Genomic DNA, 144,179 nt, shown 5'->3' with positions numbered 1-144,179 from the left:
AAAATTCTATGGACAAGGAGCCTGGCGGGCTACAGTCCATGGGTCACAAAGAGCTGGACACGACTGAGAGACTGAGCACACATAGACACGTGTATATGAAAAGATATACATAATTATATAAAAAACAAAGGAGTTATATAATCTCTCCGTTTGTATAACCAACTCTGTCATTCTGTGGTATTTATTACAGTAAAGAAATTGTGCATATAAAACTGTACCTATGTACCTGTGTCTCAAGGGTGTCTATATCTAATTACTTAGTTATAGTACAACAATTTTCAATCTATTAAAATTATGAGAATCCCACGGACAGAGGAGCATGGCGTGCTGCAGCCCACGGTGTCGCAAAGAGTCAGACATGCCCTAGCAACTAAACAACAGCATATCTGAGTCTTATATTGCATCCTTTCCAGCCTTCCTTGAAATCTGCATTTGTTCCAGGACCCCTGCTTTCAATAGTCTTGGGCAATTTCAACTCTATCTCTGTGTGTTACCCAGACCTTTCCTTCTTTCATTTTTTTCTGTATTAAAACAAAATTGGCCAAAGAGTTTTAAATATATGGCTAAACAGTGGAGGCGAAGGGAACAACAATCCCACGCCATTTCCTCTTTTGGCAAATCTTCGTACCTTCTATCACCTCCTTTCTGTCAGCCAGCAGCCCTGCTCCTTATTTCAGGGAGAAAAACGGAAGCACAGAGAGGCCTTTTCCATCTGCGTCCACGTCCACGCTGCCACCTGCCTCTGTACGCGTTTACCTGCCGACCTTCCTGTTCGTATCCAAGGTCAGCCTCTTCACTTGGCACCAAATCCCCTCCTCATAAAAAGAGATTTCTTTAGCATTATTTGTCCATTCTTTTTCTTGTTTCATCACTCTTTTTCTCCCTCTACTGGATTTCTTCCACTACCGTTCAAACAGTGAAATATCTCTGGTCTTAAAAGAAAATCCTGCCTTTAAGCTCACATCCATCTTTGATGGTCACCCCATTTCTGTTTTCCTTTAGAGCAAAATTCCTGAAAAGAGTTCTCTGTCTATATAAACTGTCTCCAATGCCTCACCTCTCTGCTGCTCCTCTGAAGCTACTCCAGACAGATCTCCGTCCCTCGCAGAAATCAGACACAGTCCCAGATTCCCAGCCTTCATATAGTTTCACTCAACAGCAACACTGTCATACGCAATCATTCCCGTTTATTGAAGCACTTTCTTCATTTTAAGTGGACAATACATTGTCTCATTTTCCTTCCCACCTGACTGGCCGCTCTTTTTCTATTTCCTTTGCTGGATTTTTTTTTTAACTTCTCCATCTCTAGATGCTGGAGTGCTCTACAAATCACGCCTTCTTCCTCTTCTGCCTTCTGTAACCACATTATACTCACTCCCTGGATGGTGTCCATAAATCATTTGGAACATTTTCTATTCAGTAATGTTGCCAAATTTATACGAGTGGATTAGACTTTGGCCTTGAATTTCAGAATCATGTGTCCAACTGCTTCCTGACACCTTTGCTTGAATGACTAACAGTTATTTTTAGTTCCTCACCTATAGCACCACCCACAAACCTGCTCCATGTCCAGCTTTTTCCATTTCTGTAAATGGTACCACTATTCCCCAAGTTGCACGATCAAAAACCTTAGCGTCATCTACAACTTCTCTCTCTCTCTTTTTTTTTTTAATGGAGATACACCTCTCAGCTTCCCATTTGAAATATAGCTGGAATCCAACCTCCTTTCTCCATCCCTACCAACACTACCCTGCTATATGTCAGGAGATCTCTCACCTGGTCCCCAGGCATAAACTTCTAAGGATGCTGTTTTCATTCTTTCTTCCCTAATCCACAGCAGCCAGTGTAAAGCATTTAAAATGTAAATTATGTCCTCCAGGCTCCTCTGCCCACGGAATTCTTCAGGCAGGAATACTGGAATGGGTTGCCATTCCCTTCCCCAGGGGATCTTCCTGACCCAGGGATTGAACCCAGGGTTCCGCTTTGCAGGCAGATTGTTTACTGTCTGTGCCACCAGGGAAGCCCCATTCCCTGCTCATAACACTCAAAAGGCTTCCCATTTAAACTCTTTAAAATATCTGCAAAGAAAAAGCTAGCCCTACACCCTCCTCTGAACTCAATTTCTACCATATCCTCAGCTCCCACTCCTGTTCCCTGAATGCTTCCAAATGTGCTACTGCCTCAGGTTCTTTATGTTACAGCTTTCTCCGTTAAAATGGTTTCACTATAAAGTTTGAACTCTCTCCTTCACTTCATTGAGTCTCTACCTAACGTAACTCTGAGCATCTTCTGTGATCTCTTCTGTGATCATCTTCTGTGATCTCTTAAAATAGTACCCCGATTTTCTTTGTTCTTCCTAGATTTATCCATACCTGATATTAACATAAATGTATTTCTCTGTGTGTGATCTGTCCCCTCCACACACAGAGCTATTTAGAACAGAGACTTTTCTCTGACCTACCACTGTATACATGCTCTCAGAACAGTGTCCAGTATCTGATTATCATTTATATGTGGCCCCATTACCTCACGGCAAATGGAAGGGGAAAGATGGAAGTAGTGTTGGATTTCCTCTTCTTGGGCTCCAAAATCACTGTGGACAGTGACTGCAGTCATGAAATCAGAAGATGACTGCTTCTTGGCAGGAAAGCTATGACAAACCTAGACAGTGTATTGAAAAGCAGAGACATTACTCTGCCAACAAAGTCTGTGTAGTCAAGGGTATGGTCTTCCCAGTGGTCAAGTACGGTTATGAGAGCTGGACCGTAAAGAAGGCAGAACCCCAAAGAATCGATGCCTTTGAACTGTGGTGCTGGAGAAGACTCCTGAAGGTCCCTTGGACAGCAAGGAGATCAAACCAGTCAATCTTAAAGGAGATCAACCCTGAATATTCACTGGAAGGACTAATGCTTAAGCTGAAACTGCAGTATTTTGGACATCTGATGCGAACAGATGACTCGTTGGAAAAGTCCCTGATGCTGGGAAAGATCAAGGGCAGGAGGAGAAGAGGGCGTCAGAGGATGAGATGGCTGGACGGCATCACCAATACAATGAACATGATATTGGGCAAACTCCGGGAGATGGTGAGGGACAGGGAGGCCTGGCGTGCTGCAGTCCATGGGGTCGCAAAGAGTTGGACACGACTGGGTAACTGAACAACAACAACAGTGCAATCAATATGAGAGGGCAGAGGTAAATAAGTCTTTGGTCTTTGTGACAACCTTCACACAAGTCTTATCCAAAAACGGACTTGAACAAAAGCTACTGACAAGGACTAGCTGATTTGTCTTTGGCCATTTGTACCTAGAGTATATGAAGTTTTCACAGGGTAAGTAAAATTTACATGGATGAAATCATCTGTTAGGCAGAAAATTAACCTTTAAACTTGGAGAGAACAATAATTTTCAATTAAAGTAGACACTTTGATATGAGTCTCTAATAATACTATTAATAATGGTAATATTGATTTCCACTGAGTATTTATCATATGCTATGTGCTATTCTCCCTGGAGAAGGGCATGGCAACCCACTCCAGTATTCTTGTGTACAGAATCCCATGGTCAGAGGAGCCTCGCAGGCTACAATCCATGGGGTTGCTCAGAGTCAGACACCCCTGAGCAACTAACACAAAGAGACAGACGTGTGCTAGTCTAAGTTACTTATATGTACTAACTTAGGTAATCCTTACATTACCATGAGCAAGGTTCTTTTAATATGTTCTCCATTTGACAGGTGAAGATTAGAAGAGCAATAGATATCACAGAACAAGTAAGTGGCAAAAACAGGTTTTTTAACTAGGGAGTCTCTCAATTACTCTGTGACTGTTTTTCTTCTAAATAAGGCACACACAACCAATAATCTCAGGATAAGGCTCCTTATTCTAAGCTGTTTTAGCAGTCGTTATGAATCTGTCATCATCTGCTTGTATCTTTTAAATTAATAAAAGATTTTCTATTTACAGAGAGTTCAAGTATTTATATATGCATGTTCATTCATGTAAGATTCATATATATATATAGAGAGAGAGATTTTGCTTTGTGAGAGACCTTGTAAAGAGAATGAAAAGAAAAGCTACAGATTTGAAAAAATATTTGCAAACTACACATATATTAAGAAAGGACTTATATCTAGAATATATGTAAAAAATTCTCAAAACTCAACAGTGAAAAAAAAATCATCTAAGTAGAAAATGGGCAAAAGATAGGAACAGAGACATTCCATCAAAGAAGATATGCAGATAGAAAATTGGCACATGAAAACAAGTACATCATCAGCCATTCAGTTCAGTTCAGTCGCTCAGCCGTGTCCGACTCTTTGCGACCCCATGAATCGCAGCACGCCAGGCCTCCCTGTCCATCACCATCTCCCGGAGTTCACTCAGACTCACGTCCATCGAGTCAGTGATGCCATCCAGCCATCTCATCCTCTGTCATCCCCTTCTCCTCCTGCCCCCAATCCCTCCCAGCATCAGAGTCTTTTCCAATGAGTCAACTCTTCGCATGAGGTGGCCAGAGTACTGGAGCTTCAGCTTTAGAATCATTCCTTCCAAAGAAATCCCAGGGCTGATCTCCTTCAGAATGGACTGGTTGGATCTCCTTGCAGTCCAAGGGACTCTCAAGAGTCTTCTCCAACACCACAGTTCAAAAGCATCAATTCTTTGGTGCTCAGCCTTCTTCACAGTCCAACTCTCACATCATACATGACCACAGGAAAAACCATAGCCTTGACTAGAGGGACCTTAGATCAGCCATTGGTGAAATGCAAACTGAAACCACTGTAAGATACCACTACATGTCTATGTTAATGGCTAAATTTTTTCAAAGCACCAAATACTTAAAAAGATGAAGGAAAAATGGATCACACAAACATTACTTTTAGAAATGAAAAAACGATACGGCCACTCTTGAAAACAAGTTAGTTGTTGCTTATAAAATTAAATGTGCAACTAACATAAGCTAGCAGTTGTGCCCTTGGGCATTTATCCCAGAAAAGGAAAACATGTTCACATGAAAACCTATATGTAAATAACAGAAATTTTTGTAAAATTTCCAGCCAAAAACTGGAAACAACCCAATAATCTTTAATGACAAATATCTAAACAAGCAGTGGCACAATGTGACGATGGACTATAACTCAGCAAGAAAAAAAATAGATTATTGTTGAACCTCAAGGGGAATATGCTGAGCGGAACAGGCCAATTGAGGAAGGTTGCATGCTGTTGGAAAACCATATGGAGGTTCCTCAAAAAGCTAAAAAATACAGTTGCCATGTGATCTAGCAATTCCACTCCTGGGAGTGTATCAGACAAAACACTAATTCAAAAGGATACATGCACCCTTATGTTCATAGCAACACTGTTTACAGTAGGCAAGACATGGAAACAACCAAAACGTCCATCAGCAGATGAGTGGACAAAGAAGATGTGGTGTGTGTGTATACAGAGGAATGCTGCTGCTGCTGCTGCTAAGTCGCTTCAGTCGTGTCCGACTCTGTGTGACCCCATAGAAGGCAGCCCACCAGGCTCCCCCATCCCTGGGATTCTCCAGGCAAGAACACTGGAGTGGGGTGCCATTTCCTTCTTCAAAGCATGAAAGTGAAAAGTGCAAGTGAAGTCACTCAGTCATGTCCAACTCTTCGCGACCCCATGGACTGCAGCCTACCAGGCTCCTCCATCCATGGGATTTTCCAGGCGAGAGTACTGGAGTGGGGTGCCATCGCCTTCTCCGACAGAGGAATGCTGCTCAGTCATACGAAACAACGAAGCAACGCCATTTGCAGCATCATGAATGAAACTAGAGATTATCATCCTAAGAGAAGTAAGCCAGAAAGACAAAGACAAACACCATACGGTGTCACGCTTATGCGTAGAATCTAAAATACTATACAGATTAGCTTATTTATGAAACAGAAACAAACTCACAGACATGGAGAACAGACGTGTAGCTGCCAAAGGAAGGGGTGATGGGAAAGGGATAAATGGGGAGTTTGGGGTTAGCGGATGCAAACTATTACACGCAGAAAGGGTAACAGCAAACTCCTATTGTACAGCACATGGAACTATATTTAATATCTTGTTATGAACCACAATGGAAGATTATATAAGTGTGTGTGTATAACGAGATCATTTCACTGTCTAATAGACATTAACACAACATTGTAAATCAACTATACTTCAATTAAAAAAAATTATAGTGTACATTCAAAATAATGCAATCCAGTTACTTGCATTAATTTTTTTCCAAGTGGATATGTTATCAGTTGATATACAGATAAGCTCATTTGTTTCTCTTTTGTGTTGGATTTTGAAAATATATCAGTAGAGATGCATGTACAATTATTTGCCTTTAAACTGTCAACAGAATCTTTTATATTAATAGATTTCCTAAATACTGGGTCATTCTTTGATTCCCCAGAGTAATTATCATTTGTCTATGGTGACATTTTCTTAATATGTTATTGAAGGGGTCCAGTCTTTTGCCTTTTTGTATTGTGTTTCTTGTCTTCTTATTAAAGAAAATTGTAAGAATATTCACAAAGATACTTAAAAAATCACTGATACATAAAATATATGGTGAAATGACATACAAATTGAATTATAACCATAAGATGAATATTGTATGTGTTTGTATACAGAATATAAAATATTTTCTGTCAGTTATGACTTGCTCTTTCATTTTAATAATGGTGCTTTTTGAAGAGCCTTGTCTGAAATGCTATCTCTGCTCTTTTCCATTACGTAACCCAAGAAATTTCCCTCCATGTAAAGTCAATGTAAGCTGGCTTTCTGCCAAGCAGAGAGAATCCTCAGGAATGCCTAGTGAGCTCTAGGCAATCTATCAACAGCTTTCTTTGTGTCAAGGTGTTAAATCAACAAAAATATTTATTGCCATTTGGGAACTCAACTCAGCGTACTGAAGTAGCTGGTTCCAGATCAGACAGCAATTGCAATATCGACTTTTTATTCTTCTCTGAGAAGCAGATGGTATCGTTCCCCCATAATGTTCATTTCCCATAAATTTGATATCTTTGCTAAGCCATTTCAATTTTCTCTATTTAGATGTACGTCTCAACTTCCAGCAAGATTGTGAATTCATTAATAGCACAATATATTTCACAATACTTATAAATACTGGAAAAAAATTCTGAGCACCCTAAACTCGTTCTTGGTCTAGTGTTCTATCCAAAAAAAAAGAAAATCATCAATTTTTACTCAATTTTCCGTGTCAGCAACTTCAGAATCATTTCCTTCCCCTTTTAACATTTTACTCAATTGAACATCATGCATTCTACTTAAACATCAAGCCCTGCCAACTGTTTACCTCTAAAATCTGTTTTTCTCTATGCCCATGATTGTGTATTTAGTCCAGACACATCATTTTTTTGCTCACATGATTAATCATTTTCACAGTTTTCTAGATCTCACTGGGTGATACATTAAAGTCACATCCAAGACATCCTCTATGTTGCAACCAGCAGTACTTCCCACAAATCTGTTTCATTCTTTTATTTATTTACTATATGCAGGCACTCTGCTATGCTTTCTGATAGTTAAGATGAAAAAGGAAGAGCCTCAGGTTTTACTTTTACAAGTAGGGTAGACAAACTTTAAAAAGTAATAAATGATTAAAAAATAAAAACATGAATCAATTTATTCAGAAGCATATAAATATGAGTGAATTTTTGAGCTGAACCTTAAAGGAAGAGAAGAATTTTATTTTTTCTGTACTGCTTTGCTTTTTTAGTTGGAACCAACTATATGCTCCAGGGCACCTGTGCCCCATGTGCCCTCCATGGGTCCTCCTCCTGTGCCAGGACAGACTACTGTTGCTATGTGGGATCCCCCATCTCTGCCCGGCTGGCTTGGAGGTTCTAGGGCAGAGGCTGCTGGCCCCCCGGTGAGCACGGCTGTGTGGAGATAACAGCTGGTAGCTTGATCAGTGGGGTCCAAGAGCTGGAGCCAGCCTGATAGCAGGCAGGTAAGCCCCTGGCCCTAGTAAGCGAGAAGGAAGAGTCCAAAATGGTGCTTGCTAACACCAGTGACCTCAAGAAAAACAAGTCCCCCAAATCGGCTGTCTCCAGCATCTGCATCCCCAGGCAGAATCCCAATCTCCTTCTGCCTCTCCAGGAGGTTTTCCAAGTTCAGCAGGTGGGCCTGACCCAGGCTCCTTTCAAATTACTGCCTCTGCAGGGGGACCCAGAGAGTGTGAGAGCTGGTGTGTGCCCTTTAAGAGCAGAGTCTCTGTTTCCTACTGTCCTCCAGGTCTCCCATATGCAAGCCCTGAGAGCCTTCAAAGCAGAATGCCCTGGGGGCCCCTGGTGCAGGACCCCCAAGCTGGGCAACCTGATGTGGGACCCAGACCCCTCCGTCCTTGGGAGACTCTCTGCAGCGGTGATTATTCTGTTTTGGTTTACCTACCTATGGAGGTACGTCTCAACTCCATCACATCTCCAGCCCTCCTGTTTGTATTGCTGTGGTTCTTTCTTTATATCTTTCGTTGTGGACAGTCTCTTCTGCTCATCTTCAGGCTGTTCTCATAGACAGTTGCTGTGTATACAGCTGTAATTCTGGTGCCTCCATGGGAGGAAGTTACCTCAGAGTCTTTCTCCGCCACCATTTTGGCCACGCCCTTCCGGCTTCCCTGATGGCTCATCGGATAAAGAGTCCACCTGCAACGCAGGAGATATAGGTTGGATCCCTGGGTCAGGAAGATCCCCTGGAGGAGGAAATTAGCTTAGAAGCAGGACTGGCCACTCAGGGCTGAAAAGCTCCCCAGAGGGTTCTTAGACAATTAATGAGTATTGGGAGTGCCCTCAAAGAGATACTCTAAAATCCTTGTTGTTTTGGTTTGTTAGAGCGTTGTAACAAAGCATCACAGGCTAGATGGCTTGAACAACTCATTTTCTTGGCGTTCTGAAGCCTGATAAGTGCAAGATTGGAATGTCAGCAGAGCTGCTGTCCTCGGAGGCTGCTCTCTGCGGAGGCCGCTCTCCGCGGCTTGTGAGTGGCCATCTTCTCCCTGAGTCTTCACGTGGCCTTCCTTCTGTGTGTGTCTGTGTTCCAGTTTCCTCTTCCTCTAAGGACACCAGGCATATTGGATTATGAACCATGCATAGGCCCTTAGTTTGACTTGATCACCTGTCTAAAGGCATGAGCTCCAAACATAGTAATATTCTGAGGTGCTTGGGATTGGGGCTTCTATGTGTAAACTTTGTGGGAACACAATTCAGTCTATAGCGTTTGCCAAGTTGAGCAGATGGAGACTTGAGTGAATTGGAATGCTAGAAAGATGTAATTTTTAGCATTTTTAAAGGTATTTTATTATTAAATCAATATCCATCACCAATTTCATCATATCCAATGCTATGCCAACTTGCTTCAGAACTCTTTGTTAAAAAGATGGAGAAGAGGTGATTGGGGGTCCCCGTGAGTCCTTCTTCCCTTCTGTCCCTCCACAGAAATAATCAATATTTATCCCCAAAACATGTCTGTGGTTGTTTTTATTCCTTACATTGTAAACTAGCTTGTATTCTAAGCTGGTGAAAATACAGCTTAGAATACTTCACCAGCTTAGGATACAAGCAAGTTTAATATTCTTATGTAAATATCACCTTCAGGCTAAAGTCCATACTCCCTAGCACGGTGTAGTCCTTAAAGACTGTCCTTACCGACCCTTGAGTTCACCCACTGCCCCTCCCTTATATGCCGGTGAGCTGAACAAGTCATTTGCACTCATATTTTCTCCCCTTGAATGTGTTCTTGACTTTGCCTAGATTGACCTTACCTCCTGCCGTCTGGTTTCCTGTCCCTCTTATACTCTTGTATTATTGAATAATGCCTCTGCCACAATCAATACACATTACATTGGATTAAAATTGTAAGTTGCCTTACATGATTTACCCAGAGGATTTGGAATGTCTTGGATACAAGGAGTGAAGCTTTCATAATTTAATGTTTAGAGCTTAGCATGTGGATTATTGTCAGCCCAACTAATATTTGTTAACTGAATGATGAATGAATTGATTAGTGGCTGATGATTTTGATTGTAAAATCACTTGGAGGGGCTTCCCAGGTGGCACTAATGGTGAAGAACCTGCCTTCCAACGCAAGAAGGATGCGGGTTCGATCCCTGGATCAGAAGATCCCCTGGAGAGCATGGCACCCAACTCCAGTATTCTTGCCTGGAGAATTGCATGGACAGAGGAGCCTGGTGGGCTACAGTCCACGGGGCCGCACAGAGTCGGACACAACTGAGTGACTTAGCACACACACATGCATTTTGCTTCATGACCCATGCCTGTTCCATAAAACTGAGAAAATGTTTCATTTTTAAATAAGTCTTAAAATAATATGTTTCTGATTCCCCATTCCAACAACAGAGGCAGGACCTTGATAAAGAGAAAAGACAAACATACTTTCCAAAAATCGTTTTTCTTCTGCTGAGATTTTCATGATACCACTGCCTTCTGTGGCTGTGGCATGTGTGGGTGACAGGGTCCAAGAACCCTGAGTACAGCCTTCACTGGACACCTGACAGCTCAGTAATGACCCCTCTCCCCAACCCAATTCTGCTGGGAGCTGTTACAAGCAAGCAGGTGACAGGGACTTTCATTCCCAACTTATTAAGATGGAGAACCCTATCTTGGAAACAAAATCCACCTCGTAACTCAGGGAAGGGAGTGGGGGTTTCGGGAGACATATAATAGAGACTCCAAACAAATTGAAAAGCTAGTCCAGGTTCTAAAATTTTAAAGCCCTTTTCATCACATCCATATTCGAGATCTATCTCTCCTTAAGGAGAGAAAAAAAATTTTTTTCTATTCAATTCTAGGTCATCAGCTTCCCAGGAGAAGGCAAGAGTCAGCTCTTCCCAGGTAACGAAGTCTCCAAGCTATAGCTCTCTCTGCATGTCAGACAGCTCCTCACCTCCTTCCTGCTAAACTTTCTGTACGCAGCCTTGCTCACCACCAGAGGTAATTGCTTCCTTAGGGTGTTTGAGAAGCCCAGCAGCCTCCGCAGGAGATTCCTGAGGGCTCCCCTCCTGCTCTCATTACCCCTTTCTGACACCAGCAGCTTCCAGGCTTCCTGGGAGCACCTCACCTGGGTCGGCCAGAGGAAGGCACCATGGGCGACCCTCCCTCCTGAATGATGGAACCAGAGGTTAATGCCCACGCACAGTGCCCGGGCCAGCCAGGGAGTGTGCCCCGGAGACAGGCCAGCCCCTGTCTGCTCCCCACCCTGATTAGTGGGAGCAGATAGAAGCCATGTAGGCTGGCAGACCTCAGGGCACCCTGGCTGCCTGTGGCATCATCGCTGGACAGCAGCTCAGAGAACAGAGCCAAGACCTCACAGGCAGCTTTGCCTGGAAGGAAGCACGAGCTCAGGGAAATAAGACCCCCAGGTGGCCTTCTTTAGGGGCCCTCAGGATGCCTAACCCAGGACTCATTATATGACGGGTCATTATCACCTACCTTGGCTCAGAGACTGAACAGAAATGATCCTACAAAAGTCAATAGAATAAAATTCCACTTAATAATGCCATAGCTTTATATATAATAAGGTTGGGATAGCAGCAAGCACCAGAGAAGGCAATGGTAACCCACTCCAGTACTCTTGCCTGGAGAATCCCAGGGACGGCGGAGCCTGGTGGGTTGCCGTATATGGGGCCGCACAGAGTCGGACACGGCTGAAGCAACTTAGCAGGAGCAGCAGCAGCAGCAACAACAAGTACTTGAAACACAAGTAGTATGTATTTTAAAATAAAAGCTTTCCCATTACACACACACATGCACACACAGTGAGCAAAAAGAGAATTTTTCTTTATTTGGAAAAGAAGTGTTGTTCTCAACAAACAACTGTGTTGTTATTGTTCACTCCTTTAGCTGTATCCGACTTTTTACAACCCGATGGACTACAGCACCCCAGGATTCCCTGTCCTTTACTATCTCTTTGAGTTTGCTCAAACTCATGTCCATTGAGTCGGTGATGCCATCCAACCATCTCATCCTCTGGGGTCCCCTTCTCCTCCTGCCCTCAATCTTTCCCAGAGTTAGGGTTCTTCCAGTGAGTCAGTTCTTTGCATGAGGTGGCCAAAGTACTGGAGCTTCAGCTGTAGCATCAGTCCTTCCAATGAATATTCAGGACTGATTTTCTTTAGGATGGACTGGTTGGATCTCCTTGCAGTCCAAGGGACTCTCAAGAATCTTCTCCAACACCACAGTTCGAGAGCATCAATTCTTCCATGCTCAGCCTTTGTTATGGTCGAACTGTCACATCCATACATGACTCCTGGGAAAAAAACATAGCTTTGACTAGATGGATATCTGTTGACCAGCTGATGTCTCTGCTTTTTAATAAACTGTCTAGGTCTGTCATAGTTTTTCTTCCAAGGAGCGAGAGTCTTTCATTTCATGGCTGCAGTCACTATCTGCAGTGATTTTGTAGCCCAGAAAAATAAAGTCTGTCACTGTTTCCATTTTTTTCCCTGTTTGCCATGAGGTGATGGGACCAGATGCCATGATCTTAGAAGCCTGTGAAAAAGTGACAAATTTGAGAAACGCTGACTGACTCTAAAGCGATCAGAAATATTGCCTAGAAGGACCATTTCTCTGAGACATTTCTACACTGTTGTTCAAGATTGTTTCAATTCTTTCATGAAATCCTGCCTGTTTCCTCAAATAGATGATGTTCCTAGCCAGATCAGTGTTTATCTCATTTACTTTTGTATAGTTTTATGGCGTCTAGGAAAGTGACAGGCATAAAGGAGGTGCTAAGCCAGTGTTTCCGAAAAGAACGGAAAGATGGGGAGAAGACGGCCTGGCAGGATGGAGGCAGGAAAGGAGACAAGGGGGAAAATAGATGACAGATGTCTCAGGGTTTTCCAAGAGAATAGAAAAATCTACTCTCTGGGCCAAAATATAGGTTAAAACCATTATTTTTTCATTGCAAGGGATGCAAGATGTCCAGAGGCCTTGAAGTTAAAAAGCATTCAGCAGTTTTTGAACATAGCTCTTACGCTCCAATCAAATTCAATGATCAAACAACATTTGGATACACTCTGCAATGCTTTTTAACTTTCTTTCACCTACAGCTGCCCATATTCAATAAATAAAACTCCTGGGCCTGGGAGCAAATAAGCAGAAATCCTAAACAAAGGACTTCAAACAGGGCGCTTGAATATTTTTTAAACTTTTTTCAAGGTAGGTGTGCGAATAGCGAAAGACAGCTCTGAACTTGATCCACCTGCTTCAAACCAACCATCAACCTTTAGGTGTTCTTTTTTCTTATAAATAGGACAGATTGCAGTGTGCTCAATGCTAGCAAATACTGTATTCATGAAGAGGTTTATCCCCTGATAATTCCCCCAAAACAGAAAGGAAAGAGAAAGCCAAGGCAGGGACTCAAAAGTTCAAAATTCTGATATTTTTCTCTTTCATGAATTTTGAGGAAAACATGGGGAATCTTTATATATCTAAATCTATAGCTTCCTCAGCTGTTTCCTCCACCCCATCTTTCTGCTTCTCTCTCCCTCTCTCTGGAACATGAATTCCTACATGCCTGCTCATGTGCATACACTCATGTGCACATGAACATGTATGTACTTTCCCCTAGAGGATGAAAGAAAGGAAAGGAACACATTGAATCATTCCTGGAAAGTCTGAATGTTAATTTTATTTTTAATCATTCCAAGATTTACTGGGACGAATAATGTGACAGAATTAAAAAAAAAAAAAACTTTTCCTATTTGTTTTCCTAGAATTTACTCCCTTTGTCCTTGTCTTGCCTCTGGCCTCGATCGTTACAGCACTTTAAGAAGAGTCATCTCTGGTTCTGGTTCTAGTTAAGGTGGAGTAGGCACCCTCTGCCTTGTCTCTGTCACTAAGTACAGCTATGAAATGCAGACAAAATGCATAGAGTGGATACTTTAGGACTTTGGAAAACCAATGATAGCAGATAGGCTAAGGAAGAAGACTGGAATTCAAAGGGCCACCAAACTGTGGCATTTACCATTTTTTTTTCCTCCACCACTTCATGCCAGAGGGAGGCACAGGTGTGGAAACACACACAAAAAAGCAAGGCTGGAATTCCGGTGAGATGAGTGATGCAGAGTTCTAAAGTGCAGAGCTGGATCTGGTCTTTATTTAAAATTGTAATATTTTATTCACTATGAGTTTTTCATTAATTTTGATTTTTAAGTGATCCATTAAATCTTTGTTTCTCTTCATTATTGACTTTTGTGCCCCCTTAAATTTTGCACTTGCAGTAAGTGCCTCACTTGTTTCACCCTCGTCCTGGCCCTATAGGAAGGTGGGGTAACTAAAACCCCAGCTTTTTGGCTGGAGGACCAGAAAAGTAAGCCTCAAGGAAATTGGGAACTGCCAAGGAGATGAAAAGAGAGGAGCTCAGGAAGGTGACTCCCTGAAACCTGTATATGAGGACTTCCCTGATGGTCCAGTGGCTAAGACTCCATGCAATGCGAAGGGCTTGAGTTCAGTCCCTGGTCAGGGTACTAGATCCTGCTGCTGCTGCTGAGTCACTTCAGTTGTGTCCAACTCTTTGCGACCTCATGGACTTTAGCCCTCGTCTGTCCACGGAAATTCTCCAGGCAAGAATACTGGAGTGGGTTGCCATGCCCTCCTCGAGGGGATCTTCCAGACCCAGGGGTCAAACCTGCAACTCTTACGTCTCCTGCACTGGCAGGCAGGTTCTTTACCACTAGCGCCACCTGGGAACTCCGGTCAGGGAACTAGATCCTACATGCCCCAACTAAGACCTGGTGCAGCCAAACAAACATCAATCAATCAATCAATTTTTTTAAAATGTATGTGAACTCCTGGGCTAAACCCCAAGCTGTCCAGGCATAACTCTGATGCTAATCAGCAAATCTTTAGTACTGAACCATGATGCATCACTCCCAAGGACACAGACTGGCCCCTAGATGTAGGACAGGACAGACACGAGCAAATGCTTTGAAAACTCAGCTGACATTGGAACCACAGATGGACAGTCCCACAGAAGGCAGGGTTGACTTGCAGTCTGAACTTACCTGAAGCAAAATATCAACATGCTTCATAGTATTTCAATAGGATAGAATCCTATTTTAAAATTAGGCAGCGTATGAAGCATAAGGAAAATCTTAATTACACTGGAAAAGACAAGCAATGGATACCAAGGCCAAAATGATAGGGATGTTGGAATTATCCAACTCTCAATAGCTCTCAAGTAGCGATTATAAAATGACCCAACAAACAATTGTAAATACTCTTTATGTATTTATTTAGATGAAAATGTAGAAAGTCTCAACAAAGAATTAAAAGGTATAAAGAGGAAACAAGTAGACATCTTACAGCTAAAAGATACAATGGCAGAAATAAAGAATTCACCATACCTTAAATTTACACAATGTTATGTGTCAACTGTATTTTAATAAAGCTTGAAAAAAATAATACAAATTCAGTAGTTGGATGCAACAGTGAAATGGAACTGAATTGAAAAAAATTGTGAAAAGAACCAGAAAATTTGAAAATAGAGATAGAAATAACCCAGTCTGAGCAACAAATATTGAACAACAAAAAAAGAAAGTTACAGGTGTAGAGAACTGTAGGACAGTGTAAAAAAAGGTCAAATATTTGTGTCATCGGAGTCCCAGAATGGAGTAGGAAATGGCAGCCCACTCCAATATTCTTGTGGGGAAAATCCCATGGACAGAGGAGCCTGGTGTGCTACAGTCCACAGGGTCACAAAGAGTCAGACACGATTGAGCATGCACGCACACGCACACACACACACACACACACACACACACTACATTACACACACAGCGTCCCAGAAAGTAATGAGAAAAATTTGGTGCTGAAAAAATAGTTGCCGAAGTAATATTAGCTAAATCTTCAAATTTTCTATTGAACAGTTCTGTAAATTTTAATGCTTCTATTGAATCATATAATGACTACTGCAAACCAGATTTCAATCCTAGGTCTTTTTTACTCAAAAACGTACTCAGATCCTGTTTATGTGCTTTACTAGGTCTGCACTTGAACTTTCCAAACAGACACTCTCCTTTTTAAAATGTCAAGGGAAGGTATTATTTGGCTCTCGTAATTTCCTCCATTCTCAAGAGTTCCTGACACCAATCTATCATTGATGCATTAACAACTGTGTTCCAGGCAGTTTCCCTCAAATCCAGTTTCTCTAGTAGATGAAAATATCCAGTGGCCTAAAAGAAACTGAGGCCACCCCTCTGAAAATCAGCATGACATGCTTTCAGTATGTGGGGTCTCTTTACTTGCTGGGCCTTTAGCTGAGGGTGAAGGGGAAGGTTAATGTGAAAATTATATACCTCCTACCTTTACCTCTGAGAAAGCCATCACACAAACATGAAAGTCACCAGACAGTGGTGTCCAGGGGGAACATGGGAGCTTCACTCACAATAGTAAAGTTAAAGCCAAATGAAATCAGGAGATTGGGGCCATGAGACCAAGCCTGAGAATTTAAATGAGTTTTATCAAAAGCTTTAATTACGCAGAGGTTTGCCAAGGACAAATAGCCAATTTAGTTTTTAATCAGGTACACTGTTAGAATGCTTAAGCATTTTCATTCTACAGCAAAGCCACTGGTCAAGGAAAAAAATCTGAATGACTGAGATGAAACAAGCATTCTTATTAATGCCATTGTTGCTCACAGAGCAAGTGTCCTATACCAGGTAGCATAGTACAAAGTACCATTTTAAAATCAGAACTTGTCATAAATCTCACATCTCCAGTTGTACATGAGCAGGTCGTCATGCTAGGGTGGCCAAAAAGTTCATTTGGTAAGATGGTCCAGAAAAACCTGAATAAACTTTCTAGCCAACTCAGTCCCTCTGACCTGACCTCACTTTCGTAAACTGTGGAGAATGATGTGGCCTCTCATGACTGTTGGAAGAATTAATGCACATGAAAGGCTTTGCACAAACCAGGCCTCACCTCTGAGGGCTTGGGTATTCAGGAGGAGGCACTGTGCTTGCATGTGGAATGACAATTAACATTCATTTGAAAGGCCTTCCAACTTCATCCTTTTCTGTAAGGCTTGAAGAATCAGGCTAGAATAAAACCAGGTCTCTTTGAGTTGACTATACTGCTGGATAGTGTTCTGCAGCTTTCTGGCTTTGAAACAGCTCAGTGAAGCAAGTAGGTCATCTGGAATATCAGTATGAATTTTGGAAAAAAGCAAAAGGGTAATAAAGATCATCTAAGAAAGCCTCAAACACAGTTTGAAGGCAAAAAACCCAATTGATAGTTCAACTCAAATAGGGTTCACTGAGCACCTACTGGATATGATTCGTTCTCTGCCCTCTAGTTGCCCAAAGCATAGCTGGGCAGACAGAAATCTCACTGGACTTCCTCGTGTGATAAGGCTGGTAATGGAAAGATATGTAAGGCACAGAAGGAATGTAAAAGAGGCCACTAAAGTTGCTCAGGAGGACAGGTATGTTTCACAGAGAACATGGTGCCTGAACAATAAGATGGGGTTATTTTTTATTGATGTATAGTTAATTTACACTGTTGTGTTATTTTAAATCCAACTTGAACATCTGGAAGTTTACAGTTCACGGACTATTGAAACCTGGCTTGGAGAATTTTGAGCATTACTTGTTAGCGTGTGAGATGAGGGCAATTGTGCAGTAGTTTGAACATTCTTTGACATTGCCTTTCTTTGGGATTGGAATGAAAACTGACCTTTTCCAGGCCTGTGGCCCCTGCTGAGTTTTCCAAATTTGCTGGCATATTGAGTGTAGCACTTTCACAGCATCATCTCTTAGGATTTGAAATAGCTCAACTGGAATTCCATCACCTCCACTAGCTTTGTCCATAGTGATGCTTCCTAAGGCCCGCTTCACATTCCAGGATGTCTGGCTCTAGGTGAGTGATCACATCATCATGGTTATCTGGGCCGTGAAGATCTTTTTGTATAGTTCTTCTGTGTATTACTGCCACTTCTTCTTAATATCTTCTGCTTCTGTTAGGTCCATACCATATCTGTGCTTTCCTGGGCTCATCTCTGCATGAAGTGTTCCCTTGGTAATCTCTAATTTTCTTGAAGAGATCTCTAGTGTTTCCCATTCTATTGTTCTCCTCTATTTCTTTGCATTGATTGCTGAGGAAGGCTTTCTTATTTCTCCTTGCTCTTCTTTGGAACTCTGCATTCAAATGGGTATATCTTTACTTTTCTCCTTTGCGTTTAGCTTCTCTTCTTTTCTCAGCTATTTGTAAGGCCTCATCAGACAACCATTTTGCCTTTATGCATTTCTTTTTCTTGGGGATGGTCTGGATCACTGCCTCCTGTACAATGTCATGAACCTCAGTCCGTAGTTCTTCAGGCACTCTGTGTATCAGATCTAATTCCTTGAATCTGCTTGTCCCTTCTGCTGTATAATTGTAAGGGATTTGATTTAGGTCATACCTGAATGGTCTAGTGGTTTTCCCTACTTTCTTCAGTTTAAGTCTGAATTTTGCAATAAGGAGTTCATGATCCGAGCTACAGTGAGCTCTCAGTCTTGTTTTTGTTGACTGTATAGAGCTTCTCCATCTTTGGCTGCAAAGAATATAATCAATCTGATTTCAGTGTTGACCATCTGGTGATGTCCATGTGTAGAGTCTTCTCTTGTGTTGTTGTAAGAGGGTGTTTGCTATGACCACCACATTTTCTTGGCAAAACTCTGTTAGCCTTTGCCCTGCTTCATTTTGTACTCCAAGGTCAAATTTGCTTGTTACTCCAGGTATCTCTTGACTTCCTACTTTTGCATTCCATATCCCTATAATGAAAAGGTCATCTTTTGGGGGTGTTAGTTCTAGAAGGTCTTGTAGGTCTTCTTAGAACCGTTCAACTTTAGCTTCTTCAGCATTACTGTTTGGGTCATAGACTTGGATTACTGTGATATTGAATGGTTTGCCTTGGAAATGAACAGAGACCATTCTGGTGTTTTTGAAATTGCATCCAAGTGCTGCATATTGGACTCTTTTGTTGACTATGAGGGCTACTCCATTTCTTCTAAGGGATTCATGCCCACAGTAGCAGATATAATGGTCATCTGAGTTAAATTCACCCATTCCAGTCCATTTCAGTTCACTGATTCCTAAAATTTCAGCGTTCACTCTTGCCATCTCCTGTTTGACCACTTCTAATTTGCCTTGATTCATGCACCTACCATTCCAGGTTCCTATGCAATATTGCTCTTTACAGCATGGGACTTTACTTCCATCACCAGTCCATCCATATCTGGCTGTTGTTTTTTGCTTTGGCTCCATCTCTTCATTCTTTCTGGAGTTATTTCAAGAGACTGACCCAGACTTGCCCATGAGTGTCCAAGAGTCTCCGGTGGAGATATGGGTCGGCGGTGGCTTGCTGCAGGTTCAGGGACGCTGAGTACAGCACTGCCTGTATGGGACCTTTTGAAGGAGGAGATCATTATCTTCATTACCTCTACCATAGTTTGGCCTCAGGTCAAACAAAAGGGAGGGAACATGGCCCAGTCCCCTGAGTAATATAACAGCAGTGTTTAATCCAGGAAATTGGATTAAAGATATACTGAGCATGGCCTGGCCCATCAGAACAAGACCCAGTTTCCCCCTCAGTCAATCTCTTCCATCAGGAAGCTTCCATAAGCCTCTTATCTTTATCCTTCAGAGGGTGGACAGAATGAAAGCCACAATCACAGAAAATTAACCAATCTGTTCACATGGACCACAGCCTTGTCTAACAATGAAACTATGAGCCATGCCATGTAGGGACACCTAAGACAGATGGGTCATGGTGGAGAGTCCACCCTCTGCTAATGACTCATCCCATAAACAGGAGGTGGAAATAACAGGAGGTCAGGGAATTCCTTGGAGCATCCTCTCAAACAGAAAATCTTGCTCAGCAAATCTCTGCCTCAGTCAGAGGTTTTTACCTGCAGTGCAAGGTCCTATAAATTTCCAGGTGAATGACCATACATTTTGGCAGCCAAGACAAAGGAGGAAATATGAATGTTTATATGATTTGGTGTGTAAGAAAGGAAGGCAAACCAAAAGCATGAGAAAAAACGCACTTATCAGTGGTATTAAAACCAGAGAATCACTTCTCTGGGGCCTCACACAGAGGACACTGTTTAATTTAAATAACAATGCCCACAAGAACACCCTGGTTGTAAATACAGCACTCAACAGAAAGACCATAACCATGAAATCTCGGGACGTTCCCACTGGTGATTTGCAAACTAGAAACAGATTTTCCAGTACCTAGAGGAGCAAATAGACAGTATAACCCTCAGATAGTCCTGCATAAGCATCATTTTCTCAGAGCCAGTTTGATAAGCACGGAGAATCTGTGATTTTGAGAACCAGCCCCCTGAGTAGTATAGCAACAGTATTACATAGTGGCTAAAAATCTAGGTTCTAGACTCATACTTACCCAACTGCTCACTGTCAATTCTATGACCTTGGGAAAGTCAGTTACCCTCCCTGGGCCTCAGTTTTCTTGCCGGTGAGAATGGGGATAACAATAGGATCTATATCATAGAGTTGTTATGAACAAAAAATAAAATGTGTGGAAAGCACTTAACTCAATTTGGGAGACATGGTAGGCATTTAATAAATGTTAGTTATTAACACATGCTATGAAGGGAAAACATCAACTCTCCTAACACGTCACTTCCTTTAGTTGAGTTTGGCTATATTTCATTCTGGCTTCTAATTTCTATTCATTTCTTTTTAAAATTAGTTCTCATTGGAGTATAGTTGCTTTGCAGTGTTGCATTAGTTTCTCCTGTGCAGCAAAATGAACTGGTCAGCCATGCATATACACATACCCCTTCCTTCTGGACTTCCTCCCGAGTCAGGCCACACAGTGCATTGAGCCGAGTTCCCTGTACTGTACAATAGGTTCTCATTGGTTGATTTCTTTCCAGTGCCTCTGCTAATGTGAGGGAAGGAATCCACTTGATTAGGCAGTTATTCCTTTTATGTGAAAACATAAGCCTCACTTCTGGAAAGAAGCATCATCTTTCAGGAATGTTCCTAAACTAACCATGAATCATGGAGCTCAAAGGCCTCCACACAAGCCATACCCCTCTGGTGGGAGGAATCTCCCTTGGTTTCTGCCCAGAGTGTTCCTCTAGGGATTCAGAGTCAAACTTTGCTAGCCTCAGGAATGTTCTGTTTCAGGGTTTCCACGGGGCCATTCAGTAAGGTTTATTAAGCACCTACTATGTGCCAGGTACTGTGCTTGCTCCTGAGCCTTTTATAGTGAACAGATTGCATGCATCCTTGCTCACAGGGCCCCCAGACAGGCTCCTCAGCTCCTGCTCCCCACGTGCTTCAACATTTTGTAAAACATAGTTTATTTTAAAAGAGCGTTTTGATCTTCCCTTAAACATAGAACTCCTCTGTCCTACTTGACTCCCCAAATGGATGATAAGCGTTCGGTCCAGTGGTCTGTCCATCTGCCTGTGTTGGTCTCATTCCACTCCAGACCTCTCAGCAGGGCTGCTCTGTGGTTCCACCTACAGAACCACCCCATGGCTGATCCAAGTACCACAGGCGTCAATGCATCCCTGAAGTCGCATCATTTTGTCAGCAAGTCTGGACACACAGACTGGACACGTGGTTGATGTCTCTCCAAGAACCTGGCCTGCTCACTGCCAGCCAGCACCGAAGCTTGAGCTTGAAGACTAGCCAGAGAATTGCAGTGGTGCACACGTGCTGCCTTCTCCCACCCCACGGCTGCACCCTGACTCTGGATGCTCACAGTCTCCTTGGAGGCTCTAGCCGCACTATAATAATCTTGGTAAAGAAAGCCTTTGTGATTCTATGCAATCAATTAGGTCAACATTGAATTGTGTGGATACTGACTGAGCTCAGCAAATGAATGGAATCAACAACTTTTGGCTCCTTGGCATGCTCCAGCTTCTCTTAAAGTGGCCTATCTTTGACAGGCAAAGGCAAAATTTATCCAGAGTGGCCACAAAAGGGAGAAGGCACAGTATCTATTTTCCTACTCTTTATGCAAACATGCTTTTGATCAGGTCCACCCTACTTTCTGTGTCCAAAGAATAGATAGATCCTGAGTCTTATTAAGAACCACAGATCTCTGCGTATTACATTTGTTGTTGTTGTTCAGTCATTCAATCCTGTCCAACTTTCTGTGACCCCATGTGTTACAGCATACCAGGCTCCCCTGTCCTTCTTTATCTCCCAGAGTCTGCTCAAATTCATGTCTATTGAGTCAGTGATCTGCTATCTAACGTCTCATCCTCTGTCATCCCTTTTCCTTGTGCCTTGAATCTTTCCCAGCATCAGGGTTTTTTCAATCAGTCAGCTCTTCCTATAAGGTGGCCAAAGTATTGGAGCTTCAGCATCAGTCTTTCTAATGACTCTTCAGGACTGATTTCCCTTATGATTGACTGGTTTGATCTCCTTGCAGTCCAAGAACTCTCAAGAATATTCTCCAGCAATACAATTCAAAAGCATCAATTCTTCAGTGCTCAGCCCTCTTTCTGGTCCAGCTCTCACACCCATGCGTGACTACTGGAAAAATCACACCTTTGACTATATGGACCTTTGTTAGCAAAATGATGTCTCTGGTTTTTAATATGATATCTACTTTAGTTCCTCTTCATTTTCTACCATAAAAGTGATATCTGAGGTTGTTGATATTTCTCTTGACAATCTTGATTCCAGCATGTGATTCATCCAGCCCAGCATTTCACATATGTGCTCGGCATAGAAGTTAAATAAGCCAGGTGACAATATACAGTCTTGATGTACTCCTTTCCCAATTTTCAACCAGTTATTTTTTCCTTCTCCGGTTCTAACTGCTGCTTCTTAACCTGCATACAAGAGCTGGTAAGGTGTTCTGGTATTTCCATATCGTTAAGAATTTCCCACAGTTTGTTGTGATCCACACAATCAAAGGCTTTAGCATAGTCAGTGAAGCAGAAGTAGATGTTTCTCTGGAATTCTCTTGCTTTCTCTATGATCCAACAAATGTTGGCAATTGATCTCTTGTTGCTCTGCCTTTTCTAAACCTGTTTGGAAATGTGTACTGCTGAAGCTTAGCTTGAAGGATTTTGAACATAATCTTGCCAGTGTGTGAAATGAGCATAGTTGTACAGTAGTTTGAACATTCTTTGGCATTGCCCTTCTTTGGGATTAGGATGAAAACTCATATTTTCCAGTCTTGTGGCTACTGTTGAGTTTTCTAAATTCACTGAAATATAGAGTGTAGCACTTTAACAGCATCATCTTTTAGGATTTTGAAAAGCTCTGCTGGAATTCCATCACCTCCACTAGCTTTGTTCATAGTAATGCTTCCTAAAGCTCACTAACTTCACACTCCAGAATGTCCGGCTTGCAGTGAGTGACCGCACCATCGTGGTTACCCGGGTCATTAAGACCTTTTTTGTATAGTTCTTCTATGTATGGTATGACATAGAAGACTAGTATAATATAGTGTCACGTGTATGTGGAATCTAAAAAAAAGGGGGGGGGCATAAATGGAACTCACCTACAAAATGGAAATAGAGTTAACAGATGCAGAAAACAAACAAGGTCACCAAGGGGTAAGGGGGGAAGGGAGGGACAAATTGGGAGACTGGAACTGATACATATGCACAGTGTGGGGCTTCCCTGGTGGCTCAGAGAGTAAAGAATCTGCCTGCATTGCTGGAGACTCAGGTTCAATCCCTGTATTGGGAAGATCCCCTGGAGAAGGGAATGGCAACCTGTTCTAATATTCTTGCCTGGAGAATTCCATGGACAGAGAAGCCTGGCAGGCTATATAGTTCATGGGGTCTCAAAATCTTGCACATGACTGAGTGACTAACACTTAACACTACTATATATAAAATAGAAAACGAATAAGGACATACTGTATAACACAGGGAACTGTGCTTAGCATGCTGTAATGAAAGAGTACTTACAGAAAAGAATTTTTTTTAGTGGATATATGTATATGTACCACTGATTCATTTTGCTATACACTTGACATGAATGTAACATTGTAAATCAACTATAATATAATCAAAAATTTTTAAAAAAATCTCTGGGTCTTGTTAAGATTGTTCAGATTTCAACTTCCATCCACATTATGGACAGAGGTTAGTGACATTGTACAGGAAGCAGTGATCAAGACCATCCCCAAGAAAAAGAATTTCAAAAAGGGAAATGGTTGCCTGACGAGGCCTTTAAAATAGCTGAGAAAAGAAGAGAAGCTAAACACAAAGGAGAAAAAGAAAGATATACCCATTTGAATGCTGAGTTCCTTGAACAGCAAGGAGAGATAAGAAAGCCTTCCTTAGCAATCAATGCAAAGAAATAGAGGAGAACAATAGAATGGGAAAGACTAGAGATCTCTTCAAGAAAATTAGAGACACCAAGGGAACATTTCATGAAAAGATGGGCTCGATAAAGGACAGAAATGGTCCTAACAGAAGCAGAAGATATTAAGGAGAGGTGGTAACAATACACAGAAGAGCTATACAAAAAAAAAGCTTCATGACCCAGATAATCATGATGGTGTGATCACTCACCTAGAGCCAGACATCCTGGAATGTGAAGTCAAGTGGGCCTTAGAAAGCATCACTACGAACAAAGCTAGTGGAGGTAATGGAATTCCAGTAGAGCTATTTCAAATCCTGAAATATGATGCTGCGAAAGTGCTGCACTCAATCTGCCAGCAAATCTGGAAAACTCAGCAGTGGCCACAGGACTGGAAAAGGTCAGTTTTCATTCCAATTCCAAAGAAAGGCAATGCCAAAGAATGTTCAAACTACTGCACAATTACACTCATCTCACACACTAGCAAAGTAATGCTCAAAATTCTCCAAGCTAGGCTTCAACAGTACATGAACAGTGAACTTCCAGATGTTCAAGCTGGATTTAGAAAATTCAGAGGAACCAGAGATCAAATTGCCAACATCCACTAGATCATCGAAAAAACAAGAGAGTTACCAAAAAATATCTACTTATGCTTTATTGACTATGCCAAAGCCTTTGACTGTGTGAATCACAAAAAACTGTGGAAAATTCTTCAAGAGTTGGGAATACCATTCCACCTGACCTGCCTTCTGAGAAATATGTATGCAGGTCAAGAAGCAACAGAACCAGACATGGAACAACAGACTGGTTCCAAATCGGGAAAGGAGTACGTCAAGGCTATATATTATCAACCTGCTTATTTAACTTATATGCAGAGTACACCATGCAAAATGCTGGCCTGGGTGAAGCACAAGCTGGAATCAAGATTGCTGGGAGAAATATCAATAACCTCAGATACGCAGATGACACCACCCTTATGGCAGAAAGTGAAGAAGAGCTAAAGAGCCTCTTGATGAAAGTGAAAGAGGAGAGTGAAAAACTTAAAACTTTAAGCTCAAAACTCAACATTCAGACAATCAAGATCACGGCATCCAGTCCCATCACTTCATGGCAAGTAGATGGAGAAACAAGGCAAACAGTGACAGACTTTACGTTGGGGGCTCCAAAATCACTGCAGATGATGACAACAGCCATGAAATTAAAGGATGCTTGCTCTTTGGAAGAAAAGTTATGACCAACCTAGACAGCATATTCAAAAGCAGAGACATTACTTTGCCAACAAAGGTCTGTCTAGTCAAGGCTATGGTTTTTCCAGTAGTCATGTATGGATGTGACAGCTGGACTATAAAGAAAGCTGAGTGTCAAAGATACTTTTGAACTGTGGTGTTGGAGAAGACTCTTGAGAGTCCCTTGGACTGCAAGGAGATCTAACCTGTCCATCCTAAATGAAATCAGTCCTGAATATTCATTGGAAGGACTGATGCTGAAGCTGAAACTCCAATACTTTGGCCACCTGATGTGAACAACCAACTCATTGCTAATGACCCTGATGCTGGGAAAGATTGAAGGTGGGAAGAGAAGGGGATGACAGAGGACGAGATGGTTGGATGGTATCATTGACACGATGGACATGGTTTTGAGTAGGCTCTGGGAGTTGGTGATGGACAAGGAAACCTGGCATGCTGCAGTCCATGGGATCACAAGGAGTCAGACGCAACTGAGCAACTGAACTGAACGGAACTACCTTTCTGCATCTAGATTCTTGTAACACTATATATCAGACAGAACAAGGGAGTACAAAGAAGTCAAGCATCTTGTTCAAAACCACAAAGCAGGAGAACAACTGAGTTGGGACTGAACTTAGCTCTGACTCCAAAGCCGTATATTCTGTTATATCAGGGTTGCTCAACCTCGACACTATCACCACTTGGCAGCCAGATAATCCTTTGCTGTCTGTGTGTCCTACATCCTATATTTTAGAATGTTTAGCAGCAACCTGGACCTATACCAACCAGCTGCCTGTAGCAATCTCCATTTGTGGCAGCCAAAATTTTCTCTAGACATGGCCAAATGTCCCTGCATTAAAATGCTGCTTATGATAGAGAGAAATTATTTATCTAATCTAAGTGGTCCTTCCTCCTGAAAAATCACTGAAAGAAGAAATTACATAAGGCACTATAATAGGGACTGTACCACTGCAAAGATACATAAAGCATTTACCTTTTAGGAGCTTAAGAAAAAGGCTCTGGAATCAGGGAAAGGAAGCTGGGATTGCTTGTGGGGATAGGAAGTCATTTTATCAAGGGAGGGAGCTGTTAAAGAATTGTTGTTTATTCATTGATCTGTCCAACATTATCAATACCCTATAACGATGTGACGGTAACATGGATTGTAATAATCACAGTTACAACAACACACTTGCTAATTCTGCAAATGAGGAAACTGAAACTGAGGGAAATGAAGTGGCCTGCTTCAGATCAGGCAGCTGTGCAGAGGAAAGGCCAGCGTAGACATTCATTTCTGTCTGGTTCAGACCAACATTTATGGGATCACCAAGGGTGGACAGTCACAGATGCTGCAAAAGACCCAAGCGCAAGCAGTTGGCAGAAGCTTCAGAAGGGAAGTGAAAATAGCAAATTAAGCACGTGTTGTAGTGCTGAGTAAAATAAGAATATTAATCATACGTATTTGGACAAAGCATCCCAGATGTCTAGCGACATTAGCCTGTTTGTGTATTGTAAATGCAGACATTGCTTTATTTAATAATCATTTAAGAATCAAATTGCAATATGTGTTTGCCTTAAAAAGAGGACTGCTTTTAGCTGCTAACATATTTAACTAAGGCAAATTAGAAACATTGGGGCGATGGAAAGACTTTTTTTTTACATAAACTTAATTGAAAAAAAGAAACTCAAATGCTATCACATTTTTTATCCTAGCTTGTTCACAGACTGAAGCCACGCTGGTGATGTTTCTGCCCTTTGTGCCTCTGAGACAATTCTGCAGGCTCCAGAGAACTGCTCTGAATGGTTCAGCACAGGCGTGAGGCCTGCCTTCCTCTCCTGTGATGGCTGGCAGCGTAAGGAAGACCTGCCAAGCCTCTCCACCGGCGCCCAGCTGGCACGGCCTGGAGCTGTCACGGTGACAGGAAGCGAGCGGGCCTCCTCTGCTTTCACTTCCTGTGACTGCAAGGCTTCATCTCAGTGACTGCACGTTTGTTCCATGTGGTCCACTCTGAAATGGTCTTCTTCATGGGGGGAATTTTATAGTACAGGGAGAAACTGTTTTTAATCTTTCAAGAGATGTCCTAAAAAGTGCTTAATGTACTAGAAAAAAATGACATGAAATAGCTTTTAATGTAACAAAGTTGGGAAATATTTATAATGTGTATGACAGAAAAGGACCTATGGTTTTTAATATACAAAGAGCTTTCATAAATCAAGAAGACGAAGATGATTAACTCAATAGAAACACAAAAAAAGTATACAGGAAGACATTTCATGTGAAGAAATGCACTGGCCAATAAATATAAGAATCATGTTCACCGTCATATATTTTAAAAATTAAAAGGAGATGTGTTTTCTACTTATTATCTTTATATATATGATATATATATGATCCATATATTTCAAAACATATATATAATGTATACACATATATATGACAAAACAGAGTCAATCTTGCTATTCTAGAATTTTTTTTTCATTTCAAATTCTCACCACCTTGGAATTGTCAGAGAAATTTATATTCATATATCAACATTTTAAAGAGGAGAAAAGTTCAATAAATAATGTATAGTAACAAATATTTAATGAAACAGATTTGGCAATCAAATACTAAATTTGCAGTGCTTCAGTCAAATCTGTTTTGTAATTACTTCTGTAAAGCTCATCTCTCCAGAAGCATCTCTAAGCTCCTTATGGGAGGTGGTAGCACACGTTTTCCCTAAAAAGTAGCTCTTTAACATAACTGCTGTTAATTAACTTGAGTAAGACAAAAATGCAACATAGAAGAAGAACTGGACTAAGAATTCAGAGACTGTTTTCTAGTGCCAGATTTTACACTAAAAAGGCTGGTGATCTTCAGCAAGTCCCTGAAATCCTCTGGCTTGCATTTGCCTCACCTCTTAAATGAGTGTTAGACAAATTAAAGTTAAAATTTTACAACCCCATGCATAATTGATTTCCCCTAAGTCTACTTGGCCACCTGATGCGAAGTGCTGACTCACTAGAAAAGACCCTGATGCTGGGAAATATTGAAGGCAGGAGGAGAAGGGGATGACAGAGGATGAGATGGTTGGATGGACATGAGTTTGAGCAAGCTCTGGAAGATAGTGAAGGAAAGGGAAGCCTAGTGTGCTGCAGTCCATGGGGTCGCAAAGAGTCGGACACGACTGAGCTGAACTGAGATTTAACTAGTCTAACATCTAGGATCTGACCTGCTTCTGTGACTTCATTGTCCTTCTGCTACTGTAGACTTCAGTTCAGTTCAGTCGTGTCCGACTCTTTGTGATCTCATGGACGGCAGCATGCCAGGCTTCTCTATCTAGGAGCTTGCTCAAACTCTTGTCCATCGAGTTGGTGATGCCATCCAACCATCTCATCCTGTGTCAACCCCTTCTCCTCCCACCTTCGATCTTTCCCAGCATCAGGGTCTTCTCAAATGAGTCAGTTCTTCACATCAGGTGGCCAAATTATTGGAGTTTCAGCTTCAGCATCAGCCCTTCCAATGAATATTCAGGACTGATTCCCTTTAGTATTGATTGGTTGGATCTCCTTGCCATCCAAGGGACTCTCAAGAGTCTTCTCCAACACCACAGTTCAAAAGCATCGATTCTTCAGTTCTCAGCTTTCTTTATGGTCTCGCTCTCACATCCATACATGACTACTGGAAAAACCATAGCTTTGACTAGATGGACTTTTGTCAGCAAAGTAATGTCTCTTATTTAACTCCCAATTTCCTCAGCAGTTTTATGGTGAGACTAATAGTACCTAACTCATAGGGTTGCCATGTGACTTAAAGACTATCACCTACAATATGCTCAATAAATGTCAGCTAGTTGCAGCAGTAATAGTGATAGTGCTATTAAATAGCTTTTAATGTAAGTGACAACCTTGACCTTTATCATGTTTTAATATTTCCCTTCTTCCCTCATTATGGGATCATAAGAGGAAAGATGATTTCAGTGCAAAAGCAAGAAGGAGGAATTACTACTTCCGTGTACATTATTCCTGAGAAATGTGGGAAAGTGCCCATATTGACTCTCCAGCAGGATCTTTGTATCAGATAAGTTTCTTATGAAGTGGACTCAAATTTTTTTTTTTTTTTTTGCTTTCAGATATTTGAGTTCAGCAAGAAAATAAGCATGCATTTATGAAACACATACTGTATATTTCAGCTTCCCAGGTGGTGCAGTGGTAAAGAGTCACAGGAGACATGGATTCAATTTGATCCCTGGTTAGAGGAGATCCCCTGGATTAAGAAATGGCAACCTGCTCCAGTTTTCTTGCTTGGAAAATGCCGTGGACAGAGGCGCCTGGTGGAAGACAGTTCATGGCATAACAAAGAGTGGGACACAACTGAGTGACTGAGCACACACACACACACACACACACACACACAAACACACTGTATATTTAGCACTGTTCTAGACACTAACACATGATGGCTAAGAAAAGAAAGATGTGGTTTCTGACCTATGTTGTAAACATTGAAGAGATAGAGAACAAAAGTAAATAATGGAGGTATAATCATTTTGCTATGAAGGGAAAAAAAGCTCTGAAATATAGAGTTTCCAGGAGGACTCACTGAAATAAATCCATTTGATGATAATCCAATGTGTTCAAAAAACCATGCATTTTAAGCATTTAGAGCAGATGACTATGGGATTTTGACAGGTGTTGCCTGAAAAAGAAAAATTTGTATTCAAGTAACTTGAAGGAGCTGTGGTTAAACCTTAAACAGATTATTTTATTGCAGTGCTTATCAGAGCTTTTATTTACTGACGCACAATGTTAGTTTTCACAGGAAAACTATAGAGTGCACCGCCTTCCAATCTTACTTAACTACAGAACCATATTTTCACAAATCCTCTTTAGTAGAACAAAGTTGACTTGTGCAAATGTTTTGGAAATTGCAACTTTAGAAAGATCATACAAAACTGAAAAAAAAATTAAGTTATACTAAATGATTTTCTAAGAATATTTTTGAAAAATTTTGAAAATTTTATACTGTAATATTGATATACTTGCTGCAAATAATATTTCAATCTAGTATTTTTATCTCATTAGTCTTGAATGTCCCATACTTTATGCCCCTAGAGAACCTGAGCAGATTTATTTTCTCAGTCTTCTTAGTGTGCAAACAAGTTGACCTTGACCTGCATCAGTGCAGCCACAGAAACAAGTATAGACAGTAGAGTAGATCAGCAAGTTTTCCCAATTTTAGTGGGGAAGGAATAGAATATTTGATAATGGGAGAAAATGGGTAGCTAAAAAGGCCTGAATGTGGGGGGCGGGGGTGGATAAGTTAGGAGTTTGAGACTAGCAGACACAAACTTCTATATATAAGAGATGAACAGCACAGCCCTACTGTTTCAACACAGGGAACTATATTTAATATCATTTAATAATAATAATGGAAAAGAATATGAAAATAACATATATATGTATAACTGAATCACTTTGCTGTATACCAGAAACTGATGTAACATTGTAAATCAACTATACTTCAAATGAATAAAAAGGACTGAGTATCGACTCTCCACTCAAAACTGATGTGCATCCTTGGGAAAATCAACACAGCCAGCTAACATATTTTGTTAATCCATGGGTGGGTATATTAATAGTGAATGGGTGGGGTAAGGAGGGGCAGGAAGGAGGATCAAGAGGAAGGGGATATATGTGTACACGTAGCTGATTCCCTTTGTTGTACAACATTGTAAAGCAACTATTACCAATTTTTAAAAAGAAATAAAATTTTTTAAAAATAGTGGGGCCTCATAGGGTTGCTGTGAGGATTGAATGGATGTATTAGTGCTAATACTTGGTTTCAGAGAGTGAACCGCAAAGGTTATATAGCACAATAAGACGTTTCTCAGTTTATGTTTATCATGTTACAAAGAGAAAATAATCCCTTTGACTTCATCACATGTCCTCATGGAAACTTATATTTCAGTTTTAGTTTTCTGTATCTTTTTCTGGGCATTTTAATGACAAGTTTGGAGAAGTATCAAGTAAGGGGATTGTAAATTTAGAAACCGCTGCCTCATTTACAGAAGAAATAACCCTGAAGTGACCTCAGCCCTGCACAGTCATGGCAGACTGCTTTGTTCTATAATCACCGAAGCAGTCAGGGACTTCTGCTGACGTTTCTGATTTGGAGATTTAAACGAACAGTTTCTAACTGATGGTGAGATAATAGGTTCACCTGTTTGCTAAAGCTCCATCTTAGAGACACTCCCAACTCCTCACTGGCTCTCTGCACACAGACGTGGCAACATCTTTCATATCAGAGTACTTACTGAGTTACCCTTTGAATATGTTGCCTGAGATTACTGCAGCCAAAATATTGCTCTCAAAATAGTTGAAAATGCATGCTGATGAGGGAGGGAACTGATTCCACTGGATGAATCCTGGGTCTCATCCTCCTACCTAAACATTTTGAAACAGGTATGTTTTCTTTCTACAGTTTTGTGTAACGCATATCCCCAGTAAGAAGTCAGGATATTTGTATGTAATATAAAAGCATGTAATAAATAAAATAAAAACAACCATAAGCATGTTGCTCTGTCTTAGTCAATGTGACATGGTTACTAAGGATAAAATAATACAGTTTGAATTGCGAAACATGGCAGGATGCGCCAGTCTCCCTGCAGGAAGTGGGGCCTGGTGGTTAAGTGTATAGGCTGTGCACTTAAACACACCTGGATTTGATCTCCGTACAGTCACCAGATCAGAACTGGAAGAAATTACCTGAACATTCAGGTTCTGTTTTCTCATCTGGAAAGTAGTCATAAAAATTTCTATTCTGTAGGATATTTTTAAGAAGCTTAATTTTTCCTCTCAATTGTTCATTACAGTATAAATTATCTTCTATGATAGAGCCATATTTAATGTGTACAATTTATGAGTTTTTCAAATGTGTACACACTTTCATCAAGATATAGCACATTTTTTGGAAACTCAGACATGGAGAAGGTAATGGCAACCCACTCCAGTACTCTTGCCTGGAAAATCTCATGGATGGAGGGGGCTGGTAGGCTGCCGTCTGTGGGGTTGCACAGGGTCGGACATGACTGAAGTGACTTAGCAGTAGCAGCAGACACAGAGAACAGATCTATGTGGGGTGGGGAAGGAAGGAGAAGGTGAGATGTATGGAGAGAGTAACGTGGAAACTACGTTACCATATGTTGTTATGCCCAAGTCCTGAAATCTCCCAATGACCACCAGGGAGCCGATATCCGATGCAAAAGCAAGAGAGTTCTTATTACCAAGCTCGAGCTGGGGCTCCCACTGATATTGATGCAGCAGCTATTGGGAGGAGCCCCAAGCTCTGCATTACGTTGCTTATATAGGGTCTTCTCGCACGAAAAATTTGAAAAACGGGAGTTTCCGGGTTGGGAGACGTCTAATTGGTTACCTTCTGTGGAAGGGTTAGGTGTTGGGTTCTGATTGGTTTTCATATCCCGGGCTGGCCACGGGTTCTGATTGGTCCCTATTGTCCAGGTAGACCACAAGTTCCTGAGCGTTAAGTCAGGAGATTTTGGTCTGGGGTCCAATTGACTCGTGGGTGGTGGGGTGAGGTCAGGGGATTTCCAAAGGCTCTTGGATTTCCAAAGGCTCTTTTCCCGGAACATTACAAAATGGAGTTTTTCTGTTAACAAAATGGAGTAGCTTAGATTCTTCAATGTGAAATTTATAGCCAATGAGCGTTTGCTGCCTGACTCAGGGAATTTAAACAGGCACTCTGTATCAACCTAGAGGGGTGGGGTGGGGAGGAGGACAGGAGGGAGGTTCAGGAGGGAGGGAATATGTATATCTATGGCTGATTCATGTTGATATTTGGCAGAAAACAACAAAATTCTATAAAGCAATTATTCTTCAATTTAAAAAAATTTTAATAAAGTAAATTAAAATTTAAAAATACATACAGCACATTTTTATTACCTCAGAAAGTTCTTTTGGGTTCCTTTTCAGTTAATTCCTGTCTATCTCACACAGAAAGCAATGACTGTACTGATTTTTTTTATTATAAATTAATTTTTCCTTTAGGATTGAAGAAGGATTGACAAAATGTGAAATAATATATATAAAGTGCTTAAACTATTTTGGGGTATCTGATAAGCATTCAAAGAGTTGAGTCAATTATTATTATTAATATTTCTATGCAAAGTGATGGTTAGGACGACACACATAGAAAATGCTAGAAGAGAAAGTTCCAAATTGATAGGGGATGAAGTGTATCTGAAAATCAAGAAAAGAGAAGGAGAAAATTTGGAATGAATATCTAAAAACAGGGTAGCCTTTAACATTCGTTAAATGTCTTCTAGATACTATGCTAAGAGTTTGTCATTTTAATTTTCACAGTAGACAGCACTTCTTTCTGCCCCCTTCATGGAGAAACAGACTCAAGGAAGTTAGGTAGCTTCCTAGCATCACAAAGCACTGCTAAGTGGAGTGCATTCCCCTTAGCTGAGATGGAATCACATCACATTCCACTGCCAAGAGGCTGGAATTCAAGCCTCCGTCTAACTCTAGAGCTCCTAGAACACCTTGGTTGCCATATTAAAGACATGTAAAGCAAAAGGAAAATAGCATTGAGACTTAAAATGGCAACCTAGTAGCCTTCACACTTTTCGCATATTATCTTACCTAATCCCCGCAGAGTTCATTTCTGCCCTCTTCCCCACTTTACTTTTGAGGAATCAGAGTTCAAATTTTAATCTAGCTTCAAATGACAGTATCTCTCCACTGTTTATCAAAAGAAAGAAGATTTTCTTTTAAATTAGGTCCCAAATCTCCCAAAACACTCAACAAAAGGGCCAAATTAAATCTCAGTATTTTAGATGGAAGGTTAAAGAATGTGATACAATCCTAAAGTTGGAAAACGCTGTGATGTCAGATCAAGATAGATAAACCCTTACTCACTGTATACACATTTCACGCCCTGGGTGAGTGTGTGTAAAGTATCTAGGTGCTGCTGAGTTGCACTCACTTTGGACAACATATTATCTACACTTTGGGTGTTTGGTACTATTTTTTAAAATTCTGTCAACTTTTACATGTGGAGGCATTGTCTGATCTTGTGAACTAGAAATGAAACAATATCTGAAGAACTGTTAGAACCTTCAGAAACCTCATATAAAACCAGTAAATTTGAAAGCTAGCATGTAAACTAGGATTGAAACAGAAAATTAGGGATTTCCAGATCCTCTGAACTGTCATTGTATTTAAGCTTCTGTTTTTTCCTTTTCATTTTTCAAAACAACTGTTTAGTTTTGACTGTGCTGGATCTTTGTCGCTGCCAGAGCATTCCTCTAGTTGCAGATACGACTACTGCCTAGTGGGGGCGCACAGGCTTCTAACCGCGGTGGCGTCTCTCGTCGCAGAGGACGGGCTCTAGGGCGCGTGGGCTTCAGTGTCTGCACGAGCCGGTTCTAGAGCACAGGCTCGGCCGCTGCGGGGCCAGGCACACCGTCTGCGGCAGGTGGGAATCTACCAGGACCAGAGACTGATCCTGCGTGTCCTGCCACCTCCGGCAGATGGATTCACTGAGCCACCAAGGAAGCCCTCTTCCTTTTTTCATTTAACTAATATTTGAACAAAACCAAATACAGCGACACTTTTTATATTAAAAGTCAAGAATTTTGCTAAAGCTATTATAGAAATACATTGACCCAAATCAGTACTTTATACTATTATAAAGTGAAAGTTGCTCAGTGGTGTCTGACTCTTTGCGACGCCATGGGCTATACAGTCCATGGAATTCTCCAGGCCAGAATACTGGAATGGGTAGCTGTTCCCTTCTCCAGGGGATCTTCCCAACCCAGGGATCAAACCCAGGTCTCCCACATTGCAGGCAAATTCTTTATCTCTGAGCCACAAGGGAAGCCCAAGAATACTGGAGTCGGTAGCCTATCCCTTCTCCAGCAGATCATCCTGATCCAGGACTTATACTAGTCTAAGTTTCCCCTAAAATAGCAAGTCAACCTTTTCAATCAGGCTGTACTAAACAAAGTATTGCTGTCTGTATCAAGGAATTATAAAATCAATAAATTGAGGACACCGGTTGAAGTCAAAGCATCTTTAACTCTGGCACCAATTCATTCTATTTTTGATGAAATAGTCTCTTGAGTAGGGCACTAGGAGGCAACATGGACCTGACCAATTAAAAAAAAGCTTTTCCAGAAATTGAAAGTATGACTGTCCTCCTGATGACAGGTAATACTTTCTTAAGTAATATCACCTAAGAAAAAGAGAGAGAGGGAGAAAATTTTAAAAACAAAAATAAAAACACTGAAGACTGTAATCAAGAATGACATACTAGTCATCTCCCGTTACCGGACTTCAGGATATCAAGATGAGTAAAATGGGCTTGCTCGGTGGCCCTAGTGGTAGAGAACTTGCCTGCCAATGCAGGAGACATAAGAGACGCAGGTTTGATCCCTGGGTCAGGAAGAGCCCCTGGAGGAGGGCATGGCAACCCACTCCAGTGTTCTTGCCTGGAGAATCCCAGGGACAGAGGGGCCTGGGGGGCTACAGTCCATGGAATCACAAAGAATCAGACAGGACTGAAGCAACTTAGCAAGCACACGCTAAGCACATTGGACAAAAATTCCACTTTCACTCTGAATGGAGAAAGCTGAAAAAGAATGTTCCTCTCACCACCACCACCCCTGCTACACACACACACACACACACACACACACACACACACACACACACAAAACCAAATGGGGGGGATAAAAAGCAATATACAAAATTACAGCTTCTCTTGAGCCCATCAGATAGCTATGGTTTCAAGACAGTAAGACCTGGATTGAATTTCAAAGAGTGATAAGCTCCTTCAAGGAGAGACAGGACATGTGAACTGTGTCAGTATTTCTAGAACACCGGAGGAAGAAGTGGATGCTGTAAAACTGGTAAGAAAATGTCAACTAAATTTTAAATGAATTTTTTTAAGGCCAAATATGGACTAGCATGAAAAGTTTCAAACAACTGGGAGCCCAAAAGACTCAGGAGGAGTTCCCAAGGACACATTTAGAATTCTCACGGGCCTTGACTAGATACTCGAAAGAAAAAAGGAGCTTAGAGCAAGAGAGTGGAAACAGTTGGTGACGGACAGGGAGGCCTGGCGTGCTGCAGTCCATGGGGTTGCAAAGAGTCGGACACGACTGAGCGACTGAACTGAGTGGAAACAGCCCTGCTCGGCCGTGTAGGCATGCAAGGCACGATTGATCCGGGCCACTGGAGGATAAGCACAAGGCCTTTCCTGTCCTCCAGGACACACTCCCCGTAGAAGGCAAAAACCTGTTATCATTGGGAGTGGGTAGAATGAACTTTTCATCCAGACACATGCACATATACACACAGCCCACCTGGACTCGGGCAGAGAGATACTATTCCCTGGAGAGGGATGGAAGCAAAATCCACCTGTCCATAGCAGAGGGATGGGAAATCCTCTCCTGCATAGAATCTGCCAAGACTTGCTGCTCCTGGGACAGTGGCAGAGGAAAAAACCGTCTAACCTTGGGAAAGGGCAGGGAATTCTCTATGGCTGAGGATCCTGCACGGATAGAGAGCAGATCTTGGCTACCCCTGCAGGAGCTGCAGAAAACCTTCTGCACCTAAGACAAGCCACAAATGAACGAGTCCTAGGAAATGTACTGTATCATTAGGAAAGAAATTGTGGATGACACAACAGGCAGTTCATATTGTCAGCCTCGTTCCCGTGGAAGGTAGTTTGGCTTAGTGGTTGAGAAAAAATTCAGTCTTGAATCTGTTTTCTCTTTCAATAGCTATATGAACTCTCAGTGTCTCAGTTTGTAAAATGGGAATAATTGACCCACATCAAAGGGTATTGCTGAGGACATTAAAAGAGATTATGTGTGGAAAATTCTTAGAATGCTTCCAGGTGTGTATAAATGTCAACAAAAATGGTAACTATTCCTGCAAATACAGATGAAAACAAAATGTTGATTTGTAAAAACAACTGAAAAGTCATTATGGTAATCGTCCGAATCCTGAATCTCTGGATTCAGTTTTTCTGCAAGTTTATTCTGAGAGCTTTAAATATAGGCATTTTACCTGTTGAATTTTACTTCAGTGGTTTAGACTTGCATTTTTAAAAATGACTTATTTATTTTATTTTTGGCTGCGCTGGGCGTTCACTGCCACGTTTGGGCTCAGCAGAGGCTACTGTCACTGCGGAGCGCCGGCTCTAGGGCTCGTGGGCTTCAGTACTTGGGGCTCAAAGTCTCCAGAGCGCAAACTCAGTAGTGATGGCACACAGGCTTGGGTTGCCCTGCACTGTGGAATCTTCCTGGACCAGGATCGAACCCATGTCCCTGCATTGGGGTATGGATTCTTTACCACTGGTCCACCAGGCAAGTCCTGGAGTTGCATTTTGAGGTGCAGTCATCTAGCTAAGAGTGGGGCAGTACTCTCAACAAAAGAAACTAGAAAGAAAAACAATAAAGTATAGAAAATAGCTGTTAGAAAGTAGCAGAAAACTTCTGATGTGACTAGAACTGCAGGGACTGAATTTCTGGAAGGAAAAGGCCCAATCACCTGGACTCACCCTCTGTCACTTTCTTCACCCTGGGGGACACTGTTGGTTCTGGGCACAGACAGGAAGCTCACAATTCAGGCTTTCAGTCTGTGGAGGGTGCAGAAAAACTGGCAAAGTATTTTGAGGAGACTTGAGGGGTTTCAAACCAATTTCCGGCTTTCCCCTTGAGACTTGTGCTGAATCCCCCGGCTACATGGGGCTGGAGCCAAGGCCCTCATGGAAAGATTCTGAAGAGCTGAGCAGGGGATTTCTGTAGTCTCAAACACAGAGATGACATTTCTGTACTCACAAGGAGGGGGAGTAAGGAATATATCAGCTCCCAGTTGAAAACCCGAGGGGAGTAGGGAGGACTGGGGATAAATTGTTCAACCTTATAGCAGCTGCAAAAACCCAGCCTTTTCTCAGAACGGGCCATGATTGGGTTAAGGCCCCCACCCTAACTGCCTAGAAAGAAAAGGGTGAAAGATAACATCATCTGAAGTCTCTGTATTTTTAATAAGCAATCAAAATTGTTTAAAAATTAATAAGACCAACAAAGGACAGTCTGCATAACTAAAAACAATGGAATAATTAAGTCAGCAGAAGCTGCTGGAGTGCAGTAATGAGAATTCACAATGATAAACATGACTAAGCAAGAGAAAATGAATGACAGAGAGATTAAAAATTTAGCTAAAAACTGATCTTATGGAAGATATTCAAATGAAAATTCTGTAATTGAAAAGTACAATACAATTTTGATATTGCACAAAAGTACAACATCAATTGAAAATGAAATCAAACTGATTGGATTAAACTGAGATTTTTAACATAGACCTAAGAAGACCCCTTCCATCTCATTTGTATGCAGTGAGATCCTGACGCTGGGTGTAGAGTGAATGATGATGCATTGACCTTTTCCCCTGTCACTGTCCTTCCTCCCAGCCTCTGCCACTCAGGTTCTGTTATTAATTCAAAAATAAATATGACAGTCTGTGCCGTATACAGAGGCCCAAGCTGGGTGACCGCAGGTGGAAAGAGCAGCTGAGAGTTCAAGAGGAAAGATTGCTAAGGCCTGGTCTGCACCCTCAGAGGAGACCACTGTATAATGAAGAACATTAGAAATTCAGGAAAGTGGCTTCTAGTCTGAGCTTCTTATTCACTAGCTGTGAGGCCTTAGGAAAGACTGTTTTCTCTAGAATTCAGTTTTGTTCCATGTAAAACAGGAGAGTGACCCAAATATCCATGTCTGAGATTCCTTCCTGTTCTGAGATTTAAAGCACGCTGAGCCAATCGGACAACATTCAGAAATCTCCAGATTAAGCACAGGAGAATCTATTCATGGTTTTCCTAAAGATGGTATCAAATCAGGTTTTTTGAGGTATAACTTATATAAAACACATTTCACCCATTTTAAGTGCAGTGTTTCATACTTCTTGACAAATATACATATAATTATGTAACTGCTACTGCAATCAAGATATAGAACATCTCCAACAACCCCAGAAGTCCCCATGTCTCTTTGTAGGCAATGTCAGCCTTGGGTAACCACTGATCTGATTCATGTCAGTGTGGTTTCACATTTTCTTAAATATCATATAAATGGAATCATTACAGTGTTGTACTCTTTTGTGCCTGGATCCCTTCCTTAAACATAATGATTTTCAAGTGTATTCATGTTGATGCCTTTATCAACAGTCCACTCATTTTGTACATTGCTGAGTAGTGTTTCATTCTAAAGATTGGGGGCAGGAGGAGAAGGGGACAACAGAGGGTGAGATGGTTGGATGGCAACATCGACTCGATGGGCATGGGTTTGGGTGGACTCCAGGAGTTGGTGATGGACAGGGAGGCCTGGTGTGCTGCAGTTCATGGGGTGGCAAAGAGTCAGACGCGTTGGAGCGACTGACCTGAACTGAACTGAACTGTGCTTTGTTGATTGGTTTGTCAGTAGACAGATGACCGGGTTCCCAATCCTCAGTGGAGTCATCGTGCATGAAGTGACTATGGCCAGCAGTGCGTGATTTTTCTACCTAGACATATTGTTTTGAATTGGGGTAAATACCCTGATGTAAGACATCTGGTTCACATAACAGCTGTAATTTTTGCTTTATGAAAACTCTACTAACCTGCTTTCCAAAGTAGCTGTACCATTTTGCATCTCAGCCAACACCAAATGAGAGTTACTGTTGCTCCATAGCCTCTCCAACACGTTCATGTGATTTTAATTAGCATTTTCTTAATAGCTACTGATGATCACTATCTTTTCATGTCCTTACATGCCATGTGTAACCTTTGGTGAGATGAATGATCTTTTAAATCCTTTAGTTCAGTTTTCTAATTTTTAATTGAAATTTGTCCCGAGATCTTTATAGAGTCACATAGAGTTGCAAGAAATAATGTAGAGTGATCCCTTGTAAAATTTGCTGTTTCAGATAAGAGTAGCAGCTTGCAAAGCTAAAGCACATATTATAATCAGCATATTGACATTGATATATCTGCCCATCTTTTTCAGATTTCCCATGTTTTAGTGTGTATGTGTGTGCATTTGTGTGAAATTCTATACAGTTACATCACTGGTGTAGGTTTGTGTATCCGTCACTCATGTTAAGGTACTCAACAGCTCCAACACCATAAGGATCACTCCTGATGCCCTTTCCTAATCATACCTACCTCTCCCACCTCCTCCTCTCCCATGCCTATACTTGGTCATCCCTAATCTGTCCTCCATTTCTAAAATAACTTTCTAAAAGTTATATGATTGGAATCACATAGTGTGTAAGCTTTTGTGATTGACTTTTTCACCTAGCATGTTCCCTGAAGATTCATGCAAGCTGTTGGGTGTTTCAATAGTCTGTTCTTTTTTATTGCTGAATAGTATTCCATAGTAAGGCTTACCCACAGATTGGTTAAATGCTCACCTAAATGACATCTGGCTTGAGTCTAGATTTTGACCATTGCAAATACAGTTGCTGTGAACATTCAAGTATATAGGAGCGCAGGTAGAGGAATTCCACTCCACTCTCCCATTAAGAGACACCAGGTGACCTTGCCTGATGAAACCCCTTCCACCTCCCCAGGCAGCATCAGCAGGGTTTCTGTCACTACGTACAGCACTACGTCTTATGGGTTGCTTTTAACTGTCTACTGTAGCAAAGACTTTTTTTAAATCACACACTCGCCTTGCTTCCTCTTCATTCTTGCCTCACAGCCTTGGCAAAAATTACCTTGAAACAGAACGTGGTCTAAAAGTCAGAGCTAAAACTCTAAGTAAACATCGAAAAGCATCCTTATGAACTTGGGTTACGCAAACATTACTTAGGCTACAAAACACATGAAACATAACAGACAAAATTAGAAATTGGTCTTCAAATAAAATGAAAACTTTTGCTCTTCCCCAAACACTGACAACAAGCTGAAAAGGCAAGCTCTGTATTAGGTGAAAATATTTGCAATTCATAAAAGTAATAAAGGACTTATGTTCCGAGTATTTCAAGTATTCTTATGACTCCAAAGTCAGAATACAATGAAATATTAGGCCAAGTTAGGGCTGGCAAGAAGAAGTAAAATGAAACAGTTACAGCAAGGACCCAATCCAGGCGGTCTCTTTCACCCTTGGCCCAACACTGTACTTTCCTGCTTAGAGAAAACATCTCCATTTTGAAAGGAACAGGCAACCATTGGAACTTGAGCTTGTTCCGTTAATCCCACTGATGTATCCAAGTGGTATATGGGCACCTTGGGGTCCATTTTCTCCCATATTCAGCTATCTCCTGGACTGGTTCTCTCTGCGACCCCCTAATCCAGAGAAAGGTGGGAAATATGGAGAGTTACTTACAAAGTGCTCCCTTTTCTAATCCGTTAACTCCTTTTTTCTCTTCTTCCAACATTTCCCTGCAACAGCATCCCCTTAAGCCACAAGAGGGAGGTGGCCTCTGACAGGACGGAGTCTGGTTATGCAATGAGTACCAGCCCTAGGGGTCGTCCTCAGTAGGGGCTTAGGCCCTCAGGCTAAATCCAGGTGCTGGCATAGTCTTTTCAACAACTGATGCTTGAATGACTGGAATCCACATGCAAGAGAATGAAGCTGGATGGCATCTTCATATCATGCTCAAAAACTAACTAAAAATATATGATGGATCCAGACATAAGAGCTAAAAGTATAAACACTGTGGAAAAAATATAGGAATCCATCATCAGGACCCTGCATTAGGCAAAGCCTTCTTAGCTATGAGATCAATCACACAGGAGAGAAAAACGATGAACAAATCAGATGCCATCAGAATAAAAACCTTTTAGACTTCAAAGGATGCCATCAAGAAAGTAAACAGGTAAACCATAGGAGAAAATGCTTATAAATCTGATATGAGATTTTATATAGAATTATATAAAGAACTCTTTTACAATTAAATAATAAAAGGACAGTGGCTCAGATGGTAAAGAATCTGCCTGCAAAGTGGGAGACCTGTGTTTGATCCCTGAGTGGGGAAGATCTCCTGGAGAAGGAAATGGCAACCCACTCCAGTATTCTTGCCTGGAGAATTCCATGGACAGAAGAGCCTGGTGGGCTAAAGTCCAAGGGCTCCAAAAGAATCAAACACGACTGAGTGACTAACACTTTCAATGAAAAGACAAGGGGCCAGTTTAACATGGGCAGACCATCTGAATAGATATTTATTTAAGGAAGATATGCGATTGGCTAATAAAAATATGAAAAGATGCTTTTTATCGTTAGAAATCAGTTAAATCCAAACCAAAACCACAACGAGTTACCACTTCACATCCACTAGGGGAGCTATAATCAAAAACAGTGAGACAATAATAATTGTTGATAAGGATGTTGAGAAATTGGAAGTCTCATATATTCCCGGTGGGAATGTAAAGTGATACAACCATGTTGGAAGGGAATTTGGCAGTACCTCAAAAGTTAAACATAAAGTTACTATATGAGCCAGAAATTCTACTCCTAGGGTATATATCCAAGAGAACTGGAAACTTATGTCCACAGAAAAACTTGTACATGAAGTGAAGAAGCCAGTCATAAAAGACCACATATTCTATGATTCAGTTTATTAAAAAATGTCTAGAATAGCCAAATCCAAGAGATAGAAGGATTTTCCCAGTGGCTAAGTAGTAAATTATTCCCTGAATCCCTCGGTTGGGAAGATTCCCTGGAGACAGGAAATGGCAACCCACTCCAGTGTTCTTGCCCAGGAAATCCCATGGAGCAGGAGCCTGGTAGGCTACAATCACTGAGGTTGCAAAACAGTCGTATGTAACATGAGCAACTCAACAACAATGGAGATAGAAAGTAGATTAGTGATTGCTAGGAATCCCAGGGAGGGGGGAGCTTGGTGGGCTGCCATCTATGGGGTCGCACAGAGTCGGACACGACTGAAGCAGCTTAGCAGCAGCAGCAGCAGGGAACGGGGAGGGGGTTATCAATTGAGAGTAACTGCTCATGGTAATGGGGCTTCTCTCAAGGGTAATAATAATGTTCTAAAGCTGATTGTAGTCTTTGTCAAAAGACTGTATGCGAGACAGCGAAAGAGACACAGATGTATAGAACGGACTTTTGGACTCTGTGGGAGAGGGAGAGGGTAGGATGATTTGGGAGAATGGCACTGAAACATGTATACTATCATGTAAGAAACGAAGTGCCAGTCTATGTTCGATGCAGGATACAGGATGCTTGGGGTTGGTGCATGGGGATGATCCAGAGAGATGATATGGGGTGGGAGGTGGGAGGGGGATTCAGGATTGGGAGCTCGTATACACCCGTGGTGGATTCATGTCAATGTATGGCAAAACCAATACAGTATTGCAAAGTAAAATAAAGTAAAAAAAAAAAAAAAAAGATTTTGTGGATATACTGAAAAACATTTAAAGATACGGTTTAAAAAATATCAGCTGCAACCTTATACACTCACAGCCATTCTTCTTGCTGATTGAGACCCTTGCCAGTTCTTACCTGGGTTATTATAACAACATCCTAATTTGTTTTCCACCTCCAGGGCTGATTTCAAACCATCTTCCATATAACTGCCAGAAGTTTTATAAAATCTAGACCTGGTGGTCACTCCTTTGTTTAAAACCAATGGTGACTCCAACTGCCTACAACATGAGGCATCCTTACCATGGCTTCAGCTTGTGTTTCAGACCCAACTCAACAGCTTCTGCTGCTGCTGCTGCTGCTGCTGCTAAATCACTTCAGTCGTGTCCAACTCTTAGCGACCCCATGGACTGCAGCCCAGCAGGCTCCTCCATCCATGGGATTTTCCAGGCAAGAGTACTGGAGCGGGGTGCCATTGCCTTCTCCAACAATAGCTTCTACTAATATACTATTTACACAGTAAGTGCCCTGCCAATTAACTCTCCCCTCACAATTCACTTCATTTTGGTACACTTTCTGTCTCTGCCAGATGCCCTAACCTCTTTAGCTGTCTTGAAAGACGTATTTGTCCTTCAAAGGACTCCCAGCTACCTTGTCTGAGAAGGTTCCTCCAACTCCCTCCACTCTTTCGCTGTTGACTCCATGGCTGGTTGATCACATGGAACACAGTTTTAATGATCTGTTTTCCGTCCCTTCCACTGGTCAGAAGCCCGGGTAAGCAGACTCTTTCTCTCACATGTGTTTGCCTCTCCATCCCTGGCACAGTGAAGACTGAGTGCGTGAGCGAATGAGTGAAGCCAGCTTGAGTGTTTATCCAACACTCCCCATTCCTGGAGAGACACAAACTTCCAAAACTACTCTTCCTTTTTATTTAGAGATTTTATCCTGTGACCCGCCATGACTTTCTAATTCCACCTGTGTGATAATACTCTTCGTGATTTAAATAGACATGCAGATAGCTTTTTTAATAGCATGGACTTCATCTTCTTTAGGGTCTTCCTGGGGGACTCAGATGCAGGTTCAGTCGCTGGGTCAGGAAGATCCCCTGGAGAAGGAAATGTCAACCTGCTCCAGTATTCTTGCCTGGAAAATGCTATGGACAGAGGAGCCTGTCCGTGGGGTTGCAAAAAGCCGGACAGGACTGGCCCTGTACACGGGTAGGCATACCTTTAATACACGCTCCTTACTGTGCCTCAGCTCCTCACGTCTTCACTTTACCCCTCTCCCACTGAAACTCCATCGCTAATTACCGTCTGAACTCTCACATGCACTCTGATTTCCATTGTCCCTCTTTTCCTAAGTCGCACTTTCGCATTAAATTACAATGCAGGTTGAATCTAAATCTCTTCCTACTCTCACTGAGCCTGTGTGGCATATGCGCCTGGGAAACAATACTGGATGACCTCATTTTAAATTCACAACCATCGACTTCAAATGAGTTCTTTGTGCTGGCAGGCTATTATGTTTTTTTACTCAAGTCATCCTCCTCCCTTCTTTGACTATTTCACACCTTTTCACTTCTACTCAAAGCTTCCTTCACTGCCTCCCTGACTGAAGCCAGCATCATCACTCCCTTGGATTATCATCACAGTGATCTCCTACCTGCTCTCTCTGCTGTTGCCTCTGGTTCTATAACCTCTTCTCCATTCAGGCCTCAGAGAGGTCTTCTTAAGATCTAATTAGATCATGCCACTCTTCTTCTCAATATTGTCTAATTACTCCCTATCTTATTCCAGTTAAAAGTCAAGGGAAAAAACACTGTATCATCTTCTCCCTTCCCAGTTCTTTCTTATCTCCTATGCTGTTCCTCTCCTTTGGCTCAATATCCTCAAGTCACACTGGCCTTTTTGAGATTTTTTTTTTTTGACACTCCAAATACGTGCAAATCTCAGTGCTTCTGCATTTCCTATTCTTTCCATCTGGAATTTTCTTCTCTCAGACATTTTCATGGCTTAGTTTTGCTTTGAAACCCTGCTTAAGTCTCTGCTCAACGGCTGCTGCATCATAGAAGACTTCTTTGACTATTTTATGCAAACAGGACCCCAACAAAACATTCTCTCTCCCTCTCACATGTCCTTATTTTTCTCTGTGAAATTCATTAACATTGAACATCTTGTATATTTATTGGCACATTGTTCACTATTAACCATTAGGGTGCAACCTCTAGAGAACAAAAGAAAAAACATGATCCATAGCAACTCAAAACTGCTGGCAACTTGTTGAATAAATAAATTGCGCTTGAAGAAAGAATTCTATCACAATAACAATAATGAAGTAAAGAAAGAAAGTGAGGATAAAATGAAGGAAGGAAGCAAGATTTTCTTTTAAAACCTGTTTGTTTTTTTTTTAAGAGGTTCTGTACAGAGAAGAAATTATCTTATTTAGGGTAACATTCTGAAAATAACTTGATGCCACATTTAAAAATTTTTTAAATTGAAAGAAAACACGTATACATAGAAAATAGTCTAGAAATAGATGTATCTTAAAATGTCACCAGAGTGTATCTTTCAGTAGTATGAATGTGGTGAAAATGGTTTTTAATTTTGCTTGTTGCGGAGGGCATCTATTCTTTTGTCTGTTATTTTGTCTTTCTAAAAGGAAAAGCAGAATTTATACCTGTGAAAATTTTTAAACAGAAAAAATTCTTAAGAATAAAATGCAAGAAAGAAAAAGGAAATCGGGATCCCCATATTTTAGAAATTCATTGTCTACACAGAAACCTCAAACACAGGACAATCTAAGTCAAGATGGACTTGGTTTTACACATAAAGGAGACTTTTCTTTCCATCCCTTTTCCCATGGCCATGAAGTGGCTGTCATTCTGGAGGGGTCAGAGTGTTTCCAGTCCAGCTCCAGACGCACAGCTTGGGCAGACTCAGACAGTCAGTGCACCTGCAGCACCTCTCTGGTTGTGAGCTGGGAACAGGAGAAACACACCACTCCATCTGTGCCCCAGAGAGCTCATCAGCTTGGGGGAATGACGCCAAGTGTGAATTTGGAAAGAAAAGCAGTCTTTTACTGTAAGTAACGCATGTGCCTTGTTCTGCAGGAACATGGGGAAACGAGTGGCCAGCGGTGGGGACGGAGCCTCGGCAGGCACAGCCAGGATGCGCTAGGGCTGCTGCGACCTCACAGTGCTGGGGGCCGCACGGTGGCCTCAGCTCTGTCTCTCGTGAAGGCGTGGTGGGGAGGTGATGAACGCCCCAGGACCAAATTTATTAAATCCTACACACAGCTTCGGGGTTCCTTCATGCTTCCAGCTCCCCATTGGCTCCACATTCTCATAGCCAACCTCCACGCCCAAACCCGAAAAAATTCCTACACTAAGAGAAGCCTGGATAATTAGAAAAGGACCGACGAGCTTTCTGAAGGTGGAGGGTAAGTTCTGATTATGTTTCTGAATAGCTGATATCTTAATTATGTTCAAATATCAGAGCTTCAGTTTTCTTATCAGTAAAATAAGTGGTTGTCATACAATTCAGCAATTCCACTTCCTAGAATATAGCCTAAGGAAATGAAACTCTAACTGCAAAAGATATCTGCACTTTCATTTCATAGCAACATTATTCATAACAGCCAAGACATGGAAACAATCTAAGTGTCTGCTGATGGATCAATGAATAAAGAGGTTGTGGTATACATATATAGTATATATTATTACTATATAATAATAATTATTACTGATGGAAGGAAATCAAAAGTACAAACTTCCAGATATAAGATAAGCAAGTACTAGAGATATAATGTATAATATAGATGACTATAGTTAATACTATAATGTGATATAAAGGAAAGTTCTTAAGAGGGTAGATCCTAACTTCTCTCATCACAGGGAAAATTTTTTCTTTTTTATTGTATCTATATAAGATGCTGGATGTCAATTAAACACTTGTGGTCATCATATATATATATATTTAATGTAAATATATATATTCAGTTCAGTTCAGTCGCTCAGTCGTGTCCGACTCTTTGCGACTCCATGAATCGCAGCACGCCAGGCCTCCCTGTCCATCACCAACTCCCAGAGCTCACTCAGACTCACGTCCATCGAGTCCGTGATGCCATCCAGCCATCTCATCCTCTGTCGTTCCCTTCTCCTCCTGCCCCCAATCCCTCCCAGCATCAGAGTCTTTTCCAATGAGTCAACTCTTCGCATGAGGTGGCCAAAGTACCGGAGTTTCTGCTTTAGCATCATTCCTTCCAAAGAAATCCCAGGGCTGATCTCCTTGCAGCCCAAAGGACTCTCAAGAGTCTTCTCCAACACCACAGTTCAAAAGCATCAATTCTTCAGTGCTCAGCCTTCTTCACAATCCAACTCTCACATCCATACATGACCACTGTAAAAACCATAGCCTTGACTAGACAGACCTTACTCGGCAAAGTAACATCTCTGCTTTTGAATATGCTATTAAAGTTGGTCATAACTTTTCTTCCAAGGAGTAAACGTCTTTTAATTTCATGGTTGCAGTCACCATCTGCAGCGATTTTGGAGCCCCCCCCCAAAAGTCTGACACTGTTTCCACTGTTTTCCCATCTATTTTCCATGAAGTGATGGGACTGGATGCCATGATCTTCGTTTTCTGAATGTTGAGCTTTAAGCCAACTTTTTCACTCTCCTCTTTCACTTTCATCAAGAGGCTTTTTAGTTCCTCTTCACTTTCTGCCATAAGGGTGGTGTCAACATGGGATAGCTCCTCTAGGCCCTCCTGTGCCCGCGCAGCCACCGCTCCTTGGACGTCAGGTTGCTCCTCCCAGTCTTCGCCCCTGGCCTCAGAAATATATATATAAATATATATATAAATATATATAAATATATATATAAATATATATATAAAATAATGTATATATAATATATATATAATAAATGGAATATTTTTCAACTATTCAAAAGGCAAGGGAATCCTACCATTTGAAACAACACAAATGAATCTTGAATCCTACCATTTGCAACACTAATCCTACCATTTACAACAACATGAATGGGCCTTTGAGGCAAAATTAAATATATCAAACAGGGAAAGACAAATACCATACAATCTCATTTATAGATGAAATCTAAAAAACAAAAACAAACAAACAAAAAAACCTCACCAAATTCATAGAAAAAGAGATCAAATTTATGGCTACCAGATAGAAGGAGGTGGGGGGAGGAAAAATAGGAGGAAAGCAGTCAAAAATACAAACTTCCAGATATAAGATAAACAAGTGCTAGAGATATAATGTACAGTGTAGAGGACTATAGTTAATACTGTAATGGGATATAAAGGAAAGTCGTTAAGAGAGTAGATCCTAACTTTTCTCATCACAGGGAAAGTTTTTCTTTTACTGTATCTCTATAAGATGCTGGATGTTAATTAAACTTTTGTGGTCATCATTCCACAGCATATTAAATCAAACCGTTATGCTGTACCCCTTAAACTTATACAATGATATATGTCAATTATTTGTCAATAAGACTGGCAAAAAAAAAAAAAAGCAAGCCAAAATACTTAAATGTTAAAGCATTATTAAGCCTTCTAAATGATAATAGGTAAGATTGTCAACTTTAAGATGTTAAGATGTCGATATTTTGAATACTATTATGCTGAAATTGATTCTGGTGCTATTTATGTAAATAAATGAATAATGAGTTATTTATGTAAAAAAGAAATATTTGCTTGTGAACACTGAATATAGTGAAGATCCAAAAACACTGAACACTGTCACTGTAGCAATACTCCAGTGCTCAGGACTCTCTTTTGTGAAGCCAGCCCCTCTACACAGCCATCAACTTGCCTTTCTATTTGATGTATCAAGGAGAATGGCTAAGCACCTTTGGCATTTGCCCAGAGCCCCTCTGAGCCAGCACAGACCAGTAATGTTAGAGAGGCAGGTAATACACATTACTCTATAATGTATGTTTTATGTGGATGTATTTTTAATATGTAGGTATCACATATACTCATATTTGCAGTGCCTGCCTGACTTCTTATTGGAAATTTGGTACAAACCAGACAGAAGCACAATGGAAGATACTTCAACAGCTAGAGAGAGCAAGATGGACTAGAGAGGCTGTTGTGAAGGAGATAGGGCAGTGTACCAGAAAGACACCCTGCTGAGTCAGAACTGGATTTGAACCCATTTTTACTTTTGTGTGACCTCACGCAATGTATTAGCCCCTCTCGGCCTTGTTTCCTGTATTTGTCAAACATAAATTTAAATCTGCATTGCAAATTTGTGATGACAAGTAAACTAATGTGAGTGGAATGGCCTGTACCCAGTAGACACTCAGTGGCAGGAAATATTACTAGAGGAATGGTGGAGATATAGTTTTTAGCCATTATTCTCTATCTTACCTTGTTGCATGACCTCACATATGACACTGACCTCCCTGAACTTCAATTTCATTTGTAAAATGAATGGCTTGGGTAAAACCCTAAAGACATCGCCACTCTATGGTTTAAAGCAACTTAGCTTTGGGGGACAATATAGAAAGAAAATTGTACTTTGTGCTTTTGCTAATGTCTTACAAAAGCGCCTCTGGGACGCACAGAAGAGTCAAACCCAGGGCCAGTGCTATTAATGTGCATTTCAGCTGACCTCAGTGGGCTGCTCCTATTAGAAGTCTGATTTAACAGTCAATGACTAAGGATATCCTATGTATTATGTTTATTCCTGACATCCCCACCATGTCCTAGAGAGAACAGACCCCTACACTGTGTAAAAACAGTTCATCTTCAACTTGTGTCTTCTTAACAGGCATGAAACCAAAAATAAAAGTAATAAAATAGATTTTTTGTAGAGAGGCTAGTTCTATCCTGAATCTTTTCATTGTTTTTGCTTTTAACTGAGCATAGAATGAAACAATAGAAATGAAAATGCTTCCCTACTTGTTTGTTTCAGATAAAGCTCTTTAATCATTTTTATTTGTTTTAATGATTATTAAAAGCCAAATAGAATTATAGGTGATCTAAAAAAATCAAATGCAATCTCAATAGAATAAGAAATTTGTCTATGTAATTTTCTCTTATGCAAACTGATTATGTGTAATATATTAAATTGCTATAAAATGAAAAATAGACTGGGATTAAAACAAAATCTTGTTTGTTATTAAATATTCAATGACTTTTATGCTCTAGAGTTCAAGGAAACCCTTTCCCTTGTTATATTATTTTGCTTTTCAGTTTTCACAGGATTCATTCCCTCTTGAGTCTCTCAAGTTGTTGTGTGTGTGTGTGACATTTCAGAAATCACATGAAGAGAAGGAGAAAGAGAACTTCAAACTGACACAGGAAATTCTGTTTAAATCATATTAACATTCCATTGCCTTCAGTTAGAATTGCCTAAGGAGAGGAAATGAAGCCAAAGTGTAAGCATAGCTTAATTAAAACTCAGTACAGGGACATGTGGGCATGTACACACACACACACACACACACACACACACACACACACACACACACACACACACCCTCACAAACTCGGAGCACCCAGCTAGGAGGTTAACGAATGGAAGCATATGTAAAGGTATGCCAAATGAGCCTCCTCCAGCACTTGAGTGCTTGACATCCTCTTAGAACAGGAGCGCTGGGCTCTAATCTCTCTAAATCTAAATACATGGTTGCCACAGAAGAGGCCCTTGAACATAGTATCCAGTTATGACTTTTGCCTTGTGACAACTTGAATTTTAATTTGTATCAGAATAATAGCTAACATGTCCTTAGTTTAAGATTTCAGACACTCTGCTTCAAGTGTGTGTATGCTTAGTGCTTAGTAATGTCCAACTCTTGGCGACCCTATGGACTGCAGCCCTCCAGGCTCCTTTGTCCATGAGGATATTCCAAGCAAGAATACTAGAATGGGGTTGCCATGCCCTCCTCCAGGGGATCTTCTCAACCCAGAGATGGAACCCAGGTCTCCCACATTGCGGGAAGATTCTTTACCATCTGAGTCACCAGGGAACACCCGTTTCAAGTAAATTCTCTCATTCAACTCAGTCAGAAACTCCGTGATTAGGTATTTTACTCTTGCTGTTCTATTAGAAAGTATTTAATCCTGGCAACTTCTGATGGCGTCCCTTAACGATAAATCACACACGTCCCCTCCTCTCCACACAGACACAAATAAAAGAACTCACCCCACCCTCTATCTCAAATCCCCAAGAATGAGGATAGCGTAATCTCATAGATGTTGTAAACTCTGAATTAAGGTCAAAGTAAAGCAGAGACATTACTTTGCCGACTAAGGTCCATCTAGTCAAGGCTATGGTTTTTCCTGTGGTCATGCATGGATGTGAGAGTTGGACTGTGAAGAAGGCTGAGCACCAAGGAATTGATGCTTTTGAACTGTGGTGTTGGAGAAGACTCTTGAGAGCCCCTTGGACTGCAAGGAGATCCAACCAGTCCATTCTGAAGATCAGCCCTGGGATTTCTTTGGAAGGAATGATGCTAAAGCTGAAACTCCAGTACTTTGACCACCTCATGTGAAGAGTTGACTCATTGGAAAAGACTCTGATGCTGTGGGGTTAGGGGCAGGAGGAGAAGGGGACGACAGAGGATGAGATGGCTGGATGGCATCACGGACTCGATGGACGTGAGTCTGAGTGAGCTCTGGGAGTTGGTGATGGACAGGGAGGCCTGGCGTGCTGTGATTCATGGGGTCACAAAGAGTCGGACACGACTGAGCGACTGAACTGAACTGAACTGAACTGAACTGAAATTGAGAAGCATTTACGGAATGACTGTTTTCTAGGAGGCTAGCAACACGACTGAAGCGACTTAGGCAGCAGCAGCAGCAGCAGCAGTGTTCTGGGGCTTCTGCGGTGGCTCAGTAAAGAATCTGCCTGCCAATTCAGGAGACTCAGGTTCAGTCCCTGGGTCTGGAATATCCCCTGGAGAAGGAAATGGCCACTCCTGTATTCTTGCCTGGGAAATCCCATGGACAGAGGAGACTGGCGGGCTACATTCCAAGGGGTCGCAAAAAGGTTGGACACGATTTAGCAACTAAATACAACACAACAAGCATTCTTCTGAGGGAACAAAGAAACGAAAGGGGATGGTGAGATGATGCATAAGCTGGGGCGGGGGTGAACAAGAGATAGCATAAGAAAATACTTTAAAATGGCATGTTAAAATTATAATGCATACCCCACTAACCCTTGATGTTTCATAATTTATGTTCCACTAATCTATCAAAGAACCTGGTTCCCTTTTTAATTAAAACAGAAGACTGAATATACTGAGGGAAAATTGTCATGCCTGTATATATCTTGTCTTTAGAATTCTAGTTTGTGCTAAGTTAATGTATGAACAACCTCAGTAGTTTCACTTCAGTTCAGTTCAGTCGCTCAGTTGTGTCCAACTCTTTGAGACCCCATGGATTGCAGCACGCCAGGCCTCCCAGTCTATCACCAGCTCCCGGAGTCCACCCAACTCATGTTCATTGAGTTGGTGATGCCATCCAGCCATCTCATGCTCTCTTCTCTTTTGTTTTCAATCTTTCCCAGCACCAGGGTCATTTCCAATGAGTCAGCTCTTCGCATGAGGTGGCCAAAGTACTGGAGTTTCAGCTTTAGCGTCATTCCTTCCAATGAACACTCAGGACTGATCTCCTTTAGGATGAACTGATTGGGCCCCTTTGCAGTCCAAGGGACTCTCAAGAGTCTTCTCCAACACTACAGTTCAAAAGCATTAATTCTTCTGCACTCAGCTTTCTTCACAGTCCAACTCTCACATCCATACATGACTACTGGAAAAATCATAGCTTTGACTAGATGGACCTTTGTTGGCAAAGTAATGTTTCTGCTTTTTAATATGCTCTCTATGTTGGTCATAACTTTATTTCCAAGGAGTAAGTGTCTTACTTTCATGGCTGCAATCACCATCTGCAGTGATTTTGGAGCCCCCTCCAAAAATTGTCAGCCACTGTTTCCACTGTCTCCCCATCTATTTGCCATGAAGTTGGGACCGGATGCCATGATCTTAGTTTCCTGAATGTTGAGTTTTAAGCCAACTTTTCCACTCTCCTCTTTCACTTTCATCAAAAGGCTCTTTAGTTCTTCTTTACTTTCTGCCAGTAGTTTGGGGAAGTATATTTTATTGCCATGGATTTAGAACAAACTAAAATAATTCAGCAGTCCAAATTGTAATGGCACTTTTGGTACCATAGATGTACCATGATACTGACTATAAAACACAGTGACAACTTATTAATTTTAGCAATATTATGGGCAAGCAGGTTTTGCAAGAGCCTGCAGATTTCACCTATTAAGTAGACAAAATACTTCTTAGTAAACCCTGTTTTCTCTTAAATTTATTTTTATTTACTGCCATAATACTTTGACTGTTAGAGAACAAACTGATCTTTCTCAAGGGTATTGCAGGAGAGGGGGAGAGAAAAGACTTACATTTGAATTTAATCTGATCTCCAATAGAAAGTGACATTGCTGTAATCTGACATCATGTTTTCAGTGTCAGCAAAGCCTTCTCTTCTATTTATATATTTACTACCCTTCCCCCAAACACATTGGAAGACCTTCTGCAGGGGATCTGCTATGCTTGTGAATATAAATAGGAGCTATAATCATATCTTACTGTGTTCTTTGGATATTTCAAAATATCACTGATGAGAGTAGAAATTGGTACACACTTTCCAAAAGCAATTATAAGATTGCTTTAAAATTTTGCTTAACTTTTGATTCAGCAATTTCACTACTAGGAATTTATTCTAAAGAATTGATCATGGGTATGCATGAAAATTTATCTTTGTAGCGCTATTTAAAGGCATCAGTCAGTTCAGTCACAGCCCTGTCCAACTCTGTGACTCCATGGACTGCAGCATGCCAGGCTTCCCTGTCCATCACCAACTCCTAGAGCTTGCTCAAACTCACGTCCATCGAGTTGGTGATGCCATCCAACCATCTCATCCTCTGTCGTCTCCTTCTACTCCTTCTTTCAATCTTTCCCATCATCAGAGTCTTTTCCAATGAGTTGGTTCTTTGCATCAGGTGGCCAAAGTACTGGAGCTTCAGCTTCAACATCAGTTCTTTCAATGAATATTCAATGTTGACTTTTTTTAGAATTGACTGTGGGATCTCCTTGCAATCCAAGGGACTCTCAAGAGTCTTCTCCAACATCACAGTTCAAAAGCATCAATTCTCTGGCACTCAGCTTTCTTCACCGTCCAATTCTCACATCCATACATGACTACTTGAAAAGCCATAGCTTTGAACAGACAGACCTTTGTTGGCAAAGTAATGTCCCTGCTTTTTAACATGCTATCTAGATTGGTCATAGCTTTTCTTTCAAGGAGCAAGCGTCTTTTAATTTCATGGCTGCAATCACCATCTGCAGTGATTTGGGGCCCAAGAAAATAAAGTCTGTCACTGTTTCCATTGTTTCTCCATCTATTTGCCATGAAGTGATGGGACCAGATGCCATGATCTTAGTTCTTTGAATGTTGAGTTTTAAGCCAGCCTTTTCACTCTCTTCTTTCACTTTCATCAAGAGACTCTTTAGTTCCTCTTCACTTTCTGTCATAAGGGTGCTGTCATCTGCATATCTGAGGTTGTTAATATTTCCCCTGGCAATCTTGATTCCAGCTTGTGCAAAGGCATAGCTACTGACAGTAACTTAGATGTCCAGTATTAATGGTTTAGTTTTAAAAAAACGCATTTCATATATATATACATATATTCAGTTCACTTCAGTTCAGTCGTGTCTGACTCTGTGACCCCATGGACTGCAGCCCGCCAGGCCTCCCTGTCCATCACCAACTCCCAGAGTTTACTCAAACTCATGTCCATTGAGTTGGTGATGGACACAGACATTCAGACAATAGCAGATGGCAACTAGCCATTTCTGCCACAGAGATGTTAAGTAGATTCTTCAAGAGCAGTGAGTATTGAGTCATAAGGCTGGAATATGAATGTAGGTAATATCATTTCGGGGAGAAGGGGAAGAAGGAGAACGGGATAACAGAGGATGAGTTGGCTGGATGGCATCACCAACTCAATGGACATGAGTTTGAGCAAACCCCGGGAGTTAGTGAAGGACAGGGAAGTCTGGCGGGCTGCAGTTCATTGGATCGCAAGGGTCAAACATGACTGAGTGACCGAACAACAAATATCATTTTGGGAAGAAAGCATGTCTTGAACTTCAAGCGTACCAGCTAAGCCAAGTGGGTGTGATGATGCTCCTCAGGTAGGCACCTAATGAGCATTTAGGGCACTATTTCTCCCCTCCCTGAGCACATGACTGTTCAGTCAGTGTCACATTATCCCTCTCTTCTCTTTCCTTCTTTTAGTCTCGCAAACACACATCAGACTCGGATCCATCCTTCTCCCGGTACCCTCTCTACCTTCTGTGTATCACTCCCATCTTCCAGTCCTTACCATCACAAACCCGTGAGGATTTTTAAATCTTCTGAGATGCCTATTATAAAAATATTAGATATTTTATTTTTCCAAATATAAAACAATTGGATGAAGTATTTTTCCCATTATCACCATCTTTTTTGAGGTTTTAATGCCTTACGCATTCTCTCTTCTATCCTTGATGATGACTGATTTAGACAATCTAATATTTACTGAATATCTAAGTATGTACTGAATACTAAATGGCAGGATCTCAGTTGCACTGATCATGTTGTTTAGTGCTTTATATAATATTTCTTTAAATCCCATGGCATTCTTATTAGATAAATATCATTATCTTATATGATACATAAGTTCATTAAGACTCTGAGAGGCATAACAACTTATACAAGGTTACTGCTGATAAGACAGAGCAAGCATTTGTTATCTTATGTAGCAGAGACAAGCCAATGTTCACTCTCCATTGTTTTTTTCTCTGGTTCATTCCCAGCTGCTCTTACAAATAGATGGCATCTTCTAAGTTACGGTCAGTCCACTGTGAAAGTGAAAGTGAAGTCACTCAGTCGTGTCCGACTCTTTGCGACCCGTGGACTGTAGCCCACCGTGCTCCTCCATCCATGGGATTCTCCAGGCAAGAATACTGGAGTGGGTCGCCATTTCCTTCTCCAGGGGATCTTCCCGACCCAGGGATCGAACCCGGGTCTCCCACATTGCAGGCAGACACTTTAACCTCTGCACCACCAGGGAAGCTGCAGGCAAATGTGATATAATGATGTACAGGACTGGCTTGAAAGCATGGTCCTCAGTCGCCTGTGTTTTTCTTCCCATTTGCAGAAGCAAAAGACTTCCAGGAGATGGAGCTCCACAAGGGAAGAACTGGGGTTGAATTTCTGCTTAGAAGAGTAACCTTGGAGAGTCTCTTGATCATGATTTCAGTGTCATGATCATTATTATTGTGAACCTGACTTGGAGTTCTTTGTTCTCACAATTATCATGACTGACCCTAATTAATACACTGTGCCCATTCTCAACGTATTGCCTTGGTCCTCCAAATACACCCTCTTTCCCAGGCTTTTTGATTCTAGATCTGGATGCTGTAAATGTCTCCCCTTTTTGCAGACAGCACAGCATATGACTTTGTCAGTGGAGGGTGCTAGAGGAATGCTGGAGGAAGAATGGGATTCTGTGCCTGGAATCAGTGCTTTCCTTCTTGCTTGTATGGTGCACTGCCAGAGGGCACCTTCCTTACCAGCAGAGAGAGTGTTTTTTTGTTGTTTTTTTTTGTTTGTTTGTTTGTTTTCCAGAAAGCATTGGCAGTGATGGAGAGCAAGTAGTGGATGCCCTCTGGTGAGCTTCAGTGGTACCCCAGCAGGCAACTTCCCAGAGACCGGATTCTTGTTCACCAGCTCTGGCATGAGGTACCTCAGCAAACATCACCATCCTATAGGCCTCAGCAATACCTTCTCCATCAAGGTCTGAATCACACCTGGAGTCGAGAGGTAGGGAGTGGGGAAACTGCCAAGTGTTTTCCTTCTTTGGATGCTCTTCCTAAAAGTGGAAGCTTTACCCTGCACCTTCGACTCCAGTATTTTGGGGGGTTCTTTCTAATTTCTTTTTAATTAATCTTTCACTAATAATTCCTTATATTAGATATTCTCTGTTCAGTTACTGTATAAGTAAAAGTATTAGTCGCTCAGTTGTGTCTGACTTTTCGACCTCGTGGATTAGAGCCTCTGTCCATGGAATTCTCATCTCTTTGCTGAACCTTAACAGATATATTCACAAAATAAATATTCAATTTAAAAATTGGTGCCATCTAAACTATGGTGGTATGAAAATATGGTCACCTCAGCCAGTCTTAAGCTTGGCTGTTGGCTCTATCACTTGCTAACTGTGTGACTTGGGGAGAGTTTTTAAATGTCTCTAACCTCTAAAGTTGGGTTGACTCTCATTTGTAAAATTGGGTTAATAATGACCTGTGGCCTTGTTATGAAGATAAAGTAGCATATATACAGTAATGGGCACAGTGTAGTTACTAAATCAGTAGCATTTTAAATAATAATTTACTATGGCAGCTTTTTTATTTATTTATTTTGGGGGGGCTCCAAAATCACTGCAGATGGTGACTGCAGCCATGAAATTAAAAGATGCTTGCTCCTTGAAAGAAAAGCTATGACCAACCTGGACAGCATATTAAAAAACAAGAGACATTACTTTACCAACAAAGGTCTGTCTAGTCAAAGCTATGATTTTTCCAGTACTCATGTATGGATGTGAGAGTTGGACTCTAAAGAAAGCTGAGTGCCGAAGAATTGATGCTTTTGAACTGTGGTGTTGGAGAAGACTCTTGAGAGTCCCTTGGACTGCAAGGAGATCCAACTAGTCCATCCTAAAGGAAATCAGTCTTGAATATTCACTGGAAGGACTGATGCTGAAGCTGAAACTCCAATACTTTGACCACCTGATGTGAAGAACCGACTCATTTGAAAAGACCCTGATGCTGGAAAAGATTGAAGGCGGGAGAAGGGGACAACAGAGGATAAGATAGTTGGATGGCATCACCAACATGAGTTTGAGTAGGCTCTGGGAGTTAGTGATGGACAGGGAAGCCTGGTGTGCTGCAGTCCATGGGGTCACAAAGAGTCAGACACGACTGAGCGGCTGATCTGAAATGATGGTAGCTTTTCAGCTCCTGTGATTTAGCATTAATTTATTTGTCATAGTCACGTGATTGTGTTCCTCCATAAACTCCCCATGGTTCTTTGTGTGCTATGTCCAAACAAAGCATTTCTGATTGTAACTTAATCTTTGTCCTCTCATTTTTTGCCTTAAAGGGGATACCTGAATATCACTTTTATTAAAGTTAACCAGAATTTGAGTCATTTATCAAATTCCTTCTCATGCTTCTTTGGGGAGGGTCCATGATCCCACACTATTTTGCACTTTCAAAAAATTTTTATTTTCCATGTTTTTTGGACTCCTCTCAATGTTCTCTTTCTCTCTCTCTCTGTAAAATAGAGATTCCCAGAACTTGCATTATGGAATTTCAGTAATAACTGTCTCCTGATTCCTGATTTGCAAACATCATCTGGTTAAAGCATTTTTAAATTTAATTTTTTGTTGAAGTGTACATAGTTGATTTACAATGATTCAGGTGTACAACAAAGTGATTCAGTTACGTATATACATGTATAATAAATATATAATATATATACATTCTTTTTGAGACTCTTTTCCATTTTAGATTATTTCAACATATTGAATATAGTTCACTGTGTTATACAGCAGGTCCTTGTTAGTGTCCTTGTTAGTAGCATCTATCTGTTAATCCCAAATTCCAATTCAAATTAGAATTTTTTAAAAAGTGTTCTTATATTAATTTCAAAATATTAATTTAAATACTACAAGTGGTATATGATGCCTATTAGAACTCATCTACAGTAATTTCACAATGTCATCTATTCCCCAAAAACAGTTGTATGCTTTATTTCTAATCTATAGGCCCCTTGTCACTATTTACCTATTTACTTTGGGGATACTGACTGTTTAGTTACTATTAACATACAACATTGTTCTTCCATCAGTCATGACTCTACCTATTTCCCTACTAGTAGAATATTTGAAGTAAAGCCTCCAATGCTTATAAAAATCTCCTTTTTATGTGAGAGGTATTATTTTAAGTAAACTTTAGACACCTAAAGGCATCCTCATCTGCTTTTCGTGGGAATGTAAATTGGTGCAGCTAGTATGGAAAACAGTATGAAGATTCCTCAAAAAATTAAGAATAGAACTACTATGTGATTCTGGGTATTTATCCCGAGAATGTGAGAACAGTAATTTAAAAAGTTATCTTCTCCCCTATGCTTATTAGTACATTATCTACTGCAAGTAAGATATAAGAACTACCTAAGTGCTCATCAGTGGGTGAATGAATAAAGATGTGGTATGTGTGTGGGCATATATATATATATATATATATATATATATATATATGTATAAAGTATAATACGAATCATCCATAAAAAAGAAGAAATCTTGCCGTTTGCAACAGCATGGATAGACCTTGAGGTTATTACATTAAGTAAAATAAATCAGGTGGAGAAATAAGATCACAGTATGAGTTCACTCAGTTGTGAAAGTTAAAATAATTAAAATAAAGGAACACAGCAAACACATAGATACAGAGAATAGAATAGCGATTATCAGAGGAGAAGGGGGATAGCTGGGTGGCATGGGTAAGGGGATCAACTGTATGATGACAAATGGAATCCAAACTTTTGGTAATGAGCATGCTATCGTGTAGAAGTAAAACTATAATATTCTATTCATAAAACTTATATAATGTCATAAACCAATAAAATTAGTTTAAATGAAAAAACATGGGCCGGTACACATATATGTGACTACAAAGCCACTTTTAATTGTGTGGTTGTATTTTCAGTAAAGTCTGTTTCAAGTGGCAAAAGAGCAATTCAAAACGCCTCAAACAGATGAACAAAGAAACCAAAGAGGATTTTACTGCTTCGTGCGAACTGGCAAGTTAAAGTTTAAATCAGGGGTCATGCACAGCTGGGCCAAGTCCTATCACTTCTCGCCGCCCTCCTCTCTCTCAGGCTGGCCTCCTCGTCTCTCTGTGTAATGGAATGAAAGAAAGTATGAGTTGCTCAGTCGTGTCTGACTGTTGCGTCCCCATGGACTGTAGCCCGCCAGGCTCCTCTGTCCATGGGATTCTCCAGGCAAGAATACTAGAATAATGGAGAGGGTAGCCATGCCTCCAGGGCACCTTCCAGACCCAGGGGCTGAACCCACGTCTCCTGCACTGCAGGCGGATTCTCTACCATCTGAGCCACTGTGGCTCATGTGTCATCGGTCGCATGTTACCTGGGGTGAGAAAATGATGGCAATTTCCTGGGGCCCCCTTTCCTAAAGCACTGATGGAAAGTGGCAGGAGGCACAGGAGAGGATTCTGCAGGTCGGTTGGATCCCAGGCTCCTCTCTAGATCTGTTACTTTAGCCAGGAAGGATGAGGGCCTTTGATTTGGAGGACATAAAGGAAGGCATGTTGACTAGAAATCCTGCCAGAATCACATAATATATGTGGATATTATTTTTTATCATTCTCTTTTCTTATCCATAAAATGTGAAATCACTCTCCCCCCAATAGGGTGGTAGTGATGATGAAATGACATTCCGTTTGAAAGTTACAGTACAGAACTGAGCAATAAATGATGACTATTAATAATTATTATAATAGTGAAATAAAAACGAGGACTCTTTATGTAGCGGAAACAGAAACCATCTTCATGTCTTGAACTGTAATGGTATCTTTTGCCTGTCTCATTACTCTCCCCAAGGAAAGAGCAAATTCAAAGACCAGGGACCCATGACTTTTATTCCTCATGTTTCCATGACAACAACTATCACAGAGAAAGGAAAGAAACCAACATATATTAAGCACTCTGCATTTAAGTAGAGACCGTAACACGTGATCTACTTAAACGCACAGCAACTTGCTCAAGCAGTCATATGATAACTGTTTGTTCGATGAATGCAAACTGATTGAGGTTACACATCTGGCATAAGGTAGCTTCTTAAAAGTTCAGCTGAAGATGAAACAGAACAATCACATTGTATGGTATTAGAAGGAATAGCGACTCTTTGATATTTCATGTTACAACAAAACTTTCGTCAGGTTTCTCTAAGCTCTTTCGAAACAAAATTTTGTCCTAATAAAAAGCATAATCTGGGCAACTGGAGCTTTGAATTTCAGAATTTTATGTCTACCATGACAATTTCAGTGAGGATATCGCACCTGCATGCCGTGTGCTCATTCACGTCTGACTCTTTGCTCCTCCTCTGTCCGTGGAATTTTCCAGGCAATAATACTAGAGTGGGTTGCCATTTCCTCCTCCAGGGGATCTTCTTGGCCTAGGGATCCAACCAACGTTTCCTATGTCTCCTGAATTGCAGGTGAATTCTTTATCCACTGAGCCACTGGGGAAGTAGGTATATACTAAAGCCTGTTCCTGAATATTAACATTCTGAGAGGCTATCAGTTAGTTCAGTCGCTCAGTTGTGTCTGACTCTTTGCGACCCCAGGGACTGCAGCATGCCAGGCTTCCCTGTGCATCACCAATGCCCGGAGTTTACTCAGACTCATGTCTGTTGAGTCAGTGATGCCATCCAACCATCTCATCCTCTGTCATCCCCTCTCTTCCTGCCTTCAGTGTTTCTCAACATCAGGATCTTTTCAAATGAGTCAGTTCTTTGCATCAGGTGGCCAAAGTGTTGGAGATTCAGCTTCAGCTTCAGCATCAGTCTTTCCAATGAATATCCAGGACTGATTTCTTTTAGGATGGACTGGTTGGGTCTCCTTGCAGTCCAAGGGACTCTCAAGAGTCTTCTCCAACACCACAGTTCAAAAACATCAGTTCTTCAGCTCTCAGCTTTCTTTATAGTCCAACTTTCACATCCATACATGATTACTGGAAAGACCATAGCCTTGACTAGACAGATCTTTGTTGGCAAAATAATGTCTCTGTTTTTTAATATGCTGTCTAGGTTGGTCATAACTTTTCTTCCAAGTAGTAAGCATCTTTTAGTTTGAGAAACTATCAGATTGAACAAAATAAGTGGGTTTGTTGAGATGGAAAATTCACTCATCAGTGCAGCGAAATACTGTTCATTTGCTCCTCAGAGGCATTTGCCCTCATCTTTGAGAGTTACTTTGACTAGTTCATCAGCACTTTTGACCTGTTTATTGGGATTTCTCGTGAGTCCTGCGGAGTTGTGTGGTGCTTGGGGATCCCAGAAAGCCAAGAATATTTTTCAGACAGGAAAAAACTGAGATGCATCTAAATTTAAACCCATGTATAATGCTAGTTCCAACATCCCAGTGTGAGTCATGAATGGAGAAGTGATGAAAAAGTAGGTCGATGACAATAGTGGTATAAAGGATTCCTAGGATTTCTTCCTGTGGAAAAACGCCAGGACTATGCTCCATAATGTCACTAATGTATTGCTGCGGGGGAAACAATAATCTCACACTGCTTTCCCTATGGCCCTACTCTTTCTCTTGTCACAGTTTTCTTCCTATGTGTTTGCATACTACACATTTCACCCATTTAAAGCATGATGGAATTAAGCTGCTGGGTTGGAGTCCTTGCTTTGCCGGTTGGTTTCTGTGTGAGCTTTGGCAAATTGCTCAATATCTGTGTACTTCAATATAAAATGAGGAGATGAATACTTTTGTGTAGTGTTGCCATGGGAATTGAATAACGTAATAAAGTTGCACATCAGTGATTGTCCTATAGTATGTATTCTATAAATAAAAGTTGATACAGCACTATAAAGTGGAATATGAGTGTTGATGACAGAATCAATCAAGAGCTGTGCAGATTGCAAGAAAATTGGCATCATTTACAGAGACAGACAGGCTTCCCAGGTGGCGCTAGCGGTAAAGAACCCACCTACCAATGCAGGAGACGTGAGACCCAGGTTCAAGCCTTGGGTAGGGAATGGCAGGAGGGCATGGCAGCCCACTCCAGCATTCATGCCTGGAGAATCCCTTGGACCGAGGAGCCTAGTGGGCTATGGTCCATTGGGTCACAAAGCGTTGGACACGACTGACTCGACTTACCATGCACTCACAGAGATAGGCGAGACTAAAAGTCTGTGCCATAGTGCTCGTCTTTAAGGAATGGATAGGATTTCCACACAAAGAAAGGAAAAGAATATTGCAGACAGCAGGAAGAGCTAGCTGAACACAGTAGTCTAAAGTGGCTAGATCCCAGTGTCCCAGGAAGAATGTATGTAGGCCCTTATATTCTGTTTCCTTAAATATGTTTGTAGCTGCAGCCTCTGCCTTTAGAAACAAATCATGTTTTCAGAAGAGATGTCTTGGTTTGGACATCTGACTTCTCTCTTGACTCATGGTGAATTATTTACATGTCTGTGTCTCCTAGCTGATCATAGCACTTTAAGATATGAGGCTATGACTTAGTTATTCACAGGTCCACAACAGTGCCCAGCCAAATGTGGGGATACAGTCATTGTTCAATGAATATTCGTCAAGGGAGAGAAGGAATCCATGAATATTCATTTTGCAGACAGTATACATAACAATTTTCTGTGATGGATGAGGGTTATTATACTTAGTTCTGATCTCACCATGCATATCTTAGACATCACATTTCAGTGCATGTTTAGATACAAAAGCAATGGGCTAGCGATTGCATGGAATAAGGGCTATTGTCTCGATGCTCAGACATTTTAAGAGCCACTGCAACTATAACTCAATCAGACATGAAAAATCTCTGAACTGGGAGGTGATCTTTGGGAGCATTGATGGAGGAGCAGTGAGACTGGGAAGGAAAGGAAAAAAAAGGGTGTGATAATGCGCAGGTTGCCGCTGAGGGAAACTTGACTCAGCTGTGCTGAGGGTCTCTGAGTAAATACAGCGAGGCTCAGGTGTATCCTGCCTGAGGGGTGAGGAAGCTGAAGTATTTATCTACCAGTTTACGTTAGTCTCAGATGAGGCTGCTCCTAAAGGCATTAACTCTGTAGCACTCCCATCTGTCCAGCGTGCAAGACAAATATGCTTCATGCACCTAAAGACCATTTTAAGGTAGAATCGCGGGGATGTCGGGGGACCGCAATGGATTGTTCACCTCCCCTGCTTCTCTTGTTGCTATTCAGTCGCTCAGTCGTGCCTGACTCTCTGCAACCATGGACTGCGGCACACAGGCTTCCCTGTCCTTCATTATCTCCCAGAGTTTGCTCAAACTCAAGTCCTTTGAACTCATGAGGCCATTCAACCATCTCATCCTCTGTCGCCCCCTTCACCTCCTGCCATCAGTCTTTCCTCTGCTATGGTCGACCATAGCTCACTGCATGCATTACCCAGGTTCACTCATGTTGCAGGTCAAGTTCATTCTGTCTTTTCACTGATTTTTTTTTTTTTTTAGATCACTTGTTATAGTTCCAAGAGACCAAGAAAGAGAGAACTTAAAACAGGAAGCCTGTAGTCTCCTGCTGTAGTTAATCCTGAAGCCATAAGTGATAGTCATCGTCTCCCTCCTTTATTGCTTCCATTCTGTAGACCAAGCTGCTTCTTGTCTGGTTCGTTGTGTGGTGCAGTGAGTCAGTTTTTGAGCACTTAGAGGACGAGCCCCTGGTTGCCTGTCCTCATCAAGATGTTGTAGCTGCAATTGCCGTCTCATTTCTCACCAGGGACGCATCAAGACGCAGGCCAGCGAGTCCCATGATTTCCAGACATACTCCTTCCTGCTCCATTATTTAGCAACAACTCCATGGCCTCGTCACAATCAGGATGAATCACCCTTGTCCATACAGTAACTGCCTTCTCTGACTGCTGGCCACTGGGCATAAGAGCCAAGAGCGATCAGGCTGCAGCCGAAGTCGTAGATTTCCTGTGTCCCCTGGTGGCACTATCAAGAGTTCTAACCCAGCAAAACCTGAAGTTATGCAAAGGGAAAGACCACATTCTTTTACTTTTTTTCCCCAATTTATTTTATTGGAGCATAGTTGATTTCCAATGTTGTGTTAATTTCTGCCGTACAGCACAGTGATTCAGTTATAAATATATACATTCTTTTTTGTACTCTTTTCCATTATGGTTAATCACAGGACATTGAATATAGTTCCCTGGGCTACACAGTAGGACAGGAAGCCCACTTCCTTAAGTGGATTATTTAAAGTGATAGCAGAAGGCTTTGTTCCCCTTTTTGATGCTAGCTATCTAGGACTCAGCACTATGTATACAGTATCACTTAAGAGTACAACCACATTTTGAACCATGCAGTCTCAAGACTGGATTACGGGGAATGGGCACCACTGACCTTCTCACTGAAGTTGGCATCCCTCTTTTGGGGATATGCCTTATTGGTTTTGGGGGACTTCTCTGGTGGCTCAGTGGTAAAGAACCCACCTGCAATGCAGGAGATGTGAGTTTGATCCCTGGGTAGGGGAGATCCCCTGAAGAAGGAAGAAGCAACCCACTCCAGTCTTCTTGCTAGGAAATCCTATGGACAGAGGAGCCTGGTGGGCTACCGTCCATGAGATCACAAAAGATTTGGGCATGACTTTCCCTGGTGGCATAGAGGTTAAAGCATCTGTCTGGAATGCAGGAGACCCGGGTTCGATCCCTGGGTCGGGAAGATCCCCTGGAGGAAATGGCACCCCACTCCAGTACTCTTGCTTGGAGAATCCCATGGAGGGAGGAGCCTGGTAGGCTATAGTCCATGGGGTCGCAAAGAGTCAGACACGACTGAGCGACTTCACTTTCGCTTTAGTGACTAAACAACCTTATTCTTCTAGAGAAGCGAGTGTCATGTGGGCTCTCCGGGGAACATAATCAGTTGGTAGTTTTTTTGACATTACAAAATAAATACATTATAACATGCCCACCTCTCCGAGACCTTGGAACTGTTCTCCAGTGCTTTGCCAAGGTGGTTCTGGCATAACCACATCATTTATTTTAGGCCAACATCATTTCCAAGCTTTTAAGGGCTATTCCAGTAGCATGTTGGGATCAGCTCCAGGTGTACTTGCCAGAATGTTAAAAATTAACTCACATAAGAGTGCTCTCAAACAAATAGATTGTTACCTGATCTTACATTCTGTCCTCTCTGATCCAGTGTCTCCAGACCAGTTCCTCAGAATATCCTCCTGATTCCTAGAAGCAATCATTAGCCAGGTTCAATAGTTCATTTGATTAATAATCCATCTCATCTTGAAACATGGATCATACTTTTCCACTCAAGTCATACTGAGATTTGATCCTAGTTATTTGTCTAGAAGCAATGAAGGGAGGTGGGAGCAGAGCTTGAGAAGGGAAGTTCAGTTCAGTTCAGTTGCTCAGTCGTGTCCGACTCTTTGCGACCCCATGAATCGCAGCACGCCAAGCAAACATCACCTTATAAAACATCCTGCTGAGGTGGGGTTTTAACGTGGTAACTGGCTGTTCTCCATGGGAGAGGGTAAGGGCCTCTTTTTCTGGAGCAGAGTTTCAGAAGGCTCTCTGGGTTCAAGCCTCTTAAGAGCATCTACAAAAATGTTTCCTCACATGTTTCAGCATCCAACTCTTTCCCTATAAAGACCCTGATTTTATTGGAGAAGTCTTCCTAGCTCTGTGAGCTTGGCCTCCTTTATATTTTTCATTTCCTAAAACCAAATCTTAGGCCTGATTTTCAGCATGGTCTATCCTGGAGCTGAAGGAAGTGAGGGTCACTTTGATTGCTGGTTGGAAGTCTTTAAATTTTTACACCAAATCTCGAGTCGAGTGTTGACTGACACAAGCCTGTAATTTTTTTTTTTTTTTTCCCTTGTAGAGTTTCATGGAAGTTAATGGACTCTGCAATTGCATGTCTTTCCAACACAAGAGCAATATAAGATTTACTTTTGACTATATTCTATCTCAGTCCACCTGATGAGACTGTTAGTAATTATGATGCTATAACTGGCCAGGGACTGGTTCCCCCATATTATCCACCAGTAAGGGGGTCCTTGCTACCACCTAGGTAGTGAGTCATCTGGTTCAAAAGCTGGTGTCAAGCCTCAGCTTCCTAAACCACTTCTGTCCCAACTAACTTGGGCAGGTTTTGGTTTCTACCATAAGACCCTGAAACAAGGATTTGAGTGAAAGTAGCTTATCTGGAAAGTGACCCAGGAAGCACTTGTGGAAGAGTGAGGCAGTGAGAAAAGAAGGAAATGAAGCTAATAAGGATGAAATAAATACCATAAAGGATGAGGCAGGTGGAAAGGTCTCCCCTATGGGAGCCAAGGGCTATTAATCCCACTGTGGGGGTCTAAGAGACTGCAGAGAGATGCTCAGAACTGGTCTTTCTGAAAGAAAAAGAACCTAAGGTATTTATCCCCCAATCCTTGCTGTCATTGGTTGAGGGATGCTCTGGAGATATTAACTCACTGGCCTGCCTGCCTCATGGATCAAGAGTTCCAGGGGCCAGAGAATGCCCTTAGGGAAAGGATCACAAGCACAAATAATAGGAAGCAGTGTGGTTGGTATTTATGGAGACAATGAATGCCAAGATAATATGGGTAGGACACCCCAAAAAATTCTGTTACCAAGTTCCTATGAGTATATTATCAACATCAATGAAAACTAATGAATGCCCTTCAAGAGTAGTAGCTACCTGCAGCGTACCTGCACCACAACCATCGTGTAAAGCAAGATATCAGCATGCGTGTTTCAATTGTTTCTCTGTATGTTGATTGGTTTGGCAGCTTTCCTGACCAGAATATATGAAAATATATTCCCCTGCTTAACCAAACACTGCTGGCACTCTTGGCCTACATGCCAATATGAACTGTAGATACCGATGAGATGCATTACTCATCTCAGTTGTAACAGTTCCCTTCCTTTAAATGCGTCCCTCACATCCCTTTTTTGAAATTAAATTTTAGAAATGGGTCGAGAGAACAATGGACACCCAGTCAAAAGAAAAAGAAAAGTTCAGAATACTGAGAAACTTGAAGCACTTGCAGAAATAAGGAAACAGCATCTTTTCATGTTTTATTTTTCACTTGTGAAAATATATATAATATATATTACACATACAGAAGAGTCCCACAGCTCGGGTTAGAGAAAGCTAACCGAAAGGCACGTACCAGGGGAGGTCTTTTCATAAAGTTTTCAGAGAAACCAACATTCAGGGCACGGCAGTTGACAATAAAAGCAACGAAAGCGCAGGAAGCCTGTGTCCAAGACTCTGAAGAGCTAAATCAGAGACAACTCCAGGTCTGCAGGGAATGGAGGTCATCTCTGGAGAAAGGACAGCTTCTACTTAATAGGCCTGTCAGAGCAGCAGAGGATGTGCTGAGGTCTGGGCAAAGACACCAGGGGCAGAGTGAAAGCCAGCGCTTAACTTGACAGCTAGTCTCTTCTTGTCCCCTTTCTCTTTCAGACCTGAGGCCCTGGCTGACCCAAAGAGGCAAATAATAAGGCCAACTCTGTGCAGAATTACAGTCAGCTACAAGGCAGAATTTTGTAACAGACTAAATATTTTAAAAGCTTGTAAACACTGTGCTGATGCTGTGGGGGGGTGGGGTGGGGCGGGGAACATAAAAAGGAACATTTGCTATTTCTCTTGAGGAAAGAAAGTTACAGGCAGAGATCTTTGGCTTGCCCCAGGTGTATCCCCATCCTGACATTTATCCAAGATGGTAGGATTTGAGACACAATTCATGAGATGATGGATTCTTCCCACCATACTCCAGCACCGCAGCCTACTAGGATTTGGAACAGCTGGAGCAGCTGAAAACCCTGGGTGATGTGAGATGAGGCTTGACGATGTCAGGCTGAATGGACTCCATCAGGTCACACTCATTGGCAAGTATGTGTTTCACCAGGCATCTGGAGGCCTCATCGATGTTGATATTTTCCTAAGGGGAGAAAACAGCTTTCAGTATTCAGTATTCTAGAATAACACTAGAGCAGAGATTTATATGAAACAAAGGGCAGTATTTAAGTATCTCTTTCTAAACCCTGTCCCATGCATCCTCTTTCTATTCCCCTCGCTCTGTTTATTCCTTCTAAGAACTTTACATTTCAGTCTTTCACAAAAGTAAATATATAGATTTGTTTTGCAAATATTCATTAACACGTTTTTGGTCATTCAAGCTCAACCCTGAGTTTACTTACTATGAAAGCTTATGGTAACTTTTCAAGTTTCACAAACAACAAACCTCTCCCATTTAACAGAGCCTTAATAAAAATTCCTCTGAGGGTTTCTAAATCTAAAACAAGGTGAAGTTCTGGTTGTTTTTTTGTTTGTTTGTGATGTTGTTGTTGGTCTTACTGGTTTTTATACCAGAATTCATTCACACCCCCGAATCAGCGGCTTAAAGCAACAAGGTCATAACTGTCACTCATCCCACATGCATCAGAGGATACCTGGCTTTTCTGTCATCAACCTAGGCCAAGAGAAGTTCCATCCCTGTGCTTGCCATGCTTGCAGAAGCAGGGAGAAAAGAACATGGTGAATTGAGTACTGGCTCTTACTGCTTCTGGAGAAAAGTGAAAGGAGACACAGCGTTTATCCTCCCATTTCATTGTCCCATGAAAGTCATGTGTTCACACCCAACTCCAGAGCGGCCGGAGCAGTGCAGTCCTGCCATTGGACTGGAAGCTGGAGAGCCAGAACTCATGTCCCTGGGCTTCCCTTTCCTCATCTATGTGACACTCTTGATGATAATGCACGTGCTGCCTGCTCAGTCTCAAATATAAAATGTGGGAGATCATGTCTGTTCACAGGTAAGACAGCTTAAATTTAGAGAGATTAAGAGACTCCTCCCAGCCCCAAGATCATACAGCAGAAGGGTATGAGGGCCAGAATTCACAACCAGATGTTGCTGACATCAAAGCCTGGCTCTTACCAAGTTTTATTCCTTTTTCAACTTTTCAAAATCAAGAGCAATAACAAAGTTCTTACTACCATGTTAGGACCAGTGGGTGCAAAATAAATCTTAGATCCTTTCTCTTTCATAAAGCAAGTTTTAAGCATTAAAAAGGGCCCTCCTGGATAAGTAATATAAGTTAGACTTGACAGTAGTATTTTTAAACCTCCATTCCTCTATTAACTTGCCAGTAAAATAGGGTTCTTTCATTTTAAAGCATAAATCGGCAAAATCTACTGATGAAGAGAGTGAAGTGTGGACAAATGAATGAAAATCCATCATCCTCATGAGAAAAACAACTAAAACTTAAGCCAAATTAGTGGCAGCCTAGCAGGCTCATTTTAGTAAAAGACAAGATGATGCCAGTGACATTGTGACTTTTAACACAGTAGCTGGTGGTGTCAGGACTAGGATGTGAGATTATGGAGGATGGGGCTCTAGACAAAGGAAGCCATCAGAGCCAAGGAGTGGCTGTGCCTGCTTTTAGATTGTACATGGGAACAGGGCAGCAATTCATGATGACTCACAGTCATTCAATATAAATCCTTTAGATTCCTTCTAAGGACGAGGCATACAAAGACAACACTAAAGTCTGTCCTTGCGAGAACTTAAACTAGCAAGGTAAACAGCAGAGGTATGATAAGGTTGAAGGGGCGTCTGGAACCTGATTACTATGAGCCTTGAATGAGAACTTGGCCAGATAGAGCCACTGAGATTTCTTTGCAAATGAAGTGTCAAAAAACACAATTCAATACAAATCCATTACTAGACAAAACGATATGGACACTTGGGTGGTTGTGGTTTAGTCACCAAGTCATGTCCAACTCTTGCAGCCCTTTTAACTGCAGCCCATCAGGCTTCTATATCCATGGAATTCTCCAGACAAGAATACTGAAGTGGGTTATCATTTCCTTCTCCAGGGGATCTTCCTGACCGAGGGATCAAACCCATGTCTCCCGCGTTGGCAGGTGGATTTCTTACCAGTAAGCCATCAGGGAAGCCCTGGACACTTAGTACTCTTTTTAATTACTTAATTTATCAGTGAGCACCTGGGAAATGCTTATTATGTGTACCACGGTTGCCAGGGCGCATCTATTTCAGATTGGAACTTATCAGAGGAAGCAAGGAAGAGGAGCAAGCAATATACTGACCACATGCGTTCTACAACACCGCCCAGGATATAGAACACAGCACAAGCCTGAAGCCAAACATCGCAGCTCCCTTTCTGGTGGTGTGACCTTGGGAAAACTGTTTCAACCACTCCCCACCTTAGTTTCCTCACCTGTAAAGGGAATCTACTTTACAGATGATTGTAAGTGAATACATGTTAATACTTACAACATGCAAGACACTTAGAACAGTGAAGAGGACATAGCATACATTTAATAAACGTTATCTACATCTCAGTTCAGTCACTCAGTCGTGTCCAGCTCATTGTGACCCCATGGACTGCAGCACACCAGGCTTCCCTGTCCATCACCAACTCCCAGAGCGTACTCAAACTCATGCCCATCAAGTCAGTGATGGACTTTAGTTTGGCATCAGTCCTTCCAATGAACATTCAGGACTGATTTCCTTTAGGATGGAGTGGTTTATCTCCGTGCAGTCCAAAGAACTCTCAAGAGTCTTCTCCAACACTACAGTTCAAAAGCATCGATTCTTTGGCCCTCAACTTTCTTTATAGTCCAATTCTCACATCCATACATGACTACTGGAAAAACCATAGCTTTAACAAGACAGATCTTTGTTGGCAAAGTAATGTCTCTGCTTTTGAATATGCTGTCTAGGTTGGTCACAGCTTTTCTTCCAAGGAGCAGTTCAGTTCAGTTCAGTTGCTCAGTCATGTCTGGCTCTTCGGGATGCCATGGACTGTAGCACACCAGGCTTCCCTGTCCATCACCAACTCCTGGAGCCTACTCAAACTCATGTCCATCAAGTCGGTGATACCATCCAAACATCTCATCCTCTGTCATCCCCTTCTCCTCCTGTCTTCAATTTTTCCCAGCATCAGTGTCTTTTCCAATGAGTCAGTTCTTTGCATCAGGTGGCCGAAGTATTGGAGTTTCAGCTTCAGCATCAGTCCTTTCAATGAATATTCAGGGCTGACTTCCTTTAGGACAGACTGGCTGGATCTCCTTGCAGTCTAAGGGGACTCACAAGAGTCTTCTCCAACACCACAGTTCAAAAGCATCAGTTCTTCAGTGCTCAGCTTTCTTTATAGTCAAACTCTCACATCCATACATGACTATTGGAAAAACCATAGCTTTGACTAGATGGAACCTTTGTTGGTGAAGTAATGTCTCTGCTTTTTAACACGCTGTCTAGGCTGGTCATAACTTTTCTTCCAAGGAGCAAGTGTCTTTTTATATTATGGCTGCAGTGATTGTGGAGCCAAAATAAATAAATAAATAAAGTCTGTCACTGTTTCCACTGTTTCCCCATCTATTTGCCATGAAGTGATGGGACCAGCTGCCATGATCTTAGTTTTCTGAATGTTGAGTTTCAAGCCAACTCTTTCACTCTGCTCTTTCACTTTCATCAAGAGGCTGTTTAGTTCTTCTTCACTTTCTGCCATAAGGGTGATGTCATCTGCATATCTGAGGTTCTTGATATTTCTCCCAGCAATCTTGATTCCAGCTTGTGCTTCATCCAGCCCAGCGTTTCTCATGATGTACTCTCCATATAAGTTAAATAAGCAGGGTGACAATATACAGCCTTCACGTACTCCTTTCCCAATTTGGAACCAATCTGTTGTTCTATGTCTAGTTCTAACTGTTGCTTCTTGACCTGCATACAGATTTCTCAGGAGGCAGGTCAGGTGGTCTGGTATTCCCATCTTTCAGAATTTTCCACAGTTTGTTGTGATCTACACAGTGAAAGGCTTTGGCATAACTGATAAAGCAGAAGTAGATGTTTTTCTGGAATTCTCTTGCTTTTTCGATGATCCAGCGAATGTTGGCAGTTTGATCTCTTGTTCCTCTGCCTTTTCTAAAATAAGCTTGAACATCTAGAAGTTCACGGTTCACATACTGTTGAAGCCTGGCTTGGAGAATTTTGAGCATTACTTTGCAAGCATGTGAGATGAGAACAATTGTGCAGTAGTTTGAATATTCTTGCCTTTCTTTGGGATTGGAATGAAAACGGACCTTTTCCAGTCCTGTGGCCACTGCTGAGTTTTCCAAATCTGCTGGCATATTGAGTGCAGCACTTTTACAGCTCATCTTTCAGGATTTGAAATAACTCAACTGGAATTCCATCACCTCCACTGGCTTTATTTGTAGTGATGCTTCCTAAGGCCCACTTGACTTCACATTCCAGGATGTCTGGCTCTAGGTAGGTTATCACACCATCGTAGTTATCTGGGTCATGAAGATCTTTTTTGTATGGTTCTGTGTATTTTTGCCACCTCCTCGAAATATCTTCTGCTTCTGTTAGGTCCATACCATTTCTGTCCTTTATTGTGCTCGTCTTTGCATGAAATGTTCCCTTGGTATCTCTAATTTTCTTGAAGAGATCTCTAGTCTTTCCCATTCTATTGTTTTCTTCTATTTCTTTGCACTGATCACTGAGGAAGGCTTCCTTATCTCTCCTTGCAATTCTTTGGAACTCTGCATTCAGATGGGTGAAAGTGAAAGTGAAGTCGCTCAGTCCTATCGGACTCTTTGTGACCCCATGAACTATACAGTCCATGGAATTCTCCAGGCCAGAATACTGAAGTGGGTAGCCTTTCCCTTCTCCAGGGGACCTTCCCAACCAAGGGATCGGACCCAGGTCTCCTGCATTGCAGGTAAATTCACATGGGTATATCTTTCCTTTTCTCCTTTGCGTTTAGCTTCTCTTCTTTTCTCAGCTATTTATCTACATATTCTCCTCATTTAATCATCAGGAGAACATGATAATGTGTGTATTCTATTCCTTTCCTTAGCAGCTGAGGAAACTGAGATTGAGAAGGGGTAGGTGGCTGGCCCAGAGCCAGATGTGAGTCTAAGGAGAACAGTAAACACTAATGTTTGCCATGATCTCTATAATATGCTAACTGCAAAAAGGCAAGCTGTATAGTATTTAGGGCACAGCCTTATCTCAAGTCCCCCTAAGTATTTTCCCCAAATAAATAAAGGAGCGCAGTATAAACAGGGCATGCATTTCCAGCCTTAAAAGGGTAAGAAGTTGGAGTCGGGGCCTCAGGCAAGGCTGCTCGGTATTGCTGATCCTTCTGTCTTTCTGTTCACTCTTAAAGTCACAGCCAAAGTCTAGACTAGCAGAAGGGAGAGCAATACAGAGCTAACTTCCCTCTTCCTTTTTTGTGAAACATGAGCATGAACAATCAAACCCTGCCTGATAAAACTATAGGTTTGGACCTTTGGGGAAATTAGATTGTGATGTAACTGACTGTGCTTCTTGGCAGCCAAGTAGACACAGCCAGGCCCACATTTTCTAGGTGATTGTTGAGAATCAGCTGTTGGTTTAAGTGCAAAATACTACGTGGAATTTTTATTGACATTTCTTCTAGAGAGTTTTAACAACACTTTCAGGAGGATCTTTCGCAGTAAAGGTAATTTATCCATCCTATGACTTCCAAGACACATACACTTAGACTGAACCTGGCTGTGATTTCTTTACATATTTGCAGTATGACAAGGTGGTCTACTGTGCTGACTACTCTAGGTAGATGTGTGCTCATCTTCACATTTCTGCTCAGCATCTTTTCATTTATATCAATAAGCTTAAGCTTAAGTAGGCTTAAGATGCCTGAGAAGTAGGCTGAAAATGCCCAACAAAGCATTTTAGTAAAAAAAAAAAAAAAAAAGGTGGTAACTACCATAGTATTACTGTGTCCACTCTGTGCTGGGCATATAGCAGGTGCTTTACTTATGGACACACTGTTCACATCCAATCCTTACAAACTAACAGCCATATTTTAAAGGTAAGGAAACTTTAACCTTTATCAAGGTTAAGTAACTTAACTAGAACAGAGTAAGAGCTTGGCCAATCTGTCATTCTAACCAAATAGGCCTAACTCCATTTTCTATCCTGCTTCCATATATGACATGACCTTATCTCCAAGATTAGAACAGATATTAAAGTAGTTTTATTTCTAAATCAGCAGTACGCAATCCCGGCTGCATATTCATTCAGCGAGTTCAAGAAAATTTGTTGCCAGGGCCCTTCTTCCAGACATTGGTCTGGGATGAGGCCCAGCGTGGGTATTTTTTTGTTTTTAAGATTTTCCACTTCTTTGAAATGTGCCTTCAGATTTCAGACACACTCATATCATTAAGAGACACATATCATATCATTAAGAATGTCTTTAAAGATGCTCCTTTCATTTCAATCGTGAACTCTCTGGAAATAGCATTTAGTGCAGCGATTTTAAGCTGCAGTGATTTTGATCTTCCCAGAGAGAAAGGCATATAAATCTAACTATCTGAGGTCTTGGGTACGTGTCAGTTTTTTTAATTAGCTCTTTAGAACGTCTGTCTGGTGGCAAATTATTTAATCTCTGACCCCCCGGTGCCAGAGAGCAAAAACATCCTAGCAGAAAACCTTCATTTCTGCCTCGTTAGAAGCTGGCAGAGAATTCATCCTCCTCTAATCTTTCCAAATACATCACCCTCCAACACACCAAGTGTACCAGGCACTCTGAGGTTAGGGTACTAAATTCCTCAGCTCCGTGAAATTTTAATTAGAGCAGATGGCCCACCAGATAATAATGCCAGTGCAAGAAGTCTTACGCAGAACAAGTGCTTTGCAAATGCTTTCTCTAAGAAGATCCAGCGCTTGTTTATGGAGTGCATAAGTGCAAAACCTTCTGCGAGCTCCCATTGACTGTAGGTCCAGTCTAATGTGGGGCAAGCGCAATTGACACCCGTATTTTTGTCTGTACAGCGCGTTTTCTTCCCTCACCTCCCAGATCACTCCTCCCTTCCTTTGGGCAACTACTTCCTCCCACTGGCAGTCATGAGCTTCTCCTAAGACTCCTCTAAACTGAGCCCTACATCTCAGACCTTGTTCTCAGAAGCTGGAATTTCATGTAATCTTCACGACAAAGCCGAGATGGGAAGTATTGACGTTTTTTTGATAGAACAGGAAAGTCAAGTTCAGAGCAGCTAAAGTGACATAGTCAAGGTCTCAGAGACAGTAAGGGGCAAAATCTGGCTTCCAATCCAATCCTCAAAGGTTCTATATCTTCTCTCCTTCTCCTCCTCACTGATGTCTTACAGTTCCCGGCCGACAGTTTGTAAGGGCCCAAGCAAGGGTCTACCTCAGTCCAGAGCCCATAGTTTTGCATTTTGCCACATGTTCTCAGTGAAAGGAAGACAGATCTGAAAGTTAGCAGACTTTGGTCTAACTGATGGGCACTGGGAAGGACGGGTGGAATCATATTGTCACTGATTTCAACACAGGATAGAGTCCTATTGTCAGCATGGACATATGAAGGAAGAGAACATTCACAGATAAGATCAGCTCCAAAGACCGTGTCCCTCTGACAATAACTCCCCTATCCCCACCGTCACCCAAGTTCAGCCCCTGTCCCTCACGCACTAGATGTAAAAGTCCATCTCACACCCTCTTTCTCCCCACTTTCCTACAGTCCCAGGGCCTCCTACCTTACAGCCCTTTCTCCTTATCTCCCTCTCATCCCTCTCCCAGCACCTAGAGCCCCACTCCAGCCATGGAGCATCTCCAAGTTTATAGCAAACCACCCCAGATTAAAGAGAGAGGGAAATTAGACATCACTAATTCAGGTGATGCACTAATTCAGCCTGACTTTGATGCATTAGGAAGTTAAGGCAACAGAGGAGGGAAGTGTCGTGCCCAGCATCACACAGGCTACTTCTTAGTTCCCCAAGCAGTGCCACTGGTGAAAAATCCACCTGCCAATGCAAGAGACATAAGAGACACGGGTTTGTTCCCTGGATTGGGAAGATTTCCTGGAAATGGCACCCCACTCCAGTATTCTTACCTGGAAAATTCCATGGGCAGAGGAGCCTGGTGGGCCGGCTACAGACCACGGGGTTGCATAGAGTCAGACAGGACTGAGCAACCAAGCTGTTAGCTTGCACAGTAGTAAAGAATTTGCCTGCCAAGCAGGAAACACAAGTTCAACCCCTAGGGCAGGAAGATGCCCTGGAGAAGGAAATGGCAACCCGCTCCGGTATTCTTGCCTGGAGAATCCCATGGACAGAGGACTCTGGCGGGTTGCAGTCCATGGGCTCACAAAGAGTCAGACATTTCCACCATGATTAAAGGCTTCCATTCTGACATCTCTATGTGCCAAGTAGAGGACTGAGACTAGAACATTGCTGTCCCAGGAAGCAATGGAAAGAGAATGAGGCTTGGAGTCAAACTTGGAAACTTGGTTGCCATTTACTGCGGGGCCAAGGGAAAGTCCACAGCCTGAGCCTCCTTCGCTTAGTCTGTAAAATGAGGCTAATGACAACGATAGTTGATAAGGTACCTGTTAGATTAAATGATACACACAGATGAAGCACCTAGACATCACATATATGCCCTCAGATGAATACATGCTCCGTTTTTGAATCTGCCTCTCTTCACCTTCTCCCTTGAGGTCATTCTTCAGTGATCACTTTTCTTAAGAAGTTGCCTCTAACTCCCCCAGGCTGAGACAAGTGCCCCTCTATGTGGGCACCTATCGCTAGTCAATACGATGGCTTGTTTGTCCGTATTTTCACAGCACAGGGGGCTCCTGGGGGCTTACTGCTGTCGCCTAGTGTCCAGCACAGTGCCTGCAAGTAGTAGGCACTTGGGAGATACTGGGTAAGTGAATGAATTCATGCAGGCATGACCTAATCAAGGAGGCCCTCAGAACAGCAACAAGTTCAGATTTCAACCTGAAGATAATTTCAGATGTGAGTCATTTCTGCAGGGGGTAAAAAGGAAAACATATGCACAACAGAATTTACTTCACAAGTCAAGCTGCCTGTTCTTGTCTTGTGTTCCAGCTAAGATTTGACACAATTCTTTTTAGGTAAAATGAAGGAAGACTGACTGAACCAGTTTATAAAAATTGAGCTGAACTGCTAAAGGCTTTGCAGTCGAGTGGACCTATGTCAGAGTACTGACTTTTCTCTTTTAAAAATAACTCTTCATATCTTGTTGCTTCAAAAACTATTTCAGGTGACCTATGCTATTTAATAAGTAGGTGAACTTAGAAAAATACTTAATTTTTCTGGATCTTACCTACAATTTAGAGAGAATAACACCCACTTGACAGAATTAGCATGATTAGAAATATCTTATTTGGGGCAAAAAGTAGAAGGTGGGTAACATTATGTATTTTAATGACTCTATATTATGCAAAATTATTTTAATATCATCATCTCCTCTTAAGAACTTTTATGAAGCTGAATGGAAGGTCAATTCTGGCTGAAGAATTTATTTAGTTTACATATGCACCTTTTATCCAACCCTTAACTCACTTTTTAGTAGAGAGTTTGAAATCTTTACTTTTTTAGAAAGTATTGTTGGAATGAAAAGTTGAGAGCTGAGAAAACTGAAATGTTGTAAAGTTGAGAATGATGCTGTGTTTGCAGGCCAAACTGAGGACGTAAACCCAGTAGCCTCTTGATAGCTCTGAGCGACTGTTCTGAAGACGGAAAGGAGAAGCATGGATACATACGAGGTTTTGCAACAATAATCAGGTAGTCAGAACGTCAAACAATTACAAGTTATGACCAACCTACAGAGCATATTCAAAAGCAGAGACATTACTTTGCCAACAAAGGTCCGTCTAGTCAAGGCTATGGTTTTTCCAGTGGTCATGTATGGATGTGAGAGTTGGACTGTGAAGAAGGCTGAGTGCCGAAGAATTGACACTTTTGAACTGTGATGTTGGAGAAGACTCTTGAGAGTCCCTTGGACTGCAAGGAGATCCAACCAGTCCATTCTGAAGGAAATCAGCCCTGGGATTTCTTTGGAGGGAATGATGCTGAAGCTGAAACTCCAGTACTTTGGCCACCTCATGCGAAGAGTTGACTCATCGGAAAAGACCCTGATGCTGGGAGGGATTTGGGGCAGGAGGAGAAAGGAACGACAGAGGATGAGATGGCTGGATGGCATCACTGACTCGATGGACGTGAGTCTGAGTGAACTCCGGGAGTTGATGATGGACAGGGAGGCCTGGTGTGCTGCGATTCATGGGGTCGCAAAGAGTTGGACACGACTGAGCGACTGAACTGAACTGAAGGAAAACCAGATACCACAAGTGAAGGAACTCAGTGTTTTTCTATGTATGGGAAAATGCAAGGGTCTGGGCTCAATGAAATTATTCCTTTGATATGCACATCAGCTGTCTGGGGCCAGTATCCTGGGCTTTTTCATCCTGAGTCTCCTCAAAGGTGGCTGCAGTAGCTGACTGCTAAATGGAGGGCATCCTGTTTCTACTCTGAGATCCCTCAGGGCCCACTGTGCAGGTGGCTGCAATGTGATGGTTTGATGGCTGCAACATCCTTTGTTTAAAATAATGTTCTTTTATAGAAAACATATAGAAACAAGTGAAAACATACAGAAACAAGTGAAAACATACGGAAACAAGTGTGTGCATGCTAAGTCGCTTCAGTCCTGTCCGACTCTTTGTGACCCTACGGACTGTAGCCCTCCAGGCTCCTTACTCCATGAGCTTCTCAAGGGAAGAATACTGGAGTGGGTTGCCATGCTCTCCTCTAGGGGGGCACAGAGGAGCTTTTAAACATCCTCTGTTTAGAATAATACTCTCTTGGTCGAAAACATATAGAGAAAAGAACTATGAGTAAAAGTGAATGTGTGGATAAAACGAAACAAATCCATCTTTCCATCCCCTTTTTATATTAGGAAGGTCATGATGCTAGCTAGCTACCAGCACTGTGGCCCCAACCCTAGAATCTATGTCTGCTCTTTGCCACTAACCCCTGATGTCCAACTCCTAAATTCCTCAGTCAGATATCAAGTCATTCTTAGCCTGGGCAACCTCACTGAGGCAGTACTTTGCATGTGCTATATATTTTTTTCTCTTCCTGATGTGGAATAACATTATCCTTTTCTTCCTTCTACACACTTGTAGTAGGAAAAAAAAAAAAGGAGGTGATACATCAATTTGAAGTTCCTATCATGTAATATTGAAAGATCATGTAACTAAACGAAATAATTCATTTTTCAGCAAATAATCATTGAGCACTCTCCAGGGACCGGGCACTATTCATCAAAGTCTACAGTCTGTGCTTTCTTACACGACAGAGTCAGCCAGGCTGCGACTATCTCATTAGCCCAGGCCTCTTCCGCCCCTGCTTTGAGATGAGGATGGTGATACGCTCCTTGCTCACAATCAGATTCTGACATTTCAGCCTGAGTCAGCCCTGTGTAATCGTCTCTCTTCTCTGATCACAGGCCTTCGTTTTTTTCCCCACGGCAAGCGTCCTCCATGTTCCTGCCAGATTGTCTCCTGACCACTCTCATTAAAGTGTACTGACGGTCATGTCTCAATCCCATTCCCAGCTCAAACACTCTGAGTTGGCTCCCATTGCCTGCTCAGAATCAGTGCAGACCCTGATACTTGACCCTTGACACTTGACCCTTGACCCTTGAGGGCCAGCCAGCTCAGCCACGACTTGACTCTGCTGTCTCCTCTCCTCTGGTTCTCCTCACTTGGCTAAGTTCCAGTTGAGCTAAGCCATAGGCCATTCCCTCCGTGTGTTTTGCTTGGGTTATTCTTATTCCATCTGTATCTGCCAAACACGATTCATTTGGAAGAATATAGCTGCTGGTGTCTACTTGATTCACAAGGATTCCATTGCGTTCTGCTTTGAATTTTTGGATGAAATTCAAGTACGTTACCCAGTTTTAGAGTCTTTCAGTTATTTTCACTGTGTATTACTTGTGCATGTATTTATTGAAGAGGAGCAGTGTGGTAGAAAGACTTAGGACAGCACTAGCTCCATCAGTGCTAGCTGGGTAACCTCAGAGAAGCCACCGTAACCCCACTCTCCTCGTTCTGTGCCTCAATTACTTTCCCTATAATCTGTGATTAAAATGACGACAGTTCTGCAAGGTTGTCGTGAATGTGTATACGATGAGAGAGAGATTTGAAAGAATGCAGCAATAGTTTAGGCGTGCAAGAGCCCCTGAGAAGAAAATACACCACTTCGGAGATAATCCAACATTGCATAGGAAGTTTTATATGAGAACGTTTGAAGGGACAAACATACTTCTTTGTCAGAGTAAGATATCTTAGAGCAGATTTTGCAGTTTTATAAGGTGGTACCGGGGGAAAAAAGCATCTACGGTTAAATAATTTTAGACATGTTAAGTTAAAAATAACTCATAATGTTTCTTTATCACAGGATTCCTCAGGCAGATTCGGGTTGGGAAGGGAGGCTTAGAAAGAAGCAAGCTGTTCCCCTTCCCCCCTCCTATCTCCAAGCAGAGAATGAGTGTGCGGGAGTCTGTGAACTTATCTGATCACAGAGCACTGATCTCAGGCTCTGTCTCCCAGGGCTGGTGTTCCTCTTTACACACTTTGGCAACTTTTGATTGAGAGCAGTGGTAGAGTAAATGGGAGTGGCTGTGGTGGCCTCTGCAGGGCTGGGTGGGTAGAGACACGTATTACCCGACTTTGTGTTATACTGGTGGCTTTTTTAACCCTTTCCTAGGGAGTGTTACCTCCATTTTTGCCTTTTTCCATTTTTCTGAGCCTCACCTGAAAAGAAGTACATGCTTTTGTTTGTTTGTTATTTGTTTTCATTTGACTGGGCCAGTTCTTAGTTGCAACACTCCAGCATCTTTCATCGTGGCACGCAAACCCTTACTTGCCGCATGTGGGATCCAGTTCCCTGACCAGGAATCGAACCCAGGCTCCTTGCATTGGAGTGTGGCGTCTTAGCCAATAGACCATTATGGAAATTCTGACGTGTTTTCTTTGGTTTGTTTGTTTTTACTTTTTGTTTTAACATGACTTTAACAGAGAAGGGTGAGATCACACTCGTAACCAAATTGTAAGCCACAGGCCTGGTTTGGAATGACGAGATCCTGAGATTATTCCCTCTGGTGAGTCTTCTCGGACCAGCGCCTCACCCCGCCCTGAGCAAGGCAGGGCTGGGTAGTTTTCTCAGGTGCATCCATAGCAGTTCCCTGTTGAAATTCTAGTCATGCACAATTGCAATGACTCTTAGAAATTTACCTTCTCACCAGATAGTAAAATTCTTAAGAGAGAAAGTGGCCCTTTATGCACTTGGGAGTGTTACCAGCACCTTACATAGGGCCTATTGGCATGTATGTGCTCAACAAGCATCTTATGAATGGACTGGCCAGGGGAAGGGAAAGAAAAATGGACTGATATCAATTAAAAATCACAAAAAATACTGTGAGCTGCTCTATGTTGAAATCTATTACAGTGAAGCTCCCCTTAAACTTGGGATAGCTTTAGAAAAGAGAATTAAGGGCCCCTGGTCCTAGCCTTGATGCTGCTACAAATTAGCTCAGACATTATAAAAGGATCAAGCCTCCTCTCTGACGTCAGTTTCATCAGGCACAGGAGGAGAGTATTTATACTCTGCCTTTTTCCAAACAGGACTGAAGACGACTCTTGAGACCATCTCCAGTGCTTGACTAGTGTAGTTAAATTCGTAAGAGTCCTAAGAATAATGCTTCCTTAATGGGAAACATTTCTCAAATTGAAAGTTTAAGTATGAGACGTTCATTTAACCAATCATTACTAGCACGAGTGTGCTCCATCTACATGATTAGCCAGAAGTTTTTGGTTTGCAAAAATCAGAAACTCATTGAATTGCCTAGGTCCTCTGGAGGCTAGCTCCCAGGGGAAACAGAATTGGTAAAAGATTCAGTCCACACCAAGACCCTTATAAAATGCCCTTAGGCTCTCAAACACCAGCAGGTCAGTTTTTCTCTGTCCAGCTGTTTTTTCCATATAAAGAGGGAGATAGACAGGAGTTCCCTCGAGGTCCTGTGATTAAGAAGCCCCCTTCAATGCAGATGCCGGGGAATGGGTGTGATCCCTAGTCAGGAACCACAGCCCACAAGCCTTAGGGCAATGAACCTCCCCTCAACCCTTCTCAGCTAGGGGAGCCTGCATACCTTAACTAAGACCCAACATAGCCACACACACACACACAAAAAGAGGGAGACAGATGCCAGCAGCCTCTGGGCTTATATCCTTGCAGCTTTGTCACTAAAGAGAAAAAGCCTCCTTCCCTCAAACTCAGCTGGAGGAATCTTGGGGGAGAACGCTGATGAGTTTGGCTTCAGTCTCGCAGTCACACTTGAGACTAAAGTGACTCTGTCCAGGAGAGAAGTGGTATTAGGAATGAGCCCGATTTAGGTCATGTGAACACTTTGGGCTAAAGACTGTGATTTCAGAGATGGAATACATAGGAGATGGAGACTTACCTATGGACAACCTGTAGGGAGAGCTGAAAGGGAACGCCTGGGGTAAAAGCACAAAACTGCCCACGAAAGAATCACTGCAAATATCAGGAAACCTTCAGCGGAATTTATTAACACTATATTGTTTTATGGACATTTGCAATCATCTATAGCAGTGCAGATATATGCATGAACTTTTTAAACAGATACAAGCAATGTATATTTGTAAAAGAAAGAGAAAACTATTTTTCCACAAGGTTGTATGCTGTCAGATACATATCTAGTGTCATCTGATAACTTCAACATATGCAGAATAAGTGGGAAATTGAGGCTCCCATATTGGACAAAAAAAAGAGAAAAATGAAGTTGAAACATAAATGACCTGACAAGAAATACCTCTTCAGAAAGGCAAAAGTAGTTACTGAATACTTTCTTCTGGAACAAAATAAAAGAGAGAGAACAAAAGAGGCTACTTGGAGCTTAAACCAACCCCAGTTCTGATTTTCTGTTTCTTTTTTTGATAGAAATCTACTGAATTAAATAGGTTCAAAAGGACAATAACTTTTCCAGATAAAAGATGCTTCTGTTTCAAAAGTAAACTTTAAAAACACTGACTTTATTCCTGAGAACCACTTAAGATGTATTACATGCTTTCTTGCATCATAGAATATTGTTCAGAAGACCATTTAATTTGTTTTTCTTTTTTGCTAATCCTCTGTACCTTTTACTTCTTTTTTCCTTCCTCCTCCTGCTGGTATTATATATATGTAACTATAAGTCTGCATCTAACAAGCCAATTCTATGGGTTGACACTTTATGGATAAATACTGCTTAAAAGGGATAGGATTAAATTATTTTTAATATATACAAATTTCTGATTAGAAAGGAAACAGACCAAATCTTAACACTGAAATCTATTGGTAGTTTGATTACAAATCATTTTTATCTTCTGTTTCATAATTCTGGCTATTTTCTAAGTTGTTCATACAGTGTATATATTTTTGAACACTGACATTCAAAAGTGTAGCACAAAGAAAATACAAGTGATTAATTTTGAACCATGAATAGTGTAGGAAGTCCTAATATCTTTATTTCCCCCTGAATCCCATACAGCAGGAAGGAAAGGGTACATCTATAAATATTTCATGAACTTTAAAACAGAAATAGATGAGAATGAATGGAAAGTTATGTAGGTTTTCCCCACAGATGGAAAACTATCCATAAGAAAAAATAAGATCAGGACGCTCAGAAACAGGGATTCTAACTATACTGTCACAAGTAACCCAGTGAAGAAGAAAGAGGAAAGAGGTCTTTAAAACAGACCAGTTTGGTTACAGGAATATCTCAGGTAAGATCAGGTTTAAAAATAACACATACAAAAGATAGAAGAAGGGAAGTGCACTCAGGAACAGATTCACGGGTGCTCTGAACTCATCCAGATTGGGTCAGGAAGCTCAGACCGAGTCTAAAAACATGCCTGGAGAAAGTGCTAAAGCCAGAAAAACACAGTATTAGAGTTTATTCAGAGCAAAGTAGTATCACAAAGGGGCAGGCTAATGCTTGAAGAATATGGTATGGGACAAATAGATGACACAGAGAAGGCTAACACAAAAAAACTAACTCTGTTTTATTCTGTAATAAAGACTTCAGATTGAATACTCAGAAGACTGCTTTCTGCGTTATGTTTAGTATAATACCCACCATAATGTCCTATGGACTAGGTGGCTGTAGGTTGGAGGCAAAGTGAACTTGGTAAATTTAATTGTCTCAAATGGTGCTTGAGGACTACCAATTATTTGATTACACTAAACAAGAATAGTTTCTTGTGTAGATGACACAAAGCTCAAACCTCTGATCTTATAAAGAATTAACCTCACTTTTTTTATTAGAAGTTTTGAGGAAGTCATAAAAGGCATACTTAGCAATTTTTTTTTTTAGATACAAAGGTAAAAAGCAGACTGACATGATAAAATTGGGATTTTAGAGTGTTTTCATAGAAATATGAAAACATCTATCCATTGTTGGCAAGTGTAAATTAGCTCATCATTTTGGAAAGTAGGTATGAAATTATGTAATAAGATCCATAAAAAGTCCATTCTTTTTGATTCAGTAATTCTACCAAATTCTACTTCACTGGCAAAGGTCCATGTAGTCAAAGTTACGGTTTTTCCAGTGGTCATGTACAGATGTGAGAGTTGGACTGTGAAGAAGGCTGAGCACCAAAGAATTGATGCTTTCGAACTGTGGTGCTGGAGAAGACTCTTGAGAGTCCCCTGGACTGCAAGACCAAACCAGTCAATCCTAAAGGAAATCAACCCTGAATATTCATTGGAAGGACTGATGCTGAAGCTGGAGCTCCAATGCTTTGGCCACCTAATCCAAAGAGCTGACTCATTGGGAAAGATCCTGATGCTGGGAAAGATTGAGGGCAATAGAAGAAGGGGGCGACAGAGGATGAGATGGTTGGATGACATCACTGATTCAATGGACATGAGTTTGAGCAAACTCCACAAGATGGTGATTGACAGGGAAGCCTGGCGTGCTGCACTCCATGGGGTCATGAGGAGTTGTACATGACTGAGCAACTGAACAACAAGACTAAAAATAAAGTCTAATAAAATAATCTTAAATATATAAAATATTTTACATAAAAAGTACTCATCATGACATTATTTACAATAGTGAAATCTACCCAAATGTAGGGTTTTTCTAGTAGTCGTGTACAGATGTAAGAAAGCTGAGTACTGAAGAACTGATGAGAATTAATTATGAGATATTATGGTGTATCCTTGGAGAAGGAAATGGCAACCCACTCCAGTACTCTTGCCTGGAGAATACCATGGAGGGAGGAGCCTGGTAGGGTCGCGAAGAGTTGGACATGAGTGAGTAACTTCACTTTCACTATGGTGTATCCTTATGATGGAACATTATACAGTTATTAAACTATATTTGCAGAGAGTTTATCACAAAAATGTTCATAATTTAAGTTGCATATAATACGATGTAGTTAAGAAATATGACAATGTTAACAGTGATTAATCCTGTGTGGGAGCTTTTTTGTGATTTTTTTCATTATTAACTTCCATTTGTCCTAAACTAGACAAGATTTGTTTTCTCCATTTGGCATTTCCATTCATGCCCTGGCTATTGTATTTATGCAGTATGCAACATCTCCTCTTCCTTTCTAATAGAATCCTAATTACAAGTAGATAGCGAAAACTTAAATTTTCCTGGTTTCCTTGTGCTAAGGGTAGTTGTGGGTAATGAAATATAAGCAGAAGTCAACTGGGTGGGGCTTCCAGTTAAACTTGTTTTTTGACAGTCAAAAAGGATGGAGAGGGCACTCAGTTGTAACATGTCATTTGCTCTTAAACTTTCCAGAAAACTTGTTTCTGCCTGGAAATCACTATGGCACGCAGAAATCTCAGAGCTGTCCATAAGAGTTCTACCTCCTGGGACACGTGACCACTGAGTATAGACTGGACCTGTAAACATGGTGGAATAGTCACCCCTTTGGTTACGTTGCCTTATATAAGCCTCTGTCATAGCCAACTGGAAAGAAATTCTTCTTCCGCCGTGTTGTGAGAAGGCTGTGGCTGGGAACCCAAGTCAGCCTCTAGAACCTAAGAGCAACCACGGCCAACTGTCAGCTGTCACTGATTTCAGAGTCTCTTTCAAAGGTAGATGGACATGATCCTAAGGGAAACTGACATCTGACTTTGATAAGCAAAGTAGTAGATTAAAAATGAAGCTGGAATCATAAATCGAAGCCTCAGAATAAGATTTAATAGACATTAATATAAAATACTACCAGGTGTGTGTTTTACTCACTCCGACTCTTTGTGAGCCCATGGACTGTAGCTGGCCAGACTCCTCTGTCCATTGGATTCTCCAGGACTGGGTTGCCATTTCTTTCTCCAGGGGATTTCCCTGACCCAGGATTGAATCTAGCTCTCCTGCACTGAAGGCAGATTCTTTACCATCTGACCTATAGGAAAATCCTAGAGCTAAAATGGAGAAGGAAATGGCAACCCACTCCAGTGTTCTTGCCTGGAGAATCCCAGGGATGGGGGAGCCTGCTGGGCTGCTGTCTCTGGGGTTGCACAGAGTCGGACACGACTGAAGCGACTTAGCACCATAGCTGAAATACCCCACTTTGGTTCAAATTATCAATAGCTTAAAGCATAAGACCTTATTTGATGGTCTATTATTTGCAGAAAAAAAAGGGTGGGGACGTTTAGATGACCATGAGTGCAGCATGTGTCGACAGTTTGATCCGGCTGTTAAAAGAAATTCAGTTCAGTTTAGTTCAGTTGCTCAGTCGTGTCCGACTCTTTGTGACCCCATGAATCGCAGCACACCAGGCCTCCCTGTCCATCACCAACTCCCGGAGTTCACTCAGACTCATGTTCATCGAGTCAGTGATGCCATCCAGCCATCTCATCCTCGGTCATCCCCTTCTCCTCCTGCCCCCAATCTCTCCCAGCATCAAAGTCTTTTCCAATGAGTCAACTCTTCACATGAGGTGGCCAAAGTACTGGAGCTTCAGCTTTAGCATCATTCCTTCCAAAGAAATCCCAGGGCTGATCTCCTTCAGAATGGACTGGTTGGATCTCCTATACTGTCTACGTTGGTCATAACTTTTCTTCCAAGGAGTAAGCGTCTTTTAATTTCATGGCTGCAGTCACCATCTGCAGTGATTTTGGAGCCCCCCCCCAAAAAAAAGTCTGACACTGTTTCCACTGTTTCCCCATTTATTTCCCATGAAGTGATAGGACCAGATGCCATGATCTTTGTTTTCTGAATGTTGAGCTTTAAGCCAACTTTTTCACTCTCCTCTTTCACTTTCATCAAGAGGCTTTTTAGTTCCTCTTCACTTTCTGCCATAAGGGTGGTGTCATCTGCATATCTGAGGTTATGGATATTTCTCCCAGCAATCTTGATTCCAGCTTGTGTTTCTTCCAGTCCATGGTTTCTCATGATGTACTCTGCATATAAGTGAAATAAGCAGGGTGACAATATACAGCCTTGATGTACTCCTTTTCCTATTTGGAACCAGTCTGTTGTCCCATGCCCAGTTCTAACTGTTGCTTCCTGACCTGCATATAGGTTTCTCAAGAGGCAGGTCAGGTGGTCTAGTATTCCCATCTCTTTCAGAATCTTCCACAGTTTATTGTGATCCACACAGTCAAAGGCTTTGGCATAGTCAATAAAGCAGAAATAGATGTTTTTCTGGAACTCTCTTGCTTTTTCCATGACCCAGCAGATGTTGGCAATTTGATCTCTGGTTCCTCTGCCTTTTCTAAAACCAGCTTGAACATCAGGAAGTTCACGGTTCACATATTGTTGAAGTCTGGGTTGGAGAATTTTGAGCATTACTTTACTAGCGTGTGAGATGAGTGCAATTGTGCGGTATTTTAAGCATTCTTTGGCATTGCCTTTCTTTGGAATTGGAATGAAAACTGACCTTTTCCAGTGCTGTGGCCACTGCTGAGTTTTCCAAATTTGCTGGCATATTGAGTGCAGGACTTTCACAGCATCATCTTTCAGGATTTGAAATAGCTCAACTGGAATTCCATCACCTCCACTAGCTTTGTTCATAGTGCCCACTTGACTTCACATTCCAGGATGTCTGGCTCTAGATGAGTGATCACACCATCGTGATTATCCAGGTCGTGAAGATCTTTTTTGTACAGTTCTTCTGTGTATTCTTGCCACCTCTTCTTAATATCTTCTGCTTCTGTTAGGTCCAGACCATTTCTGTCCTTTATGGAGCCCATCTTTGCATGAAATGTTTCCTCAGTATCTCTAATTTTCTTGAAGAGATCTCTAGTCTTTCCCATTCTGTTCTTCTCCTCTATTTCTTTGCATTGATCACTGAAGAAGGCTTTCTTATCTCTTCTTGCTACTGTTTGGAACTCTGCATTCACATGCTTATATATTTCCTTTTCTCCTTTGCTTTTCACTTCTCTTCTTTTCACAGCTATTTGTAAGGCCTCCCCAGACAGCCATTTTGCTTTTTTTCATTTCTTTGCCATGGGGATGGTCTTCATCCCTGTCTTAGCATAGGACAATACTATCTAAAATAGAAATGTGACTTAGGCAAGGTAAGTTAAATTTTCATTATGCTATGCTTCTACATCTGGTATGTTGACAACAGATCTGGTCACTACATTAATGAAAGGAAAAAGGCATATGGACAGACTAGAGAATAACCAGGTAGGGAAACCAGAATGGTAAAGGTTCTTGAAACCATTTCACATCGTCTATAGGCAGGATTTTAACAAAGAGAAGTCTTACAAAAGAGTGAAAAAATATTTTTGTGCCAAGGATTTGTAGCCAGCCAAATACATAAGTTGGAGAAGGCAATGGCAACCCACTCCAGTACTCTTGCCTGGAAAATCCCATGGATGGAGGAACCTGGTAGGCTGCAGTCCATGAGGTTGCTAAGGGTTGGACACAACTGAGCAACTTCACTTTCATTTTTCACTTTCATGCATCGGAGAAGGAAATGGCAACCCACTCCAGTGTTCTTGCCTGGAGAATCCCAGGGACGGGGGAGCCTGGTGGTCTGCCGTCTATGGGGTCGCACAGGGTCAGACACAACTGACTTAGCAGCAGCAAATACATAAGTAGATGCTGGGAGCATTCTAAATTTTAAAGGACTATACAAATGTTAAATATCATTATTTTGAATATTCTTGGCAAATAACAAAAGCAGACTTTTGATTTATGTGATCAATGTAATTTACAAGGTTTCTAAATATTTTGGTCCTTTCAAGATCTAAAACAAATTTGCATAATTACTCTTAAAGTTAGATTTAAATATCTCCAGCCAGCCAAAAACCTAGCAGAAGGCATGCTTCAGTCATATCCTAGACACCTCTGACCTGTGTTAGAACTATCAGCAACTTAAAAGAAAGCGCACAGAGGCTGGCAGAGAGGGAGACCATCACTTAGTCATCTTACTTGTCTTCTTTGATTTTCAGACCCACCACCTAGCAGAGACACAGTGAATAAATCTAATTGTTGGTGATTTAGAAAGAGAAAGAGAGAGCACCAGTGCTGTGCAATCTGGTTCTGCTTTTTGTTTTTCTCTTGTCCAACATCTTCCCACTGTCTTACTGAGAGGAGTAGCACAGGAAACCCAGGCTACCTAAATGTAACCGTGTTGTGCACCGAGAAGAGTCCACTGTTTTCCAATCTTAGCTCTTCTGTGAAATACACAGTTCCTCTACCCCTGCCTCTCTCGGTGGCCTCACTTTCTTGTCAAAATGTTGGGTGTACCCAGAGATCAGGCCTTGGTCCGCTTATCACGGCCTAGATGTTTCTCTTGAACTCCAGAATCATATACAACTACATACTTGACAGGTCCTCTTAGATGTCTCCTAGATTTTAACATACGCAACACTGAGTCCTTATAGCTTTCCCTAAGGCCCATCCACATCTCAGGACCCCCAGCTCAGACAGTGGCAACTTGACTTCTCCAGTTGCTCAGAACAAAATCTGTGGAGCCATCCCCAAACGTCCTCTTTCTCTCATAACCTTCATCCAAATCATCAGTTAATCCTGTCTGCTGTATGTTCAAAAATACATGTCGGCACTTCCTTGGCGATCCAGTGGTTAAGACTTCAAAGTTCCACTGCAGGGGGCATGGGTTTGATCCCTGGTTAGGGAACTAAGTTCCTGCATGTGTGGCCAAAAAGTTAAAAGATAAAAATTTTTAAAGCATATAGAGTTTGATTATTTTTCAGAATTTTTCTTCCCTAGATACACAATAGAGTCCTAGCTGATTTCCTGCTTCCAACCTTTCCTACTATAATCCAAGCTCAACATAACCACCAGAACAACTGTCTAAATCAAATCATAGCACTGATCAAAGCAGATGTCTTCTCATCTCACTGAGAGCAAAACTCAAAGTTGTCATAATGCTTTAAAGACTGGACACATCGCCTCTTACTTCATCTCTGTCATCCTAGCAAAGCCCAGCTACCAGTTCCAGAGGCACCTCTGCCCATGCTAAACCCTCTTCCATGATCATTCCCCTCCCGGGAATCTAAACGACTCGATGCTGGCCCTCTTCCAAACCTTCAATTAAAAAAAAAAAAATACCTGAGTGAAACCTTCCCTAGTTACCTGTCTAAAACTGCTTTCCTCTCTGAATCCCCAAGCATACATGTGACTCAAGCTCTAGGCTCCTTTCCTATACAAACGAACCCCCTAGCACTTTGTTCTACAGGACAGACTTATTTATCTTTTAATTACCTGCAACCACACTACAATGCAGGCTCTCAGAAGACAAGGACTTGATCTGTTTCGCCCAGGCATAATCCCACAGTCTAACACAGTGTCTGTCACGTGGAGGAGAAGTACTCAGATTCTCTAAAGAATGAAGAAAGGAAACCATAAAATAAGGAGTTAGATGACAAGAAGATTTTGAAGTACTCTCCAAATCTAATTTTTCCTGGGTTTCCATGCAATGGTAGAAGACAAAATGAGGTGAGAATGGGGGTCCGAGTATGGGTTTCTATTACCGTGGTAACACAAGGCCTCTTGAGACTTCGATAATTTAAATTTACTGCACATGTCTGTCCTTCTTTACAAAAATCTGCAACATGGAACTACATTTATAACCACATGAAACAGACAATGATACTTCTCTTTCCCAGAAACTCTTCCTTTTCAAAGGGACGCGTCCTGGGAGACCTGCCACAATGAGCCCGTTGAGGCAGCATGTAAAAACAGGATTTACATACAATGTTTCAGAAACACACTGTACAAGCACTGCCAGGCACCCACTGCAGCCACCCCTCTCTTTCATTTTGGGAGCCCCAAAATGAAAGCTAAATGACTTGCCTCACGATTCCCAAAGATCATGCTTACATTAGAGAATTCAAAGTGACCTAAGAATTAGAAAGGGTCTCGACAGAATTTCCTTCCCTTGCAGCAACCTGTGACAGGCAAATTTATTCCCAAAAGATGGCTCCACTTCATTTAGTTCAAGGACGTGGATTTACTGCTCTGGATCTTTCTGTCCGTGGCTTTGCTACATTATTCCAGGAACAATCTCATCCCTTCAGGTCACCCGTGGACACCCCTGGCTAACCTCATCCTTGAGCAGCACTCCCGCTTGTTGGCTCAGCGAGCAGGCTGACTGGGGAGCAGCTGCCGTTGCTTCCCGCTTCTGCCTAATGGACTATTGATCCCCGCCTCCATCCCCTGTCCCAGCAGGTTCTCCCAAGGAATCGATACCTCACTAGTCAGCGAAGCAGAGATGAAACAAGGCCGTGGGAGGGCAATGCTGCCGCTCACAAACCTAAGGGTCCTCCAAGGAAGGCAACAAGACACACTGAAGGAGGGAAAGGACCACACAACGGGGAGGGACCACACAACGGGGAGAGCCCACACAACGGGGAGAGACCACACAACAGGGAAAGGACCACACAACGGGGAAAGGACCACACAACGGGGAGAGACCACACAACGGGGAGAGACCACACAACAGGGAAAGGACCACACAACGGGGAAAGGACCACACAACGGGGAGAGACCACACAACGGGGAAAGGACCACACAACGGGGAGAGACCACACAACGGGGAAAGAACCACACAACGGGGAAAGGACCACACAACGGGGAGAGACCACACAACGGGGAAAGGACCACACAACGGGGAAAGGACCACACAACGGGGAGAGACCACACAACGGGGAGAGACCACACAACGGGGAAAGAACCACACAACGGGGAAAGGACCACACAACGGGGAGAGACCACACAACGGGGAGAGACCACACAACGGGGAAAGGACCACACAACGGGGAGAGACCACACAACGGGGAGAGACCACACAACGGGGAAAGGACCACACAACGGGGAGAGACCACACAACGGGGAGAGACCACACAACGGGGAAAGGACCACACAACGGGGAGAGACCACACAACGGGGAGAGACCACACAACGGGGAGAGACCACACAACGGGGAGAGACCACACAACGGGGAAAGGACCACACAACGGGGAAAGGCCCACACAACGGGGAAAGGCCCACACAACGGGGAAAGGACCACACAACGGGGAGAGACCACACAACGGGGAAAGGACCACACAACGGGGAAAGGCCCACACAACGGGGAAAGGACCACACAACGGGGAAAGGACCACACCACGGGGAAAGGACCACACAACGGGGAAAGGACCACACAACGGGGAAAGGCCCACACAACGGGGAAAGGACCACACAACGGGGAGAGACCACACAACGGGGAAAGAACCACACAACGGGGAAAGGACCACACAACGGGGAGAGACCACACAACGGGGAAAGGACCACACAACGGGGAAAGGACCACACAACGGGGAAAGGCCCACACAACGGGGAAAGGACCACACAACGGGGAGAGACCACACAACGGGGAAAGGACCACACAACGGGGAAAGGACCACACAACGGGGAGGGACCACACAACGGGGAAAGGACCACACAACGGGGAAAGGACCACACAACGGGGAAAGGACCACACAACGGGGAAAGGCCCACACAACGGGGAAAGGACCACACAACGGGGAGAGACCACACAACGGGGAAAGGACCACACAACGGGGAAAGGCCCACACAACGGGGAAAGGACCACACAACGGGGAAAGGACCACACCACGGGGAAAGGACCACACAACGGGGAAAGGACCACACAACGGGGAGAAACCACACAACAGGGAAAGGACCACACAACGGGGAAAGGACCACACAACGGGGAAAGGACCACACCACGGGGAAAGGACCACACAACGGGGAGAGACCAAAGCAACACTGAAGAAAAGCAGGGAGACACACGGAGGAGGGAAGCAAACATGTCTCCGCCACAAACCCCTCATGAAACAAGGAAGCAACCCTTCCAGAAGTGTCTGACAATGGTGTGGAGAGAGGAGACAGGGCCTTTGCCCACGCTTTTAGGAGTAGAAAGGAGGGAAAGAAAGCACCAGGTAGACCCAGAATCAACCAGACCTAGCTTAAATCCTAGCTCTGCTACTCTTCTGGGTGAGTGTCTTAAATCCTGCTGGACTTTAGTTCCCACACTTCTCTGTTGTTCTTTACCTTTTTTCTTCTACCGGAGTGAAGCTGATTAACAATGTTGCGATAGTTCCAAGTGTATGGCAAAGTGATTCAGGTATACATGCGTACATGCATCTATTCTTTCTTAAATTCTTTACCCACTTAGGTTGTTACATAATATCAAGAGTCCCCTGAGCTATACAGTAAGATCTTGTTGGTTATCCATTTTTGATTATAAAAGCTTATTTTTAGTCCGGAAGAGTAAAAAATAGGAAATTTTAAATTCTTCCCAAAGCTTGCCATTTTTAAAAGTTTAATGTGCAGTATAACTTTCCAGATTTTCTAAGTATATATAGATTTCTATTTTTACATAGAAGAATTCACAGGGAACAGACTAATTTTTAATCTGCTTTTTTTTACTTGACAATATATTGAGGATATAGCAGTGTGCCCATATCAACCCCAAACTCCCTAGCTACCCCTTCCCTGCCCTTCTCCCCTGGCCATCATAAGTTCATTCTCTAAGTCTAAGAGTCTGTTTTATAAATAAGTTCATTGGTATCATTTCTTTTTAGATTCTGCCTATAGGGGATGTCATACTATTATTTTTAATAGTAAGTCTCCATGGTCTTATTGACAATTTTCTGATGGCTGATAAAGCTAGGTAACTGCAGTAGTGATACATTCTTACTTAGATATTTTAGGGTAAAGATAATATTTGTCTTTGTCTTGACTTACTCCACTTAGCATGATGATGGCTAGGTCTATCTATGTTGCTGCAAATGGGATTTCATTATTTTTATGACTAATATTCCATTGTGTATATAAACACCACATCTTTATCCATTCATCTGTCAGTGGACACTTTAGGTTGCTTCCATGTCTTGGCTATTGTAAATAGTGTAACGTTGTAAATCAAGTATATTTCAACAGCAAAAATTTTTTTAAAAGATGAGAAACTCTCCTTGCTTTTTGAAACACCCAGGCATTTCTAAAGGTGGCTTCCTTATGCCCCTCTGCACAGACGTGTTAAAAAGAAGCTCCTCCCAGCAGTCTCCTTGGATCTTCCTTTGGGGACTCTCTTATCCTTGCTAACTCAGAACAAATATCAAGTAAGCTGCCTCATTTGCAGGTAGAGGTAACACCTTTTCCTCCAAGTGCTCTCACAGCCCTGTAGAGTCCGCTAGTATTTATGGAACTTCCTACTATATTGTAATTATTCATTTGTATGATTTTTCTTCCAGGAGACTGAGAACGTCTTAATGGGAAGAAACTGTATCCTTCATCACCAGGGCCTCAGTGCCTAGAAAAGTGCCTGGATATACAACAGGTCTTCAAGGAATATATCAGAAATGAATGAAGCAGTGAGTGAGCAAGTGTAAAACAGCTTGTGCATATCAAAATCACCAAAGGACTGTTTTCCAAAAATATACATCCTCTGCCCCTCTGGATATTTCTGAGATTAGGGCCAAGGCACTTGCAGTGTATCTCAGCAAGCTCCTCGGGTATTCCTGATGTTCAGGAATCACATCAATGGAGAGAGTTCTAGACTAGATCTGTTGTCTAGGCTTCGTTTCTTCAATGAAAATGGCTGAAAAACCTCTCTGCAACTCTGTTTATTAGTTAAAAAATAAAAGACAAATACAATAGTGTGTGTGGCTCAAATGACAATAGCTGAAACCAGTGAGAGGTACATGAGAATATCAATGAGGAGGAAACTTCTCGATGCTGGTTCTGGGGTATGAAGAAGGAATATGCTGGCTAATAGCATCCACAGGCTGATGGTAGATTCTTGGGCAGTGTTAGTGGAATCACCAAGCTAAAAACTCTGCAGTTGCTAGTTTGGGCCCAAGGCATTAGGGGGGACGGTCTCCCTCGGCTCCAGTTTTCATCTCTACCCCCCGCTTCACGCTGTGGGATGCTGCAACCTCCCTGCTGTGCAGTGTCTAGGGAGCTTTCTGGATGAAAGGAGTTACATAACGTGGTATGCTCCTGGGAAATACAGCAGTGAATTAATTTTTCTGCTTCTTCTTCACAGTTCTCTAAGGACAGAAATACCCCCAAACAGGCAGAAGAAAGAATAATACAGAAAAAAGAATCTTCTGAATAAGTGCTTGAAAAGCACTGCAGCAAAAAAATTCTGTTTCAGCCAATAAACAGACCAAATAATCACTGACCAAGTGATCAATGTTCACTTGGAAGGGTAAACAGGAGGATTTCAAAGTGCAATGCAGGAGCCATGTCCATAGAGAAAGCAGTGTAACATAATGTGGTAAGAGATAGGACAGAGTACCTGACAGTCAGTGGCAGATGATGCTTGAGCTGAGTCCTGAAGGGAGAGTGGAGGACAGGTGAATTAACTGTAGGAAGCGTGTTCCAGGAAGCAGGAATTCCAAAATGTGAACAGGTGACTTGGTGCAGGTTAATATCACTAGGGGATAAACAGGCAGGAAGTAGCCAGGGATAGACTCAGAGAGGCAGAGACGAGCATCACTATGGGTTTTTGGTGTTGGTTTTTTTTTTTTTTTTTTTTTGCTCAGGAATTTGGGCTTTCTGAAGGATAAGTAACCTGGTTACTTATGGGAGTATGGATCTTATTCTATGGGAGTATGGATCAAATGTTCGGGTGGATGTGAGGTCTCCCACGAAGATGATCTAATTTGCAGAAGAGCTAATAAATTCCGTTTCCAGCATGCTGGATTTGAAGAGTCGTAGAGGTGGGATCTAAGCAGAGATCCAGAGGGACCTGGAAGTCTGAGGTTTGGAAGGAAGCCATGCTGGAGGTAGAAATGCAGGAAGAATGCTGATTCCAGAAGCCAAGTCCGGTATCTAATCTTTCTTTGAGTCTGGGAATGGCAGCCATGGTTTACTGCTGAAAATCAGAGACCAAATAGGACATATCTGTCATGGTCTGCCCCCATGGTCTGCAACATTTTCATTCCCAAAGGCACTGGATTCTACTTGCTTTTCCCATCCTCCTTCACCTACACTTTTCCATACCCCTCACCTCTGCTGCAGATTAAGTTCCAGACAGCACAGAACCTCAGGAATATCCTTCCTCCTGGAAATCCTGAAAGATAGGCCTTTTTCCTTTAAAAGATTTTTACAGAAATCATTATGATGGACAGATAGGATACGATTTTTAAAAGCGAAAACATGGAAATCTTATAAAGATGTCAGATTTTCCCTGCCTCGGATTTTGGCGCCCTGTCTTGGCACCAGGAAGCCCACCGAGTTGTTCTGAACTCTTCTACTGCCCTTTAGAACAGAGCTGATACGTCCTTCCGTCAGTCTCCACTCTTCCTAATTAAGCGCATCATCTGCCAGCTTCCAGGTCCTGCTTCCACACCATGAAGGAGGGCAACACACTCCCGGGGGCAACATCTCTCAGTACACGCAGAGATCCTCAAAGGGGATGGGTGGACAGTAACGAACCATCGACAGAAGGGTTGTGCAAAAATCCGAGGAGAGGGTTTTGTTTGACAAGGCTCCTTGTTCCCTTTCTGGGTCTGATATTCTACGCCAACATAAAATTCTTGCCCCAGCTGAATAGAACTTTTTCTCCAGGAGTCCCCTAATCCTAACACATTTTTCTAAAGATATAATTGGAAAGGAATTGAGCAATTGAAGGTGCCACAGGCTGCTTCTAGAACAAGCATCTGTGACTCAGTGGGCAGGATTGCCTGGGAAGCCTCTGAAACTGGGAGCAATTTGTGTACATATGTGTATTTTTTTAAGAGAGAGACCAGCCATTTATTGCATACTAATCTTCCAGGCATTTTGTACTTACTATCATTGATTCTTATGACAGCTCCATTTTTCATATGAGAAATAGAGGCTCAGCATGATTAAGTGTTTGGCCCAAAACCACATACCTTTGGGTCCAAGGTGAGAGCCTGACCCCCATCTACATGGCCTCCATGCCCACACTCACCATACTCTGCCTTAGTGCCTCTCTGTGCTTCTCAGAGTCTTTTCCCAGGTTCAAAAATCCACAGTGATCCTACAGCCTGGATCCAACAGAGGAAAAGGTGGATTTTCTGGGCTCAGAGAGACATGGTCTCTCAGAGACTCGTAGCCTGCCTCAGCCCTGTAGGCAACACCCATCATCCGGAAGGAGGGCTGAGCCACCCAGGGTGAGCTGGCCCAGCAGAGGGCCACCGCCCAGCGGCAGACACGTAGGCGGCAGAGACGACGGAGTCCCTTAAGGAAACATCTGTAGAGGCTGTACGGTGTGGGTAGGAAGAGAACAATGATGTGGAAAGTCTGGAACTACCTAAGGCAAAGACCAGAGAAGGATATCTGAAGCAGAAGCAGCTGCATGAAAAAGCATGGAGATGAATACTAGAAATACTAAAATTCAGATATTAAAGTAGTAGGTGGGTGGCAAACAGAGAAAGCAAAACTCCGCCATGAGTCAGACTATGTCCTTTAGCATCAGCCCCTCAGGCAGAGAATCCTTAAAAGGCTACAGAAGCCTCAACAGTTTCTTTTTTTAAATTTTATTATATCTTTATTTATAAATTTATCTTTGTCATTGTAAAAGCAACATAATCACACTAAAAGATGAAAACTAGAAACATGAAAACAAGATCACCCACAATCCCACAATCTAACAACTGTTACCACTGGGCAAGAATTATAACTTTTTTCATATAATGGCATACCTGGTAAACAGACAAAACTCAAAAGTCCACCCTACTTGATTTTCCTTAAGAGAAAACTGCCAATCAACAGGGACTTGTATTCAATTAGTACCTTTTCCTTAGAGGATTTAGAAAATTCCAATATAAAGCATGATCTAAAGGGTTTCTCAGGCTCAGGACTATTGAAATTTGGGGCCAAATCATTCTTTTGGGAAGTGTGTTTGAGGGTGTGTACTGTACACTGTAGGATGTCTGTAAGACACGATGGGAAACCCAAATGAACTTTTTGGCCAATGCTATATTTATTGATCAATCCCAGTCTCTAGCCAACCAAGTATCAGTTGCTCCATAAACAGTTACTATATAATAAGGCTAGACTGGAAAAGGCTATAAGATAGTGCAGGGTGGTGGCTGGGTGTACAAATAGCACATCTGGCTTGAAATCCCAACTTTACAACCTACCAACTGTGAGATCTTCAGCAAGTCATTTATGTTCTCCAATTTAAACTTTAATCCCTTCATCCATAAAACAAGAATAATAAAAGGACTTACAAGAATCTTTTAAGGATGAGCTACTGCATGTAAAGCCACAAGCACAAAAGAGAAGCAGTTGCTGTAAGACATAATGAGTAGAGGGTCAGATCAGATGATAAATAGTTCAGGCTTTGAAAGCCACAAGGCTGCTGTTGCAACTACTCAGCTCTGCAGTTGTAGTAGGAAAGCAGCCACAGATAACATGTGCGCCAATGAGCATGGCTGCGCTCTGCTAACCCTTCATTTACTATAGAGGGGCAGCCACATTTGGCCCGCAGGTCATAGCCGCTGACCTCTGCTTTCAGATGTCTAAATTTGAATCAAGGAGAACACTCTACAGAAGGTTCTTGAACTGGACTCTGAAAACATCAGAGTGATTCCTTGGATAGGCTGAATTTTTCGCATCTTGCTGTATAGCCTGCCTCAAGCCAGGTCTGGAGTCTATGACAGCTGTCCAGGCATGAGACAGAAAGGACCTGCACTGTGGGCGACACGAACGCGATCCCTGCAGGAGAGGGTGGCAAACGCTGCCACTGTGGGCGATACGAACGCAATCCCTGCAGGAGAGGGTGGCAAGCGCTGCTCCTCGCCTCCCGCTCACCCAGCTGCGGTAATAACCTCCGAGGGTCTGTCTGTATTTTCCTACAATGGCTTAGTCATAGCTGGAGCCCATCAGTTCAGTTCAGTTCAGTCGCTCAGTCGTGTCCAACTCTTTGCGACCCCATGAATCGCAGCACGCCAGACCTCCCTGTCCATCACCAACTCCCGGAGTTCACCCAAACTTATGTCCATTGAGTCGGTGATGCCATCCAACCATCTCATCCTCTGTCGTCCCCTTCTCCTCCTGCCCCCAATCCCTCCCAGCATCAGGGTCTTTTCCAATGAATCAACTCTTTGCATCAGGTGGCCAAAGTATTAGAGTTTCAGCTTCAGCATCAGTCCTTCCAGTGAACGCCAGGACTAATCTCCTTTGCAGTCCGAGGGACTCTCAAAAGTCTTCTACAACACCAGAGTTCAAAAGCATCAATTCTTCGGTGCTCAGCTTTCTTCACAGTCCAACTCTCACATCCATACATGATCACTGGAAAAACCATAGCCTTGACTAGATGGACCTTTGTTGGCAAAGTAATGTCTCTGCTTTTGAATATGCTGTCTAGGTTGGTCATAACTTTCCTTTCAAGGAGTAAGCATCTTTTAATTTCATGGCTGCAATCACCATCTGCAGTGATTTTGGAGCCCAGAAAAATAAAGTCAGCCACTGTTTCCACTGTTTCCCCATCTATTTGCCATGAAGTGATGGGACCAGATGCCATGATCTTAGTTTTCTGAATGTTGAGCTTTAAGCCAACTTTTTCACTCTCCTCTTTCACTTTCAAGAGGCTTTTTAGTTCCTCTTCACTTTCTGCCTTAAGGGTGGTGTCATCTGCATATCTGAGGATATTGATATTTCTCCCGGCAATCTTGATTCCAGCTTGTGCTTCTTCCCATATTACCTAGCAAATAATTAGCATAGACCTAGAAAACCTCTGGAGAATTAATTAGCTAAAGTTAAAAATTAAAATATTATTCTTAATTTATACTGACTCCTAAACAGATGAGTTGCTTGAATTTGAGACTCATACTTAAGCTACTCTCAGTCTCAAGCAATGATTCCATTTTTCATGCAGGGCATTAAGAATCTGTCAGAAATGATTCAAATAGTTGTACTACAGACTAGTGGTCACTGTATGAATTGATCATGACTCTTAAGCATTGCCACCATTTCCTGTAAATGATACCTTCTAACTTTGCTCTGGTTTTGGATTTTCAGATTGGGCCTGCCCTTTTATGTTCCTAAGTACAACCAGCTTTAAGCAGATTGGTTAAAAATGCCAGGTTAGACAAGCTGTACCCCAACCGAGTCAGGGGAGCCACAGCCACAGCTCCAAATAAAGTCTTTGGAGACAGATGCCTAAAATGTGGCATATCCACTTCCCATAGGGAATTCTGACATTTTAAGAACAGGAACCTAAAAGCACGCTCTGAGCCCAGGAAAGGTTTAATACACATTGTTCACAGCACAGACTTAAATAGTCATTCGATATAAATTGTGTTGAATCAATGAATGCACCAGTGACTATTAAGAATTTTTTCATGGATTGACATTTAAAATTTGGGAGTAGGCCAGAGATGGCTTACTACTCGATTGAAAAATAAAAGGATTTTTTAAGAATAATGTCCTATACTCAATTCATTAAAAAATGAATTAGAATAACCATCTACCCATACCCAAGCTCAACAATGCATTTCCGGTTTGTATAAATGAACTTGTATTTCTAATTACATATTTTCTAAAAGCCTATAAAAATAAATGATGTGTGATCCTACCCTTCAAGCAGTTTCTAGAAAACGAGCCACTTAACTGCTGCTTATTTCAGCTTTCAGAGCAATTTAAAAATAAAATACAGGGCTTTCCCTGGCAGTCCAGTGGTTATGAGCCCAATGCAGGAGGTGAGGCTTTGATCCCTGGTCAAGGAGCTAAGATTCCACACGACTCAAGGTCAGAAACCCAAAAGGCAAAACAGAAGCAATTTTGTAACAAATTCAGAAAAGTTTTAAAAAAATAGGACGAAATACAGAAAACACTCCCTGTACAAGAGAATTCTAGGCCAGCATTTCCTCACTGTTGTTGCTCAGCCTTGTCTGACTCTGCGACCGCATGGACCACAGCACGCTAGGCTCCACCATCCCCCACTATCTCCCGGAGTTTGCTCAGATCCATGTCCGTTGAGTCGGTGATGCTATCCAACCACCTCATTCTCTGCTGCCCTCTTCTCCTTTTGCCTTCAGTCTTTCCCTTTCACAGCATTTCCTTAAAGTGTTCAATTAGTTTGTTAGTGTTCTATGTGGCCAAAAATAATTTACAAATTATCTGATGCCTGAGAGAGTGTCCTTTTGGAGGAGATAATACAAAAAAAATACCACTACAGTGTGGCACACTATCGTTTTAGAAATCCACACTAACTAGAGACATATCTTGATTTTGAGATCTTAATATAGGAAGGAACAAAAAGTGTCTGTTAGAATCAAAGAAGTAAGGTAATAACTGTATAGCTTTAGGGAAATTGCCTAGGTCTCATCTCAATGTTTTTTTTTAATTGTAATAACATTAATACTTACTCTATAGGCTCATGCCAGGATTGAATGAGTTCATACACATAAAAATTTCTACACAAAGTTAACATTCAGCAAACAGGAAGAACCTAGACATTGTTATTACTAGAGATTCAGCATGTGCATAAGATATCAAAGGCCTGAAAATTCCAACAGCAAAGGGGACAGTGAAGTTGGTTTTCTCAAATCCATTTGATCACATATATTAATTTGAATTTTCAGTCATAAGACTCAGAAGCCAATGCTAGCTAAACATGAAATCATTTATTCAAGGCATGTTAGATTGCTCGCAGAATTACTTAGTAGGCTACAGAAACAGTAGTCTAGAAAAACCGGATTTAGCCTAAGCTTCCAGAAACTCATATCCCATATAGAACAAGTGTGATGAGAACACTGCTACCAGCCACCACTGAACACTAGGTCCTGTAATCTGCAAAGCTCTGAGGAACTCAACTTGAATGCAGTTGTTCCTGGGACTGGATCTTGATTCTGCATCCAGCATAGGACTCAGCAAACCACACTCTCTCCCAAGAATGGAAGTCTGTTCTGCCACCACCTTCCCCAGAGGGGGCAAAAAAACGGGTTCTGCATTGCACCTTCATCCTCTAGTGGCTCACTTATGAATCAGTCTGTAGGTGGAATCTAGGTCATATGTCTGTTCTCTAGCTGCAAAGAAAGCAAAAGAAGAAAGTTTTATGGGCTCTCCCTGGGGAAGTGAGCCTTCCCTGGCGAGAAGCTCCCTAAAGATAACAAATGTGTTTTCAACAGTTACTGGAAACCCAAAATGCATGACAAATAGGTGTTTCGCTGCACCATGAAACCCCTATTTGTTGTTCAGCTGCTAAGTTGTGTCCGACTTTTTGTGACCCCATGACCTGCAGAATGCCATGCTTCCCTTCACCATTACCCAGAGTTTGCTCAAACGCATGTCCATCGGGTTTGTGATGCCATTCAACCAGCTCATCCTCTGTTGCCCCCTTCTCCTCCTACCTTCAATCTTTCCCAATATCAGGGTCTTTTCCAATAAGCAGGCTCTTTGCATCAGGTGGCCAAAGTATTGGAGTTTCAGCTTTAGCATCAGTCCTTCCAAAGAACACCCAGGGCTGATCTCCTTTAGAATGGACTGGTTGGACTCTCAAGAGTCTTCTCCTCCCTCTAAAAGCTACTAATGTCTTATAGAGAATACTGCTGGGTATATTCCTTCCCTTAGCAGGCCACACATCAACATCTTGCTTTTTAGTTGTAGGGAAGAGACTAAAATTCAACAGAGTTTAATGTCAGAAAGTTTCTTCTAGGGTACCCATTGATCTTAGAATATTCTGAGATCGAGGGTGGGCCTAAAGGTCACCATAAATAGGATAGAAACAGACAAGGAAATCTGCCAGAAGTAGAGCATGCCGTGGAGGCTGCATGGACAGAAGACACTGCAGTTCTTTCTGAGATTGTTCTTGTGGCCACTCGGGTAGATCGCACCCGCCCCATTATTTCCCATCTACATTGAAAATGCAATTTTCCTGGTGTCCTGCTTCTGAACACAACCTCACGGGAACCACCAGAGCATAAAAGTAAGATGGAGCAGCCTGGGAAGGACTGAGATTTAGAAACAGACCCTTCTTCTGAGTGCAGCTTTTGTGAGCATCAGAGCCAGCTACAGATGATGACACCCACATGGGCAGGTGGGCTGTGGGAACAAGCAATTGAGACAAGGTGGGATGTGTGTGCGGTGAGATCAGACATAAAACATCCAGGGACCCCTGGGTCGCTTAATCTCATAGGAACTCTGAAAGGTAATTGGATCCGGCCATAGCGTGAATCCAAAGGAAGTCGCTTCGGAGATTCAGGCAGAAAGCATCAAGAAGGCGCCAGGTAAATGGAGCAGGAGGTCAGGGGGCTCCATCAGCCATTGATATGGGCACAAAAGATAGGCTTCTCAGTCTTGGGAATGCTCTAGCAAGAGCAGGCCAGGGCCCTCATTCTAAATAGACAAATCTACCAAATCCTTGGAGAAGGAAATGGCAATCCACTCCAGTACTATTGCCTGGAAAATCCCATGGACAGAGGAGCCTGGTAGGCTACAGTCCATGGGGTCGCAAAGAGTCAGCCACGACTGAGCGACTTCACGTTCACGTTCACCAAAGCATATTATAAATACCAGGCTTGGACACAAAAATGCATAAGAGCCATTATTAGAGATAAGGTATGATGTGGACAGTGCGATGCATCAGAGCTCCTGACCTACAGGTTGACCAATTAAATTAAATTACAGACCAGAAACGGAGGTGTTAAAAATAATTGTCCTAGGATCCTAGGCATAAATCAGAAATGTCCCAGAAAATGGGACATATGCTCACCCCAGTTATATGCTACCTGGCTGTAGTGAACCCCCAGGCAGAATTCAACTAAACATGGCTAAGAAAAGAAGATAATGCACAGGTTGAAAACTAAAGAAAACCTGACTTAGGAGACGGCTTTTCTTTTCCTTCCTTTGCTTTTGGTATTTGAAGAGATGATGCGAAAAACCAAAGATGCTAGCAAACCATTTACTTTTAATTTTTTTTTTCCCTCTCTTAATTCACAGCCAGAGGGTACCATGCTTATTCCAGCAATAGCACACGGCCTGAAAATTCTTGCAGAAAGTTTCTTGAGAAGATTAAAGAGCAAGAGGTCAAATTTACTTTGGCAGTGGGGTCAGCAGCAGAAAGGAGGCTTGTCTAAAGAACAAGCTCCTCTAACATCCTGCTAGTTTCAGCTTCGGGCATGGCCAAACTGCTGATGATACCCACAGGATCTGTGCAAGAGGCGGCCGGGAGAACAAAGCCAGAGGCTGTGGACGTTAGCTCATTAGAAGTTTTGGAAACACTAAAAAAAAGAAAATCAGATGTTTATCACCAGACTGATAATGATGTGACCCAAGAGGACTCAAGTTGTCAGGAGAGACACTTTTCTAAGACAAAGATCTTTATGGGAAATGTTCCCCCGTCCCAAAGGTAATCAAAGAATGAATTGGCGGCTGCCTCCAAATGCTGCCATCTTAGCTTCAGGCAGACAGTCTGAGCTGGGCCTCTGTTTTGTAAATGCTGAAATGCTATCCTCAGAAAGGAAGCAGAGCTTTATCAGAGATCTTAAAAATATAAAGACTTTGGGAACAATTTGACTAATCAAGGATGCAGTATTGCTCCTGCTGCAGGATTGTTCCTGCACACCTCGGTGTCCACTTTGAAAACCAGCCCGGCTCTGGGAAACCATTTTCATTATTTGGACATCCGGAAGGACAATTTCAACAGCAGTGTGCTTGGAGGGGAGAGAGGTGTAGGCTCTGCCTTCTACAGTGAGGCCTTGTACCCTCTTGGTCATATTAGCCGTTCAATGCCCTTTAGCCTTGGGAAACTCCCTCCGCCCTCGCTCTGTACAAAGCTTCTCTTCAAAGTTTACACTTTCGGGGATTTGGAGGATTAGAAATCCAGCATTGAAGTGCATGTGGGTCAGCCAGGCCTTAAGTTAATTAACATCGTGCCCTTAAGTAGAGTTTGACACTGCAGTCATTGTGCAAGGAATGTCAGCGTGAAGCGAAAGAAAGCCCTTGTCCCGCAAGACATTTCAGCCCTCCCCGCAGATTCACAGGCCTCTTCCTTCCTTTTCTCTAATTTTTCTGTTGGTACTTATTGGCTGTCCGATATATATTGGATATATCCATATATTTTTACTTAGGTTTTGTTGTTATTGTTATACATGAAGTCAGGATCCTGTTTCATAAATTTCTCTGTTCCCAGTGCCTGGTATATAACAGGCATTCCATAACATTTGCTGAATGAGAGAATGATGGATCCAAATATATCCTTATATGAGTCATTCCATATAGATTGCCCTCCAGGTGTATGGTAATTAATTGAGAAAAGGAGTTCTCCAAAACTCTGGTCTTTCACCCCTGTGCCTAGAGGCTTCTGGGCTGGAGACTCTTGGGGAAGAAAGGAATTTGAAGGAATATTCAAGGATCTGTGGAATGAAGTTGAGTATGGGGCTAAGGAATGGGTAAATGGATGCATTCACCCACATTTTGGATTTTTTTTAAAAGCCAGACTAACACCCAATAACCAGACTATTAAAAATGTCCTATTTCTGGGACTTCCCTGGCGGTCCAGCAGTTAAGACTCTGTCTCCAGTGCATGTGGCACAGGTTCGATCCCTGGTCAGGGAACCGAGATTCCACCGCCACTTGGTGTGGGGGATGGTGGGCGGGGGGGGGCGGGGGGGGGGGGTGAGTAATGTTTCTTCAATGTCCATCACTTAATCACATTCGCGAGCACTACTTGGCTTATGTATCTTTACAACAGTAAATTCTTGGAACAAACAAACAGACAAGGTTCAATGGGAGCCAGGAAATAGAAAACAGGTACAGTGTCCCAAATCTAAGGGAAAAATCCTCAAAAATAATAAGGAAGACAAAGGGTTTTAAAAGGAAAAAGGGGGAAGCACGTACAAGCATGCTGAGGCCTCAAGAAGGAAAACAAGGAACCAAGAAGTAAAACTTTCTAAACATAAGGCCAGCTTAGAGGCAGCACTGGGAGAGGGCGGGCACTGAGACCCGCCCCCAAAGCCTGAACTAAGAGGTCAGATAAGAGGCAGCGCCGCCTCGTCCTCCCGCTCCGGCGCCTCCCACCCCGAGCAGTTCAGTCTTCCTGCTCAAGTTTTCACTGTAGTGATGGTTTCACATCAGGTTTTTCTCTGTAATCTCTACAGCCATTACTTTAGCTCAAGGCCGTGTCGTTTTCTCATAAGAATGCAGTAACTACCATGTCGATCTGTCTTTCCAGAGTCCCCAAGGACAAATCTGACCACTCTACCGTCTGGTACAAGACCCTTCAGAAGCTCCTCCTCAGCCTGTTTCCTAGTGGCTCAGACGGTAAAGCGTCTGCCTGCCATGCGGGAGACCTGGGTTCAATCCCTGGGTCAGGAAGATCCCTGGAGAAAAAAGAGGCAACCCACTCCAGTATTCTTGCCGGGAAAACCCCATGGACAGACGAACCTGGTGGGTTACAGTCCATGGGGTCGCAAAGAGTTGGACACAATTGAGTGACTTCACTTTCTTTCTTTAAGCCTATTTAAATGATGTCCTTTCAAGCTGTAGTTCCAAACCATGGGCTCAAAGGTTCACAGCAAGGCCTAGGTGTTAATTTCCCTCAGTGCAGAGACAATGCCTATCTTACTCAAAGATGAATCCCAAACAATTAGCACAGTGCCTGTGCTCCACAAATATACAATATGTGTATTCCACAAATAAATAAGCAGAAAAATTGTGATTTACAACTATGCAGAATGCAATCTTAGTAATATAAAACATACATATATATATATGCACATAGAGAATATCAGAAAAACATTAAACCATTTACTTTTAATTTATGATTTTTAAAATTTTTTTCAAAATCTATGATGAAGCTACTTTTCTCTCTGATACTGACACAGAGACAAAGGGAGCAGAGTAAAAGTTGTGCCCCTGATACGTTAGATAACAGCGTGGGGCACAGAGGGGAGTGTCAGCCTCTCACCAGCTCACACTGGATTCTGCGTCTTCCAGCCCTGACTCTGCCCGCACTTCCTGCTACTCGCTGCCACCAGGAGGGTGAGCAGTGCCAAGCCGCACTATGTTCCTTACAGGCGTATTTGCCATCCACTCACTCTTTGCCCACTATTCCAACATTCCCAATGTGCTTGTTCTGTGCTTTGGCCATCTTTTCATTTCTAGGGCAAAACACAGTTCCTGATACACAGTGAAACATATCAAGTGTTGATGGAGTCAACTAATACTTGAGTAAAGCACTGACACTGAAGGTGAAGCCTGTTTCTTTCATTGACTAAAATCATCCTTACCTACCAGGGCTATTGTGAGGCCTAAATGAGAAAACACACAAACATCCCACTGACATATCATAAGCACTCCATACAAGAACAGTTATTGAATACTGTCAGTGTGATCACATATAGGTTGCTTTGCTGCCTTAGCCACAAACACCTTAAATTGTGGGTCACAGCTGAACCCATCCCCTTGAAATGAGAAAGAGCTTAAAGCAGTTTGAGAACTACAAATCGCTAAACAAACATATACTATCATTATGGTAATAATGATGATGATTATATGCCATTTTCTTTGTGAATCCTGCCTACAATAAGTTTATCCTTTAAGGTCGCATTACCTTTGCCGATGTTTCAAACCATCCCACGAAACCATGCTCCTTGCAGAACTGGTCCATCTTGAGGCCGTTGTTCAGGAGCACATCCTTCCCCTGGTCACATTTGTTGGCCAACAAAACCACTGAAACTGGTTTGCCGTTAGGGAGACTTAACTTTGAGTCCAAGTCGTTCTTCCACTTTGTCACTGCTTCAAATGTAGCTGGCCTGGTGACATCGAAGACAATAAATGCACCCATAGCTTCTCGGTAATAGACCCGTGTCATGTTTCCAAATCTTTCTTGACCTATCACCAAAAAGAAACAAAAATCAAAAATTCATTTCTGTTGTAAACTGAATCATATATTGGACCCTAACAAGGCTTCCAGAATGAGCAGATCACTCCGTAAAGTGTTTCATTGCTTATCTATAAAGAAAATGCACTAAATACACAACCAGGATACTCTTGTTTAGGGTTTTTTTTTTTAATCCCAAGGGGATTCATTCATGCGATAAGTAATTATTGAAATATCCTTGGGCCATGTAACACTCCAGGACTGTGCTAACACAGTATACCCCTGGCACATATGCCTACCTTGGTCTAATTAAAATGAAACAAAATTTAAAATTCAGTTCCTCAATCACATTGCTAGTGTTCAATAACCATATGTGGTTGTGGCTACAGTATTAGACATCCCAATAGAGAACATTTTCATTATCATAGGATGCTCTGTTGGACAGTACCGTCCTAAATATTTGGAATACAATGATTAAAACATGAAAATACCTCCCATCATGGAGTTTACATTTTAGTGGGACAATTAGTACTAATTAGATTAGCATGTTACAAAGGCATCCGCAGTCAACTCCTATTAAGGATAATAGGACATTCACTAACCATCAGAAATATGATTTCCATAAATAATCATGAAGGTACGACTAATATTCCCATTTTAAAGTGAGACCAAGAGAGGCTAAGTAACTTCTTCAAATTATATAGATGCAAGCTTAAGAAGTTATAATCCAAAGTTGAGCTTTTTGAATCCAAAGCTCATAGTCATTTACCAACAATGAATACCCTCAGTTACTAAACCATAGTCTTGTACTATCTCTCCCCTGGGTTCATGTACCAGGAGTGTCCCATTCAACTCAACTGAACAGAACACGTTTATCCATCGATGCCAGTTTCTGAGCTACATGCTAGGAATACGACAGTGAACCAGATGACCTATACCCTTAACTAGTCTGCAATCTATCTGATAAGGAAAGCCTTCCGACATATAAATACATTGTTGTTGTGAAAGTGGCTCAGTCATGTCCGACTCTTTGCGATCCCATGGATTATACAGTCCATGGAATTTTCCAGGCCAGAATACTGGAGTGGGTAGCCTTTCCCTTCTCCAGGGGATCTTCCCAGTGAACCCAGGTCTCCCACATTGCAGGTAGATTCTTTACCAGCTGAGCCACAAGGGAAGCCCATAAATACATAAATAAATAAATGGATTGGTCTTATTTAGACCAATCAGGTAGAATCAGTTTTGTTCTGATTCTTCATTTTCTAAATGAATATTAGCAAGTTTCTTAAACACAATAAGTTTAGCCTTCCTCATCTGCAAAACAGAAGTAATAATATGTACCTCACAGGGCTGCTACATGGATGAAAAGAACTGATGTATGTAAAGCACCCAGCAGTCCCTTGCAACTAGCTGGTACTTGAGCTTTCCCTCCCTTTCTCCAGCATGTTAAAAATTATAAAAGACAGTATGACAAAGGTAGTGAAATCAGAGTTCTAGACCAGAGTTTATGAAAGAACATTACAGGAATTTGAGCTGATCAACAAATATGGAAAAAACCCTATTGCTTGTAACTCTGTCCACAAGTAATTGCTGAAGATGGGAGATACTGAAGACTGGGTTTATGTTTTCTGAACCCCAAACTCCAGAAGTGTATGACCAGGCAGAGTTATTTTATTGTGACTTGGGAACTTCTTCGTGTTCAGAGTTTTATAAAGTTTCAGAAATTAAAACAAAGTCAAGTGTGTATTGAATAAGCCAACTTCTCTTTTTAAAAAAAGTGCTGAAACTGGCACATATCTGTAGGTCAATATACCTCTAAGGACACTTAACATTTGCGTTCAAGGTTTTGTGACGGTGAGTTTTAATTCAAGCTACCGAATTCTTTCGTAGGTCATGTTCACACTGCCATTAGTACTGCGGATTGTAAGAGGAACTGATCCATAAGCACTTAATGAAAACACATGAAGGTCAAGGCTTCCTCACCTAGTGTGTGAGCCTGTGTCCTCAAGCACGTATCCCTGGAAAGAAGAGCACTTTGTCAGAGCCACATGACCGTCCTAAAATATCCCTTACTTGGGTTATACCAGCATTTAAAAAAAACTCCCCACAGTCATCTAGTCAATGAAAGAGAGTGGTATAACACTCCTCATATGACCCAAAGCCCACAGATGAACTTTCATTTTTCCGAAATGAGTTCTAAATTTCTTTTATTTCCGTTTTTTGTTGTTTTAGATCCTTATGCATACAGAGATTTCCTTTGATACTGATCAGGGTGGCCATGACATTTCAGGAAGACGGGGGGAAAAAGGCCCTCTGTGATCATTCGGAACTCTGAAGGCCTCTGGGCTTTTTCAGGATGTCTTATGATCCCTTTCAGAGAAATAATCAGATGAAGGGCAAAGTCATGGGTTATTCAATAATCTGCTTGTCCGGGGTTTTCATAGTACAATAAGGCAGCCTTTAAGATGAAAGATTTTACATTTCAAATATATGGCAAAGTGTCTATACAGACAAAAAAAAAAAAAAAAATACTACACAGACGGTGTGGACTCCCACCTCTGTAGGGATTGTGTGTGTGTGTGTGTGAGTTTGGGAGGGTATGTGTGTCAGATCAGAAACCAGAAGAAAAAGGTTTGTTTCTAGAAAGAAAAGACCTTTGTATATGGAGGTCACTGGGCCAGGAGACTTGGCAAGTTTGTATTTTTGGCATTCCAGCAAGAGGTCACATTCAGACCAAGGGCTTTCCAGCACTCATTCCGTCGCGCCTTTGTCAGCTGACAGCCCTCTCTGCTGTTTCTTAAGAAAAGAATGAGGACCATGTGATGCTTAGTGAGTGCCTGCATGTGGGCCCAGTAGAGACCTGATGAATCCATCACAGGTGATCTGCTTTTTAAACAAAGACTATAATGCAAAAAACTGCCACGGGGGTCAAATCACACATTTGACCCACATTTATTGAATAGACAGTATGGTCCAGGTTCTGTGCTTTGTGCTGCAGATACAGAATTTTTGTCCTCAAGGAACTTCTAAACCAAGAAATGCCATACTAGAGGCCCAGACTGAAAATGAGTTGGTTCTCCACGTAGGTCCCCATTACTTGTCGAACCTAAACACACACTCCATAGCCATGTAGACGTGGCTCGTGATTCAGTTTTCAGTCTAAAGGGGTGTTAGATGATGAAGCAGTCAGCCGAGTCACAAAGGTCAGTACAGTGGCTGTGGCAATAGTCTGGATGACCTCCCACAGAAGTCACTAAGTCGAAGGGTCAGAAGATGGCAGGTGGGGGTGGGGCAGGGGCGGCGGGGAGGCTTCATTTTAATCCCTTGTTACCTGTGCAGCCTTATACAACTATATTTCCCTCCCTGAGACTCAGTTTTCTCATCTGTAAAATGCATTTGTTCTGGCCAATCTCAAAGTCCGCTTGCTGTTTTCATGCCTAGAGAATCCCAGGGATGGGGGAGCCTGGTGGCCTGCCATCTATGGGGTCACACAGAGTCAGACATGGCTGAAGTGACTTAGCAGCAGCAGCAGCAGCAGCTCTATGTTGGGCTTCCAAGGCGGTGCTAGGGGTAAAGAACCTGCCTGCCAATGCAGGAGACTTCAGAGATGCGGGTTCGATCCCTGGGTCAGGAAGATCCCCTGGAGGAAGGCACGGCAATCCACTCCAGTATTCTTGCCTGGAGAGTCCCGTGGACAGAGGAGCCTGGCAGCTAGAGTCCCTGGGATCACACAGAGTCAGATATGACTGAAGAGGCTTAGCACACATGCACAAAGCCCCATGATGACACCATGAAATCAAGACCTGGTTCTCTCTTCCAACGGCCCACAGTGGCCCGTTTGCTGTCATGGATTCAGCTAAAAACATACACCAGCAACACTGCTATAGTGTATATTTAATAATATTTTTCACTTGGTAATTATTTAATATTATTATCTAAATGCTTTCAACATAACCAAGCAGTGAATCTGCTGCTGCTGCTGCTAAGTTGCTTCAGTTGTGTCCGACTCTGTGTGGTCCCGGAGATGGCAGCCCACCATGCTCCCCTATGCCTGTGAATCTTCTAGACAGGTATAAAAACAAGAGGATTTTCTAATAACCAACTAGCTGTGTGACCTCAAATGGGTCACTTCATCATTCAGAGTCTCAGTTACCTCAATGGTTAAAACAAGGAACTGAATTACACACCTACATTAAGTTCATTATCGCCTCTGGCCAACCCCCTTTGATCAGCCTCCCCCATATGAAGACATCCAGTTATCCGCCTCCCCCTCTTCCTGTGTTCCCTGTGCTGGTTCCCAGAAACACCATCCACACCCCCACCAGAGTGGTCCCTAAAGTCATCTTCCAGCTCCTTCCTCATCGCCACATACAAAGGGTCTCCCACATCGCACCAACACTTCTAGTTCAAATGGGGCTCTTGACTTCGCCCCTCTGCTCCATCAGCAGTCTCTCTGCTCCAGTTCAAGCCCTCATCTGGACCTCTGAAAGCTCCTGAGGTTCTTGGCATCTCAGTTTTTATCACCCCCATTTCCCCTTAAGATAAATATAAATATAACTAACACAGGTCTTCAGACAGTTGCTGTTCTGGCAGCACAAGAAATCACCTGATGGGTGTATATAAAGGAAATGAAATCACTACCTTGAACAGGCACATTCATGTCCATTGACAGAGCAATGGACAAAGAAAATGTGGTTGGTCATCCCTCAGTATATGCAGAACATTGGTTCCAGGACCCACTAAACATATGAAAATCCGCAGGTGCTCAAGTCCCTTATAAAATGCACTCTGTCCATTACAATCTGTGGATGTGGAATTTGCAGATACAGAGGACCAACTATATACACATACTACTGAATATGAGTTGTAAAAAAGAAGGAAATCCTATCTTTTGCAATATTAATAATATGTTAGAGAAATAAGTCAGACAGAGGAAGAAAAATACCATTTGATCTCACTTATATGAAGAAACTAAAAACTCTATAACAGCCAAAAATTCATAAAAACAAAGAGCAAAACGGTGGTTGTCAGGGGCTAGGGGATGGGAGAACTGGGGAGATGTTGGTTAAAGGTCCAAATTTCCAGTTATAAGATGAATAAATTCTGGAGATCTCAGGCACAGCACAGTGACTATAGTCAGCAATACTGTATCACATAATGGAAAGTTGCTAAAAGAGCAAGTCTCAAATATTCTCAGCAAACACAAGAAGGTCATTAGGCGAGGTGTGTGTTCTGTCATTTCAGTCATGTCCGACTCTTTGGGACCTATGGACTGTAGCCCGACCGGCTTCTCCATCCATGGGATTCTCTAGGCAAGGGTACTGGAGTGGGTTGCCGTGCTCTCCTCCAGGGGATCTTCCCGAACCAGGAATTGAGCTCCAGCATCTCCTGCATTGCAGGCAGATTCTTTACCCACTGAGCCCCCTGGGAGGCCCAGGTGATGGAGATGTTATTCACCTCCCTGTGGTAATGATTTCACAGTATGCACATATATGAAATCATCAAGTCGTACACCTTAAACTTACACAAACTGAGTAAGCTTATATCTCAACAGAGGCTTCCCTGGTGGCTCAGACAGTAAAGAAAATGCCTGCAGTGCAAGGGACTTGATTCGATCCCTAGGTAGGGAAGATCCCCTGGAGAAGGCAATAACCACTCACTCCAGTATTCTTGCCTGGAAAATGCCATGGACAGAGGAGCCTGGCGGGTTATAGTCCACAGGGTCACAAAGAGTCAGACACGACTGAGCGGCTAACACATATCTCAGTAGGGCTGGGGGGACAAAAGAAATCACCCAAAGTATTTACAGAACACCCGTCCCCAGGACATCCTCCTCAGAGATTCTTATTGTACTGTTTTTGTGTGGGGCCTAGGAAGCTGTTTTTTTAAGCCTTTCCTAGCTGAAGTCTTAAAACTTCTATTTCTATCACTTTCAAAATACAAATATTACCATTATTCTCTGCCATTGTAGCCCTTCAGTGACTCTTCCATGCTTTAAAAAAAGACACTCAAATGAAGACCACACATTTGGAGACTGTCTCCAACCAGCCTTCCAAGCTCTTCTCCCGTCCCTTCCTTCCGAGTGCCCCACAACCGAGCCACACCGGATGACCTGTCCTTCCCAGAACACATCCTTCAAGACTCTCTGGCTTTCCTGGCCTTTTTTTTTTTTTTTTTTTGCAGCTCTGTTCCCAAAGTCTGAATTCCTTCCACATCTCTCCTCTCACCTTCAATCACATCCCGTGTATCCTATTTCTGTGCCCTGAAACCTCACAGAACCCGCCAGCCGGAACTCTGGCTCCCTTTTTCACAACCCCACAGCATTTTCTTTATCCTGTTCCATTCACACTTACCATGCTCTGTCTTCATGCTTCTGTCTCCAACTTGGCATTGCAAAAACCTGGAGAGCAGGCTGGTCACATTTTACACTGTATATCTGAAGTTTATTCCTCTACTGTTTAGATATAGTTAAGAGTTCCAAGTATTGTGGTAGAAATAAACTGAAATTAAAATTCATCCTTCCTCTAAAATACAGCATTATCTTGTTTTCATGAGCCAGCGCCACCTACTAATACACTTACTCTGTATTCTACTCTTGTTTTCAGTAAATAATCAATAGATATTCATTGATGGAGAAAATTAACATTATTACAACAGGGTTACGTGCATATCTTTGCAATGAATTTCAGACTGGAATGTTGTGCTTTCACAGTAATTCTCATCTTAAGAAATAAGCCCTTGGAATCAATTTATTCCAAATATAAATTTTGGGGGTCATGGCAAAATCAGTAGGATTAAAAGTATACCACACCAAGGTACGTTCTTTATTTCTAGAGAGAAATGGCATGAAAGGCAGGTAGATAAAACCAAAAGTAAATATGAACTTTGAGCAAGGATCTGGAGAAAAAAAAAAAAAATCTAGCCAGTTGCTGCGAAGATTAAATGGCCACTGAATCTCCTGTGGTATAAGCAGGTTTTGAAGGCTCAGGGAAACCCCCCCGACAAGGATCAGAGTCAGGCTGTTGCTGGAGAGCACAGTTCTCGTCATTTTTCAAGAGCCCATCTGACCCTCTGGCAGCGGTTCTGGAACTTTTTCATCATCTCTCCTCACTTCTTTGCTCCACCAAATCAGTGACAGAACAGTGTCAATCAATCACCATTTTTCCAAATCACTTAGGCTTCTATTCTAGAATTAACCTTGGGTAATTATCCCCTACAAAATTGCCAGACTCTTTCCCTGCCCAGAGCCAAGTTTCTGCAGCCCCATGACAAATGCTGTGCACCTAGTAGGTGGTCAGTAAGATCTCCTTGCTGAGTGAATAAATAACCTCCCTCCCAGCAATTACTTTCAGGCTTACCAAGTCTTTAAGAATCATCCTCTGTCATGTCACTGGCAATTATCACTTTCTTTCCCCTCCCACTGAAATCACTTTACTTAAGTTATATCCTACCACTTTACTTCTTTCATTCATTTAACAAAAAATTCTCAACGCCAATGAACTTCCAGGCACTAGAAACATGCAATGAAAAAAAATCAGCAACTAACGGGGGGGAAAAAACAAACCAACCATTAAAATTGTTGCCTTCCTGGCAGGTGGGTTCTTTACCACTGAGCCACCAGGGAAGCCCTCATGAAGTTTACATCTAGAGATCCACAGTAAACAAAAACAGTAAGATACATATAATATTACATTATCTGGTGAAAAGTGCTATGGAGAAAAGCAGGGACTTCCCGGTGGTTCAGTGGTTAAGAATCCACCTTGCAATGCAGAGGACATATGTGGGTTCCATCCCTGGTCAGGGAACTAAGATCCCACATGCCACAGGTCACCTAAGCCCACGCACCACAACTACTGAGCCTGCACTCTGCAACTAAGACCCAATGCAGCCAAATATATATTATTAAATAAATAAAGCAGCAGAGGAGAAATGAGTATGCTAGTGAAAGTTGCTCTATCGTGTCTGACTCTTTGCAACCCTGTGGACTATAGAGTCCATGGAATTCTCCAGGCCAGAATACTGGAGTGGGTAGCCTTTCCCTTCTCCAGGGGATCTTCCCAACCCAGGGAGCTAACCCAGGTCTCCTGCATTGCGGGCAGATTCTTTACCAGTTGAGCCACAAGAGGCCAGGGTAAAGAAAAGCAAGATGGATAAGGAAGGCTCAGTGAGAAGGTATCATTTGAGTAAAGACCAAGAAGAAATAAAGGAGCAAGCCATTAGGATGTTTAGGAGAAAAGGGCTTCAGACAGGAGGAGTGGCAAGTACAAAGATGCTGAGGCTCAGAAGTGTCTGCCACGCATGCGGAGAACACGGGGAGACTGTTGGCTGGAGAGAGCTGAGCAAGGAGAAGAATGTGCAATGATCCTGGATCACAGGACCCAGACTGTTGACAGTTTCAGCCCATTATCCTGAGGCTACCTGCTATTCTGGATGAAAGAGGAAAGTACTGAAAGACTGCACAGATGAGAAACAAGCACCGATAGAAGTAAATGGGTCCCTATGGATGCTTCATTGAGGGATGACACGCAGGAGTCAAGGTTGGAAGTGGGGAAACAACAGTCCAGGCAAGAGACAATGATGCTGACCAAAGGGTGTTGAGGATGGTCTAGGCTGGCTGCTTTCCAGATATATTTGGAGACAGAGAAGATAGGTGAACTATAACTTATGAGATGATCCAGACATGACTACCAAGCTTTTGACCTGAATTACTGAAAGTGTGGAGCTGCCATTAGCTGAAATGGAGCAGGTTTTGGGAGGCACAGATTTCATGGAAGTTGATTGGGACTTTGAGATGTCCGTTATGCAGACATGGTGAGTAGGCAGCTGGATATGTGGGTCTGAAGTTCCAGGGCTGAGGTGGTCAGGACTGGAGATTTACTTGCCTTTTAATTTCTGTACACCTCCGCCAGATTTACCATCCAAAGCCCTGTTGTCACTTTATAATTTGCTTAATTAAATCTACTGCTGCCCAAAGCAAGTGCCCAAATGGGAGATTGGGCTGCTCACATGTTATGTGACCCACACAAGATTTAAAGCAACTTGAACAATTTCCCAACAGTTGCAAATTGGAAGATAAATGCAAATATTGCAATGTCTTGAAAATTCAGAATATGCAGAAATCTGGGGTCAATATTTTATGAATTACTCTGTCAAGTTCATTTGAGCTGATCAGTACCAAGCCCTCAGTGTTTTTCATCTGTTTATTTTTTATCATTATTGAGACTTAAATTTTTGAAAACTGTTTTAGATTCATAGCAAAACTGAGTGAAAGGTATAGAGATTTCCCATACACTCTCTGCCCCGATACATGTATAGCTTCCCTTGTTAGCAATATCGCCCACCAGAGTGATGCACTAACAGCTATAATTGGTGAAGCTAAACTGACATGTTATTATCCCCTCAAACCCCATGGTGCACCTCAGGGTGAATTTTTAGTGCTGTATATCCTATGGCACAGGACAAACGTTTAAGGACGTGTATTCATCATTACAGTATCATCCAGGGTTCTTTCATTGCCCTGAATATCCTCTTGCTCCATTATTTCACCCCTCTCCCCACCCCAACTCTGGCGACCACTGTTCCTTTCACTGTCTCCACAATGTCGCCTTTCTCAGAATGTGATGGAGTTGGAATCACATACTGTACGGCCTCTTCAAGTTGGGTTCTTTCACCTTACTAATATACGTTCCAGTTCCCTCCATGTCCTCTCATGGCTTCATAGCTCCCTTCTTTTTAGTGCTGAATCATATTCCATTATCTGGATGTATCAGTTTAACCATCCCCCCGTGTGTGTGTTCAGTCTCATCTGACTCTTCTGTGACCCTGTGGACTGCAGCCCACCAGGCTCCTCTGTCCCTGGGATTTATCAGGCAAGAATACTGCAGTGACTTGTCATTTCCTTCTCCAGGGGATCTTCCTGACTCAGGGATCAAACCCGAGTCTCCTGCATTGGCAGGCAGATTCTTTACAGCTCAGCCCCCTGGGGGAGCCGCAGCCATTCACCTCCTGAAGGACATCTCTGTGGCTCCCAACTTTCTGCTGTTAGGAATACAGCTGCTATAAACATCTGTGTGTGGCTTTTGTGTGGACATAATTTTTCAACTCCTTTGGGTAAATACCAAAGGGCACAAATGCTGGATTATATGGTTCGTATATACTTAGTTTTGTAAGTAACTGCCAAACTGTCTTCCATAGCCAAGCACTCAAACTTACAGTCAAAAAAAAAAGTGGCTAAGATACTATTCCTTTCTCATTGTTAGATAACACTGCCTTAAATGTAAATGTATGTATCTATATCCATTTTATTCAAATAATTATAATAAACTATTTGGAATTCAATGACATTTATATAATTTTATTTTAAAGTAAATCATTGCTATTGATCCACATTTTTTTTATTTTAAGTCTCTTATACATGCTTACATAGGATCCCATGGTTGGTTCTTTGCCTCAAAATACTCAATACATTCAGCCTCATTTCTATCCAGCTGCACATGAAATTTTGCAGAGAAACAAAATGGGAGCCAGGATTCAGGGGAAGTTTCACGCCCAGTTCCCAGGGAAACAGGGAGCAGAAGCGTGAGTGGTCCAGAAGTGAGAACAGATTTTTTCAGAGAAGACCTTGGGAAAGATGAACAAGTGATTGCCAGGTAGAGAAAATAGTTCATTTATTTTCCCCCTTGGGCTCCTGTGGTATTTTTAAGGTTGCACAGCTTGATCTACAAGTCAAAGGCTAATCCTCAAACTGTGGATTGCTGGGTACAATCCAGCAATCTACACCTTGCTGGGCTCACTAAATTCTGCCTCTTGCTTTCATTCACCATTCCACGGCCGTCCCATCCTCACTGGAACATACACCATCTCTGACTCTCTGCCGAACTAAATCCTACCTATTCTTCAAGGTGGTACCAAATCCTACCTCCTTGGAGCTTTTTCTGACTACCTGGCCCCAGGCTCAGTTCGTTCCTGCCGGATATCAGACAGCCCTGACAATGCGCCGCTGGCTCGCCCGTCCAATCAGGCCCTGCCCCATGCCGCTCTCTACGTGCCGCAAACTCTGCAGACCGTGTGCCCAGTTACACTGTGGTCTCCTCAAGCCCGCTGTGGAATTCCTCTAATACTGATCCCTATTGATGCTTTAGAATTGTGGTGCTGAAGAAGACTCCTGAGAGTCCCTTGGCCAGCAAGGAGATCAAACCAGTCAATCTTAAAGGAAATCAACCCTGAATATTCATGGGAAGGACTGAGGCTGAAGTTGAAACTCCAATACTTTGGCCACCTGATAGGAAGAGCCAACTCACTGGAAAAGACCCTGAGGCTGGGAAAGATTGAGGGCAGGAGGAGAAGGGGATGACAGAGAATGTGGTGGTTGGATGACATCACTGGCTCAATGGACATGAGTTTGAGCAGGCTCTGGGAGATAGTGAAGGACATGCAAGCCTGGCGTGCTGCAGTCCATGGGGTTGCAAAGAGCTGGACATAGTGATTTAACGACAACAGTCTCTCTCTCGCCCATGTACTTTGAGAAGCTCTTAGTCTGTGCTCACAATGGACTTGTGAAACAGAATGGAGCTGGTAACATAAGTACTCTTCACACAATAAAGTAACAATGAATAATGATTTCTTATTGAGAGAGGGAGCCCCATCAGGGAGAGGAGTGGACTGAATAAAGCAACATCTCTAATCCAACTCATTGACTTTCCATGACTACTAAACTCCTGCTCAGTCTTAAAATCCACTCTGGGAAAAAATCTGTCCCCAGTTCAGAACCGCCTCGCCACAGTTTCTTTAAAGATACTTTTATAAATAACTCACAGGGTCCAGGGATCCTGGACTCTAAGGGTTTCACTTAAATAATTCACAGATTCCTTCATAGGTACAATTCCCAAAATGTGTGCCAAGGTGCTCTGGGGTGCCTCAGTGAAGTCACAGGATTGCAACTGGATAATTTTAAATTTCAAGGCAAGCAGTGGTGCTCAAGATCAATCAGACACCTTAGGAGCTACTAGCTAGAGGCAGTTCACAATTTTAACATTAGATTGTGCGACGTTCCCTTTGATGTGCTCATTTCTTTTTGAAGTTGGCATTTTTGCAGTTTGTGTGATAAAAAGCAAGATCATGTGAAAATCAATAAGAAACAGGAAATGAGGGTGATGATGACCACTTGGACTCAGTTTTGAGATGCTATTCTATGGCCCAAAGCAATACATGTCCCTATAGTAAACAGTCATAGAAATGAAAAAAAAATCATTTTCACTTATGTTCCCCATTTTCCCAAAGGACTATTAAATTATTAGGCTATAACACTTATGAAATTGTTTGGTGCTAATTACTTAACAAACTATAGTCAATATCTTAAAATAAGCTTTAATGGAAAATAATTTCAAAAATAATGTATGTGTATATGTATAACTGAGTCACTTTGCTGTGCACCTGAAACATTGTAAGTCAACTATACTTCAATAAAATACATATTACAAGAAATAATAAAAAATTAAAAATTGATGAATATATATTTAAAATTTTTAATTAAAAAATAACAGAGCTTTTAATTACTTCTGTTGGCCTAAAGACACCACGAAAAAATTATTTGTACTTTGATACTAAAGGTTCTGTGAACTGAGGAGTTTGAGAAACTCTATTGTAGCTTTTCGAGTCTAGTCTAGAGGATTCTTTTATTAAGTTTAAAATGCACAGACACACACACACCCCGTCTTCAACCACCATCAAGACTTTAATTTTTATTCCAATACCATCAAGCATCTTAGCTACTCTTATCTTTAATTTTCAAACTAGAGTCTATATCCCTTATGTACTGTGGTTTTCCTGTCTAAATATAGTATACTTAGATATTTCTTATTAAGTCAAACCAACCACATGATCTAAGCAATGATGTATGCAAAGAATTCAGCTCATTCAATTCTTAGCTCTATCCAAAGCATAAGGGTTAAAAATAATAATAAATATTCCTTTAAAATAAATACTATGCATTTTCAAAATGCAGCTTAATCCTTGATATGTGAAAACTATCGCAGTGTCATATTACCCCACAGGCAATAGTAGATGGAGCAGTTAGAAAACAGCTACTACTTTGTAACCAGGCAAATCTCAGTTCATATCCCAGCGCTACCTCTTACCTTCTATGCACCTTTTGAAGAGTTTTGTGCGTTTATCTGTTTTTTAGCCCTTGTAAGCGTAGACCTCTATGATGAGGTTAGTAACAGAAACTATAAGATCAGCTCCTTGTGAGTAAATAAAATGATGCGTAAACAATGTACAGTACCATGCCTGACACCCAATAAATGGTGGAATTAATAACACGTTATATTACAGGGGGAAACAGGCCTGTCAAAAAGTAATTTAAATCATTTGCTGTCGAACTTCACCCTACCAATTAGGTCGAAATGTGTTTGAATCCCTCACACAATAGATACTTTCTTGATCTCCAATAGGCTGAGGTGGTATCCAAGAAGCTAAGTTGTCCATTGTCCTTCCCGACAGAGCACATTTACACAAGGCTGATGAGGAAGAAAGATTAAATAATGAATCAGGACAACACAGACTAGAAAACATAATGGTTCAGAGCAAAAAGTAATAATTCCGATTTCTCCCGGACATTTGAAATGATTGACGATCCTCTTCCTGAACTTGCTTGCCTTTGCATCACTCTTTTGCTTCACTCTCCTCCACGGTACTCTCTCTTTCTCCACATCTTGGCTAACTCCACAGTCATTTCATTAAATCATGAGACAAACAATTGCAGCAAGCTCTGCTAAAAACTGGAAAGGATATCTGGAGATGTACAATAGAAGCCTAATAAGTTGCTAAAAGGAGACAGGCCAGGAGGGAGTGGAGCTGTGTTGATTCAAGGGAGGAAGGAGTTTCCACTGGAGGAGAGAATTAGGGAAGTCTTTGCATAGGAGGTCCCTTTCAGGCGGGTCTTAAACATCAGATAGGGTTTGGGTATGTGGAGATAAAGGGAAGGGCACGTGAATTAGTAAGAAGCACAGGAGCAGAGGTGCGAAGGAGATAAATATGAAGTGTGAATAAGGAAGAGGAAGTCCAAGGGGCCACATATTGAGCCTGTAATGGAGCACTGGGGAAATTAAATCAGGCATGTCTTTTGAATCCAAACTGTGGGTGCCTTTGGTTCACCTCAATGCCATACCAACATTCTCTCTTCTTTATTGCTTTATTGTGAACTCTCAAAGCTGAGCACCTACTAAATTCATTTATTCGTGTGCCCCAGGACTAAGACAATGCCAAAACACCTGGTGTTTAAAAAGAATTTTTTAATTCCTCACATCTCATCCCTAATAAACCAGAGAAGCCAGCATTCTTGTTCCAGTTCTATCTCTGACTAGCTCTCTGAGCCTGAGAAATCAATAGGAACCCCCTTTTGGAGCACAGCTTCCCCAACTTTAAAATGCAGGATTTGTTTTGATGACCTACAGGTTTCAACTCTGTGAAAATTACCTTTATTACTTCATCTAATCTATTCAAAAATCATAAAAGGAAAATACAGCTTTGTCATTTGACCTCCAAAAGAATGACATTTCACTTTGAATTAGGAAGATTTTGTTAAATGAAGAAGCACATTCTTAAGAATGCTCTTTAAGGTCACTCCCTAGTTTTTATGGTGAAAAATAAAATGGAATGCCACCTTAAGAAAAATGATGGCTGTATTTATCAATTCTAAAAGGCATGCATTTTTCTGTTAGTACTGAGAAAATTACAAAGTCTTTGAAGCATGATAACCTTTTGTTTGTAAACAAAAAGTTTCTTTTGTTTATTGAAGAAATTTTTAGAGCAATGATGAAATAGTTGACTGAAGCTTTTTATTGAATAAAACTCACTAAACACAGACTAGAACCAAGTTCTAGGGTTATAATTGGGAAGAAAAAGCATCTCAATGCAGTGGTAGAGGACTTCTAATCTGGGGGAAGCATGGGATATTATGGGAGCAGATAAACAGTATCTTCCTCTGTCACCTGGACTCAAAAGAGACTTCCTGAAGGAAGTGAGATGGGTGATGACAAAAGGCCTATAGGAGCTATTTAAGAAAAGAAAGGGGAAAGTGCAGTTAGCCAGGGACAACTGTACAAGCCACAGTATAAAGGGAACGGTAGTTGACCTGAAGCCACAGTTAAGATATCCAGAATGGTCAAGAATCACAGGTACAGGAGATGGGACTAGGATGGGTAACAATGACCAGATCAAGAAAGGCCTTGAACTTCATGCTAAAATGCTTAGCCTCTCATTCTGAAAGTGATGAGGATCCACTGAAGGCTGCCACACTGGAGAACACCTAACTGGAGACAGACACTGCGTTACGAAGCTTCACCTCTGCGGATTGCAAGCTGATGGGCGGGAAAGCTTGAGGAAGGGACGAGCTTTAGGGCAATGCTGCAGCAGTTCAGACGAGCTGTGAGGAAGACATGGCTACTGCAAGGAGGGATAAGAGAGAGCTATTTTCTAAGACAGAAAAGATAGGACAGGATTAATACCTGAGAATAGAAAACTAAAGGGAGTGGGGAATGGTGAAGTTTAAACCCTGACATATTTTCAGAGAGTAATTTAAGACCATATAACTTCTCAAGCAAGCTCTCAAACAACTGGAAAAAGTTAGTGGAACTCAATAATTTGGAATCCCAGGCTAGAGTCTCAGACTTGACCTTGTCAAGTTGATAGAGACTACTCTAATACACCCACCTAGAAGCTGAGGCTCTTCCCTTCACAGAATAAACCTATTTCCACCCAAGGAGCAGCAGGACCACCATATCCATCCAGGAAGATCCATTCCAGAAGCAAAGAGAATAGAATGTTAAAAAGATTCTCAATGGGTTGAAAGCTTCGCAGGGTTTTCCAAAGCTAATTTTCAGAAGAGGGAGCAATCAAGTCTAAACATTCCACAAGACAGCTCTCCTCAAAATGTTTCAGTTGAGCAATGACTGTAGTATCAACCCCACTGGCCATTTAACACCAAACCCACTTTTACTGAGCAGCTACAGCGTACCAGGCACCACGTTCTACTTACCCTTGGCCCAGTCTCCTCCCTTATAAATCTGGAAATAAAATGACCTATTTGCCAGAATCATGGTGCTGTTTAAACTGCAAAGATTTAGTCTGATAAATTGATAAATGTACACAATGACCCCTCTTAACCGCTGGCAGAGCAAATGCACCCTTTTGTAATTTGTCGGCTGCTGCCTCTCTCCACCTCCTCCTACCCACAGTCCTCTCCTCCACACCATGGCGATGGCAGGGGCCATGATTTGACTTTCTTTAGCACCTGACATCTTCAGAGGTTTACCAAAACCTTTAGTAATCATCTCCATGATTATATTTAAATAACTTTATGTCCCCTGTGGAATATCAGATTCCATACCAATGCCTACTTCATCCCCTCCTAAAAACCCTGTGCTTATCAAATGAATGAACAAATTTTCCCAGGCAGGATCTTACACTTCTCAAATTCTCATATTGTAAAGTGACTTTTTAAGTTAAACACATTTAAAAAAATCTTAAGTATCATTCTGACCCTCAATGAGAGGGTCAAAACACAGGGTTTTAACTGTGTTCTGACAAGTCCACAATGAGACAGATCCCAGATTTCCTTTGGACCAGGTCAGGCCTCAAGGACTCCGCTTACTTCTGACCATCTAGGACCCCATGAACTTCTCCCTCAATGGCTCTAAAATTTAGAATCTGTCCTCTTTCTAGCCATCATTTCTCCAATCATCTCACCCCAAGGACTTTCATTCCTTTTGCCATGATGTTTATAATCTGTTGGCAATGAAGAACCACCAAAGCGATATTCTGGGATGATAAACGTGACCTTAGTCCACATAAGAACCAGAGGAGGAGGAGACTAGAACTAGCCAGGGAGTTATGACAGCAGGACAGGGGGTAACAGTGCTGTGCCTGGTTTAGGGCAGGCGCCGGAGAGGCGCAATCACCATCTGACCTGGAGACGGAGCGCACGTGAAGATCAAAAGAGGAGGAGAAAAGATGGCAGAGGTTTTGGGTCTTAGTAACTGGGTGAAAAGCAGTATAGCTCACTACACTATGAAGATCAATATGTGGAGAGCTACACCTGGTTAAGATTTACAAAGACATCAGTTACTACTTTCATTAGCGGTCACGTCTATATTCTTTGCTGTTGTGTCGTGTTTTTGTTTTCGTTTGTACGCTCCACATTTGCTACATTGAGCATATTTTACTTGATTGCTAGAGAAAACAAGCAATCTTGCTTTTTCATGCAACTTGGCTATGACATATTGATCTTGCAATATATCTGAGATATCATAAAGGCAATGTCCAGTAGGAAGATGAAATTGTAGGTCTGAACCTCATGAGAAGGCAAGGTTATAAGCACAGTTTGGGAGTCACCAGTACAGAGTTTAAAGCCACAGGAATGCATGAGCTCCTAAGGAGGAGACAGAATTAAAAAGGGCCAGAGGATGAACTTTTGTCTCAAGGTGTGTGGCCTTTAAGTCCCTCCCAGGGAGTCACTGGTGCTAGGAAAGAGCTCAGGAAATCACCCTAGCCAGAGGCTTTGTTTAGTCTGATCAGGCTTAATCTCAGAGAATGGAAGGATGTGGTATGGACAGGACTCCTTCTGTATCACCAGAGAATTTTGGAGTCAACGTTCACCAACACAATTTGCTCACCATTACAGTGTATTTGCTCTCACGCTATCATGCCCACTAAGTCATGAACTTGTTAAGGTCTTGCTCAAGTCTTCATTCTTGTTTCCCCAACCAGTACAGTGCCTAACAGATACGTGTGTGTGTGTGTGTGTGTGTGTGTCTGTGTGTGTTAGTCGCTCAGTCATGTCTGACTCTGTGTGACCCCATGGCCTGCAGCCCGCCAGGCTCCTCTGTCCATGGAATTCTCCAGGCAAGAATGCTGGAGCGGGTTGCCATGCCCTTCTCCAGGGGATCTTCCTGACCCCAGGGATGGAACCCAGGTCTCTAGCAATTGCAGGCAGATTCTTCACTGTCTGAGCCACCAGGGAAGCAGCAGGCATTTAGTAGACGCGTTTGCTGAAGAAATCACACACACACACAGGAGCTGCTCCCCACATTCCCTCCTCTCAAGCATTCTAGCGCCCTTGGTCAGGCTCCTCTGTGCCCACCTGTCAGAACCAGTCCTCTAAAGCCTAGATTATCCCACAGGCCTAATGCCCATGTGTCTGTGATGCCCAGAGAGTCTAACGACCTCCTTGTAAGAAGCCCTGAGGTGCGTCCCCCACCCAGCCCTTACCTTGTGTCGAAAGTTCACTGTTCCCTTCAGCATACATATTATTTACTTGTAAGCACCTGGCACGTTAACCCACATGGCATTCAGAAACTCTATAATTAGCCAGGCTAGAAACTAGACAATAACTGCCCACTTGAACGTGGCCCAGACTTGCCATGCATTTTTATTTTTTTGCCTGGCACGGCGGTTGCCAAATTTAGCACTCTCTACATTTTCAGAGCCATTGCATTAATATTTCAGATGCTTCTAAAACGTCCCAGAGAATTTGTCTTTTAGAAATAGATATAAAAGGGCTTCCCTGGTGGCTCAGTAGTAAAGAATCCGCTTGCCAATGTAGGAGAGACGGGTTCAATCCCTGATCCGGGAAGATCCCACGTGCCACAGGACCACTAGGCCCAGGGACCACAGCCATCAAGCCTGTGCTCCAGGGCCCAGAAGCCACAAGCACTGAAGCCCTGCGCCCTGCAGCCTGGCTGCACAACGAGAGGCCCACGGCGGTCTATGCCCTGCACGCAGAGCACAGCCTCTGCTCACCATAACTAGCGAAAGGCCGCACGGCAGCAAAGACCCAGCAAGCCGATAAATAGTTTTAAACAAAGAAATAGATATTGAAGAGAAAGTGAAGTCACCCAGTCATTCCTGACTCTTTGCAACCCTGTGGACTGTAGCCTACCAGGCTCCTCCGTCCATGGGATTTTCCAGGCAAGAATACTAGAGTAGGTTGCCATTTCCTTCTCCAGCAGATCGTCCTGACCCAGGGACTGAACCCAGGTCTCCCGCATTGTAGGCAGACGCTTTACCGTCTGAGCCACCAGGGAAGTCTCAGCTGAAGTCTGTATTGAAGAGAGGTCAAGTCCAAAACCTCAGCTGAATTTTACGATGTGGAAGCACTTCACAGACACTAAAACAACGGAGCACTGTTTCCCAGATGACTCTTGGGGCCACTGGTGCTCTGGGCTCCTGCCTCTAGACGCAGGTAACTCTAGACCCGGGCTGCCTCCCGCTGCCTCTCTGCCTGTTGGAGAGTTCATGTCCTCCAGGGCTTTGTCACACAGCTTAGGTGGGGAAAGTCAGTACAGATGTGCCCTGTGGGGAAATATTTTTCCTACGTGTTGGATTTTAACTATTTAGGGGAATGTACTACTTAAGAGAGTCTTGCCGTGAAACTTTCATGTGGGAGAGAAGGATTCTCTACATCACCTGCCAACTTTATTTTCTACTGTATTTGTTAAATCTGGGATTGAGTTTTCTGATGACCCACAGATCTGGTCATTTTTCTCAAATATATGCATCAAAGATGGAGTTAAACAGACCTCCTCTTCTTGCTCTCCTCTGCCACATGAGAGCTCTTGTGATCTTGGGTCTCTGATTCTTGATCTAATATAAAATAGGTTTGATACCACCTGCTCTGTCTATACCCTCAGCAACTCTGAGAAGATCAAGCAGGAAAATGTATGTAAAAGAAGTCTGTGATAACAGTTAAAAAAAGAAGAGTACTAGCTAACATTCAGAATGAGTCAGGCACAGCTTTACGTGAATTAACCCATCTCATTCTTTTAATTCTAAGATGCAGGGTCTGCCATTGTCCCCAGATTTTAGACAGGAAACAAAGGCACAGAAATTAAGTAACTTGCACAAGTCACAAAGCTAGTAAGTAAAGTTGGAATAAGCTGTTTCATACTAACTGGGCATGTTAATACTGGAGTGGGTTGCCATGCCCTCCTCCAAGAAAACTTCCCAACCCAGGGATCAAACCCAGGGATTGAACCCAGGTCTCTCGTATTGCAGGTGGATTCCTTACCATCTGAGCCACCAAGAAAGCCCATGAGTACTGGAGTGGGTAGCCTATCCCTGCTCCGGGGGATCTTCCTGACTCAGGAATTGAACCAGGGTCTCCTGCATTGCAGGCGGATTCTTTACCAGCTGAGCTACCAGAGAAGCAACTGGGCACAGTGAGACCGTATTAGAGCTAAAGCGAGTGCAAGAGAGAATCACCGTGCAGGAGACATCACAGGAAAACAATCGTCGTCTTAAAGATGGGGACTTAGATCCAGCAAGGCTTCATGACTTGCCCCAGGTCAAGCATTACCGTTTTCGAATAACCATAGTCTATATTTATTAGACTACATCTGAAGTATTCTATTTTTGAACTGTGGAAGATAGAGCAAAACTATTAGGAACCTAGGTGCTAGATCCAATGACCAAGTTTTAAGTTCCAGCACTACCACTTAACCAGCTATTTTACTGGGAAATTAAAAATTATGTATGCACAGACAATTGCAAGAATAAATGTCTAAAGATGTTAGCTATTATTACTATCACTGTCCCAATTCCAGTACCTGGTTCCCAAAGCACAGCAAGATTTGTGGACAAAATTGGGTTGTTCTCTTTGAAAGTGCTAATGGAGTCATCAAAGTAATCAATAGAATACTTCAGATGTATTCTAATATATTAATTATGGATTATGAATTATGGATATTCTAAAGCTGTAACACTTGACGTTGGGCAAATCGTGAAACTTTGCTGGATCTCAGCTGCCCATCTTTCAAACGGCAATCCTTTTCTTTCCCTGCGATGTCACGTGTTCATACGATGGTACCTCTTGCAGTCTCCGTCTGCCCTAACGTGGTCCCTCTGTGCCGTTAGTACTGAGCAGCTTATTCCAACTTTGCTTACTAGCTTTGTGGCTCGTGCGAGTTACTTAATGGAACAGTCAAAGCATCAGGATTCGGAGAGGAGTAGTAAAAGAGTGTCTCAAGTGTGAACTTTTTCTTTTTTTGATTATTCTATAAAATGAAAAAACCCTATAACTAAGAATCAAATTTTCAGAAATAAGATTTTCTTTCCTTTTATTTTTTGAAACTAGTGTTTTTGTAACTGGGTGGAAACTCTTGAGTGATTTTTTTTTAAATTTGTATTTATTTATGTATTTATGACTGTGCTCTGTCTTGGTTTCTGCTCAGGCTTCTCGCTGGCTTTAGTGAGCGGGGACTCCTCTCTAGTTGCGGTGTGAGGGCTTCTCACTGTGGTGCCTTCTCTTGTTGCAGAGCCTGGGCTCCAGGGCATGTGGGCTTCAGTATCTGGAGCACGAGGGCTCCAAAGCACAGGCTCAATAGTCGAGCACTCAGGCTTGAGCCCCACAGCATGTGGGCTCTTCTCAGATCAGGGATCGAATCCATGTCTCAGGAGGATTGCAGGCTGATTCTTTACCATTGACCCATCAGGGAAGCCCAGAAATATATTTCTGTTCCTTTTCTTTCCACTCTCTGCACTGTGGTACCATCCAAAAACATATTAGCAATAAGGGAAAGAAGGCAAAGATAATCTATCTACTAAATAAGCAGTGCCCTTAAAGAGGAATTGTGTATAACCCCAGTGGGTCAGCTGTACACCAGGCCCTCACAGGGCTATGGTTATAAAGAGCATGGCTTGATTCCAAATCAAACAGACCTGAGTCAAATTCAGCTCTTCCACTTACTAGCTGGGTGGCCTTGGGCAAAATTACTTAATTTCTCTGACTCTATCAAGAGTTTCCAAATCCAAAGCTAACTCAGATGCTCTTCTATGGTGGAATCACGGGGATTCAGAGTCTTCTATGGGGTTTGTGGGATTCATCTCAGTGATTTCAAGGTCTACTTCACAAGTTCCTAAAAGGTACTTTCTGCAGTCTTTTTCAGAAGCAGACTGGCCAGTCTAAGTGACCACAAGACAAAGATCACGGGAATTAGTTGAACAAATAGGACCCAACTTGGCCCTGAACCAAATGGATATTAAAACTCTAATTGAGCAAAAGATTCCCTTGACAGCAGATGGATGTGATATCCTCTCAGGACAGGGCAAGTTTCCTCTACTTCATCAACACCCCTAGCAAGCTCAAAATGAGTGTCACTACCCGTGCCTATAAGACACAAGCCAGAAGTGAGCAGCGAGGAGACAGGAAGCATTCCCCAAGGCTGGACCGACAGGCAGATCTGAAGACGCTCTAAGATACACTTAGCTGAGGGGGTCTGACTGGGCCACTGAGGCTGGGTTCCATATGCACTTACTCTTCACAGAATTAGCTATGGAGCTTGAAATATGTCCACTGTACACTCCAATCATCCTTCCCCACAATGGCCCAGCTCCCCCCGCCCAACCAGCTTTGCCTGCTGCCCAACTTCTAAGCTGGCTTCCTGGGAAGCTCAGTTGGTTAAAGAGTCTGCCTGCAGTGCAGGGGGCCCCAGTTTGATCCTTGGGTCAGGAAGATCCCATGCAGAAGGAAATGGCTACCTACTCCAGTATTCTTGCCTGGGAAATCCCCTGGACAGATAAGCCTGATGGGCTACAGTCCATGGCATTGCAAAGAGTCAGACACGACTGAGTGACCACACCACCACCACCGAGAACTTCAAACCCAGCCCACAAGGCTCTTTGGGCTGGAGGCTGAAATGACAGGTTAGCACTGAACATCAAAGCTCTGGGAAAAATGAACTTCCCTACAGAGATGGTGCACACCACCACATCTATAGGGCTGAATTTTCCAAGGCTCCTTGGATTTCTTATATACACAGATTTCTGTGGCTATAGCCTCCACGGCAACTTGAGTACTGAAGGAGGTATTTCTAAGCTTGGAAATGAAATTGCTCAAGACAGCATGTTGTAATATGGATAAAGCTGGAAAATGGTGCTGGGTGTTTTAGAACAGGTTATATTCGTTCATCAGGAATTATCGTTTAATAAGATCTAATTAGCACACTTATATCATGTCCTTCTTGCCTAGCATTTACACATATTCAAAAAAACAAATAGCAAACAAAGCTAGTATTAGCAACAATTCCTGCAGTTCTCCTAGGGAGTAAGTACTAATGAGTTCAGTTAGCATTTGTCAGTTTTCCTCTCGTTTTCTCCTTTGTTGGGAGAAAGCATTCTATTTACAGATAAGGAACGGAGACTAGGAAGTTAGGAAACTTACTTAAAATTGCCCAAGAAATATGGGGTGAAACAGGGATTCTGATGGAGGCATTTCCAGTGGGATTTAGGCTCTTCATCTCTAAACCCTAGTATACTTAGGACACTGAGACTCACAGACATTATGTAACATGTCTGAGGTCACATCCTCATTTGATTTTCACATAAAAAACTAAATTACAGCTACACCCCTGTTCAAAGAGTAAGCTAATTCTACACCTGGGTCCTAGAGATGTTGATGCATCATCAGAGGTGTTAGACACTAAAAACAGCAGCAGCAAAGTGCCCAGACTCACAGAGGATTTTCTAGATATAGAGCCCAATCAGACAGTGGCCAACGACATCTTCTGGTCTCTGTTAATCCTTGTGCTACTAGAGCAGTTGACACTAAAGGCATGAATCTGTTCACATGCCGAGTTTTATCATAAGACCTAGCAGCTCCCGATTAAAGAGGCACTGGACTCCCCAGAATGAGAAATGCCCTTTGGAAAATTTCCCACATATGTTCTCACTTCAAGCCATGAAGAAGTTTCCAGTCAAATGCACCTGCTATAATGAACCTATTTTCTGAAAGAGAAGTGGCCGGTTTGGGTCCAACACTTGTAAAGGTTCCTAGTGCCACAGACTGTGAAATAGACCCAGGTGAAGTGGATTGATTGTTTGAAGAGGTTCACAAGGAATCCCAGGGGACCTGAAAATTTCTTAGCAGAAGGGTCCCCAAGTTGTCATTGTCTGACTGACTTCCAACTTAACGGGGAAGCGGCTGAGCTGAAGGGGTTTGTGGGGAGCAGGATGGTGAGCTCAGGGATCGGCAGGGAGGGGCTGGACACGCCGAGAATCTCGGTCCAGGGACTCTTTGCACCTCCACCTTAGACTGAAGCCCCAACTCCTGGTACAACTCTGGGAATCAAATTCTGATTTCAAACATTGTAAGAGGCTCCTCATTTTCCAGACCTCTCAGTGAAAACTTTAAGAACAAATCAAGAAATCTGTGGCGAATGTCATAGAAAGGGGTTGCCCTGGTGGCTCACACGGTAAGAAATCCGCCTGCAACGCAAGAGACCTGGCTTCCATCACTGTGTTGGGAAGATCCCCTGGAGAAGGGAATGATTACCCGCCCCTGTATTCTTGCCTGGAGAATTCCATGTACAGAAGAGCCCGGTGGGCTAGAGTCCATGGGGTCGCAAAGAATAGACCCTTAGACAAAAGTGACCCTAACAGGAATATATATACTCGATCTCCTTTTCATAGACGAGACAGAAGGACAAACAGAAACAGTGAGAGATTTACCCCCAACGCAGACACAGAAAGGTCCTTGGCTTTCTCAAAGCAGAGAACCTCCAGCTTTCTTGACTGAATGGTAGAAAAGGGGGTGTCGAAAGCTGGGATAAAGGGAGCAGTTAGGAGCAGGAACTGGGCAACGCCTCTAGTGCGGAACTCTCCGGGTTCCCGCGGTGACCAGGTCTAGGGGCTTCCCCTCGGGGGTCCCGGCACCCGGCTGGAAAGGGCGGGCGGGACGCTCCGGGCGGCGTCACCCGAAGGACTGCCCGTGCCTGGAAAGTGAGCTGGGGATCAAGAACCGAGTGCAATTCCGGAGGGTCTCCCTCTGGGTCCCGGGGAGGCCCGCGCAGAGCCCAGAGATCCCAGGGGAGGCTGTGGGAGGGAGAGAAAGCAGCCGCCGCAAAGCGCCAGGGGACGCACGTGAAGTTGCCGCGCGCTAGGGAGAAACTTTTTTTGTTTCCTTCGAAACCAAGTTTGCAGTCCACCCCGGAAAGTCTCTCGCGGCGCAGCGCCCGGGAGGCAGACCCGGTCTCCGCGGGGCCGCGAGCCGCTGCCCTGGCACGGGAGATGGTCTGCGAGGTGCCCCCGCCCCAGTTCCCGGCCCCGGGGCTCACCCGCGATGTCCCAGAGCTGCAGGCGCACCACGGTCTCCGGGTCCCAGTGGAGCACCTTGAGCGCGAAGTCCACGCCGATGGTGGCCCGGTAGTGCGAGGAGAAGTTCTGGTGCACGTAGCGCTTGATGATGCTGGTCTTGCCCACGCCCAGGTCGCCGATCACCAGTAGCTTGTACAGGTGCTCCTTGTGCGGGACCTGCATGGTGGCGGCCCGCCCGCCGCGCGGTGCCTGCTGCGGACCCGGGAAGCGCCGCCGGGGGCCGGGCCGGACAGACTCGTGGAGCGCGAGTGCGGGCGCGAGGCGGCGGCGGGGCGGGACGGGGGCGAGGGCGGAACTCCTCCCCGGCCGCTGCAGAAACGCCCAGACCCGAGCCCCGCGGGCTGACACCCCTGCTCACCCCGCCCGCGCGGCTCGGGGGGAGACCCGAGCGATGCCTGGGCCCCAGCGACTGGGGAGGCTCACGCGCAGATGCCCTTTTGCAGAGGCTATTCGTTACAGCCCCTGACAGTTTCCGAAGTGCTTTTCTCGCCTGTAATCTTGGCCACAAAGCTGGAGGCGTGGGTTTCAGGTTTGGCAAGTGAGAGTGTCTAAAAAGTTAAGTGAATTGCGGGGAGACAGACGGTAGGTAACCGGTCTGGCCGAACACGGGACTCTTGAGGTCGTGGGCTGCGCCTCCGCCTGGAGGGGTAGACAGAATTTGGAGGCGAGGCAACGCGTAAAACAGTTTCAGGAGGCCCACCAGCTGGGTTTGGGTTTTCGAGGTGAGTGACCTCACACTAGTCATCTGAACTGCCCCAGCTTCTTCTTCCGTGATCTGGTAATGGTAATCCTTTGACGCATCAGCTTGACAGTGTGAACGCTGAGCGCCTTCACACCTATTCAACTATTAATGGTCTGAAATGAAGTGAAAGTCGCTTAGTCGTGTCCGACTCTATGCGAGCCCATGGACGGTACAGTCCATGGAATTCTCCAGGCCAGAATACTGGAGTGGGTAGACTTTCCCTTCTCCAGGGGATCTTCCCAACCAAGGGATCGAACCCAGGTCTCCTGTGTTGCAGGCGGATTCTTTACCAGCTGAGCCACAGGGGAAGCCCAATTAATGGTCTAACCAGGAGGATAGTTGGGCTGTAAGTGCTGAGGGCATCCATGGCTTAGTTTCCTCCTCTCCTCTACTAAAAGGTCCGAGCAGCATTAAAAGACAATTTAGACAACTGGTCAGATTATGTTACATGATAATAAGAGCAAGCATCGATCCAGCACTTGGTATGTGCCGGGTTTTATAAACATGTCATCTAATCATCCCAACAGTCCTAAAAATACATACGATTATTCTTCCCGTTTTGAAGAAATGAGGAAAATAAGACCTAGACATTTTGGGTGTGCACACGCAGCCCTATAGGCTAGCTCACATATCCTGAAATATTCAGGTCAAGTATCAGTGTCTTGTGATACCTTCCAAGAATAATATCGGCTACAGTGATTACTCTCTTTTTTCATATCTCATGGCACTTTAAGCTAACTAAATAATAAGGAACATATTATAGTATCCTAGCCTCTAATATATATTTCTAATCCAGTAAAGAGCCTAGACATTTTAAGTAACGTATGTAGGGGCAAACAGCTTGTGATGAAAAAGCCAAATTCAAACTTAAGTCTTCCAGTACTAATTTGAGAAAACACAAATTGGCAGTATGAGTTCCTATAGACATTTTTTTTTTAAATGAATGAAAATATATTGTGAACAGATCTATGTGAATAAATTTAAAAATTTAAGCAACATGGGCAAACTCCTTGAAAAACACGATTAACAAAATTGACCCCCCTAAAACATGGAAAAGCTAAATCATTCACTCTATGTGGATTAGAGATTGGGTCTGCATTTAAAAATGAATTTTAAACAATTAAGTTTTCACAAGCTAAAATTTAAAAAAAGAAGTAGAAGCTAATGGTGGTGGAAGCAAGGAGGGGGTGGCTGTCTGAGACATCATGTGAGCCAGCCATCAACGCTCTGCCTGATCCAGCATCACAGGCCCCAGCGTGTTCTCCCAGCCGGGTCTGGCTGAATCATCCTCACCTCATCTCCTTTTCTCACCCGGGCCTGTTGGAACATCAGACATTTACTGTGTGTAGCAGGCTGACCAAGATTCAGGACCTGGAGTTTATACAGTTGAGGGGAAGAGGGCTCTTTACACCACAGAATGCAAAATTGAGGACTGGGTCCTGAGGTTTCGACTTTGCTTCGCTGCCTCTGCAAGGACAGTGGTCGGTCACGGTGAGCGAGCTCCCTGCTGGGCAGGAAGTCCTGCAGCTTATTTCCAGAGTCACTCAGTTAGGTCTCATGACAGTTCTTCACAGAGGGAAGAAATGACTCTCAGTTTACAATTTTTAAATCTTTTAGACTAAAGTGGCTTGAAGGGCTTCCCTGATAGGTCAGTAGGTAAAGAATCCACCTGCAATGCAGGAGACCTGGGTTCGATTCCTGGGTTGGCAAGATCCCCTGGAGAAGGGAAAGGCTACCCACTCCAGTATTCTGGCCTGGAGAATTCCCTGGACTGTATAGTCCATGGGGGTCGCAAAGAGTTGGACACAACTGAGCGACTTTCACTTTTCACTTTCAAAGTGGCTTGACGAGAACCACGGTCTAGCACTTCACAGGCTGGAATTCTGAAAGACCTTGTGTAAAATGACAAGGTTGGGTTGCGAGATCTCTGCAGAGCACTGCTGACTCTAAAATAGTTTTCTGGGTCTTCTGGATGTATTCCGGCAAGTGACAGCCCAGCCTTCTAACCACCCTCCCCCCCGGCCCCCCCGCCCCGGCCATGGCACCATTACCCGCGAGGTGGAAAAAGGCTGTGCAAAGGCCTTTTCAAACCGAACCTTATGCCGTGGTTCTCTTCTAGTTTCCTGGCTGTGACTCTGTAAGCTGCTCAGCTGCTCTATATTTCTCCCCCAAGATAAGCACTCTCCAAGCACATTTTTTTGAAGGGCAAATGCATCTGTGCTCCCTTGCTTTGCTTTGAACTTATTTCCTTTGCTCAGAAGTAGTTTGCAAATAGGGACCCAGGTAAGTGGGGATAGAATATAAACTAGAGTCAGGCTAGAGCTTCTTTAGATTGCAAGGCAGGCAGACCATCCTTGTCTCCCATCCTCCCACTACCCCCAGATCACAAGGCTTCCTGAGACCCCATGTGCCTGACTGTCCACAAGGGTGCCCAGCTTTATCCTGGCAAGCCGTGCTCCCTCCAGAAAGGAGGGTGTGCTGCCATGCCGTGAGTCACCTCCTCCCAGCAGCTGCCCGGCACCATGAAACCTGCTTTCTGCAGTAAATCTCAGAGCATCTTTGGGGATGTTTTGACAATCTGACTACCCTCAGATTGCTAAACCACCGCACACCCTGTCCTGAAAAACAGTAAAACGGGTGACTCAAGTCTGTAAAAGGTGTAGGAAACCACAAACAGCACAGAATTCAAGGATGAATGGTGCTGTACACGGCACAGAGTCAGATTTCTCTAAAACTCTGCTCCCTTGCTGTCCAGTGTGGGAACAAATTATTGCACATATTAAGTGGAAAAACTAATTTAAATGATGGCTTTGCAAACACAAACTTGAAACCCTTACGACTCCCTCCCAGGCCTGCTATATTAGGTGAGCCCCTATGAAGTTACTTTATTTGCTTTGAACAATAAGAGAGCCACAGGAGTTATTCATTAGCTTATGTGGTTTTTAATTGCTGCTCTGAAGAAATATGCAAATGTCTGTAAGGTAGGGTGCCAAATATTCTGTTGTAGGACAGGTAAAGTGATTTTTCTTAGATTAACACAATCTTCAAAGACATGGACTTTATTCCAAAAGGCCTGTTGGAGGAGACCATAAATTTTTATCATCCAAACTGGGACTCTTGAGAGTGAGAGGGGTCATTATTAATAATTATACCAAACCATAGGAACAAGCCAGGGATGTCCTAAAGAAAGTTCATTCCTGAACCAGAGGATTAGAGTTCTCAAAAGAGATATACAGCTGAGAGTGGCATTCGAAAAAAAATCTCCTAAATCACTATTTTAATAAATAGTTTTGCCAAGTTAACGCTGCAGTTCATTTCTTTATTGTCTTCAAAGAATTTGCTTTTAATCTACTAGGCTGGTCTAAAACCTGTGTTAACTTGCAACGGGAGTTATGTCCAGTATTGATTCAGGGGTGCAGCAGTTGTCTAGAAATATGCCACACTCTTTGGGCTTCCCAGGTGGCACTAGTGGTAAAGAATCCACCTGCAAAGGAGACACAAGAGACATGGGTTTGATCTCTGGACGGGGAAGATTCCGTGGAGGAGGAAATGACAGCCCACTCCAGTATTTCTTCCTGGAAAGATCCATGGACAGAGGAATCTTGCAGGCTACAGTCCATGGGGTTATAAAGAGTCAGACACAACTATGCAGGCACACACTAGACATTCAGACTGCAGAGAAAAGGGGCTGACTGCATATTTCACAAAGTCCTGAGTATGCAAGGAAATATCTAATAAAAGAGGGAAAAAATGTATGCTTCAAAGGTAAAAGGATGCTCATACTCATACTCATTCAACAACTCAAGCAAAAATGCAATGAGCCCCTCATTTATAACAAGTGGGGACCCAGGGACTGGGAGGGTCTGACTCAGAGGGTAACTCAAGAAAGTTGCTGACACAGCATCAGGGTCAAATCAAGATATATTTTTGTGTAAATCACTGTGACAGAATTTTTGAGGGTCAGGTTGAGGAGTTGGGTCTCATGTGTCTAGGAGAATATTTAGAACATAAGCCCCTGTCATCAAACTGTGAGCATCCTGGTTGGAGTGTCAGTTGGCACGCACACGCGGCCCTCTGCTTCCTTCTCAGAGCCCTTCGCTGGCTTCTCCCCTTCTCTGCTGCCCACCACTCCAGAGGGCAGTTCTCCACCCTCAGGACCTGGACTTTCCTTGCTTGAGGACACTCCCGTGATAAAAGAGCAAAACCGGCTAGAGATTAAACTCAGCCATCAGACTGTCTTCTTCCATTTTACAGCCAAGGTCTACCACTAACCAGGCAGAGTACCTTAGTAAGGTCATCGAACTTTTGTAGGCTTGTCCCCCCATGTATAACATGAGGATAGGGACTTCCCTGGTGATTGAGTGGTTAATAATCTGCCTTCCAAAGCAGGGGACATGGGTTCAATCCCTGGTGAGGGAACTAAGATCCCACACACCCAAGGGGCAATTAAGCCCATGGGCCACAGAGAGAATAGCCCTTGGGCTACAACCAAAGACCTGCACAGTCAAAAATTAAATAAACATTTACTTAAGAAATAAATTAATTAAATACAACGAGGATAATAATTTCTACCTCCTAAAGGAAATAATACAGTAAAATGCTCAGCTCATTGTGTGACCCAGGAGATGTGCTGAAAATGCTATTCAGCTATCAAGTGTCTGCAGATGATCTCTGTATTTGTGCTAAAAACCCCAACCCCACTCCGGCCTTCTGCACCCTTGTTCCAACTGCCTTGTGGGCATTTCTTCCAGGCTTTCTGGAAGACATCTCAAATGCAACATGTGCAGAGCTGAAGTCATTATCTACCCCAACAGACTTGTTCCTTTTCCTGTATTCCTGGTTTTAGTCACTGGTTCCACCCTCCCCAAAGCCTACCAAGCCTGGAAACAGCCACACTCGACTCCTCCCTCTTTGTTGCCACACATCCCAGCAGCCGGAGTCCTCTGATTCTATCTCAGGTCCCTCAGTACATTTCCTCTAGTCCGTAAAGGTGCTGTTGGAACATAGAGGTGAAGACCTAGTCAATGTTATTGTGGTCAAAGGATTTTTAAGCATTATGCAAAAGGAAGAAATCATAAGAGGAAAAACATTTTGCAAATGCAAAATAGGGAAGATTTTTGCCTGCCCTTTAAGGGAGGCAAAAAGGGAATATACTTTATAATTTATATGTAAAGAGCTCTTGTAAATTGTTTTAATATATCCAAATAGATAAAGAACAGGAATACAAATAAACAAATGAAGACAACTGACCACACAAAAAGTCAATAATAATGTAAAAAATTATTTTTCACAGTAATAGGAATAGAAAAACAATAACAAGAAATCATTTTTCACTTTTCAAACTGACATATATGTTTTAATACTAAAAATATCTAATACCAGTGAGGATGCAAAGAACGGACGTTAGCATGATCCTGGTGGGATTATAATTTAAGAAAAAGCTATTAGAGACAAATTGGGTTATATGTATCAAAAACATTAAAAATGCATGGGCCTCTTTACCTAGAAATTCTATTTGTAGGAATTTATGAACATCTATCATTAGAGAGAGAAGTTTATAAAAATTTAACTCCATGGATGCATATTACAATGTTTTTATCATAGAAAACAATTGGCATTTTCTAAATGTGCATCAGGTGAAATATTACAATGTTATAAATATGTGACGACATATTATACAACCTTTATAAATGATGTTTAAGAAAAATACTGAATTAGCTGGAAAGATATTCACAATATTTTTCACAGAATTTTAAAATTGGAAAAAAATTACAAAATATATACCCAGTTTGTTCAACTATCAAGTGTCTGCTGATAATCTCTATATTTGTACTATATTTGAACTAACCCAGTTTGGCATAAAATACATAATTTCCATTATACATACACACAAACACACATAAAGATATAGAAAATCATATACCGACATGTTATCAGAGATGATTTCTAGATGACAAAATTACTGCTTTGCTTTATTATGTATTTTTCTACTTTTCTATGTTTTTATTTTTACAGGAATTATTATTGTTTTCAAAAGAAGAAAACAAAATTAAGAAAAAAAAATGAATGCACACTGAATGGATCTTAGAGGAGGATTCCCAGCAGTCATCACAATGACTTTTTCTAGGTCTCTCCAGGAAGTACAGAGTATCAGCGTTTTAAGTTTCGGTAATTTTGCAGCCAACTTTTTCTCATCTTGATTCCACTTATCTTATCAGTGCTGAGAGGCGTGCCTTTCCCAGAGAACCAAAGCTCCGTTTCTGGGGCAGCGAGGTCCCCATGCTGTCCTGCAGAGATTGCTGCTGCGTGCGGCAGCTGGGCTGGCAGGCCAGACACTGACGGGAGCCTCCCTGCAAGGCGTGTAGGCCCGGAAGGAGACTGACGTCTTCCCGCAGGGGAACGGCCTCCCAAACCTTGTTGTCATTCTGCCTGTCCCTTCCTGTTTGTGCCCCACTTTTCCACTCTGGGGCTTCCCTGGTGGCTCAGCTGGTAAAGAATCCACCTGAAGTGCGGGAGACCTGGATTCGATCCCTGGGTTGGGAAGATCCCCTGGGTGTGGCTACCCACTCCAGTATTCTGACCTGGAGAATCCTATGGACTGTGTAGTCCATGGGGTCGTAAAGAGTCGGACACGACTGAGCGACTTCACTTTTCCACTCTGACACCGATTCTCTGATGCTCCCCTCCAGACTCTCTCCCATTCACCCCGTCCTCTTCACTTCAGCCCTTCTTGACGTCTCACCAAGTAGCGGTTTCCTAAGGCTATCTCCCTGACTCCATTTTCCCTGCTTGCACCTGCCACTATTCCCAGATCAACCCTCTTTGTAAAGCGCAGGAAGCTCAACTTGGTGCTCTGTGATGACCTGGAAGGGTGGGATGGGTGGGGGTGGGAGAGAGCTCCAAGAGGGAGGGGATATGTGTATACACAGAGCTGATTCACTTTGCTGGAGAGCAGAGAGAACAACACCGTAAGGCAATTATACTCCAGAAAAAATATATATATGTATAAGTAAATAAATAGATGACTTCAGTAGGGGATTCTTCCACTCCCAATCTCTGAACTTATTTTATGTGTGAGAGGCAAACATTCTATCCTATTTAACCCTTTGTTGAGTTGTGTTTTCTGTCCTATGCAACCAAAGAAAACTGCAAATGATAAGTCTCCTTGAATAAGACAGGACAAGGTCGTCTCCCTCCCAAGCACACTTATAAAACAGCAGTTTATATACATGCCGTCTCAGCATGTCCTATCGGCATTCTTTTTGTAGATTTCTTCCCATTCTATATCCTACCAATTCTGTACCCTACCAGCACCTGGCATAGCCCCTGCCATGCTCCAACTGTGGGCTCAAGACATTCTGTCATTCAGGCTATGGCAGGACATTAAATGCCCTGATTGGCACGGATAGTAAATGCTTTAATGACGATGGAAAACATGAGCGATATGAAACCATGTCTTACGTTACTGCCAATCACTTCGGCCACTTTGGCTACCTGATGTGAAGAACTGACTCACCAGAAAAGACCCTGATGCTGGGAAAGATTGAAGGTGGGAGGAGAAGGGGACGACAGAGGATGAGATGGTTGGATGGCATCACCGACCCAATGGACATGAGTTTGAGCAAGCTCTGGGAGTTGGTGATGGACAGGGAGGCCTGGTGTGCTGCAGTCCATGGGGCCACAAAGAGCCAGACTGAGCAACCGAACTGAACTGAACTGAACTGAACTGAACTGAACTGAACTGAATCACTTAGAGTCCTGGGTGCTATGCACTGCCTGTTTTTTTTTTTAAAGGAACTTAAACATTGCTACCAGCTTCTGCAGAAAGCAATGCGAAGGGGGCAGGGGCAGGGTGTCCAAAGACTGCTGGACTGCAAGTTTTAAGAACTGTGTTCCATTTGTGCCTCTGCTACCAACTCCCAAGTAAGTCTGGCCACTTCATCTCATACACCGGAACCCGCTTCGAACGGCTTCACCAAATTGTCCAGACTTTCTCAACAATAACCTGGCCATGTGCATTAAGAGTCTTAAATACAGGCATAAGCATCCAATGGAGAGTAAATGCCATTTAAACATTATTCCACTTGTAAGAATCCATCCTAAGGAAATAATCAGATAGTCTTTCAGGCTTTATGCACTAGCTATTTAATGCAGCACTATTTTTAGTAGCCATCTGAGTACCAATCAATAGAAAATTGGTTAAAAAGACAATGTCATATCCATAAAATTTAATATTTACAGCCATTAAACATAATGTTTATGTAGAATATTTAGAGCCATGCAATGTT

General features: G+C 42.5%; 1 protein-coding gene across 1 annotated transcript; it reads right to left on the bottom strand.

Annotated features, from left to right (window-relative positions):
- On the bottom strand, positions 68,869–135,450 carry RAB38 (RAB38, member RAS oncogene family). Its single transcript, XM_005699431.3, has 3 exons — positions 135,110–135,450; positions 109,734–110,014; positions 68,869–69,766 (listed from the first exon to the last, which is right to left on the bottom strand). The coding sequence occupies exons 1-3, from the start codon at positions 135,309–135,311 to the stop codon at positions 69,614–69,616; spliced, it is 636 nt and encodes a 211-aa protein (XP_005699488.1). The 5' UTR covers positions 135,312–135,450; the 3' UTR covers positions 68,869–69,613.

The sequence above is a fragment of the Capra hircus genome, chromosome 29, assembly GCF_001704415.2.
Source record: "Capra hircus breed San Clemente chromosome 29, ASM170441v1, whole genome shotgun sequence".
Classification (NCBI taxonomy): Eukaryota; Metazoa; Chordata; class Mammalia; order Artiodactyla; family Bovidae; genus Capra; species Capra hircus.
The sequence above is the reverse complement of the archived record's forward strand: the minus strand, read 5'-3'. Positions and strand labels throughout refer to the sequence as shown.

What these genes read in the sequence shown, in the direction of transcription:
- RAB38 (XM_005699431.3), bottom strand. Translation starts at nt 135,311, where the DNA reads ATGCAGGTCCCGCACAAGGAGCACCTGTACAAGCTACTGGTGATCGGC. An exon ending in GCAGCTCTGGGACATCGCGG is followed by an intron (nt 110,015 to 135,109) that starts GTGAGCCCCGGG and finishes TTTTGGTGATAG; the next exon opens with GTCAAGAAAGATTTGGAAAC. An exon ending in GGTTTGAAACATCGGCAAAG is followed by an intron (nt 69,767 to 109,733) that starts GTAATGCGACCT and finishes TTCTCCCCTTAG; the next exon opens with GAAAATATCAACATCGATGA.